The sequence below is a fragment of the Delphinus delphis genome, chromosome 8 (genome assembly GCF_949987515.2).
Source record: "Delphinus delphis chromosome 8, mDelDel1.2, whole genome shotgun sequence".
NCBI lineage: Eukaryota > Metazoa > Chordata > Mammalia > Artiodactyla > Delphinidae > Delphinus > Delphinus delphis.
This window is the reverse complement of record NC_082690.1, coordinates 41,577,897-41,722,075: the sequence shown is the minus strand read 5'-3', so window position 1 is coordinate 41,722,075 and position 144,179 is coordinate 41,577,897. Positions and strand designations below refer to the sequence as shown.

The 144,179-nt window shown below is 38.4% G+C and overlaps 1 protein-coding gene and 1 long non-coding RNA gene across 3 annotated transcripts; one reads left to right on the top strand and one right to left on the bottom strand.

The window, feature by feature from the left end:
- Positions 1–53,038: 53,038 nt before the first annotated feature.
- Positions 53,039–98,929, bottom strand: SLC36A4 (solute carrier family 36 member 4). 2 transcript variants are annotated; one of them, XM_060018111.1, is made up of 11 exons: positions 98,768–98,929; positions 87,902–88,025; positions 86,645–86,735; positions 85,101–85,189; positions 83,981–84,076; positions 81,841–81,925; positions 76,765–76,992; positions 74,727–74,825; positions 71,543–71,712; positions 63,127–63,296; positions 53,039–57,300 (listed from the first exon to the last, which is right to left on the bottom strand). In XM_060018111.1, the coding sequence occupies exons 1-11, from the start codon at positions 98,817–98,819 to the stop codon at positions 56,993–56,995; spliced, it is 1,512 nt and encodes a 503-aa protein (XP_059874094.1). In that variant the 5' UTR covers positions 98,820–98,929; the 3' UTR covers positions 53,039–56,992. The 2 variants fall into 2 exon arrangements, with proteins under 2 accessions (XP_059874094.1, XP_059874096.1); XM_060018113.1 differs by lacking the exons at positions 85,101–85,189; positions 86,645–86,735 and having other exon boundaries at positions 98,768–98,921.
- Positions 98,930–99,014: 85 nt separating this feature from the next.
- LOC132429031 (uncharacterized) lies at positions 99,015–112,072 on the top strand. Its single transcript, XR_009520271.1, has 3 exons — positions 99,015–99,118; positions 99,579–99,700; positions 111,924–112,072. It is a non-coding gene; the product is annotated as an uncharacterized lncRNA (long non-coding RNA).
- The last annotated feature ends 32,107 nt before the right edge of the window (positions 112,073–144,179 follow it).

Genomic DNA, 144,179 nt, shown 5'->3' with positions numbered 1-144,179 from the left:
CAATGTTATCTCCTTAATTTGCATTTCCTTGATGACTGGTATGTTGAGCACTATTTCATATGTTTATTGTGCATTTGGATCTCTTCTTTTGTGAAGTACACATTCAAGAATTTTGTCTATTTTTCTACTGGGTTAATCTCTATCTTATTGACTTGTAGGAGTTTGCTTTGTATTCTGGATTCTAGTATTTTGTTGGTTTTATGTGATATGAATACCTTTTCCCTCTCTGTGCCTTACCTTTTTATTCTCTTTATAATTTTTTTGGTGTGGTCCAACATATCAAACTTTTCCTCTGTTACTACTCTTTCTCTTCTTCTTTTTTAACCTTTTACCGTTTGAAAGAATCATCCTCTATCCTTTATAATCTGGCCTTCCACATGGACTTGACTTTGTGTATGGTATAAGGTAGGAATGCAATTCCATTTTTATCCATACCCATATCCACTTGTCTCAGCACCACTTCTGGTAAAATTACTGAGTCCAAGTTCATACTGCTCACCACACAACAGCCTAATCAATCAAGAAACAAGTTATTGGGGCAAGGAATAGCGAATTCTTTCAGAAGTCCAGCAGACAAAGAAGATGGTAGACTAATGTCGCAAAGAATCGTCTTGCTCATGTTTGGATGCTGGTTTCTTTTACAGAGCAAAGAGAGGGAGTGTGGAAGTAAAGTAAAAAAGCTGATAAGTTGTTGCAAATGTTTGCTGGTTCCAGCCAGACTCCTGAAGAGATGTGTTAATTTCTTCTTTCCTACAGCCATTCACAGGTGGGCCTGGTCAGGATGTTTCCTGTGAGCTAAACAAAGGTATTTTAGATTCAACTCAGGCATGGGAGGCAGGGCTCCAGGGGATAGGCCATTATGTATATTTTAAACTGTAGGCAACATCACTTTAGTGATTAACTGGTAGCAAAAGCAATAGAATGCAAAGGTTAAAGTGCAGGAAAAAAATCTAATATGGAGTCAGATTTGTTCTTCCCTGTTACGTAAAGACTGACCTTGCTCCATTATTCTGCAGTGACACTTCTATCATGTGTCTCAGCCTATATATTGATAGATTCATTCCAGGGCTCTTTACTTTGTTTTGTTGATCTATTTATCTATCCCTGAACTAAGCCGCATGTTCTTAATTACTGTAACTTTAAAATGAGACTTGATTTCCTGTAGACCAAAATCTCTACTCCATTCTTGCAATTTCTATTAAAAAAGTCTTAGAATCATCTTGTTGAATCCACAGAAAAGTTAGGATTTTGATTGGAATTATAAAAATCTGTACATAAGTTTGGGGAAAAATTTACGTTTTAACAATATTGAGTCTTTGATTCTATGATTGTAGTATACTACTCAATTTATCTAGGCCTGTTTTAATTTATTTCAGTAACATTTATAAATTTCTCTGTAAGTTCTTTTTATTTATTTATTTATTTAGTTTTGGCTGTGTTCTGTCTTCGTTGCTGCACGTGGGCTTTCTCTAGTTGTGTTGACAGGCTTCTCATTGTGGTGGCTTCTCTTGTTGCAGAGCATGGGCTCTAGGGGCGCAGGCTTCAGTACTTGTGGCATGTGCACTCAGTAGCTGTGGCTCACGGGTCCTAGAGCACAGGCTCAGTAGTTGTGGCACACGGGCTTAGCTGCTCCACAGCATATGGGATCTTCTTGGACCAGGGCTTGAACCCATGTCCCTGCATTGGCAGGAAGATTCTTAACCACTGTGCCACCAGGGAAGCCCAATAAATTTCTCTGTAAGTTCTTGAACACATTTTATTAGATTTTTTTCAAGATACTTCATATTTTTAAAGTAAGTGAACCCAGAAAGTTCTGTTCCACAGTGTCCTTTGCACCTATTCCACCAACCAGGTTCACCCACATGAGATTTCAATTTAGAAGTGAGCAACTTGAGGAAGGCGGCCCCCTGTGGGAAAGCCTTCATGGGTGAGGACTCTGACAGAATTATTCAGCTTTGAAGGGCAGTCACAAGGTTGAGTTCCAGAGCAGAGAAGGCATCAGTCGGGGCAGGAGTGGTTGAATTCCTCTCCTTTTCAGGGCAGTTCTGCTGCGTGATTTTAAACCATTGTTCCTAGAATCTTAGCATCAACATGAGCTACCCAATCGCTGGAGTCAGTTCCATTGTTTGCAATTAACAATGCTGATCCTATTGTAAATGGAATACTTTTTAAAATGTAATTTCTAGAATTTTCTTGTTAATATGTAGAAATATAGCTCACTCTTATATATTGATTTTTTAAAATGTGGCAACCCTGCTAAATTCTTTTATCAATTTCAGTAGATTTCATTTAGATTTTAAATAAATATATGCATTATCTTCATATAATGATAAGTTTATTTCTTCCTTTCCAATATTTATACTCTCTCTCTCTTTCTCTCATCTTCCTCCTTTCTCTTCCCTTCCTTTCTTTTCTCCTTTTTCTTTAAAAAATATATAGAATTTGCATTTGGAATAAGCTGGGCTTGTATTCTGTGTGGGAAGTTCTTTACTACCTGATTTCAATTTGTTAGATGATTTTCACCTGATTCAAAGTTTTTATTTCTCCTTGTCAGTTTTGATAAATTGCATTTCTCTATAAATTTGTCTATTTCATATAAATTTTTAACGTTTTTGCCTAAAATTGTTTATAATAATACTATATTTTAATATCTGCAACATCTGTAGTAATATTTCTTTATATTTCTATCATTGATTATTTGTACCTTCTCTCTCTTTCTTAATTGAATATAATTGACATATTAGTTTAGGTGTACTACATAATAATTCAATATTTATATAGACTGTGAAATGATCACCACAATAATTCTAGTCAACATCCATCACCACACCACACCACACAGTTACAGTTTTTTTCCTTGTGATAAGAACTTTTAAGAGCTACTCTCTTAACAACTTTCAAATATGTAATACAATATTATTAACTATAGTCACCAAGCTGTACATTATATCTCCATGACACATTTATTTTAGAACTGGAAGTTTGTACCTTTGAACCCTCTTTCCCATTTCTCCCATGCCCCGCCCCCTACCCCCTTAATCACCAATCTGTTCTCTGCATCTAAGGGTTCAGTTTTTTTTTTTAGATTACACATATAAATGAGATCATATGTTTTTGTCTCTCTCTGTCTGACTTATTTCACTCAGCATAATGTCTTCAAGGTACATTCGTGTTGCTGCAAATGAGAGATTTCTCTCTTTTGTAAATTCTCTCTCTTTTACTTTATGAATCTTGCTAAGAATTTGTTAGTTTTCTTAATTTTACCAAGAACGTTTCTGTTGTATGTTTGTTTTCTTTTTCTTTTTTAATTTTTATTGTCTCATTTAAAAATTTCATTGCATTCATTTTGCTGTTTGAATGCTTAGCTCTTTGATTTTTTAACTTCCCTTCTTTTCTATTATGCACACTGAAAAGATAAATTTTCCTTTGAGTCTGTCTTTAGCTGCATCTCAAGTTTGATATGTCATAGTTTGTTAATTTTTAGTGTAAAATGTTTTCTAAGTTCAGTTATAATTTCTTCTTTACTCATGAGTTATGTAAAGTGTTTATGATTTCCCAAATATAGATATGTTCTAGTTATATTTTTAGCTTTATTTCACTGTGGTCAGGGAATATGCTCTGAATGAGTGCAAACCTTTGAAATACATTGGTCATACACTATGGACCTATTTTGTTCAATTTATAAAAACATTCTATGTAGTCTTGAAAACAGTATGTATTCTGCATTTGTCAGATAGATCATGTATACATCTATTAGGTCGGGATTGTTAACTTGTTAAAATTTTGTATATGGTTAGAAATCATTTTTCTGCTTCTACAAATTACTAACAGAATTATGTTACAATCTGTTGCCATATTTTAGATTTATTTATCCTTGTATTATAAATTTTTGATTTATACATTTTGAGGTGACATTATTGGTGAATAGGATTTTATAATTGTTATGTTTCCTGGTAAATTAATGCTTTATCATTAAAAATGATCTTTTAATCATTAATTAAGGCTTTTTGCTCTAAAGCTATTTTAACTGATATTAACGTAGTTATATTTCTTTTGGTTAATATTTGCATTGTGTATCTTTCTATTTTCTTAATTTCAACTTTTTCTGTCCTCATTTAAGCAAGATCAATCCCCTGGTTTCTCAATTTTTAATTGTTTAGCTGAGACATTTAATACATTTATATTTAATATGATTACTGACTTACTCGGGTTTAAGTCTACCAGTATACATTCTGTACTTTCTATTTGTCCCGCTTATTCTATATTCCTTGTCTCTTCTTTCTTGCTGGTTTTATTTGTGGGGGGGGACTCATTTTTTTTTTTTTTTTGTAATTTCATTTTAATTCCAATAGTTTGGAAGCTTCTTTTCTTTTAGTGGTTACCCTAGAAATTAAACATGCATATTTAACAGACCTCTGGAGTTAATCAAATCTTATACCCTCCTTCTAGATCACACAGGGACATTAGAGCACTTACTTCATTTACACCTCTAATAATTCCTAGATTATTGGTTTCATTCTATTTTTAAAATCCTACGAACAATTGATATTGTTTTATACAGTCCATGTCCATTTCGAATTACCCACAGATCTACCATTTCTTAGCTCTTCCTTCCATCTAGTACCTCAGACTTCCACCTGTACTTAAAATACATCCATAGAATTTCATTCTAATCAGAACTGATTTTGGTGAACTCTCTCAGTGCCGGTTTGTCTGGAAAAAACGTCAATTTTACTCTCATTTAAAAAATTATTTTTATAGGTTTGAGAAGGGAAGTTTACATTCTCTCAGCATGTTGAAGATAACACTTTCCTGTCTCCTTACACTCCCACAGAAGATCTTCAGCAGTCAGCTGGTGATCTAACTAAATTGCTCCTTTGAAAGGAAACTACCTTTTTTTCCCCCTTGCTGCTTTTAACGTTTATTCTTTGCATGCAAAACTGTACACACTTTCACTATGGTGTATTGGATGGGATTTCTTTATGCTTATCCTACTTGGGAATCATAATTTCAGATCTGTGAATTGGTATTTTTCCATCAGTTCTGGGAGACTCTCAACCATTATCTAACCAAATATTGCCTCTGCCCCATCTATTCCTTCTTCCTTCTGGCACTCAGATTAAACATATATTAGAAGGTCTCACTCTGTCCTTCAATCTCTTAACCTCACTTCCATGTTTTCTATTATTTTACCTGTCTGTGCTGCATATGACTTTTTTCTGGCCTCTCTTTTAGCTCTCTCTTTTCATCTATTGTCTAATTGGCTTTTAAAACTGTCTGGTAGGTCATTAATATTCTGCAATAGGGAAATGCATTTTTCATTTTTAGAAGTTCTATTTGATTAATTTTGTAATCTTCTACATCACTGCATTCTTCCCTGCAGTTATTTTCACGTTTGTCTCTATTTAAACAAAATAAACCTCTTTAAAAGCAAAACCAAAAATGCTTCTGATGATTCTAATATCTGAAGTCCTCATAATTCTCTGTCTGCTAACTCTTGTTTTTTGCTGGCTCTCACTTGTAGCGCTTTGCTTCCTTGTGTACTTAGTAAAGTTGATCTTACTGTATACCACCGATCACTGTCCTGGAAATATTACTTGTGGTGTTCTTTTAGGTCTAGGATAAAAGATCCTTCCTGTAGGAAGAATTTGTGTTTTCCTCTGTAAAGCATCTAAGGAGGCATTTCCAGGCTAGTGCCACCAGGTGATGTGATGAGAATTTGGACTATAAATCCATTACAGGGCTAGATTTTGGTTTCAATTTTGCAAGGATGAGTTTTGGTTTTTGTTTTTAATCCCTTCCTGGCTGTACTCTATGCTAAGGTAACTTTCTTTGAAGTCTCTTGCGCAGAGAGTGAGTTTCCTTCTGACTCAACCTTACCCTAATGTGTAGTTCCTTTAGGATTCGAGGATAAAATGATAGGGGTCTCCTTTGACAGTCCCTGGACTTTGACCTCTATCCCCAGCACCACAAGACCATCAAAACCAAGTTCAAATTTTACCAGATCAGCAAGTGTCTCCAAGGTAAAAACAGCTTCTACGTGCTCTATTCCTGCTTAAGCCATCTGGGTTCACATTCTCCCTTACAATTTAGTCTGGTAATTTCTTACAATCTTAATACATAAGTCAGAATAAACTAATGTATGCTGCAGTACAAAGCCCCCTAATATCAGTGACTTAAAACAACACAGATGTATTCTTGATTACATACATCTCTGTGTCAAGTTTGCAGTGGTGTGTTCCACACTTTCCCTTCTCACGGATCCATGCGGGCTGACAGAGGCATGATCGTCTGCAGTGTTGTTGGCTGTCATGGTGGGAGGAAGGTGTCGTGGTGAATCACACATTGATCTTGAAGGTCTGCCAAGAGGAGTACAAATCTTTTACCTCTGCTCATATTTCACTGTCCAAAGCAAGTCACAAGGCTGCATCAGCTTCAAGAGGGTAGGGAAGTGCAAAGCTACTATGAGCAGGAAGAGAACTTGAAATAGTGCTAAACATCCCTGATAACTAGCATACTTGTCAACTCTTCAATGTTTTTAAGGAGGTTTTTTTTTTTTTAATTGAAGTATCGTTGATTTACAAGGTTGTGTCAATTTCAGGTGTCAGCAGAGTGATTCAGCTTTTTCAGGTTCTTTTCCATTATAGGTTATTAAAAGACATTACATATAGTTCCTTGTGCTATACAGTAGGTCCTTGTTGGTTATCTATTTTATATATAGCAGTGTGTATCTGTTAATCCCAAACTCCTAATTTATTCTTGCCCTCTTTCGCCTTTGGCAACCATAAGTTTGTAGTCTATGTCTGAGTCTATTTCTGTTTTGTAAATAAGTTCATTTGTATCATTTTAAATCAATAGATTCCACATATAAGTGATATCATATAATATTTTATATGATAAAGAAAATGTGGTATATATACACAATAGAATATTAGTCATAAAAAAAGAATGAAATAATGCCATTTACAGCAACATGGATGGACCTAGAGATTATCATACAAAGTGAAATAAGTCAGACAGAGGAGGTATTTTTTAAATATAGTATTTGCAGTTGTTTTCAGGAGGAAAGTTGGCCCAAGTAATCCCTGTCTGTATTATGTTCCCTTTTTCAGTGCCTACTGATATCCAATGAATCTTGGTTACATATCTCTCTCTTAATTAAAATTTCTCTCTTTCTCTCCCACCAATAATTCCAGGGTGTTGAAAAGCAAGTTGACAGTTCTCCAAGATATTCAGTTATTTAACTACAAAAATTTCATTTACTTTCACAGCACTGTAAATTTTAGCCATACATTTGTTAGAACCACAAAACTTGTTTAACATTTATTCTAGGAAACTTTATTTGTTCATTTAGACGGTCAGATACACTTGTTAAAGGAAACTGATTTTGCTCACAAGCCTTAAATGCACACATCAAGTCTACTCCTAATTAACACATTCTTTTATATATGCTGAGTGCTTTCTTTCATTAGCGAGAAAACATCAGAATCTAGTAAAGATTTTTCCCTCTGCATCCTGCTTGAACTAAAGAGCACCCCAGCAGATTTCAGTTCAAACACAATATGAAGATTCTTCCCCAAGAAGGTCAAATATGTTTGAGCACACGGGAAATATAAATGAGACAGGCAAGGCTCCTGGTTCTATGGAGCTGACATTCTCAATCAAGGGTCAGCAAACTACAGGCTGCAGGCCAAATGTACTCTCTCTGCCCTTGTCATATGCCTGGGTGTCCTTGTCCAGAGTGACCTTGGGAGCCACACATGAAAATGGCATCTTTCAGCTGGACAGAAAGGAGACAGACTCCCCCACCATGAATGAAAAGCAAAATTCTATTGAATTAAGCTGTTCACCTTTCAGAAGTATGGACACACACACAGGGTTCTGGATGGCGGGTGATGTGAGGACACACTGGGTGGCATAGATACAGAGGAGGAACAGCAGCAAGGGACAGGTTTTGGGGAGAGAATAATGATCATGTGTGGGACACTAGAGCCAGTGGACAGCTGGATGGATCTGTCTGTCTGGAGCTCAGGTAAGAATTCCTGGCTGGAGAGAATAGATCTGGAGCTGCCATTATTCTAAAGGTAATTAAAGCCCTTGGTGAATGGAAAGGCCCACAAAGCAGCTGAACGTTTCTCTTCTCTCTGGGCACAGAGTCCATGTGCACAGCCCACCTGTGCTGTTCCAGTCCTATGTAATGGTGAAAGAGTGACCTATTCTGAAAAATGCTTCTTGTTGCCCTATGAACTGTACTGGAAGGTACCTCTCTCCTTTGGAAACATAAAGCCACTCCTCTCTTACTCCCGGGGCATGAGCAAACAGGTGAAGTGGTGGTCTCTAACTCCCATTCACAGCTAGAGAGTACTAACGAGAACAGCTGCCTTCAAACACCAGAAGACGTGTAAACCAGCAACCAGCGATGCTGTGTGTCTGAGAGAGGGAATCAACTTCACTCTTTGGCTAGGGTTTCTGAAAATGTTCTCCCGGGGGGTGGGCAGGGCTGGTGGGGGAGAGTGACACTGTCAGTTAAACAAATCTTTCTGAATAATATAAGGTTAACCTGAACAGAGATTTATACCACACTTTTACTACTAAAGTATTTTTAAATAAATTACTATATAGAAAATAGACCACATTTTCTAAAAGTATAAAATTCTCACAAAGTCAGACTCAAAAATTCTCACCATTGACCTTTGATGATTCTGGCAATTGCTAGCAATACAAAAACACACTCCCCTATTCCTATAGCACTGAAAAATTAAATGTTTCCAAAAAAGAGACAATGAGACCTAAAACAAAACATTCCATCGGCATGCATATCACTCATTTTAGACATGACTTTGGAATGAAAGGACTTGGATCTATAGATCCTGGCACTCCATCAACTCCCAAGGTTACTGTGGGAGGGGCTAAAATAATTCTCAAGAGACTCATTTCTGCTACTCTAAGTAGTATTTTTATAACTTTTTGTAGGAATGAGTAGTAATTTTATTAACACATTTTGTCAATGATATATAGAGGTATCTTGTCTGCATATGAGCATAGCATCCTTTCATTTGAAAAATAATGGATAAAGGTTTGCCAGCACCAACATGGATGGAGTAGTTCTGAAAGTATGTCTCATTAACCACTTAATAAGGGCATGATCTTGTCATCAGGATCATAAATTTTCCTGTCAGATGGTATAATGTTGATCTCCCCGGCAATATTTAAGAAAGAAGCTTTGTGAGTGGGCTATCTCTGGACCAACCATGTAACTCCAGGAGGATTCAAGTCTCCAGAAAGACATCTGAAGCAAACAAATCCCTGGAGTGGGGCTGGTGATCTTATTTGGGGACATTAGAAAAAAGGACACTTTGTTGACTTGAAATGGCTCAAATGCCTCTTTATTCCTCAGGCTGTGGTAAGAGTCCTTTCCTGACAATCTAGAAAAGACTCAAAAATATAGACGGTCTGTGTAGTAACTAACCTGGTTTTTGGAAGGAAAGATGTTCCTCTCAATTTGTGCTTTATTTTTGCCTTCATGAACAAAAATAAAGGGATAATCTGAGCCCACTCTTTTCTCTCCACGTTAGAGGCTGCGTGCCCACCTGCTAATCCCACCAAGTCACTTTGATCCCTGAATCTCACCTGCCAGTAATTTGAAGCAAACATTTTGGGAGTGAATATGGGGCAGTTCTTACCCATTTGGATAAATTATGGTGGCAAATGGTGGGAGGCTGGTTTGTTGTATTGATACCTTTTCACCCCATGTGTCCAGTTATACCTACAACACAAGGTAAGTGAAAATATTTCCTTTTTGAGGGTTAGTAGGAAAGTATGTTTAAAATTGGTTGTATATAACTTTTTTTTTAAGGAAATGTGTGGCTTTTTTTGAACACATATTCTGTCTTCTATATAATGGTGATGGCTTTTGTTATATGAATATAAGAGAAGCTGCAATAAAAATGGTGGTATTTGAAAACAGTTTCAAATACCACCCCTAGCCCTCCCCTGGATGCACAGAAACGTGCCAGTGATAAGTCTGCTAAGAGTTGGAAATTGTGACACAGGTGTGTGCTATTGAAAATTTTAATATTACAAATATGTATATATAATATATACATATATTTTGTATGTATGTAGATTATAATATTATGTAGTCTGGCTGGAAGCAAATAAACCACTGTGGGGTTAAAATAGCAAGCTCTCATCCATCTTGATGGAAATGCTTAGCTGCTTACAATAACGGAATTGAAGTTAGAAACACAGATTATTAAGAATATGGCAGGGGCTTCCCTGGTGGCCCAGTGATTGAGAGTCCACCTGCCGATGCAGGGGACACGGGTTCGTGCCCTGGTCCGGGAAGATCCCACGTGCCGTGGAGAGGCTGGGCCCGTGAGCCATGGCCGCTGAGCCTGCGCGTCCAGAGCCTATGCTCCGCAACGGGAGAGGCCACAACGGGGAGGTCGAAAAGATTTTTTTTAAAGAAACTGAGAATTTCTATGTGAAATTTTCATAGTATTGACTATGACCACAAATTCCATTTTGGGAATGGAAACCAGACACTATAATTTATAGAAGCCATCGAGAGTTTGCAGAGACTCATTGGCGGAGGTGGACCTCGAGGTTAATAATGATAATCTCCAATAATCAAGAGAAGTGTGAATAGCTCTGGGCCTCATGTGAGTCCAGCAGGCTGTGGGCTTCCTTGTTTTAGAGTAAAGCAAGCTTATTGATGATAGATTGAGGAGGATAACATGATGGTGGTAAATAATCAGAGGGAAGGGCACAGAGAAATTTAAAATCTGTTCTTTGTACTCAGGTGATTCATTATAATGTTCACACCTTGTGAGTTTTAATCCCTTGGAGGCTCACTCCTATTTTTGCTGCTGCTCTGATGCAATTCCCAGAGAAAAGCAAGATGCTGCTGGTGCCCCAGGTAGGGGTGCTTCACAAGGCCTGGGGGTCTTCCTTTCAAACAATGACACAGCAGAGAGGTGGGGAATTGTTTGAGGAACATTTAGATGTGGCTAATATGTGACCATGGTGAATGGGAACACCTTGTTTCTGGGGGGTCAGCGACGCCCCCAATTTGTTTTTATACATTTGTACTCTGATTGTTATAACAGAATGACAAATATGAGGATGTTTCTGGGTTGACTCACATCTGTGGCCAATGCCATGTAACTTGTAAGAATAAACACCAACGCAATTGCACACATATTTTTTTCACAGCTGTCTATCTTCATAGCATGAGAATTGTTCCACACTGCATTCCCCGCTCCTCGCCTCCTAAGCTTTCAGAATGGCACAACGGAAAGACAATACCACACAGATTAACTTTCAAGAAAGACACTGAATGGTCAGAGTTTTGATGTGTTTCCTCAAAGAAATATGAATGTGAGGCTCTGCTATGGCATAAGTGGAGGACTTTTATGAAGGGTAAATATCTATGTGTTTTTGGATCCCCAAAATACTTAGAATATATATAAGAACCCAGGCTACACAGCTCATATTAAATTATGTAGCACACATGTTCAGAATAAGTTAAAGGGGGAAGTTGAGAACCAATTTTAATAATATTTAAACGAATTTATCAGTGCTGATCTTTTTTTTTTTTTTTTTTTTTTTTTTGCGGTACGCGGGCCTCTCACTGTTGTGGCTGCGCAGGCCCAGCGGCCATGGCTCACGGGCCGAGCAGCTCCGCGTCATGTGGGATCTTCCTGGACCGGGGCACAAACCCGTGTCCCCTGCATCGGCAGGCGGACTCTCAACCACTGTGCCACCAGGGAAGCCCCAGTGCTGATCTTTGAGACTGTTTATCGCCCACAGTTCAAGACTTAGCGTGAGTGCATTACAGCAGACGATCACTTGGGAAGAGACCACTCTGAGCCTTGGGCTTCCTGGGGAATATGGGACAACGCCCCCATTTTACAAAAATGCTTCAGAATCGAAAATATGTAGGTCCATGAGAGCTCTGAAATATTAGAGGTCAGCCAGATGATACCAGTTGACAGAGAAGAGTTTTACAGTGGAACGAAGAGAATAAGTTGTTTGATCCATAGAAAGAGTGATGGCATTGCTGGAAGAAGAATGTACAGCTTCTGATTGCAGCTGGTATTCTGCAAAGATAGGACTCAGACAAATCTATCTTTTCGAATATGTATGCAGTGGACATGACGCTCTCTATTCTGTGTGCATGGCTGAGCAGCCTCAACTGTCCATACACGCGTGCTGACTTGGTGACTCCCCGATGGCCACCTCTGGGTGGGAGGGTCCTTCCATCCTGGTTAGTTGTCGAGTGCTAGGGTATCCAGTGTACTGTAGGACATCTCCACGTGGCCTGCCTGCTGCGATGGGAGCAGCGATCCTTGGAGTCAGTGTCCAGTGAATTTAGTGCTTGTTTTCTTCTCTGGCTGCCTCACCTGCTTCAGAGGAGTGAGCGCAGTGCTGTGATTAGAGCAACCTGTGAGGTGACATCCTCTAGGTCCCTGGTCAACTACCTTCTCTAGAGGGTCTCTCTTCAGGATGGGCTTTCGAAAGCTGCACGGTTGACCCCTGCCTCTGCAACCCAGGGATCCCTTTGGGGGAGAGGAGTTTGAATGAACGCTATCTGCTTACACCACTGTTCAAAGACGGGTGAGATGGCACTCCATTCTGCCATTCTGATAGCATAAGGTTATATCACTTTCAGGGTAAGATGAAATACACCCACAGATTAATTATGGTACCTTTGAGATACTGAAAACCATCATTTTGATCTGGAGAAGGGCCCGATTGTATTCACGCTAATGGGCATGTTTTTCTGCTCTGTTCTCAGGATGGATGGAAAGCTAGTATTTGTGCTCTACTGCACCCAGGCTGAGATCAGCTAACCCATCCCTCCAGGCATATAAAGCCACAGCAGTGACTTGGTATTCTGTAGGGTACTGTAGGAGTAAATGCAGTGCTGGAAGTGACAGATAATGTTCCTGAGACGTGTGAAGCTTAGCGTTTTAAAGTCCTCTGGGTGATTTTGTTCATCACCTTTGTCATAAGCAGGAAGCATTACTTTCCCAGCTGGGGTGCGGTCATCAGCGGTCCTGTATTGAGGACAGTTGCTTTAGAGAATGTTTACTTTGAACCCCCAGCATATTAATGAGATTGCTGCTGGAGGAATAAATTTGAAGTATGGTCCAATCTCTCCAATACCACTTTAATGAGAAGCGTGGGAGCTTGCAACCATCAGTCTTCATCTTCTTCGGATATGTCCTCTTGAAAACTCAGAGGTGCTGACATGGCTTTGTTTGGTTGGAAGGATGCCAAAGGCCCCACGTGGACCAGAGTAGACATCATCAGAGGCTACTTTACTACAGCATGCATTACAGAGCAGGTGTCTTTGGCATGTGTGACCCTGAGATTTTCAGCATCACAGAGGAGGACTGGAACCCATCTCTAGGTAATTATCTAGGTGAACATTCTAGTGAATTATCACTTGGGTATCACATTGAGGATTTATTTCTGCAGACCCCAAGTATTATAGCTCTAAAACACGACGGTGCTCAAAATAATGATCCACACTGAATGCTGGGTAGAGTGGCCAAAGTTAATTTTGACGGCTTAAAGGACCCCAGGTTTGATTATTGCCAAAAGGGAAAATGAACCCTCGGGTGTCGTCAAGCAGCAGTAGGCCATCATTTGTAAGGAGGACTGTGAAGGATAAAGAAAATGTGGAAAAGAAACTCTGCAAGGGGACCTTATGTGTGTGATTAGTAATGACTTTAAAGCATGCCTTTATGGCTGCTGAATCCTTTGACAGACAATGATATGAGCCAGGCCCTTTAATTCTGGGAAAAACTTGTGTACGCATGTGAGGGTGTGTCGAGGGTGGGGGGTGGGATGAGAAGGGACAAAACTAGTGGGAAATGGAGATAAGATGTTATCAGAAGTTTCTTAGGAAATTGTCCGGTGCTGGTAGTCTTTACACAGTGAGGAAGAGTACTGTCTCCCACACATTGGATCTATGGAAACTTCCTGCAATACTGAGTGATGCAGAGTGGTAGCTCTGTAAGCTTGTTGGTATGGGCAATAGGGAAAGTCATTAAATGCCTCACCAAGCATGTCATGCTACCATTACGGTCCTTAACCTTATTCTAAATATGTTCTGACCAGGGCAAGGGAAACCATGCTGTCAATATAATCACAAAATTTTTAGCACCTGCCTAAGGCAAATTACAGATAACTACATAGGCTAGAAAGATGTACTCCATCCATGTGTGCTTCCTCCTGGAAGCCCTCCACAGTGCCACCTAGTTGTCCCTGCAGAGACCTCTGGGTAAATTAAATGCACTGGAAGCTCCTCAACGTTTTGGCTCCTTGATGAACTCCCACTGAAAGCAGGTGTCTTTGCACCCAATCAGCTGCTTCTGAGTGTCTCAAGGAAATGCTCATTCTGGGAGGCTGAAAGGAGGGTAATCCTCCAGCAATCCGGCCGCATGCTTCTGCACCATGCAGACTTGGCAGTGTCTGACGGCAGGCTAAGGAATCTGAGCCTACTGGAATTACTTATGTGAGCATCCTCCAAACACAGCAAAACTGCAATCTATTTCCTATCATCACGGAAATGGCCCTTGATACCCTTAAGGGTAAAATTCCTCTATCCACCCAAACCAGATCTGCACTGCAAAGTGTAGTTGAGACAGTCAAATTCCTCAACTGCTAGCATGTTCTGTTATCTTTCTGGTTCTGAGACTTCTGACCAGTTGTTAGCAGAATATAACAAGAAGTTTTATCTGGTGAGCTGTCATCAGATGGAACAAATGAAGAATATGCTTTTATTTCCTTTTCAGAGGAAAATAGGGTTAGACCTGTGCTGTTCAATGCAGTCATTAGCCACACAGGATCACTGAGCACTTGAGGTGTGACTGGTCCAAAGTGAGATGTGATGTAAGTATAAAATACACACCAACTTTCAAAGGTATCATTTCTAAAAAGTGTAAAATATCCCATTAATGATTTTTTAAAATATTTATTATCTCTTCAAATGATTTTTTTGTGCATGTATTAATTAAACTATATCATTGCACTTAATTTCACCTATTCATTATACCTTTAATATATGGCTTTCAGAAAATTTTATTTTATTTTTGCGGTACGCGGGCCTCTCACTGTTGTGGCCTCTCCCGTTGCGGAGCACAGGCTCCGGACGTGCAGGCTCAGCGGCCATGGCTCACAGGCCCAGCCTCTCCGTGGCATGTGGGATCTTCCTAGGCCGGGGCACGAACCCGTGTCCCCTGCATCGGCAGGCGGACTCTCAACCACTGCACCACCAGGGAAGCCCCTCAGCAAATTTTAAATCACATAGTTTGCTTGCATTTGTAGCTTATGTTATATTTTTACTGGACAGTACTAATGACAAAATTTCATCCAGCTCTGATTAAATAGACTGGGGAAGACAAAGACTGCAGCTGTGCTCTATACCAGCTCTGGTCTAAGAGTGTGTTCAAAAAGAAGAGATGCTTAGACATGTCTTTCCTGAGGGTCAATGGACCATCCCTGCACCAAACTCATATTCCACGTGCAGAAATATTGGACAATGTGAATTGATGCTGCAGAGAAAATCCAGCACTTCTGCTGAATAAGATGAAGTAACATAAGCAAGTAGCCGTGAGGTCAGAAGAGGGCTATAGGAGTAAAAGTAAGTGAGTAATGTTTTGTGTATTATTATTAACCTGGACTACTTTGCCATGCAACCTGGCACAGGGAAGCACCAGCCCAAGGGAGGGATGTTTCCATCACCGCTTAAGCGTACGACAAATTTCACTGTTTATCTTGAAGAAACATGAAGGCATAGAAGGATGTGCAGCTTCCCAAACATGCTTGTCTGGTGAATCTGGGGAACTACAGATGATTCTGATGTTGAATGAGGATAGTTGCTCATACAGGAAAAGCCTGGCTTACTTTATAAAAGGAAAGAGAGTTTTTAGGATTCCTGCTTTTCTTCTTTTAAAATGATGTGAAATAAATTTCTTAATTTATTAGCGTGGGGGAAGGTATGAGTTTGGGGAAAGAGTGAAAAATCACCCATAAGGTAACACAAAATAAACAAAATACCACAAGTCAGCTTATGAATGACATCATAATCTTTATCATCATGATTGATGGAACACCTGTCGGGAGATGCACGTCTGTGGAGAGTGAAAGATTAGCAGTAGCAGTCTATGATTGCCTCAGCACCAGTTGTTTTATTTATAAAATAAATAACCCCATTGTTTAGACAGAGTACGGTGGAATACATTTTTACATTCTGGCTAACAGATAATCCCTGACACTTTTAGTATAAGAAATGAACCTTTAAAAACAGCTGTGATGTAGCCATGTTACAGACTATGGAATATTCCTCTTCTGAAATGTTATCAGTATTTTACCTTAAAGTAGATTATAAGGTTTTTTGGAAAACTACTATTTAGTCAAGTGTCTAAGTAAAGACACATTTACCAGTTGCTTTACAGAAATAAGCTTTAAGGCACCAAAATTCACAATAATTTGAATATTTTAAAACCTGATTTAATCATAACATACCAAGTAAATAAAAATCCACAAGCCATAGTGATCCTCGAAAAAGGGGGAAAGGATGAGATAAAGCTCTTCTTTACGAATGTAAAGTTAATGAATATAAAAGAATAATGGAACTAGAGTCAGTAGAGTCCAGCCTCTGTTACGGTAAGGCAAACAACAGCACTGGTTGCTAAAATCTGTAGGTGAAATTTGATCGGGGAACAGGATATTTGCATGGTGCCAAGGTATCAGCGTACAGATTTCTCACTGATGTACGAATGAAAGTATACCTTTGTCATGAAGGAATCTGATGATCACCCCCTTAATCAAATGATAAAATTTACATCACTAATCGTGAGACACCATGACATCCTAGGCCTCCTGATATGAAGTGTACAACATTGTCTATGAAGTATTCTTGCCCAAAATGTTTATATCCAATCAAGCCTAGAACTATAGTATCCCATATTAGGCACGTGTGGCTATTGAGCCGCTGAAATGAGGCTCGTCTGAATTGAGATGTGCTGTAAGGTAATACACTGAATTTTGAAGACTTCGTAGGAGATGGTAGAGTGTAAACTATCTCATATTGATTACATGTTAAGTGATAATATTTTGGGAATGGGTTAAATGAAACCTATTAAAATTAATTTCACTTGTTTCATTTTCTCTTTTAAGTTAACTTAAAGTTTTACTTTTTTAAAAGGACTAACCTTAAAGTTTTAACTGCTGTAACAAATCTCAATACTTCAAGAGTCTTAACAAATTAAAAATAGAAGAAATTGACATTTGTGTCACTCTCCCCAGCAGTGCTTCAACAGACTTGGTCATATATGATCACTATTATTAAGTGACAACTCAATAAAGGTCCCTTAAGGATAGCAAATTGCTTTGGCTGATCTATCAGACTCACATTTAATTAAGAGATGGGGTTATTGACTAGTCCACAGAAGCTCCTCTATTCTAATTTTACAAGACAGGAAGAACAGATATTCATTGCAGATAAACCTTCATCATTACTAGTTATATATAGTTCAAGCAGGGGGGAATCAAATATTCCTGGAGGTGTAACCTGTCACAGAAGTTTTTTTCATAGTATATATGTATGTGTGTGCTGTCTCAAAAAGGTCCCTGTGACTTGGTTCATTCATTGAGCTATGTATTTACTGTGTTTAATATGTATTTAAAAGCCATTGTCACTATTGTGTCTGTGTGTGTGAGTGTGTGTGTGTGTAAAACATTCTGAGAAAAATCTATGGAGTGATAGTATGGTTCTCTGTGGGAATTCTTACTGTCATCTTTTCCTTCCATGGATGCATTGTTGTTTGAGTTTTTACTTTTTAGAAAGTTCTCTTCTAAGTTTCCTCTTACATTCTGTAGAAGTCTCATCCACTTTTTGACCATATTTTTTCTGAACAGTCTTTTAACATTCCTCAACACCCTCACAGTCATACTTCATAACTGTCCTCATGTAAGGTCTAAAAATATCAACATTTCTTTCAAAAGAGATACAGCCTTTCAAAATAAGCCTGGGAAGCTTCATCTCCATCCTTGTCCCAGTCATCACTGAAGTTTCATGAAGTCATCCCAAATCAACACAAGTCCTCTTTAACCTTGCTACAGCTTCCAATTCTTGTCCTCTTTTTAAAAAACCATTTGTTTCTCCTAAGTATTCCCATGTCTCAGGAGGTACAGGTGCATCTAAACAATGAAAATGAGAAAAAGACAAGTTTGTCCATTCAGCATTGACCTGGGAGTCCTAGCCAGTGGGATAAGGCAAGGAAAATAAATAAAAGGCGTAAATATCAGAAAGCAGAAAGTAAAACTTTCATATTCACAGATGGAATAATTGTTTATTAAAAAATCCAAAATTAACATCTAATTAGATGAATGATTAAAAACTGATTTTAGCATGATCATCGAACATAGGACAGTATATAAAAATGAATTGTTTTTCTATGTACTAGCAATGAACAATTGGAAAATGAAAATGCAATTTACAATAGTGTCAAACACCACCAAGTAATTAAGTAAATCTAACAAAAGATACGCAACACCACTGTACTGAAAACTATTGAACAATACTGAGAGAAATCTACATTTCTAAATAGTGGAGAGATAAACTGTATTAAGGGGTTGGACAATTCAATATTTTTAAGATGTCAATTACCTTCAAATTGATCTATACAGTCTCAATCAATACAGTCTCAACCAAAATCCCAGCAGGTTTTTTGTTGGAAATTTAAACGTTGATTTTTAAATATTTATGGAAATTCAAGGATGTAGAATTGCCAAGAATTCTTTAAAGAAAAACAAAGATAAAGGACTGAACTACCAGGTTTCAAAACTTATTTTAAAGCTATAAAAATCAAAACAATTTGTATTGTTGTAAGGGTAGACAAATAGACCAATGAAATAGAATAGAGACTTCAAAAACAAATCTATACTTATAGTCACTTTATAATAAAGGCATTACTACAATTCAGGAGAAAGAATGGTCTTTTAAATAAATGTTTTTGGAGCAATTGCATATTCATATGTTTTTTTCAAAAAAATTTGATCTATGCTTCCCACTACACACAAAAATTAATTTCATACGGATCATAGTCCTAAATACTAAAGGTAAAACAATGAAAATTTTGGAAGTAAATATCTTATGACCTTGGGGTAGAAGAATTTTTCTTAAATAATACTTCAGAGTACTAAGCATAAAAAAGATTTATTAACAGAACTTCATTAAAATTAAGAACTTCTGTTCCTTAAAAAAATACCATTAAAGTGAAAAGGCAAGCCATTTATTGGAGAAGATATTTGCAATAATAATATCCAACAAAAGACTCAACCAGAATACAGAAAGAACTCCTCCAAGTCAATAAGGAAAAGACAAAGAACTCAATATAAAAAAAAAGGGCAAAGACATAAGCTCTTCAAAGAAGAGGATATCCAAATAACAGATAAACATGAAAAGAGACTCAGCCTCATGACTTTTCTGAGAAATGCAAATTAAACGTGATAAGGTACAACATTGACCACAATAACTAAAAATAAAAAGTCTGAGAGTCCCAAGTGTTGGTGAGAATATAAAGCAACTGGAACTCTCATATTTCCCCAAACTGAAAAGGGTACAAATGTTCATCATCAGGTACACTCAGTACCTACTCTTCTTTCAGATATCAGCCTAGGTGTCATTTCCTCAGAGGAAGATCCCTGACTCCTCAGACTAGGTGTACTTGCTACTGTTACAGGAATCACTGTGTGATGCAGCATGTGTTTTGATTGCAGGTAAACATGAATTCTTTACACTTTGAGCCATTTTTATCAAGATTCCACCAGACCTTGCATCTTCCTGGAGACTCAGCAGAGCTCAGCCAAAAGGACAGCTGAGGTACCACTTGGTGGGACTAGCAATCTGAGCATTGTTTGCTGATTTAAGGCTACAAGTCAATGGATGCAACTGGCCCTTTAATCACCACAAGTGAATGGATGCAACTGGCCCATTGATAGAGCTTTGAGTCTGGACCCTAGGAAGGGCTTCTCTACAAGGTTGCGGGGCGGGGGGGTGGGGGGGGGGCACATCTCCATGACTCACCCACAGCAGACAGGTCAGCATTTTTCTATCTTTTCAACTTGCTGCCTGACTTCCTCAGTTCCATGCCTCCACTTTCTCCTGAAATCTTCCCTCTGTGTTGTCTCAAACCACATTCTCTTCCTAATTGAACACAATTTATGACCTTCTCATTCTCTTTTTACCTCCCTCCTCAAAACACTCCTAGGCCTCCCAGGGAACTCTAATTCCTTCACTAGTCCACTTTCTCCCCATCCAACAGCTCCCCTCTGACAGCTTCTTCTTCCTGCCTTCTTGTGTCTGTGATGTGTATAGATTGTTATGTGGATCACAGATGTGACTTGCTGATTAAGAGATTGATTTGATGATTTTTAGAAATATAAAAATATATTTTTTAAATATAAAAATACACAATGTATATAAATGGGTGGTGATGGCTGCACAACAATATGAATGTACTTAATACCACCGAACTGTACACTTAAAAATGATTAAGATGGTAAATTTTACGTTGTGTCTATTTTATCACAATACAAAATGGAAAATATGGGAAAAAAATAACATGTTACAGACATAAGTAATAGACTAAAAGACTGAAGACATTTACAAATTATGTTTGTTCTTGGGATGCATCTGGCTGCAAGTAAATGAAACTAAACTTAATGTGGATTTTTAATAAATAAATAAAAATGAAAACAACACTAAGCAAAAAGGTAAATGCACCAGTCAGTTCTTTCTAAAATGGTCCAACAAGTTTTATGTGCAGAAAATTTCCAACTGTGGCTTGCAGGTAGCTAGGTGTTCTTTCCTGTGAAATGGACCACTGACACTTGGAGGACTTGTTGGCAGGGCAAATACGCACTTGCAAGCTTCTCAGCTGTGTAAGGATTACATCCTGTGCAAAGACAAAGATGAAAAAGCAACTTATGCTAGATAATTGTGCTACAGATCAGTCTGCCTCCAGTCTTTGAAGAGTCTGGAGAGACTATGAGTTAGAAGGTGTGTCAGAATATGTATTTTAGGTTTGTCCTTGGAGAAACATATTATGAGCAAATTATATTAATTTCCTTGTTGGTACCCAAAGCCTGCATTTTGGTCATTTCTAAAAGAAAGGAAATTAGGTTGTATTTACAAATGCAGGAAGTGTTCCTGCCTCTGGAACCCCTGAGTCTATTATTAAAATGATCAATTCCCAGCCTAGTAAAGTGAAATGACACTCTGGGTCATGATAGGGAATGTCTTTTCTGAATAACGCATAATACAAACTTGTTTACTTCTGACTTTGGTACAAAGATTGTTTCTTCCTTCCTTGGTTTATGTGCTATTTGTTCTCTGGGGAATTCTCTGTCCTATACTCTTGAAGACACTTTTAATGTGATACTTTCTTGGATCCTGGAGTTCCCTTGAGGGATCAGCCTTTTTACCAAGAACTCAGGCAGGGATATGGGAAACCTGAATTAAATCCCTGACCTTGCCCCAGACCTGCCTTAAGCTAGTCTCTGCCCCTCTCTGGGCCTGCTTTCTCTGCTGTAGAATGGTGGTAAAAATACACACTTTGCCTATCTTGCAGGTGGGTGACTGGGGGGAAAGATGATGTGTGAAAGAAATTCAGTGCACATATAAGACGTTCCAGTATTCCTATAACACAAGCACACTGGCCGGGGATGATGTGAATGCCTGAGAGCTGTTTTGCATGGAACAAAGATCTTGATGTTCTCAGCAGTTTTTCTGCTTTCTATAAAGGGCTCCAGCCACTCTTCTGCTGCCATTGGACCCAATTAAACGCTCACACAGGCAAGAATGATAAGAGCCACTACTGTGTGATAGACACTGGGCGGATACAAGGTTCCCGTCTTCAAGGAGCTTATAGTTTAGCTGAGGAAAGAAGAAATACCTATTTGAAAAGTGGATGGAAGGTAAAATATATTTCATTTCTTTGCCTGGTGTATTAGTTTACTAGGGCTGCCATAACAAAGTAACACAAACTGGGTGATTTAAACAACATAAATTTACTTTCTCACAAGTCTGGAGGGTAGAAGTCTGAGATAAAGGTGTCAAGAAGATCGGTTACTTCTCCTTAGCCTGTAGGTGGCCATCTTCTCCCTGGGTCTTCTCGTGGTTTCCCTCTCTACTTGTCTGTGTCTTAAAGTCTCTTCTTATAAAGACTCAGGCTCATTGGATTAGGACCCACCCACCTGGCCTCATTTTAATTTAATTACCTCTTTAAAGACCCTGTCTCCAAATGTAACCGAGCAGGACGGTAGGGGGCCTTTCTGGGACAGGCCTTCCCCCATATCCACTGCTTTAACTCCTCTCTGAAGTACCAAGATAACAGTATTTGATGCACATTTCCTGAGTTCTTTTACAGCTGTGAAAAACCCCCCACCAAATAGAAGGTGTTAACTACTTGGCCATGAGCACATAGGTCCAGGCCTCCTAGAGCTTAAGTACTGATAATGTTAACACTGTGACACCACACTGTTCCCTCACCGTCAGCCAATCAGAGAACTATGCATGAGCTGATCACATACCTTGGGACCTCCCTCCATCACCTGGCTTTTAAAGATGCTTTGCCGAAACCCTTCGGGGAGCTTGGGCTTTTTAGGGCATGAGCCGCCCACCTCCTCCCTCTCAGGGCCGTGCAACAAACCTTTCTCTGCTCCAAACTCCGACGTTTTGGTTCGTTTGGCCTCACTGTGCATCGGGCACACGAACTTGCATGAACAGAAATACAGTCAGGCTCTGAGGTACTGAGGATTACGACTTCAACATAAGAATTCTAGGGGGACAGAGTTCATCCTATAACACCTGGTTTCCAAATGTTGGAGTATCAGGGTTCTGTCTTTTTTTTCTTCTCCATCTTTACTCTGTGTATGATTTCATCACCTCCTGTGACTTTAAATACCATTTATGCTTATGATACCCTTAACTATACCCTCAGCCTTGGTTCCACTCTGAGCTGTAGAATCTACATAGAAATTGTCCAATTGCATCTCCTCCTTGGGTGTCTAAAGTCATCTGAAACCTAATGTATTCTAACACCAAGCCATATTCCTCTGCCTCAGCTCTCCACTTCCGCTCATCCACTAGTCTCTCTCTTCCCTATAAATGGTACCTCTCCCCCCCCCAGTCACTGTCCTCTTGTTGGAACTGATTACAGCTGAAATTGTGTTTTTATTTCTTTATCTGCCTTTTGCCTGAATTCCTGAACTAGAATGTCTGGTTCATAGTAGCCATTCAATAAATGATTGCTTGAATAAATTATGAAAATAGTTATATAGATGGCACATGTGTACAGAGGGAGATATCTGTGGGCTTGAGAAGTATGGTAGGGTCCATGCAGGGGTGTGCTGGAGCTGGCTTTAGCCAGCTTGCAAGAGACAAGTGTCAAGTTTTCAGTTGTTAAATACAGCCATTATTAAAAATTAAGTTAAAGTTACAATTAAATATATTACAAATAAAAGTGATACTCAACTCCTTACTTCTTTTTTTTTTTTTGCGGTACGCGGGCCTCTCTCTGTTGTGGTCTCTCCCGTTGTGGAGCACAGGCTCCGGACGCGCAGGCTCAGCGGCCATGGCTCACAGGCCCGGCCATCCCGCGGCATGTGGGATCTTCCCGGACCGGGGCACGAACCCGTGTCCCCTGCATCGGCAGGCGGACTCTCAACCACTGCGCCACCAGGGAAGCCCCTCAACTCCTTACTTCTTAATTATTTTACTTTCTTTTATTATTATCTGTATGTTTCAGATTATTTTATTTTATTGTACCTGATGATAGAAATACTTTATAAAGATGTGCTTCTGCTCATCTCTTCCCAGCTCTGCATTCAGTGACATCACATCGGTAGATTGAAATTGGTGAGAGTGGAAATATTTACTCTGTGGAAGTCAGTAAATGCTTTTGGTTTTTTGTTTGTTAGGTTGGGTGGGGTTTTTTGTTTTGTTTTGTTTTGTTTTCTGGAGAGCTGATTGTGAAATGTTTACCAGCACACTATAGCTTCCTTATAATAGATATCCTTGAAGAATGGTGAGGATCTGTATCTGTAGGAATGAGAGGGGGTCTCCAGGCAGTAGCCAGAGCATAAGCAAAGGTCCAAAAGTAGGAATAGTATTCATGTTTGGAGGGCCATGTATGTGTGTGTGTGTGTGTGTGTGTGTGTGTGTGTTGGTAGGAATTGGGGGAAGATGGGGAGTGGATTCACCCTAGTAGCAACCACAATACTAGGCTAAGGGGCTTGGATTTTATTCTGTAAGCAATGGAACACCAGTGAAATTTTTTCAGCAGCCCAGTGATGCAAAAACACGTATAGGGCTTCCCTGGTGGCGCAGTGGTTGAGAGTCCGCCTGCCGATGCAGGGGACACGGGTTCGTGCCCCGGTCCGGGAAGATCCCACATGCCGCGGAGCGGCTGGCCCCGTGAGCCATGGCCTCTGAGCCTGCGCGTCTGGAGCCTGTGCTCCGCAACGGGAGAGGCCACAACAGTGAGAGGCCCGCATACCGCAAAAAAAAAAAAAAAAAACACATATAGTAAATGCTCAGTGAATTCCTGAGGAATGGAATGAAGGAGGGTGCTTTTGGGAGAGTAAACACTATTCATAATTCTTTATATGCTTTACCAAGGTTGTTAAGAGTCTACACTAATCACTCTGAGCATGTGAGCTGAAGATGCTCACCAGGGAAAAAAAATTATTCCTTCAGCTAAAACTTCTCCAGATTTTAGTGAACTGAATGAAATTAAACAGATGCTTCACAGAGATTGATCCCTGAATAGAAAAATCTCATGGAAAAATAGAAGCCAAAATGTGGAGTGGAGATGGTCAATCTGATGAAAGTTCAACATGATTGTCCACAGAAAAGAAATCATCCTGACTTTTACTGCCAATAAGCCTGCCAATATACTCTCTCCACTGACTTGAAAAGGTGAGCAAATGTAGTTTTCCATATGTTTACTTAAGGATGTGTTTTCCCCACAGTTGAAGCTCATTAGTAGCAGCTGAAAGTAATTACAGGCTATTTAAAGCAGAGTAATGAGGTAGCTAAGTACTAATGATATGATACTCCTTGTTATCCATTCAGTGGTACTCTTTGTCTTACCTGTGATTGGGGGAAGAGCATGAGTTCAAACTACAAAGGGGTCTTGTCATCTCTATTACATAAAAATACTACAATTATGCACACAGAAAGAAAACGCTGGAAGAAGAAGAAGGTCGACCTTCTACCTCTCCCTTGACATAAACTGAAAGATAAATCCAACAATGTGAGGGGTATCTGGACTCTAATGGCTAATCTTTCCCTCTTGATATGAAGACAGGTGTATATGGAAAGAGAAAAACAACTTAATGGTAAAGGGAGAAAAGAACTTAAAAATGACATGAGAGTGTTTGCAAAAGGACAAGGAAAACATAAAAGTTTAATAAGCAACGTGTATCCCTTTGTCTGAAAGGACGTTGTCAATCTCAGTGAGAAACAGAGAAAGTTTTCTTCATTGTTCTTACTTGAGCCCCTTTAGTAATATTGATAATGCCTAATAAGAAATGATTATATTGCAAATACTATTTTTCCAGAAATGAGGAGTTTAGTAGAGAAATTTGCACCATCAGGTTGAAGTTCGAAACAACATATACACTTATGTAATAACCTGCCAGACAATTTGATGATGAAGAGGATGTCTTACTGAAATTTCCACAGAAATGTATATAATATGACCTAAATACAGAAACCCACCTGTTTTTTTTTTTTTTTTTTTTTTTTTTGCGGTACGCGGGCCTCTCACTGTTGTGGCCTCTCCCATTGCGGAGCACAGGCTCCGGACGCACAGGCTCAGTGGCCATGGCTCACGGGCCCAGCCTCTCCGCGGCATGTGGGATCTTCCCGGACCCGTGTCCCCTGGATCGGCAGGCGGACTCTCAATCACTGCACCACCAGGGAAGCCCTATAAATTATGCTGCACCACCAGGGAAGCCCTATAAATTATGCTGCTGTGAACATTTGGGTGCATAACCTTTCCGAATTAGTGGTTTTGTTTTTTAGCGGTATATACGCAGGAGTGGAATTGCTGGATAATATGATAGTTCTATTTTTAGTTTCTTGAGGAACCACACCATACTGTTTTCCACAGAGACCGCACCAATTTACAATCCTACTAGCACTGACTAGGGTTCCCTTTTCTCCGCGTCCTCGCCAACATTTGTTATTTGTTATCTTTTTGACAATAGCCATTCTAACAGGTGTGAGGTGATATCTCACTGTGGTTTGGATTTACATTTCCCTGATGATTAGTGATGCTGAGCATCTTTTCAAGTGCCTGTTGTCCATCTGTATGTCTTCTTTGGAAAAATGTATATTCAGTTCCTCTATCCATTTTTTAATCAGATTTTTTAAATATTGAGTTGTTTGAGCTATTTATATATTTTGGATATTAACCTCTTATCAGACATATCATTTGCAAATATTTTCTCCTATTCAGTAGGTTTTTTCATTTTGTTCATGGTTTCCTTCCCTGTGCAAAATTTGTTAAGTTTAATTAAGTCCCACTTGCTTGTTTTTGCTTTTGTTTCCCTTGCCTGAGGAGACAGATCCAGAAAACTATCACTAAGGGCTATGTCAAAGAGTGTACTGCCTATGTTTTCTTCTAGGAGTTTTATGTTTTCCAGTCTTACATTAAGGTCTTTAATCCATTTTGAGTTTATTTTTGTATATGATATGAGACAATGTTCTAATTTCATTCTTTTACATGTAGCTGTCTACTTTTCCCAGCACCACTTATTAGAGAGACTGTCTTTTCCCCATCTTCTGGAGAAGAACTTTGTGAAAGTCACACAGCTAGTAGATGACAGAATTGCATTTCAAACCCAGGTCAGCCTGACTTGAAAACCTATTTTTCTGGCCAAACAGGCAAAAACTACATTTTACAGATAAAATGGGATAATAACAATAAATAATGATGCTGAGAGATAATACTTATTATAAACCAGTTTTATAATTTAAATATGTTAATTCATTTAATTCGCACAGCTCTATAAGTGTTATTATTATCCCCATTATACAAATAAAGTAACAAAGGCACAAAGGTGAGATTAAATACCTTGCCCGAGGTCACAGAGCAAGGGGTGAAACTGCAGATGGTATGGACCTAGAGCCTAGACACTAACCATGGTGTTCTATAACTCACAACAATTAATAACACTTATTTCTACTATCAATAAACAACTGAAAAATTTATAACTGCAACAAAACCATATTTTAGAGGAATTAATCTAAGAAAGAATTACAAGATATCTATGCGGAAAATTCCTTGAAGATAATTGTATTGTTGCTTCACAGGGTTGTTATGAAAATTGAATGAGTTAATACATGTTAACCCCTTATAATTGCTTCTAGACATAGGAAATGTTCAGTAATATTACCTATCATGTTTTTGGACTCAGCCTCACCACTTATGGGTATTATGATCTTGGACAAGATCAGATTATTCTCTCTGAGTTTCAATTTCCTCATCCATAGAACTGGATTCATAACCAATGTCTTAATGCTGCTATGAGAATTTAGATGTGATAATGAGTACAAGCAAACATTTCCCAATGCCTGGGACATGGGAGGGACTCCCTTGAGGTTGATTGCCTTCCTTCTCTGGGAAAAGACAGTGTCTTATTTTTCTTTTGAGTCTGCTTATCCAGTGTTCCCCAGACTCTGAGATTTCAAGTTTTGTTTGTGCATTAGCTGCCTAGGCTGCCATAGTGAAATGCCAGAAACTAGGTGGCTTACTTAAACAGCAGACGTTTATTGCCTCACAGTTCTGGAGGTTAGAAGTCTGAAATCGAGGTTTCAGCATGCTGGTTCCTTCTGAGGGCTGTGAGGGAAGGGTCTGCTCTGTGCCTTTCTCCCAGCTTCTGGTAGCTTCAGTGTTCCCTGCCTTGTAGATGGATTTCTTCCTGTGTCTTTACATCATCTTCCTTCTACACATGTATGGCTCTGGGGCCAAATTTCCCTTTTCCTTTTTTTAATAAAGACACAGTTATATTGGATTAGTGCCCACCCTAATAATTTCATTTTAGTTTGAAATGAAATTTAGTTTGAAATGAAACCTATGTAAAAGCCCGAATTCCAAATAAACTTACATTCTGAGGTACTGGAGGTTAAGACTTCAACATCTTTCTGCTAGGACACAACTCAATGCATAACAGTTTAATTGCTTTTCTTTTTTTAATTTGAGTTGCTGATGTATAGTTGCCAGTTTTTTTGGTTTGTTTTTGCCAAGACAAATCTTAAAGTCTTAAAAACAAAATACCTGCATCTATTATTTCCACTATTTCATTTAAAATATTTTTAATGCTGTAAGAAAATAAAGAAAATTTATTGCACTGGAGCAGCTGTAGTTTTCCTGATGTTTTACAAAAGGTATCTTAGATGAAAGTGGAGGAGACAGAACCATTTGGGGTTATGGACTATTTCCTCCACTAAGAGAAGACAGGCTCTGTATTTATTTATTTCACATACTGGGAGCTCTGAGACAGATTAGAAGATTTTATTCGAAAATCAGGATGTTTGTTACTAAAACAACAACAACAACACACTTCTTGACTGCCTGTGCTCTAGGGTACTTGTATGAAGCTCACTAAATTCTTCTTGGTAATTTGTCTTACATTTCTACTTATAGTATGCGGTTCATGTATTAGTAAGTGCTATAGATCGAATGTGTCTCCCCCAAATTCATATGTTGAAGCCCCAATTTCCAGTGTGATGGTATTTGGAGACCGGGCCTTTGGAGGTGATAGGTCAAGAGGATGGAGTCCTTATGAATGAGATTAGTGCCCTTTTAAAAAGAGACTGCAGAAAGATAATTTCTCTCTTGTCCACGTATGGATACAGCAAGAAGATATCCATTCTGCAAACCAGGAAGAGAGCTCTCACCAGGAATCAGTGCTGCTAGTGCCTTGATCTTGGACTTCACAGCCTTCAGGACTGTGAGAAGTAAATGTTTATTGTTTAAGACACCGAGTCTATGGTATTTTGTTGGAGCAGCCCAAATGGACTAAGACAGTAAACCAAAAGCACAATTCTCCTTAAAGTTCTTGCTAATACACTTGTAATGTCAGCACATCCTGTATGGCTCACTTTTTCCATTGCTGCCAATCTCTTCTTCCAGCAAAGTAGTTTCAAGTACTTTAATTTGTCTCTTGGGAGATCCATAGGAGAGTTGAGTTCTAGGCCACCTCCAAATCAGGGAGCAAGTGTTTAGTCATCAGATTTTCTATACAGAAGAAAGCATTCATCACTTGTGTGTATCTCTCTGTCTCTCCCTCTTCTTCTCTTCTTTCTCTCTCTGCACTTTGTACAAGGCTTTGAAACTTTCCAGCAAAACATATTCCTAAATGGCCAGCTCATTAGACTCATTTTAGGCTGACAGTTTCATAAACAAACATTGTTTAGATCATTTGCCTTCAAAAATAAGTGATGGCTCCCTCCTTCCTGACTTATTTTTCTTCTTTCTCCTGGTAACTATTTTTCATTTATGCATCATCTGAGTTTTCTTCACCCAAAGAAAACATCAGCTATTTGATGCCATGAAGCAGCTGGTTTAAGACACCTCTTTACTGTCCTTTGATAGTAGTGCTGTTGCTAGCTATACAGTAGAAATGGTGCATTTTAATAGTTTATATAGCATTTAATTAAGAAATAAAATGTAATGGGATGTGGTTTAGGAGACTCATTAACCATGCTCTGGAGAGTCTAGTTGGTCTTCTGGTATGTATTTTCATCTTATAGTACATGTCCTTTTAATGAACTTCAGCCCCAGAAGATGTTGGCCAAACTGCTTTAATTTTTTTTTCAATTTAAACACTAAATGAAACAGCATTTTATGAAATGAGTATACCCTTGAATAAAATGCCAACTTCAAAAAGGACTGAGATTTCATATGCTAGAAATGCCAGTCAGGTTTTTTGGTATCGTGAACTTTGTATCTGGATTTGATTTGAAATTTGAGTCTGAGTCCCTGTTTCAGTGCATGCTGGTTTCATCTTGGGGAGCTACTTTAGACTCTGAGTCACAGTTATTTTTCATGTAAAATGAATAGAATAGCACTCATCTTACAGAGCTGTTGTAAACATTAAATTATACACAAAAATAAACAAAAAATGGATCATAAACCTAAATGTAACTGCTAAAACTACCAAACTGTTAAGACTCTATCAAAATTTAGAACTTTTGTTTTGCAAATAGTACTGTCAAGAAAGTGAGAAGGCAACCCACAGAATGGGAAGAAATTTTGCAAATCATGTATCTAATGAGGAACTTGTATCCAGGATACAAAAAGAACTCCTGCAACTCAAGAAATCCAACATGCATCCACAAAAAACTGGTACATAAATGTTCACAGCAACATTATTTATAATAGCCAAAAAGTGGGAACAAGCTAAGTGTCATTCAACTGACGAATGGATAAACAAAATGTGGTAATTCATATAAGGGAATATTATTCACCTCTAAAAAGGAATGAAGTACTAATGCATACCACAGCATGAATGAATCTTGAAAACATTATGTTACGTGAAAGAAGCTAGTCATGAAAGACAGTATATTGTAAGAGGTCATTTATATGAAATGTCAGAAAAAAGCAAACTTATAGAAAGAAAGTAGAATAGTGGTTGCTAGGGGCTTGAAAGGGGAGGGGAGACTGGAAAGGAATGGGGAGTCACTGCCTGGGAGTGTGGGGATTCTTTGTGTGGGGACCAAAATGTTCTACAATTAGATTGTAATTATGGTTGCACCCCCTGTGAATGTACTAAACCCACTGAACTGTATGCTTTAAATAGATTAACTTTATAGTATGTAAATTATATCTCAATAAAGCTATTAAAAGGAATTAAATAGCATTTTTAAGGGCCCTAGCAGACTGTAAAACACAGAACAGGCATGCAGTAAATTTTAATTCCTTTCCCCTGGGCTGTTGTAAACCATGTTGGCTTTGCTGATCTAGTCCACTTTTGTTCTATTTCAGTAATTTCTGTTCTTGTCATTATTTCTTTTTTTCTACTTTCTCTAGATTTAATTTGCAGGGTTTTTTTTCAAATTTTAGATGAATCCTGAGCTCATTAATCTTCAGCTTTACTTCTTTTCAAATATATGCATTTAAGAACAAATATTTTTCTTTAAGCGTTGCTTTGAGCTATAGTCCAAGGTACTACATTTCTAACTTATCACTTGACATCTTCTTAAAAATTTAGAAATATATTTATTCATTTCTGAACATAAGAAGGTTTTCTAGTTATATTTTATTATTAATTCCTAACTTAATTGTATTGTGGACAGAAAATATAATGTATGATTTCCACTTTTTGAAGTTTGTTTCACACCTTGCTTTATGACCCATTAGAAGGTCTATTTGTGGCTGTCATGTGCAATGTTCTAGATATGTCCATTAAATCAAGTTTATCATGATGTTCAAATCTTCTATAGCTTTAATGATTTAGTGTCTTTATTCTAGCTGTTACTGAGAGAGAGATGTTAAATCTCCCATTATAATTGTTAATTTGTTGATTTCTCCTTGTCGTTCTGTCAGTGTTTGCTTTATATAGCTTAAGTCCATGTTATTTCATTCGTACAAACTCAGAATTGCTATATTATCCTGTTGAATTGAACCTTCTATAATTATGAAGCATCTCTCATCTCTAGTAATGCTTTCAGACTTAAAACGTATCTTGTCTGATATTGGTATAGTTGCATTTTTTTCTGTCCTTTTGCAGTCAAAGGTCTGTATCTATTTATTTAAGGCATGTCACTTATAAGCAGCTTGTGTTTAGATTTTGTTTGTTTTTAATGTCTGAATTATTTTACCTTTTTTATGATATAAAGCTATTTACATTAAATGTACTTACTGATGTATTTGAATTTATATCTATCTGTTATATATTTGTACATACATTTGTATGTACTTTCTATTTGTCTTGCCTATTCTATGTTCCTTTTCCTTTCCTTTTTAGCCTTTTTTCGGATTCTTTTTGATGATTCCTTTTGTTTTCTTATGCTCATGTAGAAGTAATATGTTCTTTTACTAGTCTCTTAGGAACTATAATACTAATTCTAGAATTGTTGAAAACAAATATTAATTTATTACTTCCTCTCACTTCCCCAATAAAGCAAGGAGCTTCAAATAATTTAACTTTATTCACCCTCTCCCAGTTTTTACACTTTTGCTGATGTATATGCTGTTATATATTTAAATTCCCCCTTACCTCCATCTCTCTCTCTTACTTTTTTCTTTGTTCTCTTTCTGTTTCCTTTCCCTTTCTGTGTCCTTCTCTTTCTAACATATGGATAAGTCACAATTTATTATTATTATTAGCTTATAGAAAAAATATTCATTTAAATTTACTGATATTTTTGCCTTCTTCCATTGTTCATTATTTATTCCAATATTTGTAAACTTCATTCAGGGATAATATCCTTTCTGCCTTCAGAGCCTGCTAGTAATTAATTCTTTCAGTTTTGCATATCTGAAATACCTTTATTGCACTTTCATTCTTGAAGGAACTTTTTGCCAGGTATCGGATTTTAGACTGATAGCTATTCTCTTTCTACAAAATTCTATACTTTGATTTTGTTGAGAAGTCAACTATCAGTGTAATAGTTCCTCAATGAAGGTAATCTTTTCTGCCTACTTTTTAAATTTTCTTTTTGTCTTTGATTTTCACCAGTTTTATTTTGAGGTGTCTAGGTGTGGATTTGTTTTTACTTATCATACTTGGGGTTTGCAGAACTTTCTCTTTTATCTGTGAATTGAAGATCATTCATATGTTTGGGAAATTCTCAGCCATTATCACCTCACACATGGTGTCTGTCCTTTTCTTTCTCTCATTTCCTTCTGGAGATCCATTTAAGCATATAGTACACCTTTTCACTACCTCCTTTATGTCTCATACCCTCTTTTTGTATTTTTCATCCTCTTCTTTCCCCATGTTTCATTCTGTATAATTTCTTCTGACCTAACTTCCTGTTCTTCAGTTTTCTATTCAGCTGTGTCTAATCTGTTGTCAAACACAACCCCTGAATTGTTAAATTTTGTTATTGTATTTTAAAGTTCAAATTTTTATTTAGTTCTTTTATAATATTTTTTCAGTTCTAGAATTAATTTAATTATTTTATATTCCAAACTCTAATGAAAGTTTACATCTTTGCATCTATTTTACCTATTTCCTCCTCTATTTAAAAAATATATTAATCATGTTTCTTTTTAAATCCTTGTCAGCTAACTTTAATCTTTGGATCACCTGGGTCTTCTAGAACTATTTTTCTCATGGTTTTAGTCATAGTGTCCTGTCTTTGGCATGCCTAATAATGTTTATTTATTGCCAGGCATCGTGTACAAAACCATGTTTAAGCTCCAGAAGAGGTAACCTTCCTCTAGAAAGAATTTACTCCTCCACTGGGTAGAGTGGTCGTTTATCATTTTAATCCAGTTGTAACAGGGAAGAGCCAATTTTGACTCCATGTTGGATCTGTTTCTTTGACTTTAACCTTTGCTTTTCATTGCTTTTGTTATAATCAGACATAATGGCCTGCCTCAGAGAACCTTGCCCCTCTGCCTGAATGTTAAACTGAAGTGCCTTTGTTCAGCTCACAGGGTGACAATCTGACTGTGCCCACCTGTGTGTGAATGGCTGCAGAAAAGAAGAAATTAACACATCCCCTCCCCTGTGCAGGCCATGCAAGGAGATGTTTTGCAAGATAAATGGTCTTTTTACTTTACTTCCTCACCTCCTCCCTCTCTCTGTTCTATAAAAGAAATTGGCATCCAGACCCAATAAGATGGCTTTTGGAGGACCCTAGTCTGCCATCTTCTCGGTCTGACGGCTTTCCAAATAAAGTTGTATTCCTTACCTCAGCACCTCGACTGTAAATGAAATTGTAAAGAAAAGAAACCCCTCACCATCCCATTACCTTAACAATTCTTGCATTTTCTTTGTCATTCTTACACATACTAAAACAATAAACAGGGTTGCCATCATTCCATAGATACATTTATTATTAAATGTATTTTACAACTAATTAGTATTTCTCAAGTTACTGATTAGAAGCCCCCAGAAGAAACTCTGGATGTTCATGGGACAGTCGTGAGAATTGTTCATTATAAAAGAGTGGATTAAAGCAGGGGAAAGGTGAAAGCTGCAATGGAACCAAAAATTACTGAGTCTCCACAGTTTGTTAGAAGCCTAACTTACTTTACCTGGTGATTCTTCAGTCCGGCCCCTGGAACACATAGGATCAAATCTGCCACCCACTCACATTAGCTTTATTTTTTATTCTATTTCATATTTTATTTCAGAACAATGTAAATAATTATCTTATCTAATTATTTTTATTTAATAAGATAATTATTCCCATTTCATAACTTTCATTCAGAAAATTACGTGATTCAAACTTGTTACAAACAGCAAAGCTGATATTTTGACTGAAAGACAAAAAGGTGCTCTTGAAAGATTATCGCTTCCTTGGCCCTTATGGTAGACTCCCTCAGAGTGCCCCCTGTAGGGTTGTCAGATTTAGCAAATAAAAATACAGGTCACCCAGTTAAATTTGAATTTCTGGTAAATAAGAAATTAGTTTTTAATATAAACATGCCCCCAATATGCATGACCACCTCATCCCCACAGCCCATACTGAGGGAAGGAGCCTAAGTGGCCACATTTATGCCAAGGGACTCCACCCTGACCACAGAGTTGCTGGCTCTCACTAACTAACTAACGAACTGGCACAGGAAGGGTGGTCACAGGTTCTGAGTACTGGAGCTATAAAGTCTTGTCAAGCTGGGATCAATCAGCACCATGGTACAACAAGCCACGTGCAAGTTGAACTTATGGGAAGGTAGAGAAAGCTGTTTGCTGAGAGGAGACCAGAGCAGAAGCGTGGAAGGAACCCAAGTTAAGGGCTATGTGGTCAAGAAAAATGAGGTGGAGAGGGCAGCTGCCCAGCAACCTCCCAGACCCCATTAGGCACGGTCGTACATGCTACCCTGGGGTCCAGAAAGTTCCCCTTTATCGCACTAACTTGAGAGAGTTTCTGTTCTTTGTCACCTGAGTCCTGACTGAACCTCCTCCTTGTATTGGTGGGAGTTCATGGCTGGTAGCAGCATGGTTCATCTTTCTGGCTGGGTCTGAAAGGTGGGCCCCTCCCTGGCTTTGTGCAGTGGCACTGTGTCCATGTGGGTGCCATGTGGGTACTGTGTGGTTTGCTCTATCTGCTCCCTTCCTGCTCACCCTTCTAGCAATTTAATGTCCAGGTGACTCAGACCTACAGACCAGATTCTTCAGACAGACAGAAGAAAACTAAGAGGACACACAGAGTCAGGGAACTTTCTGGGTTGTGTCTAGAGGTAGCCCCCATGGACCAATCCACCTCTGCTGGTCCAGTCACATCTCATACACACATATGCACATGCCCCCACGCTCTCCAGCCATTCTTTCCTCTCCTTTCCATCATGTCCATTATCATCCCTACTCTCCAGCTCCTCCTTAAATATTGTTGAAGGGCAATGAAGAAACCCAGGACTCATGATATGTCAACTCCTTCTCAGGGCATGAAGTGGCCCAAAGCAGAGAGGTGTGTGCCAGGCCAATAGAGGTGAAGCCTCTGTAAGCAACACTTTCCCCATGGTCTGGGCTTCCTTTCCCAGGTCAGAGTATTGCCAGACACTTGGCTTAAGCTCTTTTTTTTTTTGACTTCTGAGATCTCCTATGAGCTTCCTTGCTACAAAGAAGCAGAAACTCAAGTTGTTATTTTCTCTGTGTGCTGAGAATGCCCATCAGCCAGCACAGACAGCATCCCAGGCTGTGCTGACCTCCAGGAAGCCCAGTGATTTTGTTCGTCCTCACTCGCAGCCAAGTCACTTAAAGCCCAGGAGAAACCTACTCGGCCAAAGGAAGAGCTCGTACTCAGCCTGGGCACCATTTCAGATCTAACTCCCCAAATAAGGATTTCTTGCTCTGAAAACAAACAGGCCTTCACACTTAGTGACTGCCCTTAACTCTAGAAAGAAATGCTCACTCCAGCTTTCTTTTGACTTCTATTTGCATGGAATACCTTTTTCCTGACCCAATGATCATACTCCTGAGCCTATATTGTAGAAATTATGATTCAAAAAGATACATGCACTCCAATAGCAACACTATTTACAATAGCCAAGACATGGAAGCAGACTAAATGTCCATCAAGAGAAGAATGGGTAAAGAAGATGTAGTATATATATATATATAAAATAGAATACTACTCCACCATAAAAAAGAATGAAATAATGCCATTTGCAGCAACATGGATGTACCTAAAATTTTTCATATTAAGTGAAATAAGTCAGATGGAGAAAGACAAATAAAATATAATGTCACTTATATGTGGAATCTAAAAAAAAAAATCATACAAATGAACTTATTTACAAAACAGAAATAGACTCGCAGACATAGAAAACAAACTTATGGTTACAAAAGGGGAAAGGGTGGGGAGGGATAAATTAGAAGTTTGGGATTAAAATATACACATTACTATATGTAAAGTAGACAACCAACAAGACCGACAAGGACCTACTGTATAGCCCAGGGAACTATATACAATATCTTGTAATAATCTATAATGGAAAAGAATCTGAAAATTTATATATATATATATATATGCACACATATTCAGTTATATATATATATATATAACTGGATCACTTTGCTGTACCCCTGAAACTATATTTCAATTAAAAATTTTTTAAAAAAGAAATGCTCACAAAATTCACAGCCAGCATTATTCTATTTCTACTCCTGGTTTCATTCAATCACTCCCAGTGATTGATCGCACTTAAACTCACGGTTCCCATACAGTGTCCTCGGGCGAATTAGTGGACATTTATGGGGGTCTACTCAGCACTGGTCACCCCTCCCCTCTTGCTTACAGTACTCAGGTTTCCATCTCTGCCCCTTGCAGACCCTGTACTTGGGGAGACTAGCCTCCCCTCCAGCCTGCTGTGAGCCCTGATACCGAGGGCTGAGCAGCACTTGTGACCATGAGACTGTCTTCTCCATGGTCATCTTCTTGAGACTTGGCACATGATCTAATCTAGTCCGATCAGGATTCCACCTGGAATGCTGGGGCAGAAGATGTACCTTTTCTCCTGCAAGTCTTCATTTGGAAGTCAGGCAGCTTCCAACCTACTGGGATGTGTTTGTAAATGGAACTAACATTCTGGGTGGCAGAGCGAAAGACGTGCGAGCAAACTGCACCCTTGGCAATGACATTGTTAAGCTGCTGGATCAGAAAGGCTAATGCCTGCTCTTCTGCTGGACTTTCCAGGCACACAGACCAACAAATCTTCTTTCTCATTTATCCCAGTTTGGATTGCATTTTCTATTATGTGCCACTCAAGACAGGTGAATGTTCTAGCCAGTATTCTAGTACGTAATGAGAAGTGGCCATTCCAGCATTGTTAGTGTGTGTGCATGGTGCCCCGAATGCTTTGTGCTGGTCTCAGCCCATGGGTAGTAACATTACCAGCTAGAAATGCCTGGGGCACCCACCTGGGCCCTAGTGAGATCCCCACAGACTTCTCCCCTTTCCAAACCAATTTTACCACTGGACTGGCCCTCGTGGTTCTTATGATTGCAAGACATCCTTCAGCAGTAATCATTAGAAAACCTCCTAATAGAGCATGGGGGTGTCTGGTTTAAGTTTAGTGACAAGACAAAAGGAGCCTCCTGTAGAGAGCTCTTTCTTGCAAAGAGCTCTTTCCTGCCCCAAACTGCTTACAGCGCTAAAAACATTAACTAGGATATCTGCTCCATAGTTTTGCCTTTTACAGAATGTCATACAGTTGCAATCAGACAGTATGTAGCCTTTACAGATCGGTTTCTTTCACTTAGTAATATGCATTTAAAATTCCTCTATGTCTTTTCATGGCCTGAGAGCTCATTTCTTTCTAGCACTGAATAATATTCCATTGTTTGGATGTACCAGTCTATTTATCCACCTACTAGAGGACATCTTGTTTGTGAGATTCAGCATTTTTCATGTCTATAACTCTACCTGCCCACCCAAGAGAGAAAGAAATGCAGGTGGTGCTGCTGTGAGAGGTGTTAGGAAAGGAGGAGAGGGAACTTGAGGGAGTTCCCCTGTGGTGTCACCGTGCCTTCAGTGATGTTAGAAGCAAGGCTGCCTGTGAGATGCAAGTTGGCAATCTAGTTCAGTTCTCCTCATAGAAAAAGGGGCCCTTTCCTGCAGGGCTGATCCCTGCTCTTCCCAGTGGATAACATTCCCTTACCCAGGAAACAGAAATCATAGGAAGAAGAAGGGTCTGGAGAATCCATTCCTCACCCAGGCTATAAGAACCCTGGTTTTTGCACTGGCCTCCTTGGCCCTCCAAGGTGGGATGATGGGGTTGATGTGTGATGGTGAGCATTCATCAACCCAATCAACTTTTATTACTGCTGTGCACAGGTCTCTATAAAAAGAAATGGCTCCCTAGCAGTTCCCAGGCAAGTAGGTAAGGGGCAGAGCTATGAAGGAAAGGAGATTATTTCTCAAACCTCTCCCATCTCTCGCTGTCTCTCCCAATTCCCGGCACTGTCTTTTCCTTCCTGCCCCAAGCTCAGAAACAACATCTCCATCCTTCCCCAGGCTCTTTCATCAGAACTTCCAACACCTTTTTGTTTACAGCTGGGTATCAGAAAGTAATCAGCTAGGTGTCATTTATTGGTGATCCTGTAATCCTTTAGGAGAAGTTTGAATTTTTATAGAGGATGTTTGATAACTCAGAAAAATCTCTAATTGTTCATTTTTTATCAACTTGTTCTTTCTTCTTTCTTTTAACCTGTTAACAAACTTTTTACTCAAAAAAAATGCCTACTATATGCTAGGCACTCTAGGTGCTAAGAACATGCGTATGGTGCCTACCTAAGTACAAGACACAAATCTTGCCCTAGAAAGAACTCAGTCTAGTATGGAAGGAGGAGATAGGGGTGGGATTCCGGTAGTGGAAATTAACATGACAAGGTGTGGAATTCTGTTTTGGTACAATTGTGGAAAAGTGAATGAGCATCCTTTTTGTCTGAACTCTACAAAGAATTCTGTGAGGTCTGTGAATTTGTATGAGGTTGTCGGGGGGAGCTGCAGGAGAAACATACTGCTTAGCTCTTAATGTCTTTTGGAAATCCAAGTCAAAGAAGTGAGCATTTTCCAGTGCTGTCTTACCCACTTAGCTTTCCTACCAGTTGAGTTCAAAAATTTTGCTTTGATCTTAGCCTTCCACTTATGGTTGATTACGATTTGATTTAATAATAACATTTTTTATAGTATTGAATGATAGAAGACAAAACTAGTTCGTATGGCTTTAGGCACTTAGTAAAGATATATAATCAATGTTTGCTGAACAAACTACTGTTTGAAAATTAAAATGCACTGAACTTGTAGACAAAAGAATAAATTAATCTTAAATCAAATAAGTCAACCAAATGCCCATAGTTTAAGGAAATTGCTTCTCAGACTCCTTTTGAGGCAGGAAATAGATGGGCCCCATTCTGAACAGCCGAAGTTTGTCCCCTGTAGACAGATACTCTAAGATAGCAGGAGCAAGAGAGGAGGCTTGGCCCTGCCCACATAAGAGATAAAAGACCACATATTCCTCATTCTCGAAGTCAAGGAGACCTTCCCAACTACACATGTGCAGAAAGGCTCCTTGGTGGTCAAAAAGGGAGGGGACACCACCCCACAGTAAGTGATGTCAACCTACCCATAGACCTCTTCGCTAGTATCCATCTTGGCTAAGAAATGTGCACGCACACATGGGAGGACCCTGAGATAAACCAAATACGGACTCAGAACCAGGCAAAGCAAGATGATGGGCCAACGGAAACCCAAAAGAAATGTCCCATAGAAGTGATTCAAACTACCACGAGGGCACAGCTCTCTCTCTGAGCCCGCCCGTGGATCTATCTACAAGTACCCTTTTTCCTCCTAATAAACACTTTATCTGTTTCACTACTTTCCATCTCTATGTGGAAGTTCATTTCTACACAGCTGACAGGCCAGGGCCTTGTCACTGCCACTGGTCCCTGGTGATCCAGTGGCTAGGATTCAGCACTCTCACTGCCGCGGCCTGACTTCAATCTCTAGCTGGAAACCGAAATCCTGCTTCAAGCCACTGCAGGCTGAGGCCACCTGAGATCACTTTGAATGTCACATTTAGGCTATTTACATTAAGCAAGAAGAGCCCATGTTCCCAGCTGACTTACTAACATGGGGGTGCATGTTTTTTCATTGAAAGGAAAAGAATTGATTGGAATAATTCCACATCTTAAAAAACCACAAATCTCTATTTTCATTTGATAGGGTGTATGCCCTTTGTGCATAAGCAAAACACACATTTACCATGAGTTTCTATTTTGCATTTAGTTAATAGTTATTGCATTTTTTATTCATATTTTGGATGACTAAAGTGAAGTTAGTCTTTACAATGTCTTCACCATAGTTATTAATATTTATGCTTGCTTTGTTCTTTTTATCTGTTAAAAAAAACTAAGCACAAGACATAAAAGAGATACAATTTCTTCCTCTGTAGTTTTAGCAAATATGTTTTTTATTCTGCCTTCCATAACTGTGCTAAGGAAAACTATAGCTTTTATCACTATAGAGAAAAATTTAAGACTTTGAAATGGGCGAGAGGTTACTGGATGTCCTTTCAATAAAAGGCTGAAGGCCCCGGGAATTATTGATATTTAATTCCATCACCAGGTGACTTTGACTAGGCTATTTTACAACTCTGTTGAGATAGAAGTTAATTTGTTGCAAACTGACAGCAATGCAAACAATTTTTGTCTATGGAAATGTAAATTAGATGTGCCCTGCTGGGATAAAATTGACTATTGCCCTATGCCTAGAATAGTTTTTGTAAATTTATTTCAACATTTCTTTACTGAATTATAATTCATGCATATAATAAGTTGAATAAAATCTTTGTTCATTTTATATCTGAAAGTCATGATTTCTTATCAATTTTTGAAAATTATCCTTTGACATCACATTTAATTTTCACAAACTTTTAGTTAATTAGTAATTGTACTGAATTGTTATTTCAGTAATTAGTAAGATGAGGAATAGAAATGTGACCTTTTGCCATCTTGGTCAACACAGCAAGATGGTCACAAAATATTTGCTGGGCCTAAAATTCAATCCAAGTAGAAACAAGTTCCCTTCACCCAAATTTCTAATTCATTTGACAGTAATTCACATGGTCTTGACCAAACCTATTGACAGTGGTTGCAACAGTGATGGTAACAGACAAAGCAGGCAGCAATTGTCATGGGGAACTAGAAGGTAGTTCCATAACAGAAAGATCCAACCAGAATGAGACTGGGCTTTTGGTGAAGGGTTGAATAAGTACAGGACACTGTGACAACCAAAACCAAAACCAAAACCCAACTACAAGGAAAGATTGTTTACGGAACATTAAATAGCAAATACCAAAATGGCTTTCTAACACAAAGAAGATTTTTAGAACTTCAGAAAACAAAACCGAAAAAGACCAACTAGGTCCTCACCAGATTTACAAGCTACACACTGATAAGCTGATGCTGGCCAGTGCCAAGAGGAGACATTTCCTACAGCAGCAGAAAGTGATGGGTCAGCTGCGAAACAGCAGTGTCCAGTGCAGAAATCTCTCTGTAACACTACACTTCCCAGTATGTGGGCCAGACTAAGGGAACAGTAAGTATTTGTTGAATGAATGAACAAGTGGATGAACCAGTGACCATCCTTAGAAGTCAGAGTTATGTCATGGGATCTGCAAACGATGGTGTACAACAAGTCTTGTTTGGACGGCTGAGGAAATATTTCACACATACACGCATGCTTGCTAATGTCCAAGGTAATTGTGATAACACAATACAGGTTTACTTAAAAGCACCACTAAATTCATTGTAGTTTTTTGCTATTTGTATTTTTCCTATGGATGCATATAAAAAGTATGGAAACTACCATGGGGAGGCCTCTGAAAATTTTTGCTGTTTTAACTCTACTCAGTAATCTATAATAACCTATGCAAGAAAGGAATCTGCAAAAGAATAGACATATGCATGTTTATAACTGAATCACTTTGCTGTACACCTGAAACTAACACATCATTATAAATCAACTATACTCCAATACAAAATAAAAATTTTTAAATAAAATAAAAAATAAAAGAGGAATCTCTTGCTCAAAAAGGTCTAAATTATTATTATCTCCTTCAAATACTCTGAGCCCCACTCTTCCTCTGCTCCTTCTGCGTCTCTGATTATACAAATGTTAGATCTATTGTTATAGTTTCACAGGTCCCTGGGATTCTGTTCATTTATTTTCTACCCATTTTCTCTCTGTTGTTCAGATTGGGTCATTTCTGTTTTCATATCTTTATGTTTACTGATTCTTTCCTCTGTCACATTCTTTCTGTTATTGAGTCCATCCAGTGAGGACTCATTCTTTATGTCAGTTTATGGAGGACTTTTTAAAATGTCCAATATTGTATTTTTTCCATTCTATAACTTCTACTTTGTTCTCCTCATATATATCATTTATTTGCTGAGACTTTCTATTTTATCTTTTATTTCAAACATGGTCTTAACTGCTCATTTTATGGTGGCTGCTCTAAAATCCTCGCTACCTAATGCCAACATCTCTGTCATTGCAGCGTCCATGGATTGTGTTTTCTCATTCACGTTGAGATGATTCTTGTTATAAGTGATTTTTTTGGTCGTACCCCACAGTTTGGATATTATGTTGTGAGATCCTGAGGCAGGAGATAGACGGGCCCCAGGCTGAGCAGCTGGACTTTGTCCCCTGTGCACAGATTCTCCAAGATGAAGATAATAGCAGGAGCAAGGGGCTGTGCCCTGACCACATACGAGATCACATATTCCTCATTCTCGAAGTCAAGGAGGCCTTCCCGACTACACATGTGCAGAAAGGCCCCTCGGAGGTCAAAAGGGAGGGGGCACCACCCCACAGTTAGTCATGTCAACCTACCCATAGACTTCCTTGCTAGAATCCTTCTTGGCTAAGAGATGCGCATGCACACATGGGGGGACCCTGAGCTAAACCAAATACGGACTCAGAACCAGGCAAAGCAAGATGATTGGCCAAAGGAAACCTGGAAGAAATGTCCCATAGAAGTGATTCAAACTACCACAACAGCATGACTCTCTCTGAGCCCACCCATGTGTCTATCCACACGTAGCCTTTTTCCTCCTAATAAACACTTTACTGGTTTCACTACTTTCACTTTACTTGTCTCTTCATGGGAATTCATTTCTACAAAGCCAACAGGCCAGGGCCTTGTCACTGGCCACTGGTCTAGTGGCTAGGATTCAGCACTCATTGCCTTGGCCTGATTTCAATCTGTGACAGCAGAACTGAAATCTTGCTTCAAGCTGCTGCAGGCCAAGGCCACCCAAGGTCAGTCCTGGATCCTATTTCTCTTCATTTTTGCAGGCAGTCACTCAACTTAGGTGTAGGGTACTGGTCTAGGTGAGAGTGGAAGTTCAGCTCCCAGTTTGACCCCATTGATACATCCTGGTAAAACGGGAGCATTTACTCACAGTCTCATTGCCCTGGAGTGAGGGTATAAGTTCTGCTCCGCCTGGGCTTCCTTGATGGGGGCAAGGAACGAGGGATCAAGAGTGCCAACTAGCACCCGCCTTGTTCATTTCCCCCCTACACCCCGTAGGCCTACAAGGCCTGTCCTTGTGCAGCTTCAATACCGAAGAAAAAGCCCAGAGTCAGCAACAGAGACATCAATGGTTTAATGCAGCGGTCCCCAACCTTTTTGGCACCAGGGACTTGTTTCATGGAAGACAATTTTTCCACGGACGGGGTTGGGGGGGGATGGTTCAGTCAATAATGCCAGTGACGGGGAGCAATGGGGAGCGGGAGATGAAGCTTCGCTCACTTGCCCGCCGCTCACCTCTTGCTGTGCAGCCCAGTTCCTAACAGGTCCTCCGCCCGGGGACTGGGGACCCCTGGTTTAATGGATGGAGGAGCTTACACGTCTGAATCAAGGTCCTGGAGTTCAAGTCTCCTTCATTTGTTGACAACTCTCCTGCGATTCTCTTTGCTATAATGCCTTTATTCCCTTTGTATCTCTTCGCTGTTATTTCAGAGGGGTCTGATGACAGAGGACAGCCCAATATGTGCTGATTCCACCATCATGAGATGAAAATCTTGTACTCAACATAGAGATCAATACTTAGAAGATGCTCCTTCAATGTTCATGAAACTGAATTCAGTTAAATCCATAGTGTTGGGATTTCAGCAGTTATAATGTGTTGTTTATAGCACAGCTTTCAATTTTTTTTTTATTTGCAACATTTGGGTGTCAGATGTTTTGCTTTTATATCTCTAAACATGTAACTGAAATAAAAAATATATTTTTTAGAAGTTTTCATTTAATTATATAAATACTTTAGAAGAGTTTTAATGACATAGGAGTATACACACATTCATCTGCAACACACTTATGTATGGTATATGAGTGTGTGTGTCCAAAATACTTCAGCCATATTGAAGTAACATTGCAATTCTCATTGCAAAGCCAACTCTTCTTTGAAGGTCTTAATCGGTAATAAAATCTTAATTGTAACATTAATCCAAATTAATTTACTAAATTCATACCAAAATCTTAATTGTCTGAATAATCCTCAAATTCAGAGAGATTTGGGATTGTTTGGTCTTGCCTTATCATAACCAAAGAGGTTTTAGACATGTGTTTTCAAGGATCTGAATTTTGGTTCAGAATTTCCTTAATAATGAAAAGACTTTAAAGACTGTAAAGACTTTCTGAATTAATTTAATCAATTCCTCTTGCTCCAAGCTGAAATCTTTAAATCTTTTGCAGACATCTCAAGATAACGCACTCCATCTTTCAATAAAACATTTCCATGCCTATCACACTTTTGGGAACTTCTTTTTCACATCTGACCTGCTCTAATTTGAGCTTGTCTCCTTTTTTTTGTCTCCTTACATTTTTAAGGAGAGTAAAACTACCTGGCAGCATTCGTATAATCACCTAAAGAAGTTACTACTTCATTGTCTGACTTTTGAAAAATGCCAAGAGCTATTACCATTAAAGCTGAATAATGTCAGAGGATGATAATTAATTTGATTCCTTAACTGTTCAGTGTCATTGTCCTCCACAAAGAAGTGATAAAATATGATATATAGAGTTGTCCCTCCTTATCCATGGGGGATTTGTTCCAGGTCTCCCCCAACCCCAATACCAAAATCTGGGGATGCTCAAGTCTCTTACATAAATGGTCTAAGTGCCATTTGTGAAGTCAAGTGCCCCTAAGCCTTGCTGAGCCCTATTGTGAAAACTCTTTAGATGAAGTGCTTGGGTGGCAACTCTCAGCTACCACTGGCGAAGTGACTATCAGAAATAGCTGAAATAATTCCTAGGTTATTTTATTCTCTGCATTGGACTTCCATTAATGGAGTCTAATAGAGACACAAAGCAGCAGGTTAGAAGTAAGGAGCAAGATGCCAAACCAAGGGGTTAGACAGCACTATACTCAGGATGCCAAGTGAGGCAGATTCTTGGGGGTGAGAAGCTGGTGGAAAGGGAGCATGAGGACCTCCATCTCTTTCTGATGGGAGCCATTCTGTGCTCCCACATAGACGGACAACTACCAGGCTTGAAGACCTCAGGCTGAAACTGGAATCCTCCAGAAAGAAGGGAACACAATTGATGTGAACATAAAATGATTACACAATGACTTCTCACATTTGTTGTTTTTAAAGTTGTAAGCAAATAACTATGCCAAAAAAAAAAAACCTACTAAAAGGCTTTTAGTGGATACAGGCAAGATTATCCTAAAATTTATGTGGAAAAGCAAAGGAACTAGAAGAGCTAAAACAATTTTGAAAATGAAGAATAAAGTCTACCAAACGTCAAGACTTATTCTATAGCTACAATAATCAGGACAGTGTGATATTGGTAGAGGAATAAATTCATAGATTAGTGGAACAGAATAAAAAACCCAGAAATAGACCCACAAATAACCCCAAATGATTTTTAACAAAGGTGTAAAAACAATTCAATGGAGGAACGATAGCCTTTTTATTGCATGGTGCTGGAGCAATTGGACATCGACAGGGGAAAATGAATCTTGACCTAAGCGTCATACCTTAAACAAAAATTCACTCAAAATGGATCATGGACTTAAATGTAAGAGGTCAAAATGTAAAACTTGTTTTGAAAGTAAGAGAAAATCCTTAGGATCTAGGTCTAGGTGAAGAGTTCTTAGACTTGAAACCAAAAGCATGAGCTATAAAATGAAAACTTTATAAATTGGGCTTTATCAAAATTAAAATCTTTGCTTTGCAAAATACCCTGTGAAAAGGATGAAAAGGCAACCTACACTCTGGGAGAAAATATTTGCAAACCACATAGGGTTAATCTGTGATTTGGTAGGGTCTGCACTCATTGTAAAGGTTTGGTTACTTTCATGTTTACCTGTTATCTCCAGATGTATTTATTCTAACTGTATAAAATTATGCTTTTTACTTAACAACATGAAACTTACAGTAACTACTTGAAGTCATGTAATGATTACATGTTTAATGCTATTGAAATTCCAGACAATTGATTCTCAAAACAGCAAGTTTAATGATTGACTTTACCTTTTTAATGAAAAATGACCGGGTGCTATACTCAGGAGCTGTCAGTACTGCAATCCAATTCTTTACCTCTGTTCCTTAATTCATCAAATGTTTATTGATACCTTGCAGTGTTCAGAAGGGACTTTTAAATTTGGTTCAGTGGCTGCATTCCTTGTTTGATTCTTGTGCAGTTCTAACCATTATGTTGAAGAGAAAAATTACATACAAATTTCAGGAGTGAAGCATGTGTGAAACATCATTCCATATTCCTCTCCACTGTGAAGTTTCTCCTCTCCTTTTTTTAAATTGTTAAAGTCTGAACAGACTGGATTCCTCCACCCCTTTTACAACAGCAATTAATCTTCAATCACCTCCTCATTTTAGGTTCCCATGTTGAGGTCTCTTTGTTCAGATCACAGTGCTAATAAGATCAGCACCTCAGCTGTTTCCATCTTTCATGAGTCGGTTACGTCCATTAATGGAATGATGGGACGGAATGTGTGAGAGGAAGCTTTGTGCTAAGTGTACAGATCATGTACCTGATCCTGACTCTCTGATGTTGATTAATCACCAAGATGAAGATGAAAACATGTGGCTTGCTCAGTCTGAGGACATTGCTAGCAACTTCTCAAACTTCGTTACTGAGATATCTCTTCAAACATCAGTGTGCGAATGTGTTTTCTCAGGGGTCCATAGCTTAACTCCATCGAAACCCTTAAGCTCAAAATTTCTTTAAATTATTGTGCTTTATTTTAAAAATTTACATGATTTTTGGATCTTAATAGTATAATTGTTTTTTGGTGTAAAATAGTATTTTTATTACCATCTCTAGCTGAGACTTACTACATGATTGCCAACCCCATTCCCTCTTCCTGGGCAAACAGAAAGACTCTCCTAGTCCCTCTTGGAATTAGTAACACAGACCATGTGATGAGGTTCTAGGCAATGGGATGTGGGTAGAAGCGATGTACCCCTCTTCTAGGTCTGGCCACAAAGCTCCACTAAAGGTTGTCCATGCTTTCTCTTTCTCTTCCTTGGTGACCTTGGAGGCCATGAGTTTAATGTGGCAGTGACACAAGATGCAAAGAACTTATTATCACTGTATCCCCACATGGGAGAGGCGGGTCCAACGTACAGCACATTGTGACATGAGCAAGAAGTAAAATTTTATAATGAGCAAGAAGTAGTAATTTTTCTTTTAGAAGTAGTAATTTTATAATGTTTACAGCTCCTAGGAGCACATTTTCCCTCTGCCTAAGACTACAGGGGTGATTTAGAGCAGCTATATTACTTGTCCTGACTAACATACCATTAGAACAATCTTTTCCTACCAGCTATACCCATCATGATGCAATTTCATCGAGTTAATCAATTTTGAAAATGAGGTTGAACTGAAGGGTGATAATATTATGAGGTTTATTATCTAGGGAGTTTCTCTCTTTCTTGCTGTGACAATATTTCTAGACCTAAGACTAACAAAATATGTGGATACCAAAAATATTTGTTCTTTCACCTGTTTCTTTTTTCCCAAAGCTCAATGAGCTTTTTCACGGTAATCGTTGAGAGAAGATGCCCCGAATACCGTACAAAAAGTAATATTGCATTTTGAAATTTTGGCAAGTGAATCTTCTTGTCAGAGGAAAAATTGTTTGCATTGTTTGGCAGATTTAAAGGGTTTCTGATCTATTGTCATTCTGTCAGTGTCTCAATTTTTATTGAAAAATGGTGACTAATGATGCAATTTATTTTACAAAAATGTGATCATTTCCATCACTTATATTTTAAGTCTCGAAAGATTCAGTCATCCCCATATTCGTTGTCGTCACCAACGGCAAATGCCGACATTTGCACCCGTTTTCAGCACTGATTCCCAATTTTCCATGTCCACAACCAGGGAAAACCACCTGGGGGCGCTCTTTCATTACTGTCAGGTCTTCTGTAGCCTAGCCAATTCCCTTAGCCATTCCTTCCACCAACAGTCTCTCACCAGCATTTCTCAAATTTTTGTTATCCTCAAACCACCGAATGGTTTACTCAGTGTGCTCGTGGACCATTAATTTTAATTGACTAGAAAGAGACATGATAAGTATTTAAATTATAAAAATGGAACATAATACTAATGGTAAGATTAATTATTTCATGTCAGTGGAAGAGGGATGATCTCATTGCTAACCTTTTTCACTTTGGGCTCAATAATTCAAGCATTGTGCATTATGTTTCTTTCCTGCCTCTTTTACTGCTGGTAAATTAGAGGATTAAAATGACAATTATACGTGATTGGGGATGTAAATGTTTGATGGCTGCATCTGATAAACCTGGATATTCAAGTCAAACATGGACCCAGAATTAATGGAGAGATTTAATGAGTAATACCTTGAAAATTCTAAGTCCACAATCAAATCGAAAGCTGACAGCTTATTTGGGGTAGCAACAAACAAATTCTTAATCTACTCTGGTTGCATTGTCTCTGTCAAGCACTTGTTTATATTGTATTGCTGCATCTTGATATGGCTTTCAAACATACCCACAGTTTCTTTGTTTTGTTTTCTCTGAGGCATTTGTACCCTAGCTTGTTTTGTCTTGTTTTTTGTTTTTCAATGAACAATTTGATTGCTATGTGTCTTGGCATGTTTCTCCTTGGGTTTATCCTGCCTGAGACTCTCTGCACTTCCTGAACTTTGGTGGTTATTTCCTTTCCCATGTTAGGGAAATTTTCGACTATAATCTCTTCAAATATTTTCTCAGGTCCTTTCTCTCTCTCTTCTCCTTCTGGGACCCCTATAATGCGAATGTTGGTACGTTTAATCTTGTCCCAAAGTTCTCTTAAGCTGTCTTCATTTCTTTTTCTTTATTCTGTTCCATGGCAGTGAATTCCACCATTCTGTCTTCCAGGTCACTTATCTGTTCTTCTGCCTCAGTTATTCTGCTATTGATTCCTTCTAGTGTATTTTCCATTTCAGTTATTGTATTGTTCATCTCTGCTTGTTTGTTCTTTAATTCTTCTAGGTGTTTTTTCTTTAATTCTTCCAGGTCTTTGTTAAACATTTCTTGCATCTTCTCTACCTTTTCCTCCATTCTTTTTCTGAGGTCCTGGATCATCTTCACTATCATTATTCTGAATTCTTTTTCTGGAAGGTTGCCTATCTGTACTTCATTTAGTTGCTTTTCTGGGTTTTATCTTGTTCCTTCATCTGGTACATAGTCCTCTGCCTTTTCATTTTGTGTATCTTTCTGTGAATGTGGTTTTCCTTCCACAGCCTGAAGAATTGTAGTTCTTCTTCCTTCTGCTGTCTGCCCTCTCTGCTATTCTTCTCAATTTCACTTTCCATTTTTAGGTATTTCTACAAAATGATCACCTTTGCAATCACTTTTCCCAACAGTGATAGCTTCTCATTCTTGATTTGCACTGGGGCCCCTCTCTGGCATATTCTGTGATGCACTTTGACAAGAGGTAGCTTCTCGGAACAGCCAGAGAATACTCTCCTGCATGAGAAGATTCCAATAAACTGAATGTATGAGTCTTAGCAGCAAGGATACATTAGGCATCAAAAGTTCAGGAAAATACCCTCAGATATCAGGACTAGATATTATATTTTAGACAGACACTTTTTTAGGCAGAAATTGTCCACTTGCATTCTAAGTCAGATGTAATCTTTTGTACAATAGGCAGAAAGTGTAACCTCATTTTTTTTTCCTACAGAACAATCTGCTTGTATAAAACATGAAGACATAAAGGATTGCGAAGAAGGATTTTCAATCTTTTCCTACTTATAGACTTCACATCCATTCTCAGAATCTCCTGAATATGTTCTTAAGGCTTGACTATTTCATAGGATTTTCTATAAGAGACTCAGACTTGAGTGCTTTATAGTTCTGTAGCTGGCTGAGCTCACATACAAAGTGGGAAAAGAGTGTCGTCGGCCACAGTCATTCAATAAATAGACGCGGGGTTGGAGGGGCCAGTACAAAAAGCTTGACTTGGCCCCTGCACCTGAAGGTTTTATTAAGTGCCAGAACTCTAATATGGGTTTTTCCTTGTTATTTTTGTCATTTCATTCATTCATCCCACAAATATTTTTTGAGCTTCTCCAATGTGACCGACACTCTTCTAGGCACTGGATATTCAGTAGGGAACACAAATGACAAAATTGCCTCCTTCATGGAACTTATATTCTCTAGGGGAGGACAGACAGAGAGGGAACCAAAAAATGAATATATGTATCTATACACACACACACACACACACACACACGGTATGCTTGTAGAACTCCCAATTTAATAGAGAGATGGACACAGAAAATGAATTACCACAGTGTGGAAAGTGGGTTAATGAACCCAAGGTCATTTGCTAGTGTGAAGGAAGGAGTACACAACTCGTTCTGGCTGGGGGAGAGGCTAGATGGAAGGCTTCCTGGTAGAAGGCATGCCTAAACTGAATCTTAACAATAACCAAGGATTGGCCAGGAAACAATGGGGGAGGGAGTAGAAGGAAGTAGTTTCAGCACAAAGACGTGATGAAGTCATGCAGATGAAAACCAGATGGTGTATGGTGTGTTTGTGGAGCAACCGGCAATTTGGTGTAATTTGGAGGCTGAGGCAGGGAGTGAGTGAGGCCCTTGATATTTGCACAGCTGAGGTTGGGGAAGGAGAGAAGATTTACGACAGGGGAGTCTGTAGCACTTAGTCTGTGCCCTCGTGGAGTATTGTCAGGTACTGGAGCTACAAAAGTATGTAAGGCTCGGTAGGTCCATGATCTGAAGGCACTTGCTTCTGCACTGCCCATTTTTTGTTCACTTTCTTGTTCTACTGAAGACCTGCTCAACCTTGATCCATGCCCAGCATACCTTTCCTCTCCACTCAGTGCAGGCTGGGTGGTCAGTGTCCAGCCCTCGTCCTGTAGCCTGGATCTAGATCCAGGATGGAGGATGGGGAAGTTACTCCCTAATTCCTTGGCGAGATGAATGTATTAACTTTCATGTGAGAAGCATTCTATTATCTCGTACAGGTGGTCCTGTGCTTCATGGCACCAGGTTAACAGTGAAGATCAAAGACCTTCATACCATTTAAGCCTTCAAACAAATCTGTCTCCATAGGGGAACTCTGAACCAAACCTGTTCTTCAAAAACTGATGTACCTTTTCTAAGAATTCTTTCCCCTGGGGTCTGTGGACCCCTTGAAATGTGAACCCCATAAATGGATATGCAAAATTTTGAGAGAAAGTGTGTATCTGTTAAGAACAAACACTAAACATTTTACATTAAAAAAAAAAACTAATTTTATAAGGTGGCCATATTTAATTTTTCTCCTCCAGCAAGTATTCCACAGGGTATTTCATTGCATTTATACCTGTATGTTATGTACCCAGTCCTATCCCCACTCTATTTTTTTGTTTGGCTGTTTTTTTTGTTTGTTTGTTTTTGGTCTTTATGCTCCTTCTGTTGCTTGACAAGAACATGTACTCCTACTACTAAAGCTTTATAAACTCCTTTTTCCTCTCTCAAAATCTTATTTCTTTTTCTCTCACAGCCTTCCTTTAACTAGTCACTTAAAAACAGTAAAACCCATCTCTTTCTCCTAGCACTATGGTTCCACTTTCTGCCGATCCTCCTTTCTTGGTCCAAAAGCATATTTTTACATAGCTGCAGTTAAAAATTAATTGTATGTATTTATTCTTTATCAAATTACTAATCTTCAATATAACATTAGTATAATTAATATGATCCCCATTGTATGCTAGGCTAAGATATCAGAATTTATGATTTCCTTATTGTTGAACATTTAGGTTGTTTTCAGTTTTTCACTATTAAACATAATGTTGCCAATGCACCTTTAGGTATAGGGTCTTTCTCTTCTGATGAACTATAGTATGTCCTTTAATTAAGTTCAAAGAGCAGAATTATTGATGTAAACGTGTAAATACCTTTATGGTCTCTGATTTGGGGTTGGCATAATGCAAGCAAAATGTATTAGTGGGACTGGTACATATTCTTGACCTTAAGAGAGTGGTAAATGACCTCATGGATGCAGCATCTGCAGACTGCCCTCCCTGCATTCACTCTGAAGGAAGTTCTGGTCATGGTTTTGAGTACGACCTTTCATTTTTAGTCAACTTCTGCTCTTAAATCCCAGAGGTGCATAATATCAGCTTCCAAGATTGAGGGTCACATGACAAGGAATTAACCGCAAAGACTTATTAAAATGTTATTATGAGAATATACTAGTGCCTTTTCCAGTTTATGACCTTTTTCAATGTCATTTAACCTTATAAAAGAAAAATTTATTTAAAAAGGTATTTGCAAGCAAAATAATATTTTATTGAAAATTCAGAAGTTACAGTACTTTAAGACATTTTTTCATATTATAAAGAAAAATAAGTTAAAAGAGAAAGAATAAACTCAAGTGCACTGATATTTAGTTTTCATTCAAACAAACATCATTTTGAAAAACCAAAATCCATAGCTTAATTTATTCACGGTATAAACACATATTTTCCTATTTCTCATCAAGAAAACTAATGGAATAATCTTCAGAGTAATCTTTCAACACATCACCTTCCTGGATCCAATTTAAATGGCAAATTAGTATCTAACTCCACCGACTACTGGAGTGTGTGTATGTGTATACATAAGAACTAGGTAACCTTGATATAAAATTTTTAAGAATGAGAGTGATTTGTCACTTCATTTTATCATAGGGCAATAAACAGCATTTCTAAAGCATGTTTTCTTATCCCCTAGGTTAAAACCAACCACTTTCAGAAAGGTGTTTAGCCTAGTGAGCACTAGTGGCATAAGTAAGATTAATTATGGTTAATCATACTGCCAAAGTGTTACTATTACAGTCAGCCATTTAGTATTAAGAAGTATCTTGTTATGACTTTTAGATCAAAGTCTCTCAAATTTTCTTATGAAGGGGAGCTAGTTGAGCCAAAAAGATTAAAAGACTCATTTTTTAAAAACTCATTTTATAGTATCAATGGTCTATATTTTTACCAAATTACTTTCTCAACAGAACATATTCATTGAGGCACTGGTATCACTTACATAATTTTATTTGTTATTTCCATTAGCTCTATTATGTATCCTCTCCCTTTCAAATGAAGAAAGGAGTGGGTACATACTTTTAGTAAACAAATGCAGTACTAAGCTGCTGTACTGCCATCTCTGGCATGTCAGTCCCAGAAGATGCCACGGGGAAGCTACAGTAAGCATGTCCACAGCTGGACATGGCACTAATGTAGGACGTCAATTAATATTTGTATAGTACTTTACAGTTAGAGAGCTTTTCTGTAACTACTATGAAAACAGTGAATGAAATCACCCCACGTTAGGACATTTACAACATGCACGTTGCATAAAATGCTTACAAAAATGTTAATTGCATTACATAGGCAAAAGGCAGAAATTGTTTTAATAGAGGAGAATCCAGAGAGGACAGAATTAAAACATAATGTAGCACTTGCTAACACAGTGCTTTTTTTCATTTGGTAACACCATACAAATTTGTCTTTAACTAAGAAAAAACTAGGTCTTCAGTCGTGGAGAAATCTGGCCATGGCAGGACAAGAAAATACTCTGATAAAAAATAAAAAAGGTCTGAAAGCCACTGTTTTGACAAGTTGACTCTGAAACTGGTGAAACCCTTTTGGCTGTAAGGGAACAGTGATGACTGACTTAGCTCAGAGGTCATCAGAGGTGAATAAAGCTTTCCTCCCCCCCCCCCCCCCACTCCACTAGTAGAAAAGGCTCGTAGGCACCTGATTAGCTTTCAGAGAAGAGGGTGATTTACTGTGGTGGCAGATGAAATGCTGAAGTCATTTAAGCAATAATGTAATGGACCAAAGATACCGGATACAAAATTTGACAGGTGCAATCACTCTCATTTTTCCAGGTCCCAAAGTAAAATCAACAGCTGGTTTAATCAAAATATCTTCTCCAAGCATCTTAGAAAATGTTATGACTCTTTAAAACTAAATTTTCAGAGGAAAAATACTGCTTGATTTTTTGCAAATAAAACACATCATTAAAAATCCTTAAGTAAGAGTGCATTTATACATCTAAATAGTATTTCTTGTTAAGAATTAAAACCGCTCTCTCCCTTCTTAGCCCCTCTTCCTTTCTGCATTTCAACTTTTCTCTTGTATTTAAAGTACTGATAATTTAGTGAATTGAGTACTGTATGTCGAGTCAGCACTCATTGCTTAAGGAAGCCTGGTTGATAATGTACCCACCATTTGTTCATTGAATTTAAAATTTATATATTACTATTATCAGCTATTTGAAATTTCATTAAATGTGATAAATTCCATAAGGAAAATAAACAAAGGCGAAAGTATAAAAATAAAATATCACACATAGACTAGAAATACTATCTGAAGACAGCTGACAAAAACCTAATAGTGCTTTCTATTAAATAATAGTCTTCAAGTCATATTATACCAAGTTATACATTAAAAAACACCTAATTTACTCTTAGATTCAAGATTATATAACATTAGTTTCAATGACAATTACTTTGCCTATAACTTCTTCCGCATTCTCCCGTGACTAAAGGTTCAACATAACAGATTTGACATAAAAGTGTCACAATTATTGGTGATTCTCAATGCAAATGTTTTTTAAAAAGTTTTGATTCTTAAGAATCTGTACCAAAATAAAGCTTCTGATATATCTTTGGATTATACTTGATGACTCAATGATGTAAGCAAAAAAATACTCGCGGTAACATTTACATATAAAAATACAGAATATATACACTACTGTGATCTTGGTGATATCTTACAGTATTACAAATTAGAGTATCACCAACCTGACTAAAAAGTTCGATGAGTTTTAAAGTATGAATTAAAAAAAATATATCAAGATTCTTAGTTTTAAACTTAACCATTTTCATATTCCATGCCCACTGAGATTCTTTGTTTTGGTTAATAACTGGGCTTGAAGAATATGGAGGAATAAAAGGTATTTCTCTGGAAGAAGCCTGGAGTGTCTCAGTATCTAGCAGAGTTTATTATTGTCTTGATTTTTTCCTAGGCCTGAATCTTTCTCTTATTCTGCCCATTCAGATCAATGGAAGGCTATGATAAGGAAAGCCATGAGGCCGAAAAGAGTACACAAGTCCTGTATTGTGTCAAATCTCTATTTTTTGCCATTAGGAAAGATAGTGCCTACAAACCTAGAAAGAAAGAAACAATAAGGAGAGCTAAATCCACACATAGGACAGCTGGGCACCTTCTACCATCCAGCAGTTAAACCAGCAAGGCATTTCTATTCTGTTTAAAAAGCATTGCTTCTTTCCCATGTTGAGGCTTACATGGCCATAGTGCAGGCTTTTTAGAGTTCCCTGACTTTCTGCTCAGGTCACATATACTTGTCAAAGATCATGACTTACAAAATACTGAAATATAATTAAACAGACTCAATACTAAAGTTAAACAACATAACTGATTCTTTTTCTAGGATGTGAAGTGAAAGATAAAAAATCCTGGACTGGGAATCAAAAGATCAGGTTCTCTTCATCTCAAGGCTGAGGGGTCTTGATCAAGTTACTTAACCATCCTGGCTATTCATTTCCTCAAAAAAACAAGGGAATATGTATTGGATAACTTTTAAAGTCTCTCAAATTTGGTTGAAACACTAAGTCAGAATCTTGCACAGTGCCTTTTGGTTTTCAGTATGAAGATCAGCTACCATTAAAGAATAGTGTCAAAATAATTCTGGTTTGGGGGATTTTCTGATTCTTACATTATGGCTAATGAGAGTTTTCTAAACTTCCACAGGGAAAACATAAGTATTTGGCTCTCTAATAAAAACATAATCGAGATATTTCTACATTATATACAAAGTATACTTTAAAATTCATTGGGATGGTCAGATTTTAGTCATCTATACTTCTTTTATTCTCTTCTTGTTGAAACCCTGTTCTCTCCTCAACTGGGTGGCAACAGAGTAGCATGGAGGTAAAAGAGAGAATCCTAAAGTATTTGATTGAGAGAAGAATAACAGAAGCATTTTCATTCTTTAATTTTTTTAACATTTTAATTTTTTCAATTTTCAGAACTAAAATTTTTGAAATTGCTGCTAATACGTAAAACCACAAATCTGTCGTAGTTTATCAGTATTGGTAAAGAATTATAATTTATTGCCAAAATATCAATGTTGTGCCGAAAGAAAACGGTTTTTAAGTGTATGGCAATGTGTTCCAATGTTCTTATTTTCATCATTTTCAGACTTGAGGCTCATAATTCTGCTTCTACTATTTCAAACCAGATGTAATGCATGTCGAATTCAAATTTAAAGAGGAACTTTGTGGAGTGCCAGCGAAAACTTTGACAGTAGGATAAATAATTTCTTCAACAGTCACATATGCACCTAACAAGAAACCAACAACTCCAGTGAACGCGATAGAAATATTTTTCAGGATCATCCATATACTGTAGTGCTCCTTAGAAAATGTAAGAATTTCAACCAGAGGCGGCAGGATCAAGGCCAATGTGCTGCTGCTCACAGCTCCGACGAAGGAAATCACAATGTCTAAACGAGGAATCAGAATCGCTCCAGCACCTAGAAAATTGAAAATACAAATTTTCCTTATGTAAATTTTTAATACTTATATGAACACTAACTGTAGATACATTCACTACATTAAAATTAATTGATGCAAGTAGGCACTACTAAACTATTGCTTGTGGGAGAATCTGTCACATTCTGTTCTGAGCTAAAAAAGAAAACAGAGAGAAACCAAAACAGTGAGTGATATTTCTCGGACTTTGACTTATCAACAGAGTTTCTTACATAAACGACTTTTAATTTTTGCTATGAAGTTCTGGGTGAAGAATGTATTTCATTACTCTGCCATATAGCTCATTCTATAAAGCACAAAACCTGGGGTGGTGTGATATAAATAAATCATTAAATAAATGAGAGAGAAGAGATAGCTATTCCTTACATTAGAATTCCAATTAACCAAAATAGAAGAAACATTGGAAATAGAAAATCATTATTAAGCAAACACCACGGTAATAACTGTTGCAGGAAAAGTCGATGAAGGATGCTAAAATTAGTGGGCAAAAACTGTATGAGAACAGGATATCTCTCTACAAGATATTTATCAATTATAAAGGGAAAAAGAGTACCTTTACAGTGGAGACATCTGACAGACACCACCTTAACCAAGTGATCAACGTTAACATCACCAATATTGATGCCATGATGTGATGTACTGAGAAGTGCAAAGCATCACCTGTGGCACTCTTGTTAAAAATGCCTAACTTCAACCTAATCATAAGAAAGCATCACACAAATCTACACTGAAGGAAATTCTGCAAAATTACTGACACTTCAAAGACATCAAGGTAAATAAAGAAAGATAAAAAAAGATAACTGTCAAGACTGGAGGAGACTAAGTAGACATGACAACTAAATTCACGTGGGACCTTGGATTGGCTCCTTGATCAGAAAAAGGGTATCAGTGGGAAAACTAGCAAAATCAAAATAAGGTCGATTAGTTAACAGTAGTGTCTTAATGTTAATTTTCTTAACTATACTGTGGTATGTAAGCTAACATTAGAGGAAATTGAGTAAAGGGCTTATGGTAATTCTACTTTCTTTTACAACTTTTCTAAGTGATTTCAAAATGAAAAGTTAAAAAAAAATAATGTACCATTATTGTCAACAGGATTTTAGTCCAAGATACCATCAAGTCTTCTGCAACTTTTGATCTGGAACTTTCTTGATCTTTATCTTACCAAATACCGACAGAAGGTTTGCAAAAATCAAGACTTATATTCAGGACTTCCCTGGTGGCTCAGTGGTTAAGAATCTGCTTGCCAGTGCAGGGGACATGGGTTCCAGCCCTGGTCCGGGAAGATCCCACATGCCGCGGAGCAACTAAGCCCGCGTGCCACAACTACTGAAGCCTGTGTGCCACAACTTCTGAAGCCCACGTGCCTAGAGCCTGTGCTCCACAACAAGAGAAACCACCGCAATGAGAAGCCCGCGCACTGCAACGAAGAGTAGCCCCCGCTCGCCGCAACTAGAGAAAGCCCGTGCACAGCAACGAAGACCCAACGCAGCCAAAAATAAATAAATAAAATAAATAAGTTTTTTTAAAAAGACTCATATTCTTTCTCCAAATTGTCCTTAGATGGTTCATTGAATGATCTGTCGAGGGTTGGAGCTGCCATCAGAAATAACAGCTGAGTTTGCTCACATGAAAGCTGTGACAACTATATCACCACTGCCACCAAAGGTGACTATGTAACCACAGTTCCAGCTGTGAGGACTCTAATTATGTATGTGTTGGCTTTCTTTACTTGTCTTCAAAAGGTATCAGTTTTCTCTCCAATCTTTGTTATCCCTCTTTTATTTCTAAGTTTACCTCCTTTTGCTTTTCTTTTTTCTCTGTCTTTGTCTCTTACTGAACTTTCTGTGGTATATATACAATTTAATTCATGCTCTTTGTAATTAAGTCTTGAGTTTGCAGTCTACTGGCTTCTTTGCTTCTTAATTTTCAGTTTATGGTTTTCTCCCCTCCCCTATTCTCTTTGTGGCCCTCGATGTTTTTCAGGAGGATGTGGGATTAATTTGGAAACACCACATTTCTTAGAACCACAGTTATTTACCACTTTTTATTTAAATTATTACAAAAGCTAAAACCCTAAAAATTATTTTGAGATCATAAATCTAGCTGCACACCTACAAGGCTGAAGTACAAGAAACCTTCCTAAGTAAAACAACTGAATTTGAAGAAGTTGGAACTCTAAACTAGAAATACTTTATAAAGTGGACCCGTTTAATGGATGCGTGCTACATCCTTTTAACATTTCTCTCAAGGGAACTATAAAGTATAACTCTCAAACACAATCAGAACCTTTTAAAATTCATTGACTATATCCATTTTGTGGAAACATGCTTCACCTACTTATAGTAGGTGGCAGTATTAAAGGACAACCATACAAACATGACTACAACCTTGCCATCTGAAGAATGGAATCTATTTTTCATCATTTAGTGTCTTCCGATAATCCAATATGTTACTAGTAAATCAAGTGAAATGTTGGAAAACCATGCGGAGGAACACTATAGTATTTTAGAATTTACGCATTCGGACTAAAATTCCACTTATCAAACACTTTTAATTTTTTTGTGTGCGTGTGGTACACGGGCCTCTCACTGTTGTGGCCTCTCCCGTTGCGGAGTACAGGCTCCAGACGCGCAGGCTCAGCGGCCATGGCTCACGGGCCTAGCCACTCCGCGGCATGTGGGATCTTCCCAGACCGGAGCACGAACCCGTGTCCCCTGCATCGGCAGGCAGACTCTCAACCACTGCGCCACCAGGGAAGCCCTATCAAACACTTTTAAATCATGAAATTTATTGATTAAAGTCATTCTTTCAATGTTATATAACCAATAGATATCTGCAAGTAAAAAATGGCTTGAAACGTTATTAGATAATGTTATTAGTCAGACGAAGAAGAGAAATATATACACTTTAGGCAAATCCAACATAGAAGAACTCAAAAATCACAAAAACAGTAAGTCAAAGGAAAGCTTGGGATAAGGATAGTTTATTCATTACAAATATTCGCTATAGGATTACTATAAATAGGTTGCCCCATGTCATTTACAGACAGTTGTTATGAATATATCTATTAAGTACTAATTAAGCTTATCCAGTATTTCCCAAAACTATATTATAGAGAAAAAGAATGTATCCTTAAGGTACAAAGTTTCCTCTAACATGAAAAAAGAGCCTATTTAGGTCCATTTTTTTGCAGCTAAATGGTGAAAGCAGATATATCAGAAAATAAAATGCCTGATATTGTAACATCAACAACAAAACTGTGAGAAACACTCTAGCACATAAATTTTAATTACACAAAGAGTGAATGGTCCTCTCCATATACCTACTGGCTCTTAAGATAGAATATTAGGGTACAGAATGGTACTTTTTCTCATCTGCAGTGACAACTAACTTAAATGAAGGATTTTAGTATGTCTTCTTAGTATTCTACAAACTACCAAAGATTTATGCTTTATGTCGTCATAGTTTACTAGAAGTAGAAAGCACACTCTCAGATCCAAGGGCTTTTCAAATTAGAAATAGTAGAAGGATCAATGAATTGGACAATAACAGAAATAAGCAGTATTTAACATATTTTGCAGGTTCAATTCAAACAGGGAATCAAAATACTCATGTCAAATCAAAATTTAACAGCTTTTTCTACAGGTCTGCTTTTAAAATAAAAGGCATTTATTGTAGTCCAAGGTGGCCTCTGGCCAGTTTCTATCCACTCTTCTCCCTCACCTGTGCAATGCCTATCTAGCAGGGAAGTGCCTACAGGGAAATGCAGGAAGAGTCTGACCCATCCTTTCAAGCTTTTGAGTTCCACCAAGAAGATACTGTGAAACAGTGATTCAAATACTAAACGGAGACTTGGACATAACCAGTATAACCCAAGCTGATGAGCCCACTACTTTGAAGACCCATCCTGTAAACGTGGATTCAGTACTTGGAAGGGATTATGGAACGCTGAAACATGCAAACCCAGCTGAGCCTCCACTCTCATTGCAAGTGCTGCACTGCCTGCTCTACAGATATGACAAGGCCCCATCAGCTCTCCACGCATTCATCAATAAAGAGCCTGACCCAGAAGCTTATCAAGTGCTTTGGAGAACAGATTCAAAACAGTCCCGTCATGAATATCACTTGGCTTTTACTTTAATTTGGAAGGATGGGCCAAAGACGTAAATGAAGCTCAGTGTCCAATGATGTGTTTCAGGGAAGTAGGACAGAATATGGCACGCTCTGTGTTCTCTTTGTTCAAAGTATGCTGTAAATATAACCCTCATATATGGTTAAGTAGGTTTACCTACTTTTAACTAAAAGAAAGAAGCAGCAAAGAAAAAGCTGCAATCCTCTGTGACATGAACTCAGCTCCTGAGGAAAAGCCCTGGCTTCTGGGAATAAATCCTGGTAACAGATGTGCAGTATGGTCTGTACCTCAGCAGACAGGCAGCTCAACATGACGACAGCAGCCCATGTGCAGAAACGGATGAAGTTATTAAAATTCAGTAACTAACTCTAAAAGGAGACATACTATCAGAATAGAACGGTCTTACATCTACTGATAAAAGGACTTTGACTGAAATAAGTCTTTGTATTTAGTAGTTGTCAAAATGTCAATAAAATCAATGTGTAAAAAATATTCCAAAATGTTTTAAAGTAACTTTTTCCTCCTGAATGTTTCATTAGTCGTCAAAGTATGGGCTTATTGACGTCATTCCTCAATGTGATTTCCCTTCTTAGTTTACTTATTTCATTTAACTGATTACTTTGAAAAATAAGTTTTATCTAATTTTCCCAGTTTTGCTTTTTCTTTGAACACAATGTAATACACCCAATTCTTTAAATCTAGGCATAAGCTCCACCCCAAGCTGCTCAATGTAATTGACAGAGTTGCCCAGAATTTCTAGTTCTACCATTCTCTAACCTTGAGTGGGCCAAGATGGTGATTCACATCTTCTATAGAATTTCCAAAGCTGCTTGTTCCCCAAAATCCCCAGTAATCTGGTCCCTGGTATCATTCTAAGCAATCCCGTTAGTTCAGTGTTGCAGTCATCTTTCTATTTGAGATTATCGTAAAAGTGGTGGCAATAAAACAATTATTTCTAACTACTTTGTTAATATTTTTAAATGTCTTATCTTCATTTCACAGTTGAGGAAAGCAGGACTCAAAGGTGGTTTGTAACTTACCTAAAGACACCAGCAAGGAAGTGGGAGGCCTGAGTTTGAACCGTCAGTTCAGTGTGACTGTAAAACTCATACTCTCTCCACTATCCCAAACTCAAGCTCCCTCTCCACGAGCCTCCATCCTTAATTCTACCTTGTGGAGGCATTCTACAATGTGAAACTTTAATAAGAGATTATACACACTCCTTCAAATAATAAGTAAAATAAGCCACTGAAATTATTAAAGACCAAAACAGAAAAAAACCCATTCGTATAGGTAGACATGGAGAGTTAAAATGTTAAATATACAAAAGTTAACAGATACAAAAAAGTTGAGGAAAACTAGAAAACCAAAGTAAAATGTGTATCAACAATATAAGGGGTCTTTTATGCATCTGATTTAAATATACTTATATTTCAATCATGAGTGAGGTCATTTCCAAAATAATAAGTTGATTAGTTGTTTTAAGTGTGATAGGAGCTAGTTTGTGTTTTTCTTCTATAGATATAGAATAACAGAATTTTAAACCAAAATGTATCCCAGCTAGGTGAACAAAATTGTTTTAAAAATATAAAAAAATATACTTTTAAGTAGCTTCATTATAAGAAATTCAACAATAAAAATCATTATGCTATAAATATGCAGTGATACTTACAAGTAATAGTAACCAAGAAGGACCTTATAGCAAATTCACAGATTTGCTTCCATTTAGCATGAAATCTGGATGTGATCACAGGGATAATTATCTCTGCTGGAACATAGAACTGAATTGAATATGTCACAAAGATGCCGAAGGAATAGAGAATTTTCACTGATTGATATAACCTGTTAAAAAATTTCAAAATTTAGTCATTCTTTTATTTCCAGCTTTATTGAGGTACGACTGACCAATAAAATTATAATACATTTAAAGTCCACAACGTGATGATTTGATATATGTATACATTGTGAAAGAATTCCCACAACTGAGTTAATCAACAAACATATCCATCACCTCACATATTTGCCTTTTTTTTCCATTTTGGCGATAACACTTTGATTCTGTTCTCTTGGCAATTTCAATTATATAACACATATCAACCACAGTCACCATGTTATACATTAGAGCCTCAGACCTTATTCATCTTTTAACCGAAAATTTGTACCCTTTTACCAAACTCTCCTCTTCTTCCCCATCCACCAGCCCCTGGCAACCACCAGTCTATTCTCTGTTTATTTGAGTCATTAAAACGAAAGTTAGATTAAGACAACAACATGCATGAACCTGGCAGGCATTATGCTAAGTGAAATAAGCCAGAGAAAGACAAATCCTGCATGGTATCACTTAGATGTCAAGATTATAAACAGTTTCCTAAACTGTCGTCAAGCAAGAAGGAATTCGGTAAGTCTCCTTATATAATGTATTCATCATACGAGTGAAGGAGGAAGGAAGAAAGCTGAGTAGAAATAGATTTGAGGGAGGGGATATGGGGATATATGTATACATATAGCTGATTCACTTTGTTAGACAGCAGAAACTAACATAACGTTGTAAAGCAATTATACTCCAATAAAGATGTTAAAAAAAAAAATGAAGTCCCCAAAATACAAAGTGAAAAAATTGTAAAAAAAAAAAAAAGAGGGAGAGAGAAATAGATTTGAAATTCTACAAACAGCATAATTAAGGCAAGAAGGAATGCCTTAGGGCCAGCAACAATACTATCTTAATTTTAAAATGATTCAAGATATATTTCTCAGCTTGATGCTTAAACATAAATGGTCAAGCTACTGAAATGTACAAAATAACCAAAAGATTGCTTCATATACTCTGATACGTAATTGTGGAGAATTAAATGAATATTCTTATCAGTTTATTATTACAACATTTCTTTTTTTCTAATTATATTTTAACTTACATGTTTTAAAAATATGATTACCAATATATCTAAAAATATATCATTATGTATATAAGTATAATTACTTTTCTATTTATATAAAACAAATTGTATGGGTTAAAAATCTGGTTATTATTAATACCATTCAGTAATAATTATATGTAATTACTATCACTTGGTGTTACACAGAGTAGAAATTGGAAATAAAATGGTTTGGGTCTTTTAGAAGCTGGTATATTTGCTAATCATCCACCAAAGAGTAATACAGAAATGAGTGTTTAAGAGAAGCGCTACAGTCTTTTAAAATCAACTCTTCCACTTTTACTTCTTTTTTGTTTTAAGAACCCACTAATTTCTATGTTTGATATCTACATTTTCAAGTACTATTTTTCTCTACTCAACTTTTCTATATCTTATCAACCTTTGTTCTCATTTTGGTTTTAAGCATGTATCTGTGGTAACTGTCCATAGGTACTAAGTTTTAGAAATGAAGAGTTGAAAGAAGAATCTACCCAGTAAACTGTCTCTCAAAAGGATAAAAAAACTTGCTTAAAGTGATAGGAATTTGTTTTGATGATATATAGGAATATAAAACAACTTTTAAATAACATATGGTACACGTTAAAAGATATTTTAAAACTCAGTGCCAGGGACTTCCCTGGCGGTCCAGTGGTTAACACTGCCTTCCAATGCAGCAGGTGTAGGTTTGATCCCTGGTTGGAGAACTAAGATCCCACATGCTGTGGAGTGCAGCTAAAAATTTAAAAGAAAGAAGAAAGAAAGAAAGAAAGGGAAGAAAAGGAAGAAAGTGAAGGAAGGAAGGAAGGAAGGGAGGGAGGAAAGGAGGGAGGAAAGAAAGAAAGAAAGAAAGAACGAAAGAAAGAAAGAAAGGGAAAGAAAGAAAGAAAGAAAAAGAAAACAAGTCTTCAAAACAAAACAAAACTCAGTGCCAAAGTTCTTGAAAGTTAGAGGCTATGTTTTATTCTTCTCTGTATAAACCCCCATGCACTTGGCAGGGGATAGATACTTATTAAATGTTAATTAAATTAATATTAATGATCAAAAATGGGTATGGATAGGTGATTCTTAGAAACTACGTCTAATCATTATCACAAATAAAAATACTTCAAAAATGAAATGACTCTTGCTTGAAAACAAAGTCTGTTATACTGGTAGCAAAGAAATGTAGTATCTTAGTAAAGAGCAGAAATATATTTTTTAAATAATTATTTTGCAGTCAATATATAGAATCAGATTATGGGGGAGAAAACAACTCAACGGTCCAGTGAAAACATAAGTTTTGAAAACAGAGGATTTCAAAAACTGCAATGTTTCTATTCTTTTCCCCACATTGGCTAAGAAATCAATACCTAAACAAAATTCATAGATAAGAATATCTTAATTTTTTTAAAGCTAACCTGAGAAATAGGTGGCTGACTGATTCTCTTTCTCTCAAGGTTGAATACAGAAGCTACTCTTGGAAAGAATCTAGTAAGTCACTTTCCCTCTTGGACCTTTCATGACTGTCAAGAATCTCGAGGGTTAAGATCTGTCAAGAAGTCTTTGTGAGAACTAGCTACAATCCTGTAGCATGTTCACTAGAATGTAAGCACTACGAGGGAGAGATTTTTTATCTGTTCACTGCTGTTATCACTAGTGCCTGGGAACACTTCCTAGTACAAAAAACACATACAATAAATATCTGTTAGATGAAAAATGAATTTGATAGACGCCCTACGTTTTAAATGTAATAATATTCACTGTGAGGAAGAAAATGACAGACAGAGGAAAGGAGAGGCAGAAGCCGTTTGGGCCAGGATTCCTAGATACAGGCAACTTTAATATTGGAAGATCATGAAGAATTACTGAGGGAGAGGACAGAGGGAATAGTCCAGAATATACAAACCTTCTTTTTCCAGTTTCCCTAAATTTACTGCTCTACTTCTTTGTTTACTGTGCCTCTTGGTGAGTCCATTCTTGCCTAAATATTTTCATCTCAGGGGACAAACTCCTCAGAGTTCAGCTCCCTGATTGTGTGGTAGGGTGAGTTAAGGTGTAGTGTGGCTTGATTACCTGCCACTATTTGTGAGTTTTATTTCCCAGAATACTCAGCCTCCTATAGCTCCTATATGCTGCAAGCATGAGCTCAGACTGAAGGTTTGTTCTGTTTTGGGGGGGAAATGAAGTCCCAGTTCAATATTCTAAATAAATTAAAATACCTACTCCATACCTTCCTGGTTCTTACATGCTACTTTCCTATTTTTGGTTGAATCTCCCCTATCCATTGTGTGCTTCACGAAGAATGCCACGTGTGAGGCAGCAGAAGTCACCTAACTGCTTCTCAGTGTTTGTCTATATGAAAACCTAATATCCTTGATATCTGTTAGTGGAAGTGTGTCTGCTATTTGGGTTACTTTAGTGGAAACCTTGGAAAACCTCTGCTAAAACATCATTCAACTAAGACTAGCAGTAATAAGAGAAATGCTTTTATGCCTAGAACACTATTTAACAAACGTTTACTAAGTGCCTCTTAAATGCTGAGTTATGTGCTAGATTGTGGATATGCATCACAAACCCAGAAGATGCAGGGTTCCTGCCCTCAAGGTGCTAATGTTCTAGCTCAGAATTGTGAATTTACTTCATTATCATCTTTAAATACAGCCTTTACTTCAAAAGCTAAATGCAATATATTGAACAATATTATTCGTAACTAGTTTTAAAAAATGATGCCTCACTAAGATTGAGGGTAATAAATAATAATAACTTGGAGCCTCTCTAATCCATACTCGCTTTATTCTGGGGCTGCTTTCTAATTCAATCTTTTCTTGTAGAACTACTACCCGTATGAACTCTGAGACTTTAAGTCAATGTGGCATCAAAAGCCCTTTACAGCTTCCCATAGCTAGCGGCTATGAGTTCCCTAGGCTCTTGTGACAGTCATTGGATTTCATGCCCAGCCGACAAAGAGTACACTGTATGTTCTCTAAATTGCTAGGCCTATGGCCTGAAGCACGGGTGGGTTGCATTTCAAGAAAGGAACATTAGATATAACCCCATGACTGTTCTAGTCCAAACTTCTCATTTTGGAAGACTATCACTATAACAGACAAGCATCTCCTCTCCAGCATCCCCCAGCCATGGCTAGTATTTTAACTGTCCCAGCTGAAGACCATAAAGAAATAAGACTATAGGCCACAGAAGGCATATATACACAATGAGAAGGTGTCACAAGTTCTCTAAAGGAGAGTATCTTGACTTGCTTTCCTGTTTTTTCCAGATTTTTGTTTCTTAGGATACAAGGCTCTCCTCTTCTAAATAAAAAAGCAGGTGTCTAGCTAGGCTTTCTTGAATAGAAAATATGATCTGATAGTCCCTTTTTAATCAAGGCTGGCGACTAGTTCCTTTCTAACTGGGGAGCCACAGCAATTAGGGATAAGGCAAGAGGTGGGAAGGGGATGCAGAAAAAGGGAAGGATTAATTTAAGCTACTGCAGGGACAGTATCACTCGCTCAGGATTTAGTTGTGAATACCAAAAGCACTCCCTCCACAGCCTTGCCCACTGCTCCTTCACCATGTTCTTAATTCCCTGCGGACAGGAACGTCTCAACTTGACATGCACGCACTCTCACTTTCGCCCTTAAGACTTTCGGTAAATACTTTCGTGAGTAAGAGTAGGGAAGAATTCTGAGATTGTTTCCCCACCTACATTTTATAGTTGACATTAAAAGTACTTGTCAAATTTATTTATAAATTTGTTTTCAGGATTTAGTCTGAATATTATTCCAAGTGGAGAAACATACCATCCTATTTTCTAGACATTATATTGTCTTTGAAAGAGGAACTAAGCTACCATAATTTTTAGCCTTGATTCTCTTATATTAAGCTACTTAAGTTTCTACTCCACATTAAACTGTTACAAAAAAAAAGAAGCACATTTGAAGGAAACAAAATTACATAATCAACTATAAAACAGGTTAATGAAATAAATGCTGAACAACCATATATCTTGTTTGTAGTCATGCCTCCAGCTTGAAACAAATGTATGACATTAAAACATGTTCCATCTTGAAATACCTTTGTAAATATGTCATAGCTAAAGTAAAACTACAATTAAAAATAAATAAATAACACACTGCATGTATGCCTCTTGTGCAACCTGGAAACTATTCTAGGTACTTTCTCTCTGTCATAAATAGTTCCCTACATACCTTTGTTCTAACAACATTCTGGACTCCAGTGAAGACCCAGGATTCAAATGATTACTGAATAGCAGTCAAACTCTCATTAGGAAGCCAGCCAAAATATATACTATTTATTTTATTTTATTTTTTTAATGGGAAACAATGCTTTATTTTTTCTTAACATCTTTATTGGAGTATAATTGCTTTACAATGGTGTGTTAGTTTCTGCTTTATAACAAAGTGAATCAGCTATACATATACATATATCCCCATGTACGTATACCCCCTTGCATCTCCCTCCCACCCTCCCTATCCCACCCCTCTAGGCGGTCACAAAGCACTGTGCTGATCTCCCTGTGCTATGCGGCTGCTTCCCACTAGCTATCTATTTTACAAAATATATACTATTTAAACTTAAGGTTTCACAGACTTTTACCCAAGCAGCTAAAGGAGTGGTGTGATTTCAATTAAATCAGCATTTATTCTTTGCATTTATCAAAACTAAGGAGTTACCTTCCATTTCATAAATAAGGTAGCAAGTCTGCATTGTAATAACTGCCAATATCTTTTTTAAATCTCCAAAGACCAATCTCTGGAAGAAGAAAAAACCCTGTATATTGCTTCATTTAGCAGAATATGGTTCTAATATTAAAGAAAATATTAAGATGTATATAATATTAATATGAATATTCATACTATTTACTTACAGTTGACCCTTGACCAACATAGAGGTGAGGGGTGCCAACCCGCACAGCTGAAAATTCGCATATAACTTTTGATTCCCCCCAAAATTAACTACTAATAGCCTACTGTTGACTGGAAGCCTTACTGATAAACAGTCAATTAACGCATATTTTGTATGTTATATGTATAGCTACATATATTTTATAGATTTATGACATACCTAACTTTTTAATTTTTTTGATATTTCTAGGCTATGTAGTTTCTGAGTTTTTTCAAATTGTCGCAAATCTCAACAAGTTTTTCAAGGAGGTGGGTCAAAAACATCTTGCTGCAATTTATGTCAAAGAGTGTTCTACCTGTGTTTTCCTCTAAGAGTTTTATAGTGTCTGGCCTTACATTAAGGTCTTTAATCCATTTTGAGTTTATTTTTGTGTATGGTGTTAGGGAGTGTTCTAATTTCGTTCTTTTACATGTAGCTGTCCAGTTTTCCCACCTCCTAGAGTAATGAAAATAAAAACAAAAAGAAAACCATAAAGAAGACGAAAGACAACCCTCAGAATGGGAGAAAATATTTGCAAATGAAGCAACTGACAAAGGATTAATCTCCAAAATATACAAGCTGCTCATGTAGCTCAATACCAAAAAAAGAGACAACCAAATCAAAAAACAGGCAGAAGACCTAAATAGACATTTCTCCACAGAAGATATACAGATGGCCAACAAACACATGAAAAGATGCTCCACATCACTAATTATCAGAGAAATGCAAATCAAAACTACAATGAGGTATCACCTCACACTGGTCAGAATGGCCATCATCAAAAAATCTACAAACAATAAATGCTGGAGAGGGTGTGGAGAAAAGGGAACCCTCTTGCACTGTTGGTGGGACTATAAATTGATACAGCCACTATGGAGAACAGTATGGAGGTTCCTTAAAAAACTAAAAATATAACTACCATATGATCCAGCAATCTCACTACTGGGCATATACTCAGAGAAAACCATAATTCAAAAAGACACATGCACCCCAATGTTCACAGCAGCACTATTTACAATAGCCAGGACATGGCAGCAACCTAAATGTCCATCAACAGAGGAATGGATAAAGAAGATGTGATACATATATACAATGGAATATTACTCAGCCATAAAAAGGAATGAAATTGGGTCATTTGTAGAGACGTGGATGGACCTAGAAAGTGTCATACAGAGCGAAGTAAGTCAGAAAGAGAAAAACAAATATCGTATATTAACACATATATGTGGAATCTAGAAAAATGGTATAGATGATCTTATTTGCAAAGCAGAAATAGAGACACAGACATAGAGGACAAATGTATGGATACCAAGGGGGAAGGAGGGATGGGAGGAATTGGGAGATTGGGATTGACACATATACACTATTGACACTATGTATAAAATAGACAACTAATGAGAACATACTGTATAGCACAGGGAACTCTACTTAGTGCACTGTGGTGACCTAAATGGGAAGGAAATCCAAAACAGAGGGGATATATGTATATGTACAGCTGATTCATTTTGCTGTACAGTAGAAACTAACATAACATTGTAAAGCAACTATATTCCAATAAAAATTAATTAAAAATTATTTTCTAATATGTTAATTGAAAAAAATCCACGTATAAGTGGACCCATGCAGTTCAAACCCATGTTGTTTGAGGCTCAACTGTACAATGTGGCCTAATTGTGTTCAGAAAGGACTTGGGGCACATACAGTATTAAAGGTGACCAGTAAAACAGTGAGGGCCATGAGTGATGGGTTGTAATTTTTAATCAGGAACCCAGAGTGTTGTATTTTTGACAGCAAGGATAAGTATTAAATTTTTTTAATAAGGTGAGTGTATATTAAAAGATTCATGTTTTGTATGGACACCAAGGGGGGAAGCAGCGGGGGCGGGGGTGGTGGTGGTGTGATGAATTGGGAGATTGGGATTGACATGTATACACTGATATGTATAAAATGGATAACTAATAAGAACCTGCTGTATAAAAAAATAAATAAAATTCGAAAAATCCAAAAAATAAAAATAAATAAATAAAAGTCATGTTTTACTCTTATATGTTACTCAAATTTGGAACACCCTATAATTCTGAATCTTTTAAAAAAATCCCACAAGAATATGTAAAATCACAGGTGATCTCTTCTGAAGATTATGAAAAAAATTTAGATTACACAAAAAAAAAAATCGCAGTAAAGATTTTAAATGTTTAAATCATAAAACCAAGAATACACCTTTATCATGAAACATTGGTAAATTATACTACAAAATACACAAACTAGGTTAACAAACTCTTGTCTACCTACCACACATCTTGGGGAAGATTTAAAGTTATGCTGCCTTTGATTTCATCATGGAAACACATATATCCTAAGGTAGCTAATGTTACATACAGGGTTGTAACAATTCCCATGCCAATATTCAATGCTTGGGTGAAGCGTTTTGATTCTTTCATTTGGTTTTCCAGTGGAAGGACCTAAGAAGAGAATGCAAATAATTTAAAACAATCTAATATCCTGTCTTATATGTACACAAATGAATCTTTCTATAGTTTATATGCAAACATAATTGTAGATGTATTTTTCTACGTGTTACATATTTTTTCACACTACAGATTTTTTTATTCTTAAAATAAAAAGATTTGAAATCAGCTCTTAGTAGGCAAAACTATCTGTCAGGTTTTTTAAAATAAACTTCTTACTCTGGAATAATTTTAGATTTACAGAAAAGATGCAGAGACAAACAGAAGACTCCCATATATTCCTGACCAGTTTCCGCTATTGTTAACATTTCACACTACCTAAGTACCTGTGTTACAACTAAGAACCAATATTGGTACATTACTATTAAACTCCCAACTTTATTTGCATTTCACTAGTTTTCCCACTAACGTCCTTTTTCTGCTCCAGGGTCCCATCCAGGACAGCACATTGCATTTTGCTGTCCTGTCTCCTTAATCTCCTCTGGTCTGTGGCAGTTTCTCAGTCCTTCCTTATTATCCGTTACCTTGACAGCTTTGAGGAGCATTGGTTAGGTATTTGGTACACTGTCGCTCTATTTGGGTTTGTCTGGTGTTTTCTTCATGACTAGACTGGGAAAATAGGTTTCAGAAAAGGATACCACAGAGGTGCAGTGCCCTTCTCATCACCCATGCTATCAACGTGATTTATCACTGGTGAAGTTAATTTTGATCACTTGGGCAAGACAGTGTTTGCCAGGTTTCTCTGCCTGTAGAGATTTTTCCTCCTGCCTCATCATACTCTATTCATTGGAAGTAAGTCACTACAGATAGAGGGGATTAAATTAGAGCTCCTGGAGGGTGGGTATCTACATAAGTTATTTGAAAATCTGCCCTACGTACTTATTTATTTAATCATTTATTTGTATAAGTATGGATTCATGTATATCTGTTTTATACTTTGAGTATGAATCCCAAACACTATTATTTATTTTGTTGCTCATATCGTTCCATCTTTGGTCTCATGAATTCTATCAGGTTGGGTCCTGTGTCCCTTTGACATGCATCCATTCTTTTGTTTTTTGAGCACTTCCATACTTTCTGGCACTACAAGATGCTCCAGACCCACATTGAATTTCCTTGCTTCAGCCCTACAATCAGCTATTTCTCCAAAGAACTTTGGTTCCTTTGTTGGAGAACTGTATTTAGAACTCAAGATCTGGGCGCTGAGTGTGCTCATTGCTACTGGGCGCCACTGCTTCCAGTTCTCTCAGCAGACAGAGTTAGGAAATATATGGATGTATACTAACCCATGTATATACATGTCTATAACTGTTCCTATATCTATCCATCTGTATCTAAGGTCCGTCAATTTAATAAGATGAATATTTTCATTATGGGGAAAAAAAAACCTTTAAAGGAAAAAAGGCTAACTGAAAGGTTAATTTTTTAGGCAAATATTTGGAGATTTTGACCATACAATTTGACCATGCAGTGAAAGACACTAAGTAATAATAATAACAAGTATTTACTGAGTGCTTACAATGTGCTAGGTATTTTTCAAAAGCTTTGCATGTAATACATCACATCGTATTTACAATAACCTCATGAGATAATAACTAATTTCATCTCCACTTTTCAGGTGCGTTAGTCAGGTCTACGTGGAAATTTTAAGTGATTAACAGAAAACAGAACAGTGAACAATTTGTATGTTCCGGAGATAATCCAGACCTGAAATAAGAAGCTAAAGCCAAGAACGGTGTCAATGCAGCTAGAAAAGGAGGAAGAGAAGGAAATGAACATTTACAGAGGCTCCCTCAAGCAGCATTAAATGTTTTACACATAATCTCCTTTATGGAATAGATTTGGGGAAATATGAAAAGAAGACTCAACATGTCTTAATTACTGACTGGAATGGGGAAACCAGGGACACAGTGAAAAGAAATACTCCAACATTTCAAGCTTGAGTGAGTGGAAGTAAAACTAAAATAAATAGAGAAATGAGAAAGTGAAACTGGTTTTAGATTAAAAAAAAAAAAAGGTATCTGTCAGACTTCGGAGTTGTTGAATTTGAGATGTCAGAGGAACAACACTTAACTGGAAATGTCCAACAGTTAACTAGAGCTTACTAGTTAAAGCAGAAATGAAAATCTACACTTATATCTGTAACACAGATAAGTGGAGCTGTAAGAATTAGTGAGAATTCTATAAAGGAGAATTCAGAGAGAGCAGAAACCCAAGTAAAATGGCATAAAATTGTCTTTTAGTTCTGTTTTGTCTGCGGTTCATATAAATAGATGTTTATGAGTGGTTTTGCTCCCATACCAAACCATCAGGCTATGAAACATAAGCTGTGGAGTAAACAGCAATATTCAACTTTCCCCAAATCTACATATTCTAGGCTTGAAATGAACTGGAAGCATCTTTAATGGAAATATTTAGGATCTCAGAATTCTCAGGATGTTTGTATCTCTTGGTATTAGCTTTATGATAACATCATTTCTCAAAACAAGTATGATACGTATAAATCTAAGAAGAGAATTTATATTTGACTCTTCTTATGCAATAGTAACTTTGTAACAATTTCAATTCATTTAAAATCATCTAGTCTATAAAATATGATGTTTGGGATTTGTCTGAATATAACCCAGACTTGCTAGAGTAGACAGAATACAGATCAAACAAAATTAGCCATAAGTTAATGGTTTTTGAAGCTGGGTGATGCTTACATAGGCGTTCATCACACTATTCTCTAAGTTTTGTATAGGTTTGAAAATTTCCACGATAAAATGTTAAAAAATCATCTATTCAAATGTTCTCACTTTACAGATTAAGAAAAAGTGATACATCTAAGATAAAAGTCTTGGTAAGTAGAAGTAAACTATAATTCAAGTCTATCGTACCAAAATGCAAATCGTTTTCTAGGAATAAAAAAAATAGAAACGAAAGAAAAACAGGCATTTTTAAATGTAAATAAGTCCTTGTGTTAACTTAAGATTTTAAAACAACAGTAATAAAGACTAAATCCTTACCACTCCTATGCCTTCAAAAGCAAATACAGCAGTACCAAAAAAGAGAGGGTATTTTTTCCAGCCAGCCACTACTGGAAGGTTGTGGGGATCTGGCATATTCTGGAGAAAGAAAAAATAAGATGTCAATAACTTACATCTTTACGTACTTGAAAGAATTTAAAATGGAAGAGCGAAATCATATACTTCTGAGCTTCACAGCAGCAAACGTGTATTATAAATGTGAATAACTCTTTCAATAAAAACTTTAAGCATCCTATGTTAAACGTAGCCAAGCCGTTAGGATTTCACTGCCAAAAGCAATTGTTTCCCTCAAGCCCATACATTCCATCTGAGCTAAATGCTCCTGATTACCTGTTTCCACCTGTAAGTCCCAGGCTGTTCTCACTGGGTATGGCTCCTGCCATAATAGGAAATACATAAGCATATTCAACGTCTGAGCTGAGAGCCATATAGTCAGTTATCAACCACTGCTGACGGTGTCCAATGAAATTCATTCCCCACTCTACTTTCCTTGCTCTTTTGGTCTCTAAGATTTCCCGACTTTGGCTTTCTATCCCAATAACGCTGTGCTGTTCTCTAGAACAGGTCTCCTCGTGGTTTCAGCATCTTACTCTTTGACCTGACAGTTGCCATTACCCTTATTACTTGTGCCTATGCCTTGACTCTGGCTTTGATTTCTTGGTCTTGACTCATATAGCCTTCTTCTAACTCTCATTATCTGGAAGCTCACAGACTGCGCATCTTGTTCAAGATCCCTGGGTCCACACTGGCCACTTCTTCCAGCTAGCCCAAGTCTCCTCACCAGCCTGTGTTCTCTGCCTTTACCTGACTAGAAGTGGAATTCAAGGCCAATGAAAGAGGATGAACAAAGAAACTGAAGTGTGACAGCACAGGGAAAATTTGGGGAATAGATTTAGAAGATCTGAAGCATAGGTAGAACTGTGTGATATAATGGTGAAACATAAGCTAGGGTCAAAATGAAAAATTATTAAAATGTTTGGATTATTGGATAACGCTAAACTGTACTTCAAGGCTCACATGGTTCCCTCTACCTAAGGAGCCTCCTTTTCTGCTCCACTAACTCCTACATGTCCAGCCAAGGGGTCACGAACTCCAGAAAGCCTTGTGAGATCTTCCTGCCTGTCCCCTTTCACTCTCACATGCTATAACAAAGAGTCTACAGGCTTTGGAATTAAGATGGGGCAAAAAGGCAACATAGATCCATCATAAAAGAATTTGTAATGAATTGCTAATGGAGATTTTAGGACAACTGCTTTGGCAGCAATGTATAAAATGGACTGTATCAGGAAAAAATAGGATTCTCCACCTTTTTTGAGTCACTGGCTCCTATGAGAGATGAAAGCTATACAGCTGCTCAGTAGAAAAATGCATATATACATACAGAAACACTAAATCTTATCAATAATTTTAAGGGATTTGCAGATCTCCTGAATCCCATCAATAGAATATTTTAAGGAAACTTGGCTAAGGATCTCCAGACTGCCGACAATGAAATGAGTTGAGGTTATTGCATACATCAGATAAAGAGGTTACAGCCTAGTGTAGTGGCAGTGAGCTGAAGTGGTGGCAGCAAATAAAGGTTCAGAAGTGAAAGAGAATTATAAAATCATGTCTATATTCCCGTCTCTTGTGATTGGTTTAAATCTTAAAGGAATAAACAGAACACTAATGAGTTCTTTGTTTCACGTTAGGTAGTGCACTAAGGCACGATCCTAAATCTCACAACTCTAATAAGTCAGGTATTACTATCTTCTGAAGCAACATCATACAGCCCAGAAGCATACTTACCAGGATTCAAAACCAGATCTGACTACAAAGCCTATGCTTTCAATCTCTATGTCATATATTGCTTATTCAACTAAACAGTATCCCCGAGAAGGAAACCAGAGTTCCCTGATTATCTCCTGTGTGACACATATGAAGTAGAGTCTTTACTTATCATTACTTTTACCTCCAAAGTGAAAAACATTTACTTGTTAAGAAACATATGACACGGTTAAAAACATGTTATACTTACCCTAACAATGTACTGATAAATTATCACAAGACTCACAGCCATGGAAACGTTGGCAAGGAATGAAAGCACAAATAGATTCTTGAGCTCACGAATGAAGACCAGAAGAATCAGAAATGGAAGGAAGCAAAGCATATATATCCTTAGGTCAATAGTTCTTCTCTCACATGGATCTGATGAATTGGTACTATTCAAAACAAACACTTTACTCTCCAGGAACCCTTCATGAACCTATACGGGATTACCAGGAGAATAAGGAAGAGGGGGGAAAAAAACTTCCATCAACTTATAATAATAAAGGAGAAATATGAAAAAAATTATGATCTATATACACTCTATGATAAATTCATTTACAATAAATAAAAGACACAGTTTTAAGATACTCTAGTGTCTTAGAAATATATATATCAAATTTAAGGATAATTAAAATAGGATAATCTTCTTTGCAAAATAACTTTATCATACTGTGAAAAGAAAGTTCACTAGAAAATTATGAGGATGGATTTACTAATTTATTGTGAAGCTTTGTGACTGTGGTGCTCATGATGCCTAGAAAGGCTCAACCTGCTTCTCAGATAATCAGAAGTGGAAGCATGCTTGTCCCAAATGGCCACTGGGTATTCTACTAACATACTTTTCTCAAAGTAAGAAACAATCTCTAAGTACCTCTTAAAAATGTACAGCACTCAAAATTAAATTTAGAAATCAGAGCCTAACTTTAAAGGTATTTTATAAAGCAACTGCTGATGAATCATCATCACTGTCAATAAATATTTGTTAAAAATCAACTATCTTCATGCATGCTAGACACTAAATAGATTTTTATTCGAGCAAAAAACTTCTACAAGATAAATCAACTTTGCCTCAGAATTTATTCAGCCACGTCTATAAAACTATATTCAACTTTCAAAAGAGATTCAATGATTATAGGCTCCATTTATTAAAAATTGTCCTTGATTCAATTAATCACATAATCCAACTTACAAAAATAGAAATGAAATTATAGAGGACTTTAAAAATAATCTTTAAAACTCACAGCACAGGCAGATCAAACTATAATATAAATTCCAGTGAAAATCTATTTGCCCCAAATACTGTACCCTCCTTTGAACACAATGGAACGCAAAGACTTATCAAGTCTCTGGATACATAAATTCTTAAGAACCAGACCCTATAGTAATAACAGCAAGTATTTTCTGAGTACTTTCTATGTGTCAGATACTGAACTAAATGTTATACAACATCTCATTTAATCCTCAAAACAACACTCTGAGGTGGGTGGTAGTATTAATATCAATTTATAGCTGAGGAAACTGAGGTTTAGGGAGGGTAAAAAAAAAAACAACACCCTATGTAATATCAAGCCAGTAAGTCCTGGTTCTAGGATTCAAACCCAGGCCTGAGACCCCAGAATCTAGCTTGTGACAGGTACATGTTTACCTGACCAAAATGCTGCAATCCTTAAAGAGGGGCCCTGCCCAAGTAGCCACCTGGCCTCCACCTTGACATCTCTCTCTCTCTCTCCTTAAATACAGTAACAAAAGGCCAAAAAGTCAGAAGTACAGAACAAAATCCTGATATGAATAATAATTGAAGTGTTTAATTTTACACTTATCCACAATAAGCAATGTTTAGTGTCACTACAAATGTACATATCATCTTAAACTGCAGGGAATATATCTACTAGTTTTAAGTTATATTGGCAATTTATAACTCACACAGGACTAACAAACTCTCAGGTTACACCATGTACCATTTAAGAAATGCATAGCTCTCATTTATATTGTAATTGTCCATTAAAACTTTTAATTTTATTTTCTATAATTTGAAATAGAAGCAAATTTGATAATTCACATTACTTGGCTTTTAAGAATGTATTTTATTTGTTGACCCAATTTCCTCTGTAATCAAATTATTTACAGCCAAATACTTCTGTATCAAAGAAGTACGTCCAATAATCAGATTAGATAATGATCAAAGTTAAGCTCTAACAAGGATACCTGGTAAGAGAAAAGCAGTTATATAACCAATTTTAGAAAGGACTGTTTGAGTCTTTAGGTGCTTGGGAATTTGAAATCAATTCTACCACAAATCTCTCATAATAATTAGTATTCTTTGGCAGAAAGATGATTATAAAAATTCTCAAGATTAAAAAATAAAGTAAAATAAAAATGTAGATACATACCCAGAGCAAGATTCAGGTAAACATTTGAATCCTTTGGTGCCCTCTAGAGACAGAGACTGGCTATCTAATAGGACTTCCTATGATCTCACATGTTTACCAAAATGCAAAACACTGAAATAAATATTATAAAATAAAATTACTAAATTCAGTTGTTTCCATTGAGATCTCAAATTTACTAAATTCTACTATTTATTAACTTTTCAATTCAGTAATTTAATGGTTAAAATTCCAAAGGCAGATTATGTTCTTCAGCAAAGCTAAAAGGTAGAATTAAAGACACAATACGCTACATTTGCATACTGCATATAAAATGCATAATGCATTTTATAAAGGCTTTTGCAAACCTTTGTCAGCTGAGCCTCACAATAAATTTATGAGGAACATGGGGAGATTCTGCTACCGTTCCCATTTTACAAATAAGGAAACCGAGGTTTGACGAGGCACAAGAGGGTCTTACCCAATGTGTGAGTTAAAACTGAGAGCACGGATTTGAATTCAGATCTTCTGACTCTAAAGTCCATGGTCTTTGGTATCACAACATTTTTTTTCCTCTGAATGTAAAATTCCTTCCCAACTCTTCATGCTCATATACACTATTTTGTCTACCTGACATTTTCTTGAGTGTCTTAGAGTGAGAACAGAGAGGAGCTACTATAACCACCACGGACTAGAATCACTGGAAGCACCACAGTTCTTTTCCCCCTGTCGATTGTCCACAGTGGCTTAACGGGATCAAGAACGGCCATGTGACAGTTACAAAGCAGGAGATGTATACGTTTGTATGCGAACTAAACTCTTAATTCTTTGATTCGATGAAATACTGAAACTTTAATTTTATGTAGATTAAGGAGGTAAAAATCTTACAAATTTTAACTGTAAAAGTAGTAGCAATTAGTAAGGTTTAATCAAACCATGTGTCTTTTATTGGAGATTGCTATCAAGTGTGAGAACACCTCTGCAGAGAGGGAAAATCTCTGATGATGCTGTTTCAATGACCATCTGTCTGCTCTGCAGAGGTGAGGTGCTCAGCGTTGCGAAATCAGCTTTTCAAGTCTCAAGTCTGACTGAATGTCTTTTCCCATGTTGCTCTTCATGCCTTCAAAAGATCTTTCATCTATCTACAGCAAGCTTCTCCTTACCTTCCAGAGAGTCACTTTTTCTACCTGGTCTTCTTAGGATATGTGCAAATGAGTTAAATTCTTCCATTCAACTTTGGAAGCATCTGATATCATTTCATAGGAGAAAGTCACCAATCCTAAGCTTATATTTATTTTATGTACTTAACACAGTCTATGTCACACACATACACATACACACAACTAAAATCAGACAATGTCCTGCCCAGTGATGAACAATTAATATACTGTGTGGCAGCTATGTCAGGCACCTAAGTTTCTGCCCAATTCACATGACCTAGGGGACACTGCTCATGCTCTGTGAGACTAGGTTTCCTCATTCATAAAATGAGCGTAGAATTTATATTACAGAGTAGTTGTAAAAAATTAAAGGATATATATCATAGCTTATAAATATAATATTATAAGGCATTATTAGCATTGTTTATAACTTTAAATCAAGCTTGTTGGTAGCTCTCTTAGGAGATGATAGAAAAGCTATAGTACCACCATGCTGCACAATCCTAGAAAGGCACCATTTCCACTGTATTCTATGTAAATGACTGCTAAGATGGTATGTCTATCTTGCCAATAAACAGCCTCTTAACTTAGTTAGCAGCCCTACAAATATGTGACTTGTGGAACTAAATACTTGTAAACTCAAAGGCACATCATCTATAATGAGTCGTGCTGATAAAACCATCAACTCTCTTATTTATAAGAGAGAGACTCAGTGACCCTTTCCAACATTAAAAACCTAAGCTGGTGGCTTTATTAAACTTTGGCCTGCAGACCAAACCCATTCTACCACCTATTTTTGCAAATAAAATTTTATTGGAATACAGCCATATCTAATGTATTGCTGTCTATGGCTGAGTTGAGACAGAGATCATATGGCCTGCAAAACAGAAAATGCTTATTATGGCCCTTTATAAAAAATGTTGCCAAATCTTGGTCTAAATATAAAATGAAGCAGTTTATAACTTAGAAAAATGAGTCAAATATATACTTAGATATATAGATTCTGTAGAACACATATTCTGCATTAAAATACTTATGAGAAGTTCTACATATTACTATATATAATGCCTACTACTGCACCATGCACTTGTGTATACTAATAAATGTTATTGATTAAAATAAAGAAGAGCAGAGGGTGAAGTAGGAATAATAGGCCAACTACCAGTTAAAGCACATAAAGAAATGTGCTTTGGCATTATTCTGATAGGGGAGCTTTTTTATTTCAGTGCTTTGCATGTTTGTTCAAATTGACAGTCTCTACCAAGACTGCAAACCACTCTTAAAACAAACCCTTATAATATGGAGAGAACTACTGTACATTTCTGGACACAGTATCTTTTTAGACAATGGCAATAATTATGAGATTTTAATAATGCCCACTTTTTAACTTCACTTTTTAGGCTGCTGGCTAATGCCTTATATACTTTTTTATAAAATATCAATGTAAAAAATATGCTACCAAAACATCCGTGTATCTGCTTTTGAGGTCTAAATTCCAAATAGCCAAGAATCAGTAAATTATGCCTGTTTTGATCTGAAAGAACAAGCATTATTGATATAATAGCAAGAAACGTAAAATTCAATTATAGCAGAATCCAACTTGCAAAAAAAAAACGACTAAAGGAAAATCTGGAAAGATACATGATTTATGAAAGAAACACATTTTCATATTCAACCACAGCTTACTCAGAGGAAATATGATGCCATAACCATGGCATCAGAAGAAAATGATTTCAAAAACTGGAGAAAAATACTTACTTGTTTCACATTTTCAGCTAAGAAGACAATATAAACACTACAGAATCCCAGCTGTGTTATCACCAGAAAAAAATCAACCACACTCCTGAAAAGAGATACCCACAAATAAGTATTAATAAGAGCTGCTAAGATGTCGATGTATTTTTTCTCTTTTTAACTATTTTAAAACATTTCATAATAGTATTTATTCTTTTTACTTCATTACAATAAGAAATAGGCTTAAAGCATTTATTTTCTACAAAGAGCACATGTTTATGATCTGTTTATCACCAGAAATATTATTAAGCAAAAATATGTTACATAAGTTAAAAGCCCATATTTTCTCATCATTTCCTTCTGAAATTCAACAGTTTAAGAGTATCTGTCTAGGGCTTCCCTGGTGGCGCAGTGGTTGAGAGTCCAGCTGCCGATGCAGGGGACGCGGGTTCGTGACCTGGTCTGGGAAGATCCCACATGCCGCCGAGCGGCTGGGCCCATGAGCCATGGCCGCTGAGCCTGCACGTCCGGAGCCTGTGCTCCGCAACGGGAGAGGCCACAACAGTGAGAGGCCCATGTACCGCAAAAAAGAAAAAAAAAAAAAAGAGTATCTGTCTATAAAATGATTTCATGAAAACATTTCATCAGTTACTTTAAGCCCATCTCTCCTACTTCTCAAGATCTTTTTCAGATCAACCCAGTGTATTTCCCAGCAAACAGGATGAACATATTCCCTACTATCCAAATCACTAATAAGAACAGGAATGGGAGAGGACTGGGGACATGGCCCTAAGTCATTCCACCAGAGACCTCTCCAGGAGCTTAGCTCTGTTCATATTCTTTTAGATACTCTAAAAAATTCCAGCTACATAAAACAGCACATGGGAGTAGGAAAGGGGAATCACCGGTCAAATGAGCTTTATTTGGGTATTATTATAATCAAAAGTCGGCCTACATGTTATTAGTATACAGCCCATACCTTTCCCTATTGTTCTGGGAACAATTAGTGACACAAGAGCTTGCATTTACTAATTCGTTATAGTCTCTTGTTTGACCATTAATCTCAAGCTGTCAAGCAACCTAGTCTAAAAAATCTACAGGCCCTCCTCCTCCCATTTGAAACTTGAAGCGCCTGTGCCCATCTTCATTCTTGCCATAACTCTCTAGTTCTCTATCGTTCTTCAGGGATCTCATTTAGTTAGTAATTTTGGTGCCTTGAAATGAATTCAAGTTTCTTCTCACTGATGAATTACATATAAGGTATTCCCTTAAGATCTCTTCATCCACCTTTGATTTTAGTATCCTTACCAACAATCATTCCAGCCACTTCTATCTGAAAGCCATTCTTTTTGATAGAAAAAAATAGACAAAGTTGCCTATAGACTGGGGGCAAAGAAGGAAGAAGACAGGGTTCTGGGGGCAAATCCCTAGGGCATTAGGCTCTGTTTTCTTCCTTCTCCTACACAGCATATCAGGCTGTGAACTCTGAGCAGCTCATAAACACATCTAACGTCCTGAAAATCCCCAGAAAGGCCATATTGAACCATAAACTACTCTACTAACACTGCTCTTTTCCTTCTTTTAATTTCCACCGCATGTATCATTTGTACCATAGCCAGCATGTTGTGAATTGCCTGTGCTTATTTTCCAGTCCTGTATTTACCTGATTTTGATTAGCCATGTCCACCAATAATAAAGTTACATTTAAACAATACAAAAATAAAAACAAGATTATGCTAAAATACATACTTTGGATGTCTTAAGAACATGTAGCTAAACACCACAATTTTATTTGAAATAGAGATAGCAACATTTCTCTTGTTCTTTTTCCTTTACTTAATTATTGATCATGATTATACCAGAGGTTAGCTAGGTGCTTTATAAATATCATTTTATTTAGACTACCATAATAATACTTCACAGGATTACTCATTTGATAGTGAAAAACTAAAACAAAATAAAAATACTTTGACCCAGGTCATAAATTTGTAAGATGGTAGAGTTGAGATTTGAATCCAAGTCTGTCTAACTCTAAATATTGTTTCCTCCCAACTTTATCACAATTTTGTTAATGTATCTTGCCAGGTTGAAATACTTAAAATTAATGTAAGTTTAAATATTATTAATACTTAAAATAATTACTAATAACATAGCAAGTACTTACCGTCCCCATGCTGCTTGCTTCTGCAGACAACTCCAAGGACTTACTTCCATAGCAAAACTCACAGTGTCACTATACCCTAATGTTGACCTTTTAAACCTGAAATTTAATGACATACATGCATATGAAAAAGAAAAATTTTTAATTGGTCCATAAATCCATTTCTTGAAAAGAACATCAGATAAATGGGCTATACACTGACAGAGGTGTTTTTGAAATTTTGAGATCTGCATACTTCTAAAGTTATCTCATGAAATTAAAAATTTTTATATACCCTTCTTACCGGTATATTAGTTTTTATCCACTGTTAAAGTTTATGTATTTGTTGCATTCATATAACGTAGTATTTGTGTTTCACTGATTTAAATGTTTCAATTATCTAAAAACATCAACTGCACTGTTCAAGCTTAAATTATTCCATTCTTAGAACGGCATTATTTAATACATCTGTACAGGGCTTTATAATATATTGTTACACAAACTACCCTATTTAATCATCAAAATAGCCATGTTGTCTCTCCTATTTTTTTAAGTATATATTGTTATTTAAAGATCATAAATGACGTGCCCGAAGTTTTAAGAACATTTAGCAACAACAAAAAAGAGTTAAGATTAGAATGTTAGTTTATCAGAATAGACAATACTCGTTTTTTTAAAAAGTTGGTTCACTATCCAATAGAATCATTTTATGATGCAAAAATAAAGAAAACAAAATATTGTTTCATTGACTATCTACCAACCCACATATCAGCAAAGAGCAGCAAAGGCATTACACCCAAAATGAAATTACTAACAAATTAAAGACCATTATTCTTTAACTAAAAGTAGCCCTGCTGTCTCCACTTTCCCCATATAACTTCCCTGAGTTTTTTCACTTACACTAAATAAAAGAAACCATTCTATTTCACTTCTTTTAAAAGAAGTATATATATTCTGACTAGATTGCAATCATATGAAATCCTACGTTTTCCCATATTCATTATCCTAGACTTGTCTATGTTACAGATTATAGGAAATACAACTTCTAGTCGCAAAGCACAGTAGAAATATAAGACTATCTGATACTTTAAATAAATATATAGATTTAAAATAAATTAAATAGACTTGACAAATCCACATTTACCTCTGACATAGAAAGTGACTGCAACGTACCAAAATGTGCATACAGTGAACAGAAATAATTCCTATAAACACAAGGCTGATTGGTCCAAGCTGTGAGGGAAACATTTTATAATATTTAAATATTTCAGTTTAATAAAAATCAAGTTACCTTATAAACAATGAGACAACAGACTACTAATTTGCAGTGAGTAAATATTTGTTAGACAAAATGATTAAAGAGTCATTTGCATAAGGGAAATTAGTGAACCTGATACAGAAAGAATTTAGTAATATTTAAGACAACCACATATGATTCCATTTTATCGACTTGGCTATCCAAAGCTATGAATGTAGAGTATAGGTATGCAACAAAGTAGAATAGAATACAACATCATACTTAACATCGGATGGCAAATCTGTGACTATCAGTGTCTCACCATTATAAGTATATGCAACTATGAATCATTATCTAAATGATTAAAAAGCACTGTATCATCTGGCATTGTGGGCAATCTACTTCTTCCATAGATTGCTTGTTGAGAATTACGTGTGGGAAACTGTGCCTAGAAAATAATTATTTGAAAAAGTGGTACATAAAAATTTTCAAGTACTTATTTACTAAAATTAAAATGATGCCTGATTATTGAGAGACAGACAAAATGTTGCCAAAGTTTATTTTTATAATCAGAAATTTTGAAGTTTCTCTAAATTAGGGTGGACAAAGTCCAATGCAGAGAAAGATGATAGTTACAACTGTTGTTAAGAAAACTGGTCAGTTAAAAAAAGTTAAATATAATTTCACTACTTCATAAGTGAATTCTCCCCTATCAGGATTCTCTATAATTACAATAATTGGTTCTAACAAAACTTTGAATATTTGTTTTCAAAAGATATTGTTATTCCTAGGGGCTTCCCTGGTGGCGCAGTGGTTGAAGAGTCCACCTGCCAATGCAGGGGACTTGGGTTCGTGCCCCGGTCCGAGAAGATCTCACATGCCGCAGAGCGGCTGGGCCCATAAGCCATGGCCGCTGAGCCTGCACGTCCGGAGCCTGTGCTCCGCAATGGGAGAGGCCACAGCAGTGAGAGGCCCACGTACCGCAAAAAAACAAAAACAAACAACAAAAAAAGATATTATTATTCCTTTTCTTAACTATTATTCTTTAAGTCTGAAAACTACATATTTTATTTGGAATCTAAAAAACTATAAAATTTCGCCAATACAAATACTCTATAAATGTTTGTTGATATGAACATATTACTTAAATTCCTGAAAATCCAAAAGAATAATAAGATATAACCATACCTGGAAAAATCAAATAGTGATTTAGGATCTTTCTGTCAAATATTATAAATAAGTAATTAAGTAGAAATGAAAAGGGTAATTAACTCTCATTTTTAGATATTATTATCACAGTTCACATAATTTTATCAGCAACAGCTAAATGATTATCTAGTTGTCACCTGACCAGGTTACATTTGACTAGGTCAGATGTTAACTTGTAATTTTTGCTGTAAATTAAGACTGATAACTGTATTTTAACTAGAGATTACAAAGATGAGTCTTACCACTATGCCTGCATTTTTTATTGCCAGTGGAAGTCCTAAAAGACCAGTTCCAATATTTCCCTTAAGAAGATGCATAAGAGTTTGTACAAATCTGAAAAGTAAAAGTTGTAAGATTTAAACATTTTAGAACAAAAGCTATTAAAATCACATGACCATGGTTTTAGCATTAGAAGGGAACTAAAAATTAATCTAGGCAAGGAATCAAATTAACATTTCCATTCAACCAGAAGTTGAATGAACCAAAAGTTATATTTGCTTCAAGTCCTATCTTTGCTACTTAAAAGTGGAATACAGAGGGTTACTATGGAGATTAAATGAGTTATTTAAGTGAAAGTATTTTTGTATTTATTAAAGTAATAAAGAAAAGGTAATTTTCTCATAAGTTTCTTTGCTGCTATGATATTCAGAACAATGTTGAAGACTATATACAGCTAAGCTGGTAAAACAGCAATTTGTTGCACTATCTATGTAACCATGATATTAAACATAGCTGATCTATGATTATCAACCTCAGAGGAAGTTAATTAAAAGAAAAAAACATACAATTTCTAAAACTATGTGTATCATCAGGTAAGATAAATACTAATTAACTTTCAGACAACATGAACTCCCAAGGGATTTCACCTAAGAAAAGTTTCCAAGAGGCATTTGAAGGAGGTCTCTTGACCAAGAAAAAACAAATTAAACTAGGAAGAATAGCACAAATTTTTAACTTATGAAACAAAAATGCTTGCCTAAAAATTTTTTTACTTTATTCTTTTTTGATCAATTAAAATGTTACTTTGCTTAACTGTTAAATCACTATTAGAATAATATCTTATTCAAATCTATTCATGATGACAAAATAACAAAAAAAGTTTAAAAAATGTTCCACTGCTTCCCTGGGACCTTGACTTTGTTTCATACCATCCACTCAACATAAAGAAGTGTTTACTACCTACTTCCCACGGTCTAACTCCTAACCATTTCAGAAGCCCCTTCTCTTAAAATTTCTCTTCCTCTCAATCTGATCTCCCTTCTTTCAAGATCCATAGCATTTGATACATATCATCATTTTAGTAATTCCTACACACGGCTCTGTAATTTAGATGTATTTCTTCTTTCCCAAATAGACTATAAACGCCTTGAGGGTGAGAACCGTATCTTATTCATCTTTGTGTCTTCTGTAGTATCTACTTAAGTGCCTGGTCCATAGCAGATGATTACAAAATATACACTGAGTGAAAAGAGAAAATGACATTTAACCTGAACACTTACGAAATACCCTCTTGACCATCAAGCTGGTAACGCTTCTGAACAGGCAGGAGCTCTTGCTCGTGTTCTTCATCTGATGTCCCATCAAAGTTTTGCTCATTTATTAAGGGTCTCATTATATCCATATCTTTAAAAAGAAAAAGTGCTTCACTACCATTTTAAAACTTGGCTTAAAGCTGGTATAAATAACGGTTTTAATAGGACATGCCATTTGTACGCATCTTTACTATTTCCACCCTAAGTTAATTCACATTAATACTTTTGAGTTCTACCGTATTTAGAAAGAAACAACTAGACTCATTTGCTGGATATTTGGTTTGGACTAAGCAGTGCAAAGTGAAAAGCATAAGTATTCAATGCAAAATGTTTTCTGTTTTGTCTACCTGAGGTTTATAGTAAATGATGATAGAATTACGGGGTGAAAAATGTGAAGAAATAATAAAATGAACTTCCATCTCTTGTTAGCTTCAAATCATACTGAGTACATAAACGGTAATCATATTTTTATTTATTTTTATTCTTAAAAATTAAAAAAAACTTTTTAACTGAAGTAGAGTTGTATAATATTATATGTTACAGGTGTATGTATAGTGGTTCACAATTTTTAAAGGGTATACTCCATTTATAGTTATAAAATATTGGCTATATTCCCCATGTTGTACAATATATCCTTGTAGCTTATTTTATATCTAATAATTTGTACCTCATAATCCCCTACCCCTATATTGCCCCTCCCCCCTTCCTTCTCCCCACTGGCATCCACTAGTTTGTTCTCCATACCCGTGAGTCTGCTTTTTTGTTATACTCACTAGTTTGTTGTAGTTTTTAGATTCCACATAAGTGATATCATACAGTATTTGTCTGTCTGACATAATACCTTCCAAGTCCATACGTGTTGTTGCATATGGCAAAATTTCATTCTTTTTTATGGCTGAGTAGTATCCCATTGTGCGTACATACCACATCTTCTTTATCCACCCATCTGTTCATAAACACTTAGGTTGCTTCCATATCTTGGCTATTGTAAATAATGCTGTTGTGCACATTGGGGTGCATGTAGCTTTTCAAATTAGTGTTTTGGGTTTTTTTGTACATATACCCAGGAGTGGAATTGCTGGCAAGCATAATTTTAAATGCTTTAAGAAAATTATAAAGCCATTCCAATCTTTAAATTTTTAGTACCACAATCTATTCTTATATCTAGCAATTTTTAGCATGATTTTGCTCCTTCTGAGGAGAAAGATAACACTAGGCATCACTGTCTGTCTTGTTCTCGTAAAATTCACTAAATTCAAATTTATTGAGATGACTGATATGCATTAGTAAGGTCTGAAGTATAGGATATTTTAAAGAAGTGAAAGTTTGTTCCATTCAAATACATACAATAAACCTACGTAACAGGGAATTGGGGTAACCTAAATGATTTAGTTGGAAATGACTGATTGACATAACTTTTTAAAACTTATTTTGTAATAATTTCAAACTTACTTTAAATTTGCATGAATAGTACAAAAAACCCTCCCATGTACCCTTTACAGGCTCAACAAATTTTAACATTTTGCCATGTTTTCTTTTTCTTTCTCAAATGTTTATCACTTGTTATTAACTATTTGAGAGTACATTACATATATCATGCCATTTTACCCTATCACTAGCATGTATTCCCTATGAACAAGAATATTTTCCTGAATATTCACAGTAATCAAGTTCAAGTAGTTTAATATTGATCAATACTTTTACTTAATCTACATTCTATTTTCCAGTTTCATCAACTGTACTAATAAGGTTCTCTTAGTAATTTTTTTTTGGATCATGTATTGCATTTAGTTGAGCTATTCTACTAGCTACCTTTGCCATTTTATCTTTTATGGTGCCCTTAATCCTCTTTTTTTCTTATTCTTTTTTTTTTTTTTTTTTTTTTTGCGGTACGCAGGCCTCTCACTGTTGTGGCCTCTCCCGTTGCAGAGCACAGGCTCCGGACGCGCAGGCTCAGCGGCCATGGCTCACAGGCCCAGCCGCTCCGCGGCATGTGGGATCTTCCCGGACCGGGGCACGAACCCGTGTCCCCTGCATCGGCAGGCGGACTCTCAACCACTGCGCCACCAGGGAAGCCCATTCTTATTCTTTTACTATCTTGTTTATCAGTTTTAAATGGTGTCCTCTGACTTCCACCTATACAACAATTAACGGTCTAATTCTACTTTTGCCTTTCTGTGTCTCTTATTCTCTCATCTTTCAGTTGTATTCTTTCTATCTACTTTGGCAATTTACAAAATGCTTTACATACTGTTGTTCAATCATGTCGCCACTCATGTCTTAGACTTAAATCTACAATCAATGTGTTAAATGCTTGTGATCAGTCCTCTGCCAAAGTTTCCTCAATCATCCCTTTGCTGGAAGAAGTTCATTCTCCTGTAGAATGTGCATCAGAACCACCTGCAGGGCTTGCTTAAACACAAATTGATATACTCCATGCCAAAGCTTCTGATTTTAGCAGGTCTGAGGTGGACCTGAGAATATACATTTTTAACAAGGTCCCAGGGGACTCTGATGTTGCTGGTCTGGGGACTACACTCTGAGAACCACTGCTCCAGTAGATTGCTCAGGAAGGACTCATGAGCTCAGTATTCCCTGAATTTTTGTATGTTTTAAACTATATTCTATAGCCTTGATATGAAGGACAGCTAGACAGAACATCCTTGGCTCATACTTTCTACCCTTGAGTTTCTTGGAAAATGCTGCTCTACTCTTACTTTACCTTGTATGCTATTCTTGAGAAGTCTTATGTCAGACTAATTTTCTCAGCCATTACATAATTTGTTCTTTTCGCTTGAGGTCCTGAGGAATCTTCCCTTGTTTTAAAAGTCTAATGGTTTTATTATATGTCTTAGGGTTGAGCAGTCTGAGTCAAAAGGGTACAAAGTAGGTCTGTTTGATATACAGATTTAGGTTTTCTTTTTATTTCTGGAAAATTTTCTTGGATTGTATCTTTAAGCATTTGTTTGGTTCAAATATTTTGTTTTTCTTTTTGAGAGATTCTATTACATGCTGGATCTTTGTTGTCTGTCTTCCATTTCAACTACTTTCTCTAGAACCCTTTTACTGTCTGTCTTTACCTCATTTAAATTCTTCTTTGAAATTCAATGACTTAAATTTTCATTTCAATATTTCCCTTAGGCACCTTGTAATTTATTCTTTATTTATGATTTCTCCTATTGCTAGGCATTTCATTGACAGGGATCCTAGTTTGACAGTATTTCCTTCTGTTAGCACAGTGAAGTTCAGTTTATTTAATGGATGATGTTGAGTTATCAGGGGTCATAGGGAGTAACTGGCATGTCTTCTGGTTCTTTTCCATTTCTGCAGAATCTTCAATTTCCCCCCTGTTACTTTCCTTCTTCTCTTTACTTCCAGGGATCTGAGGGGCATTTCCACTGCTTTTTTATCTCCTTCTCCTCCAGAGGCAATGTTTTGCTAAGGCTGCCTCCTCTATTCCTGCTAATGTTCAAATTCCTTCCCTGTATTCCTGGAATACAGGAATACCCTGTGTTCCTTCCCTGTGAATTACCAACTCCCCGACCTGACCTCTGTTTAGACTTTTAACGCTTTAGTTTAGATTTTCTCTTTCTAAGGGAGATTTTCACTGTGCTTCTTCCAAGCCTCTTGCTCCCCTCTCCTCTTTTGCACAGAGATTCTAAAGACTCCTCTTCCATTCTCCATATTTGCAGCAGTGACAGGAGCTCTGTTTGAAATTTTGTTTATTTTTCTATTTACAGATTATTTGAAGTTTGTGGTATCCTTGGTCTCCTATTAATGCTATAAGAATAATTTCATGAATGTGTTTACTTGTGCTCCTTGTTGAATTAACAGGTTTTGGGGGAGGATATGTGAAGAGATTAGGATTTAGGCAGCTGCCATTATCCCAGTGCTATTTGGAACTCAGCACAACAGTTTTTCACAAGAGTAAAGTTATGCTTTAAGATACTGAAAGATTCTTTAGCTTTGTAATATATTTTGAAATCAGGAAGTGTGATCAGCTTTGTTGTTTTTCAAAATTCTTTGGGATATTTAAGGTCTTCTGTAATTAAAGCATTATGATATTGGCATATTGACAGACATACAGACCAACAGAACAGAATAGAGAGCCCAGAAATCAGTCTATGCAACTGATCTTCAACAAGGGTGCCAAGAATACACAATGTGGAAAAGACAGTGTTTTCAACAAATGGTGCTCAGAATACTGGGTATCCACATACAAAAGAATGAAATTGGATTTTTATCTTATACCATACACAAAAATCAACTCAAAATGGATTAAAAACTTACATGTAAACTTGAAACTGTAAAACTTCTACAAGAAAACATAGGAGGAAAGGTTTAGATATTGGTTTTGGCAATGATTCCATGAATATGTCACCAAAAGTACAGTTAACTAAAGCAAAAATAGGTAAGTGGGACTACATCAAACTAAAAAGCTTCTGCACAGCAAAGGAAACAATCAACAGAGTGAAAAGTCAATCTAAGGAATGGGAGAATGTATTTGCAAACCATATATCTGATAAGGGGTTAATTTCCAAAGTACATAAGGAACTCCTTCAACTAAAGAGCAAGAAAAACAAAAACAAATAAAAAGAGAACCTAATAACCTGATTAATAAATTGGCTAAAGATTTGAAGAGACATTTCTCCAAAGAAGACATACAAATGGCCAACAGAAAAGATGCTCAATATCACTAATCATCATGAAATGCAAATCAAAATCACAATGAAATGTCACTTCATACATGGTAGGGTGGCCATTATCAAAAAGCAAAAGGCAAAAAAGCAACAAGTAAAATTAATTTTAATAACATTTTACTTAACCCAATATATCCAAAATATTATCATTTCAATGATAATGTAATCAATATAAAAATTATTAACAAGATATTTTACATTCTATTTTTCATACTAAGTCTTAGAAATCCAGAGTGTATATTACAATTACAGCATATTTTAATTCAGACAAACCATATTTCAGATCAGATACACATATGGCTAAAGGCTACCATGCTGGACAAGAGTAAAGTTTTGTGCAGAGGCATGACATGATCTGATTTATATTTTACCCAGGATTCCTCTGGGGCTATCTTTTCATGTAGAAAATGAGAGTAGTAATTTCTACCTCACGGGGGTTTTGTGACAGTGAAATGGGATAATATATATGAAGCATAGAGCCTCGTCCTTGGCACATAATAAGTAATCAATAAATATTAGTTTTCTTCCCCTTCCTACATAATGAAATATTAGAAAAAAATTTTGCTTTACAGGATTTTAAAATATAAATCTGACATTAATTTAATTCATTTACTACTAATAATTAATAATTCTGAGCACTTATGCACTACAAACGGTGCTATAATACTGAGTATGCATACAGACAAAATATGTTATGCCAGACAGAAGGAAATTGAGACTAGTGAAGGAGACAAATACTTAAAAACCTAACATTGGATAAGCTTTAATAGAGGTAAGAACATATGAAATAAAACAGGAATACTCATGCAAAGTAATTAAAAATTACAAAATCCAACTTACATTACACATAAAGTCTATTACTTGCCAATGTCTTGCCTTTGGCCAAATATTGAATTGGACAGCTCTGAAAAATGCTTGTGATTACTATAGTTAAGAATTAACAATGCTTTATATGGTGTTAGAGAATGTTCTGATTTCATTCTTTTACACGCAGCTATCCAGTTTTCCCAGCACCACTTATTGAAGAGACTATCTTTTCTCCATTGTATATTCTTGCCTCCTTTGTCGCAGATTAATTGTCCATAAGTGTGTGGATTTATTTCTGGGCTCTCTTTCTGTTCCATTGATCTGTATCTGCTTTAGTGCCAGTACCATACCGTTTTAATTACTGTAGCTTTGTGGTATAATCTGAAGTTGGGAACTGTGATTCCTCCAGCTTTGTTCTTTTGTATCCAGACTGTTTTGGCTATTTGGGGTCTTTTGTGTTTCCAAACAAATTTTAAATGTAATTGTTCTAGTTCTGTGAAAAACGTCATTGGTATTTTGAAAGCGATTGCACTGACTTTGTAGATTGCACAATGGAATACTGCTCAGCCATAAACAAGAATGAAATTTTGCTATTTGCAACAACATGGATGGACTTGGAAGTCATTATGCTAAATGAAATAAGTCAGACAGAGAAATGTAAATACTGTATGATATCACTTATATGTGGAATCTAAAAAATACAATAAACTGGTGAATATAACAAAAAAGAAGCAGACCCACGGATATGGAGGACAAACTAGTGGCTACCAGTGGGGAGATGGAAGGGAGGAGGGGCAATAAAGAAGTAGGGAGTTAAGAGGTACAAACTATTAGGTATAAAATAAGCTACAAGGATATATTGTACAATGTGGGGAATATAGCCAATATATTATAGTAACTATAAGTGGAATATAATCTTTAAAAAGTGTGAATCACTATATTGTACACCTGTAACTTATTTAACACTGTACAGCAACTATATTTCAGTTAAAAAAAAGAATTAACAATGCCTTAAAAAATAAATTATTAATCAATGGATATCAAACTACCTAGACAAAATTATTTCTATTTACAAATAGAAAAATATAAATGAATAAGAAGTACTAGCTTCATTCAATATTATAAACCATACATTATACACCATATGTATACATTAATGGTGCATACAATTGGAACATTCTTAGGCAGTGCTTTTTATGCTCTCTTATGTTGCCCAGGCAATTGTTTCAACCTGAATTTTCTAACCTAAAATCAACCTAAATTTCCACCTGTTGTCAGAATAGAGAAAAATCACATTCATTTAGCAATATGTATTGAAACCTTTAGAATGTTTATCCTTTTCACCGAGTAATTCCACTTCTGCAAATCCAGTATATGGAGAAAAGGATTTCTGCACAAAGATCTTAATCAAAACACTATACTGGGGCTTCCCTGGTGGCGCAGTGGTTGAGAGTCCCCCTGCCGATGCAGGGGACACGTGGGCCCGTGAGCCATGGTCGCTGGGCCTGCGCGTCCGGAGCCTGTGCTCCGCAACGGGAGAGGCCACAACAGTGAGAGGCCCGCGTACTGCAAAAAAAAAAAAAAAAAAAAAAAAAAAAAAAAAAAACCACTATACTGAAAATTTGGAAACAACCTAAATGTGCAACAATCAGGAAACTGCTAAATTCACTACAGCAGTGGTCCCCAACCTTTTTGGCACCAGGGACCGGTTTCATGGAAGACAATTTTTCCACTGACTGGGAGGGGGAGGGTGCAGCGATGGTTCAGGAGGTAATTAAAGCGATGGGGAGTGGGAGATGAAGCTTCACTCGCTCACCTTCCAGAGGTCCCCATCCTCTTTGAAATAATGTGCAGACCTTAAGGAAACCTGTATCTTAACAACTCTACCAGTGCTTTTCACACAGACACCCCATTTTTTAAATTCTTTTTTAAATTAAATAATATTTGGTCATTGTAGAAAATCAGAAAATATAAAGATAAGCAACATTTTTGAAAATAAAATGACCTCATCACCTAGAAACTACTGCTGGCAACATTTTAGAGTATACACAAACACATACACTCACTCCAGTATATTTTCATTCAGTCCCATGGCTTTAAATATTATCTTCATGATGATGACTTCCAAATTCATATCTCCAGCCGAGACATCTCCCTAACTCTAGACATAAATCCACCTGCCTACTCGACATCTACACTTTCATATCTAATAGACATTTCAAACTCAGCATGCCCCAAACTGAACTCCTCATCTTCACCACCAAATCTGCTCTTCCTGGCTTAACCCATCTCAACTGGCTATGGATTACTGTGTAACAACTTATCGCTGCCATCAGGATGCCTCAGTTCTAGGCAATGTGGGCCCTTCCTTACAATTCTTGAGTATCCTTGCAACATGGCAGCTGCCTCTCCCCAAGCAACTAATCCAAAAACGAGAGCCTGGCACAATGCCTTTTAGGACCTAGCTTTGAAGTCAAACATCATCACTTCCACCATAATCTATTCAATAGAAGCAAGTTACTAAATACAGCCCACACTCAAAAGCAAGGAAATTAAGTTCCTCCTCTTGACGACAGAAACATCAGAGAATCTGTAGACGTATTGTACAACAACCACAACATCTCATCTGATGGCAATTTCATTCTTCTAGACACTCAGGTCCCTGCAGTTATCCTTGTCTCTGTCTCACTCTCACCCCTCATCTAATCTGTTAGGAAATCATTCTCATTCTACTTTAAATATATATCCAGAGTCTAACCATTTCTCTCCACTCCCACTGCTGCTACCACTACTGCTGTGAAGGACATGTACACCTGTCTCCTGAATTGCTGAAATACCCTGCTTCTACTTTAGCCCCGTACAGTGCACTCGTCACACAGTATGATCCTTTTAGAATCTAAGTCAGATCATGTCTCTCCTCTGCTGAAACCCTGCACTGGCTCCCCATTCTCTCAGAGCAAAAGCCAAAGGCTTCACATGGAACTGTAAGACCGTACATCAGAGGCCTCCAACCCCCAGGCTGTGGACCGGTACCGGTCCACGGCCTGTTAGGAACCAGGCCGCACAGCAGGAGTTGAGCGGCAGGTGAGCAAGCAAAGCTTCATATGCCGCTCCCCATCGCTCCCGTTACTGCCTGAACCATCCCCCCACCCCACCCCCCGCACTCACCGGGTGGAAAAACTGTCTTCCACGAAACCAGTCCCTGGTGCCAAAAAGGTTGGGGACCGCTGTCCTACATAATCTGGCCTCATCACCACCTTGATCATTCTGCTTCAGCCTCCTTGCCCTCCTCACTACTTCTGTCTTTACTCCAGCTGTTCTTTCTGCCTAGAAGAGTCTTTCCTCAGATATCCACTTGACTAATTCCCTCACCTCTTCCAAGCCTTTGCTCAAGTCCCACCTATTCAATAAGGCCCATTCTGACTACTTTATAAAATGCTATAAACTGCCTAACTCCCACGCTCTCTCCGGATTTCCCTTACTCTGCTCTTTTTTCCATAGCACTTTTAGCCTAATGTACTTTAAATTAACTGATAATTGTCTTTACTGTTCATTGTCTGCTTCCTCTTACTAGAATATAAGTTCCATGAGAGCAGGAATCTTGATCTGTGTTGTTCACAAATGTATCACAGTTGTATCCCAAATGCCTAAAGCAGTGCCTAGCACATAGGAGAAGCTCCACAAATATGTGTTGAATTAATGAAGAGACATAACTTTAAAAAATTAAAATAATTTAGAAAACTTTTTCAGTTAGTAAAAATACATATGGTGAACATCTTCCCACATGACTTTAAAGGGCTATTCAGTATATGACTACATGGCTATATCACAATTTACCTAAACAATTTCCTTTAATTGGACATTTAGATAGTCACCAGCTTTTCACATTTATAAATAACGTAATGAACATCTATTGATATGTTACATGACTTATTTCCTTGGGAAATATTTCTAGAAGTAGAAATGCTGAGTCAAACGATGTGTGCATTTTTAAGGATAAGTATATTATACTGCTTTTACCAGCAATGCATGAGAATGCACATTTTCCCACCTTTAGCATTCTGCAAGGCACCTTGAAGAATGCAAAGTAGGAGGGAATTTGCCCCATCCATGTTGGAGTTCTGGTAAATTCCCACCTCGAATTTAAAACAGATAAACCTGGATTCCTATCTGGGTACTGCCATTAATGAGCTTAAAATTATTCTATCTATAAAACAGGGATAATAATTGCACCTACCTCCCCATTGTTGTGAGGATTAAAGGAAACAAAACATATGTAAAGCACTTACACTGCTCGACACAGCAAACATTCAATAACATGTTACGTTTATTTCTACCATTACTGTGACTTGAAAGAAATCAACTGCAAAGTGCCCTGCACATTATTACAGGACAGCAATCTGTTACTATAATAAAGTATTTCTTTAAAGCTCAACTTCTTTTTTAATCATTTAGCAGCGAATTACAAATATTCCTAATACAATGCATCTAACTGGGAGGAACAATATTATTACTACCTCGATCTCTATTTTTGTTTTACTTTTGACAGAGGGAAACCATAAACAACGTTTCGCATTCCCTGTCGCCAAGGAGACAAGACACCAGAGGAAAGCAGGCAAACAAACTCTGCCAAGTGAGCCAACTACACGTCGTATCTCAGTCTGGTCAGCACGTCCCACTCGCCACTCCTGGGGTGGCAGACGGTAAATTAAGGATTCACCAGGGACTCTGAACAGGGCTGCCGTGTCTGAAAGGCCAAACCATGGCAACTTCCTTAAAGCATCGTTGGAAAAAAAACAGTTAAGAGTCTGCGAAGGCTCTGCATTGCCTTTGAAACGTACACCAGCGCACGACAACCGTCAGCGCGCGCTCGCGCGCGCGCACACAAACACACACACGTACATTTTGACGCCCTCTGTAGGGCCTAGCTTTTAGCCTGACCCAGCTCTCATATCGGACAACTCGTTCCTGTGCAGGTGCTGACTCGGAGGTCAGTCACCTCCTAAGCCTCGGCTCAAACCAAATGTCCCAGGGAGGTCTGCTTTGATGGTTTTACGTTCAAACCTACGCCAGACCCCCAACCCCAAGAACCCTGACCCCCAAGAAACCCCAACAACGACCGGAAACCCACTCCGCGTTTCTCCCTGTCTAGGGACAGGAAACGCGAACCCTGACGCGTGGGGCAGGGTGGGCGGCCGCGCGGGCGCCCGCACCGCCCCCAGACCCCCGGCCGAGGCCGAGCGCGGGCTCGGGGCCTCGGCGCTTCCCGCGGACGCGCATCCCTGCGCCACGTCGGCCAGCGCCCCCGCCCGCGCCCAGCACCCACCGAGCTCTTCGTGCCCAGCCGCCTCGGCCGCCGCCGGCGCCGCAGCTTCCATCTCTCGGGGGTCTCCAGGACGCCGCCGCCCCGGGACGCGCGCTCCTGCCGCTGCGTGGCTAAGGCCTTCCCGGCTGAGCGGGAACCGCGCCCGGCCCGGAGCACCGCACCCGCTCGGCGGGGAGCATGCGCAGTGGGGCGGCCCGGCCCGGCCGAGGCGCCGGGGCTCGAGGAGCCTTCCTGGGGCGTTGGGTTGCGGCCAGTGAGCAGCGCTCGGGGTAGAAGACCCGAGTGAGAGGAGGTCCGGCTGCAGAAGGGCAGGGTAACGGGAGAGGAGGGACGTTTTGGAGATAACTGGAGGTAGTAACTTAGAGCTGGCGGAGACCCAGGCCTATAGCTCCCTGGTGGGGATGAGGGTGGGGAGGGTGTCTTTACAGATGACCACGAGCTCAAATTCCAGGACGCCATCTACTTGCAAGGCTTTAGCATTCTGCAAGGCACCTTGAAGAATGCAAAGTAGGAGGGAATTTGCCCCATCCATGTTGGAGTTCTGACTACTTGTTTTTCCATCTCTATGCCTGTATTTAGAGATAGAGGGTGCCCTCAAGTAGCGTTTCATTTAGTCAGATAGTTTCACTTTAAGGATTTTTCAGTGCCCTTCAGATACTTGACGTTAGCCGCAGTGTTGAAAGGAAATTAAGGTTAAGAGTAATTATACTGATGCAGTGTCAAATATTCTTAAGCACTGTACATGCATTGTCTTATTTAATTCAGATGACAAGCCTGTGCGATAATTCTAATGTGTATATCCATTTTACAGATGTGGGAACTAAACGCACAGAGCTAAGTAACCTGTCCAAGGATAATAAAGTAGTAAATGGCAAAGATGGAATTCTGTCTGCAGCCAGAGCTGGGGCTTACAATATGCAGCTGGCCCCTCAGGTGGGTACATCTGAAGCAGGCTTTTGGATAGAATGAAAGTGCTTTAATTTTGAAATTGCTCTTTTTTTTTTTTTCATTTCATAGTTCTTTAAAGCCAGGACATAAGACTTTTTCTTTTTGTCCGTTCTATTTCAGTAGGGTCTTCTGAGGAAAGTTGGTTTGTTGTTGTTGTTTTGATGGGGTGTGTGTGTCTGATTTCTAGGATCACTGATACAACTACATGGTGATAGTGATAAATATTTAAAATGCTAAGATTTAAAAAGTACGCAGTTACGTAATATCTGTACCTTTCCTCCTGTTGCATCTTTTGTGAGTTTTACTAGTGGTTTGCCAAAACCCTTTGTTTTCCTTAAATCAACCCCAGTCATTCACAAACATACACTTGCAAACCCCAAAGAAAGGTTTTCTGTAAAATGTTCCTGACACATAACAAAGATGTAGGGGAGATAGAGAAAAAAGAACTCTATCGTGGTGGATCATAACTAGAGGAATAGTCCCTAAGCCGTATTGGGGTGGGGTACCTAGTTACAGATCAGTGGGAGAGAAGACAGGCATCGGATAGGTAACTGTCCAAGAAACCACCCATTGTAGTGAGAACACTTGGGACAGTGTCTTGAAAGAGCAACATTATCCTTTGAGTGTTAAAAGGGATCAAAAGCCATTGTCCTCTAATCTCAGCATCAGGAAAAGCAGATCTGGCAGTGTGGAAGGGAAAAAGGTCTGACCTGTAATGGAGGCCCGGGCCGAGGCAGGCAGCCAGGCTCAGTGTTTTTACAGACTGATATGGAGATAAGCCAAGTGATAGGGATGATCGTAAAATTCAAGACAATTATATGGTTTCATATTGCACTACTTGAGAAGATATTTACTGTGACTTCTGCTCCAGATCTTGTAAATTGGAAGAGGGTGTAGGGAAAAGCTATATTAGAATAAAGGCATTATAAAGAATCTGACTATTTGAACCCTGGCGATTCCTTTCTTTCTTTTCCTCACTTTAACTTCCTGGATCATATGTCAATTACTTCCTCCTTTGTAACTACCATACTTTGTTCATATCTCTGTTGTAACATCTCTCCCTGTGCCTTATAATTATTTCCCTGTCCTAGTCTTATGCTATACTGTGAATGCCTGCAGGAGAGAAGCTGTATCTTTGTCTGTGTCTCAAAAGGCCTAGCAGAGTGCCCTGCATGTATCAGTGGTTCAGTAAATAGGTGTTGAAAGTTGTTGAATATAGCCTCATGGATACATGAAGGGAAATATTTAGAAAGCTTTAATTTATCCAAACACATTTATGGAGCACCTCCCCTGTGCCAGGGACTATGCTAGATGCAGGGTCTGTAATGGCAAAGAATATTGGTATGAACTGGAGTTCATAGTCTAATATAGGAGGATGCAAAAGAAAAGAACTAAACAAAATATTAACTATGTAATTACAGTGTTGGTGAAGAAAATAGTAATAGGGTGCTGCTACTGGAGAAACTACTTCAGATTGAGTAGGCAGGACAGTCTTCTCGGAGAACATTTAAGCTGACACCTCAAGATTAGAAGGAGTTAGATGTATGTAGGGAGAAAAGCAGTTCAGGCTGTGAAAATAGCCTTCACCATTATACAGATGGAGAAACGGCTGTGTTTCAGACATGTTGATTTGAGACACCTGTGGAACATCTAGATAGCATCTTTTATACCGTAGTTAGATCTCAAAAGTTTCTTCATGTGTAAAATAATATTTCCAACCTCACAGTTTGTTGTGAAGATTTAATGAGATAAAGTATCTAGAACATTAGTCCATTGCCTAGTTCACAGAAAGCATCAAGTAAACTGAACATATTAATTAGGAGTTTTTTATGGTACTAGAGAGAGGGACCAGCTTAAACTAACTTAAGACAAAGGGGGACTTTTACTGAGATCCCCAGGACAGAGATTTGACTGGGGTCAGGAACAGCTGATTTTGATGCCTCTGAGACTCTGTCTCCTTCTCCTGCCATTGCTTTTCTCTGTGCACCTGCTTGTATATCTGTGCAGTGTTTTGCTGCAGAGGTCCTCTGCTTCTAAGGTTTACCTGGCAGGAAACATGGTTCCTAAACCCTCGCAATTTCTATAGTTTACAGTTCAGGTGTCCAGAAAGACACTAGTTTCTTTTTTTTCAGTTTCAGTTTTTAAATTTCTCAGGAAAGAATTGTGATTAGATCAACTTAGATCAGGTTCTCACCCCAGACTGGTAAAGAGTGAGGGGTGAACAAAGTCATATATGTGGTAGGGACTGATGAAATTATTGCAGATGACAGTGTGAAGAAGGTAACAGTTTCCAAAAAAGAAAAGCTGAGTGGACCAAATCCTCAGCATTTACTCTATTTTGATTCCCTCTGTGTAAAATATTATTTATTATGTATCTTAAATATGTTTTACCCTCTTATGTTTTCAATGTATATAGAGATAATTTCTCACCATCTTCTAATTAATATCCACTTTAATGACTTCTGTATTCTGTTGAAGAATTTAGGAAACATGCTGACCAGCACTGGTCCTCTTAAGAGTTTCTTTGTTGGAGTAATTGTTGCTGATAACCATACTTTTATTACCAATAAGTTTGTTTTATTTAACTCTTTATGACTGAGTTAGTAGATTAAAATTAACTGAAAAATGTGCCTAGGGGAAAGAGAATGCAAGTAGTACAAGATAACTAAAAACACCTGATATTCTCAAATAAAAAATTTTTAAAAGATAGCGCATCCATAAAACAAGAATAGAATGCCACGGAAAAAGGAATGTTCATGGAACAAACAGTAGAACAAAAAGACAAAAAGAAAGGAAAATAGAAAAAATAATAAAATTAAGGATTCGTATAGCGGGTTCAAGGAGAAGGAAAAAAATCAAAGTAATAATACAACAGAATTTCTCAGAATTGAAGGGTATTTGTTTCCAAATTAGAAGGATTGCCCAGTACAGCACTGAATACCTAGTACAGCAGATGAAAACAGACTTAAGCCAAGACATATCTAAATTGTAAAATTTTAGAACACTGAAAGGAATAGGGAGATCCTAACAGCTTTTTGAGATAAAAAATGAATAAATAAAAGGTAAGGAAGGGATCACATTCAATTGCAGTTGCATCTAACTGCCCAGTAGCAACAACAAAAGCTGGAGGACAGTGGAGCACTGCATTACAACTTCCGAAGTAAAACACATCCAACTTAGAACCTGATACCTAGCCAAACTATCAATCAGATGAAAGCATAAAATAAACACATTTTAAGATATATAAGAGCTCAAAACATATACTTCCTATGTTCCTTCTCTTAGAAAGCTTGGGAGGAATGCTCCATCACAATTAAGGAGTAAACCTAGGAAGAAGTAGACATGGGATCCAGGAAAGCAGGGATCCAACACAGGAGAGGTGAATCCCAAGAAAATGCCAAATGCCAGGGTCCCAGTTGTGCAGCAGTCCTAGAGAGTAAGCAGTCCAAATGGGGGCAGGAGAACAGAAGGTACCAAGAAGGGATACCTTCAAGCACAAACCATTGATAAAAGAAATACAAGTACAGTGTGCCATTTTCCTTGCAGGGAATAATATGTGTCAAGTGATAATAATAAAAACACAAAACATAACTTTAACAGAGAATGTATTACAACTCTGTTCGAAGATGTGGGTGTGGTGGGGAGAAATATTCTCTGTGAAGGCTGTGTAAAAGAGCTAAATCCTCGCTTTTCAGAGTTGTGAGAAAATAGATAATATCTAAAGCTGAAACATCAGTACTACTGTAAGAGTGTTATTTACAGATACGGAGGTAAATACCAAATGAAACTACCAGAGGAGTTCGAAGTGGTTGCCTCTTGAGAAAGGGAATTGTAGGGAGAGCTGGTTTTTCATTATGTCTTGTTTGATTCTTTGAGTACATGATAAAAACAAACACTAAATTTACAAAAAGGGAAAGTCATGGTCCCTGCCAAACACTAAGTTTTGTCAAGACAGGTGTTCAAGAAAGTCATCTATATGTGAAGTTTGTTATTTTTTAAAATTTACGTTTTCCTGTTCTTAGTTGATTTCAAATACTTCATTTTTAATGTCAGTTATCTCTGTGACTGGGGAGACAGCAGTTTCAGAATTTACATTCGAATGACTGGGAACAACTGAAGAGAGGAGATTTTCTCAAAAGTCCTTTGAAATTGTATAGTCAAAATGAGAGGGACCCGTCTTGAGAAAGACGGCTGGCCTACAAGAAATAGAGTTTTTAAATATCAATTTACCCAACTACTGCTACATCCTGCTTTTAGATTATTTATATGCAAAATTGTATCACCATCATAAATAATGTCTTTTTGTCATTTGGATTGGGAAAAGGTACATTCTCCACACACGTGGCATTTATTGAAGACTCTGAATTGAATACTTGTTTCATTAATGGACCCAAGAAGGACTCCCTAGAAAAGCTTGACACTTCAGGACAAAGGGAACCCAAATGAACTGGGTGTCAGTGGAATTACCATTAAATCCCAGATCGACCACACTTAGGGTCTTTTCCCAGAAAGCTGAAGCAATACAGTTAAGATTGTGCTTGAAACATGTACCACTGAGCATACGAGACAATATTATCGGAAGAATCCTCTTGACAATAAGCAGACAACTGAAATACATTTCTGAAAATGTTCAGAAAGTCTACATTTATAAAGCTTTGAACATTTCTGAAAAATTCTTGGATTATTTGCCACTCACGCCCACAAAGGTAGAGCTAGAATTTGAAACCTGGTCTGTGTATTCTTTTCTTTGCCATAATAATTATAATTACATACCACCTAGGCGCCAGGCAAAATACTATGTGCCTGAAAGCGTTCTCCACTTGTCTTCCATTTCCCCCTCAGATCCCCTTTCCCACTTTTTCCATCCTGTTCTGGGCCCCAGAAGGCTGTCCTGTATAGAATGCTTCAGTGGGCCTCCAATTGGTTTTGAGGTTTGGAGATAGTGGAAGGAGGTCGATCCTAGGACAGAGGTGAAGGAGGTCAGGAATTCATTTTTCTGGTACTCTCCTTACTAAGTCCCTACAGGTTAGCTGCATCCCTCTAAGAAAGTCACAGCTTCTGTCGGGCAGCCCTCTTCAGGGTCCTGGTAAACACTCCTTCTTATTGCCTTTCCAGGCATAGAGGCAGGAATGTTCCTCCTCCCCATTGCCTGCCCTCGGATACTACATCATCCCCTGTTGATGTTCTTGAAAAGCTGCCCATATCATTGTAAATAGTTCCTCTCCTCGACTCTCCTCAATTAGCACTTTGTATGAGTACGTATGCATATGCCAGCTGTTTCCTGGTGAGACCTTTATAACTGCACATACATAATCTCATTTATTTCCCTAAGAAGACTTCATGTATAATCTCCATTTTACAAATGAAGAAACTGAGAGTAAGAGAAGTTAAACGATTTGCTCAAAATCCAATAGTAGTGTCAAGTTTCAACTACACTGTCTCCAGAAACATTTATTCAGACAATGGGAAATCACATCCGTATCCCAGAAAGTTCTTAAAATTTGGAATCCTGTATGGCTTTCGTTACTACCTCAGTAACTTTCTTGGGGGTGGTTATTGATTCAGGCCAATAATCGTCAGGTAGGAGGGCGGCAGTTAGTGAAGCAGCTGTTGCCTTGATTTTGGCAAAACACTCAGGCTTCTGACCAAAAAAATAAAGCATGCTGGGTAGAGCAGTAGATGGGTACCAAGTGAGGGCCCCTATCATATGTCACTCACTTTGTCTATCCATCTATCATCTCCAGGCTCTTCCCCTTTCTTCAGGGCTGTTAAGTTGGGAATAGAATTTTCTGCAGTCCCCTCCTCTCATCTTCCCTTCCCCATGTCCAGTTCCTGGAGGGCCCTACTGAGGATATACTGTCCTAGGACTGTATATTAAATTGTAAATTATCCTGGAAAAATTGTCCACGGAGGCTCCATTTTTCTGCCATTTGGCAGTGGGGCAAAGATGGGGTTAAAAAGAGGGGGTGAAATGATAAGAGCTAGGTTAGGTTAGTTCAGTTTGGTCCCTTTAACTAGATTCTTGCTCTTAACCTTTTCTTCTAAGTCATATTTTAAAAAGGTAAGAAAATGAGTTCTCACATCACAATGGTCTAGTTAATTTTGTTGAAAGTAGTCATAGTAATAAATGTAACAACAAGGGAATCTAACTTTCATGGAGGCAAGCCCCACGCTAAGTGAGTTTCACTCATAAATTACCCCATTTACCCTGCACAGCAACCCTACGAGGCAGGTGTTGTATTACCCCATTTTTTAGCTGAAAAAAACTGAGGCTTAGACAGATGAAGCAACTTGCCCAAAGTCCCACAGCTGAAAACCAAGTTCAGTTGCAACGCTGGGATGCATGTTGCAAACCATTGAGCCTCCCAGCCACTTGAGGGAGGGCCTGACTCCTGAGCTGGCAGGTTGTGGGTGCATTTCCACACTGCAGGCCACTGGTTGGTGGTGTGATTGAGTCACTCGTGCATTGTACATATTGTCTGTCTGTTCTCATAGAATGAAAGGTAAGGAAGATCCTCAGGAAATCAGGTAATTGGGCTTCACTGTTGGGGCTTAACTGACATAAATGTCACTACCCACATATTCAACATTGTCCTCTGAAAATATTACCCTGTGAAGGGCAATAGAAAAAGTGACTTACGGCAAGTGCTAGGAAGCACACACTTATTTTCCCACATGCTGTTTATTCCTTTTGGTATTTAATATAAATGGTAAGAAGGCTTAAAACTTGTACTTAAATAAATCCCAGGTGTCCTTCCAAAAGGCTTAAAAGAAGAAGAGTGCTTTCAAAACTGTGCTTCTTTCCATTTTAAGCATTATGTATTGGTTAAATATTAACCTATAAGGAAGTTATTTAACCTGCATTGCCTTCTAATGAAACTATTGTCATGCCAAGTACAGAAGTCTGGGTTTTCTCTGGTCACTAAGAATTCAGTATCCTCACGTGTAAAATTTAACTTGATAAGTCCCCTCCGTTTCAGGATTTTAACATCAGGGTCTGGTTTGGGATTTGATTTGATAGGCCATACCCGTCAGTTTTTGTGTAGCCTACTTTTTATCACAGTTCAAAGGGAGTATGTGAAAGACTTACTTATGGTAAGTAGGTCACCAGAGACACATGTCAGGCCTGAGGAATCCTAGAATTTCCACTACTTAGAACACTCTCCACGGTGATCTGAGGAGCTTTCTCACAATTTAATAACGTTGAGTGATACCAGCTGCATTGGGAAGGAGTAGAACCATACCTCACTAGGGAAATCTGCCTAGGAGATGCCGATCCCCAGTGGACCTCATTAGAGAAAATAAGTACACATAATCTGCTTTTTTGTAATGAAAAAGAGTGGCATGGAAGTTAGAAAGTTTCCACTCAGGAGACAGGAGATGTTCCAGCTAGAGGATTGCATTCCAGCTCGTGTCCTCAGAAGTTTATAAGACAAGACGTCCTTAGAAAAAGGTACCCTTTTAAAAAGAAAATGTCACCACCCTGTTTCCTTTAAGGCCAAGCTGGTAGCCAACCACATTAGGCTCCATTTATATGGTTTCTCTTACTGTCAATTTTGTTTCTCAGTCATAATAGCCCATAATTGTTCATTGTTTGATTTTTCCCTCATAAAATGGCTAAGCACTTTGACCTGATTTTCTCAATAGACTGCATCCATTTTATAATAAATTAGATCAGTGATTGACTTCTTAAAGATGGGCTATTGTATTAAGTCAGAGAAGTGAGAAATTGACCAAGGAACAGTTCATTTTGCATAATGTACGTGTTTCCTAATTCATCCTCTAATCAGCTCTGTGGATCTACATTAATTGTGTCAAGAAATTCTTTACCATCTAACAAGTTTGACTTTATTGGCTATCATTCAAATGTGGCTCTTTGAGGAAATAAAAGACAAAGCTATTTATATCACAACACTTAGGTTTTTAAAAACAAGACTCTTAATAATAATCTTCATTTACATGTCAATTACCACAACTTGATTCTGACATAGAAAACAAACTTACGGTTACCAAAGGGGAATGGCGGGGAGGGATAAATTAAGAGTTTGGGATTAGCAGATACACACTATATATATATAAAATAGGTAAACAACAAGGACCTACTGTATAGCACAGGGAACTATATTCAATATCTTGGAATAACCTATAATAGAAAAGAATCTGAAAAAGAATATATATATGTGTTTATATATAAATATATAAACTGAATCACTATGCTGTACACCTGAAACATTATATATCAATTATATTTCAATTAAAAAAGGTAAAAACAAAAAAACTTGATTCTGGAATATAGCTCTCCGTGCATAAAATTTGCCTGGCCTCATACCTTCTGGACTTGGACTAGTACAGTAGGAATGGCGACAGAGTAGACTTCCCATTCATGGCGGATAGGTTTTCCATGCATAAGAGGGTACCTCCTGGAGTTGACCATAAATTACAGCCTCGTGCTGTACAAAATAGTGCCTTACAATTGCTATGCATGTTCCACAGCTTGATTTCTTTAAGCATGTCCTGAAAAAATGAAGCCACTAGCCCAAATTGGGCTGAATTCCAGGTTGTTACAACTGAATGGTCAAAGAATTTCCCCCAGAAAAGCTGCTCTCCTGTACACTATCCAAACCAATGGAAGAACATGTCGGTAACGGCTGCTATTCACAGGAATTGGTTCCTTGCAGGACTCCTGAAACCCATTTAACGGGTTTATAAAGATTTGCTGCTGAACCATCTACTGTCTTTGTCATTATCTTCTTTTACTGTTGAGAAAGAAAGATAAACCAGGAAACATTTAAAAAGTGTATTTTACAACAGTACTTTCCACCAGGTCTAGAGTAACACACAAGCGTGTCTTAATACCTTAAGTGAATGTCCCTCAAGCAAATTGCTATCCCCATGCCCCCATTTTCCCTCCCCTTCCACAATTTATTAGTATCATTGCTATAACAGAGATTATTCATTGTCCCTTCTTTTTCTTTCATTGAAATACAACTTTAACTCTGCACATGGGAACCTAGCCATGTGTGCTGTATGACTAGACTCTGGCCAATAATATCTGAGCAGAAAGAATAAGTGCAGCGTATGAGTCTTGCCCTTGAACCATGCACATAAGGGTAACACTCTAGGGATGACAAGCCACCAAAACAGAAGGAGCCTGGGCCCTTGATGATTTCCTAGAGTAGAACTAGTAGCATCATCTTGGACTTCGTTGTGAGAGAGAAATCTTATTTGTATCATTGTTACGTTGGGTCCCTGTCACCCACAGCTAATGAATACAAGCTTTCATTCAGATGACTATAAGGTTTACGGTAAATCATACGAAGAAAAGATTACAGGCTCTTACTCAAGTCTATGTTAGCTTGATAATGTCAGCAGAAAACTTGCTCCACACAAATCCTCTGTGAAATTTTGTGTTTGTCCAGATAGACAAAGGAAATCAGTTTACTTTTCTGGTTAACTTGGAATTTACAGAAATACTTACCAGAAGTTTTGATAGAAGGATGCCTCATTACTTGGAGAGCAAAAGAGCTTGGGCAGTATCACGTTCTATTGGTTCACTTCTCAAAGTTGGGTCCATGGACCAACAGCATCCTTGTCTTTCAATGAAGAATCTCAGACCACACCCCAGATCTACTGATCAGAATCTCTATTTATAAAACAATACAATGTGACTGGTGGCACATTCAAGTTTGAGAAGCATTGTTCTAGGAAATAACATGAGAGAGCCTGGTGGAATTTCTATATTCTATAACAGTAGTTCTCAAAGTGTAGTCCCTAGACCAGTAACATCAGCATCACTTAGAAACTTGCTAGAAATATAAATTCTTGGCCCCCACCCCAGACCTACTGACTCAGAAATGCTGAGGGTGTGTCCCAGCTATTTGTATTTTAACAAGCCCACCAGGGTGATTCTGATGCATGCTAAAGTTTGAGAGTCACCATTTTAAAGCCGTATTTCCTGAAATTTGTTTTTGGAATAGTAAAGTCAGTGTAAACAAATGTCATGTGGAAAGTGTTCCATGGTCAAATAAGTTTAACAAAACGAAACAGAGTTTTATTATTATTATTATTGTATTATTTAATGCAGAGTTTTCATAGTCTCTAATATGTTAATGTGCATGGCCATACCCAAGAGGGTGATGAAGAATTTAACAAACACACTTGACATCAGAACCATTTTTCATGAATTAACTCTTACGACTGGTGTTCCATGGGCCAAACTTTGGGAAACGCTTTTCTGTAGTTTCTCAAATTTGCTGAAATATTTTCAGGCTGAGGATACAGTTTACAACTGATTACATTTAAAGTGAAAGGTTCCAGAGAAGCCAATCCAAACTCCAGGATTATTGATTCTTTACCACACTCCTTTCCAGGCATCTGGCATCAGGTGTAATCACTGAGATTCTTTATTCCCCTTTTTCTTACAACCACTCTCATCTTCTGTCCTAGGCTTACAGGATTTGGCATCCCCTAAAACAACATAGGGAACCCATTCAGCTTGAGGATTATCTGACATTTACTGAGCACTTACTCTGTTCTACGCCTCATGCTAAGTGCTTTCTTATATATTATCTCATTTAATCCTCGCAACAGCCCTGCAAAACAGATGTTATTATCAATATTTTAGAAATAACTGATGCTCAGAAAGGAAGTGAATCCCAAAGCCCCATAGTAAAAACCAGACCCAGGACCCCAATTCTGATCTGATGGATTTTAAAGCTTCTACTGATTATACCATTTCCACTGCATACTTCAGGCTGTCAGCATCACCCTGCCGGCTAAAATATTGACTCCATGCCGCTGTGTCTCTAAGCAATCTGATTATCCATACCAGACTAGGATAGGGCTTTTGGGTAATGTGTTGAGAAATAAGGGGAAAGCTCAGGTAATTTTTGAAGTTAATAGCTCTTCCACTTGGAACAAACCCAGGATGGTTCTACATACAAAACAATCTTCTCAAAATGAACAAGTATTCATTGATCATTGAGTCATGTGCGTGGAGGAGGGACAATGGTTCATTTGCCCAATCAATTTGGGAACACAAAACAGTCCACGTGCAAGAACACTTACCCATGCACAGCTGTATATGCCAAGGGCGGAACAACTGGACTGAACAACTTCCCAATGTGACAGGGGTTAAAAATAAGTAGAGGTGCCTTCTAGTTGGGCTAGTGATGCATTTCCCCTTAAATCTCAAAATCTGTAGTAGAGGAGGTATAGCAGTTCTGAGGAAGTGGGAAGCGGTGGCATTTGAAGGACCGTGAGAATACTTACTAGAGCAGTTCACCTCTGACTGAGCCTTGAAGGTGGAGTCAGGATTTGGAGAGGCCCTAGGATGACCCCTTGGCTGGAGAGTCCAGAAGATGGCGGATGCAGTCAGTGTGACGACCGACCCCCCCTGACACTCCCAGTTACGGTGTTAGCTTCAGTGTCCAGGCAGAGTCCACGCCTCCCCATTGTCACAGGGCGGTGTTTACAAGAAGAGGCCTGACTCTCCGCAGCCGACCCAATGCATGACTTGCTCTTTTGATTGAGAAGCCTGCTCTTACGTGAGGTCGCAGTACAGAGACTTATTGAATAGTTCAGTCACTTCAAGATTAATCCGGCACATCCAGGGATCTCTGTACTTGCTCTCAGGATTCACACCTTCTCTTTCGGTGCTTATCTGTTGTTGAAAAGAGCGGCTGCCTCGACTCCATTTCCCATGGGGTGATCCATGCTCTGATAGCAAAGGTCCCAGTTTGCCTGAGATAGCCCCAATTTACTCCGTTGTTTGGAATGTCCCAGTTCGAATAGTAAGTTTATGGCCACCCTATGCACAGTGCTAGTCACCTTCCAACATAGGAGCACGTGCCCAGAGAGCCACTCTTGTCCCTTGTTCCAGCAAGTTGGATCTACATTTCTGATACCGTTCACAGGGACATAATGCCATGGGCCAATACTGTCACCCCTCCCAGGAGGGTGGATTTGGATAAAGCCACTGCTCTTTGAAACTCATCCTTCGAAAACAATTTAAATAGCCACCTAGCCGACAGTAAGGACAAATTATAGATATTTTGACTTTTAACAGTACGTTACACTTTTCAAAAGAGCACTGCTAACACATCAGTCACAAATTGTGCCCTTGCTCGACAGCTCTGGTCCCGAATTCTCAGAGGAAAATCTTGAGTACCTGGCGTTACCACCCAGTGAACTGTTTCCTCTTTACCAGGCTCAGAAACAACTGGGGAGGTGCGCTAAGCAAATGTCAGACGTAAATGTTACATTGAGCAAACAACGGGAGGGAAGAGTACATGACAAGGCAAGAGCAGCTCCACGCCACACAGCTGTTCCAAGGGCGAGCAGATCATGGTGTCCTGGCAGACGGTATGTACTCAAACAACGTTAATGTCTTCTTCTCCCCGCTCTGATTGGAAATTCTCTTGCCACTTTTAATTTAAAGGGCTCTTAGGCTTCTCTGCTGCTCAGCTCTGAGACAAGACGTGCTGGGCATGAAGGCTGGAAATGCCCCTTAACATCTGCTTCTGGCTGGATTGGCAATGAACATGGATCATTTAGAGCTCAATTTAAAAGAGTAAAAATTTGTTGAGAATATAACTGTGAGCAAGACTAAGTGGGGACTAGAGGGGTTTTTGTTTGTTTGCTTTTATAAATTTTATTTATTTTGGCTGCGTTGGAGGTTCATTGCTGCCCACGGGCTTTCTATAGTTGCGGCGAGCGGGGGCTACTCTTCATCGCGGTGCGCGGGCCTCTCATTGGGGTGGCCTCTGTTGCTGCGGAGCACGGGCTCTAGGCACGCCGGCTCAGCAGTTGTGGCGCACGGGCTTAGTTGCTCCGCGGCATGTGGGATCCTCCCAGATCAGGGCTCGAACCCGTGTCCCCTGAGTTGGCAGGCGGATTCTTAACCACTGAGCCACCAGGGAAGCCCCGACTATAGGGTTTTGAATATGATGTGGTCCTTGACCAGCACAGAATTCATCAACGAGGATGCACTTACCAGGAGAGGTGAGGCTGGTACAAAAATAACTGGAAAATGAAATAGAATCTGACAAGTACCCTAAAAGGAGTAGAAACAAAGGGCAATGGAAACAAAAAAGAAGGAGAGAGTAGTTTTGACTTAGGGGAAGGTAAGGATTCATGGAGATAGAATTTTTAAATTTATATCATCATAATAACAACATCCACTAGTATTTATGAGGGCTTATTATCACTCAAGAGCTATTCTAAGTGCTTTAAATGTATTTTTATCGAAATTAGTCTCATTTAAGCTTGCCCTTGAAGAAAAGGCATAATTGAGAGAAACAAATGGAGAAGAAAGGGTATTCCTGGTAACAAAAGCAGACTGATGAAAGGTATGACACATCAGGAGGCATTCAGGAAACAGTAACTGTTGTAGTCAGTTTGCGCCAGACTTTGGGATATGTAAGGAGTAAGGGAGATAAGGCTCGAAGCAAAAGTTAGTGCCTTAAATATCGCAATAACAAATCTAAGGTGTTTTCAGTAGGCATTGAGGTTCCATTACAGCAATGACTCTTAATCATCAGAATCCCATGAGGAGCTTTCTCAAAGTACACAGGCCCTTGCCCCAATGCCAGAGACTAAGTAAGTCTCATTTGCGGTTCAGTTTTTCAAAACTCCTGGGCAGTTTGGGGAGACATCCCAGTTGAGAACCACTAATCTTCTGGGGACTGCTGTGATTAGATTTTAGCTCTAGGAAGACGTAAGCAGCAACGTAGAGGATAATCAGGTGGGACACAGCCTAATCTCGGGATGCTGAGTTAATATACCCCTGCAATACAAGTGAAGTGTGAGGAGGCCTGATGGGAGGTGACAGTGGGCATGCTCTGCTGAGGTGAACATAGCACAGTGTTAGAACCAGCTGGGTCTGTGCATTGGCCAGATGGGGGGAGGGAATGAGATAACTCTGATATTTAAGCTCAGGCTAAATTGGTTTGTATTGGTTGGTTGGTACTAGTCCTGGCAGAGATGGAAAAAACAGAAAAAGGATCGTATTTGAAAGCTCAAATGATGAGTCTGGTTTTGAACATACTGAATTTGAGATGACCCTGGGCAACCTTAGGTGAAGGGTACCAGACAATCAGAAATGTACATCTAGCCCTCATCCCTGGAAACCCGTCAATCCTGGCAACCTAGGAAAGTTGGTCACCCTACCACTCTTAAAGAAAAGAGCACAGTGACCTTAGAATGATCATTAGATAGCCTTAGATTTAACACTTTTAACTGTTCAAAATCTGTTCTAAGGAGATTTTTTCACTATGATCCCACTGAAGGATAGAATAATAATTATTATTAACAATAGCTATAACAATGCATTCATTGAGCAATTGCTACTTTCTAGGCAATGTGATAAGTTAATGCAACAATGCTGTGAAATTAGTAGTATTATTCCCTAGCAAATGTCTAGCTCCAGTGCCATTTATCTGGACAAAAGTGAAAATCAAGAAACTAACAATTTATTCTGTAAATTACAACCAAAGTAATTGGTAAACTTAGAATAGGAGGATACTCCCTTCACACAATTCCTGTCCTAAACCAATAGCACACATCAATTTTTATGGTAGAATACTAGAGGCATTCTACTAAAGTCGGGAAGAAAACAAGCCAGCTATCACTGTTATTATTTAATTTTATCCTAGAAGTTTTAGACTCTAAAATAAGAATATTTAAAAGATTAAATAAATAAAGATTGGAAGGGTGTCAACGTAGTTATTAGTTGCAAATCATGATTGTTTATCTGGAAAAGTTACACAAATCAGATGAAAAACTGCTAGCTCTAATAAAAGACTTTACCTATATATCCAGAAGAAGATGTTTTGATAATAGTAACCACTGGAAATTTCTAGTTGAGGGTTATGGTGGAGTTTTATTTTCTTCTTTTTCTTGTGTTACAGGTGACATGCTAGGGATTTGATGGGACCCAAAAGAACTATCCTGAGAAATTACCCTTCTCAGCAGTAACTTCCCTTAGTGCTATTGAGTGCAGGCCTTTGAAGAAAGGGGATATAGGGATTTAGGACAACCAATCTTCGAAGGGAGGGCGGGGAGTTTCATTGTCTGGACTGGAGGTAGCCCTTTTATGTTCAAGGACCCCAGAAATAGGGAACTGCTAGACAGGAGAGGCCCCAGGGAGAGAAAGATGGTTAGAGCTTTGGGTACGTAAGCTGCTAGACTCCTAAGCCTGCCCTAACTCAGAGGTCCATAATCATTCCAACCCCCTGAAGGAGCTGTGCTGGGGAAGATGAAGCACAGAAGAATTGTATTTAGTGTGATCATATAATTTATTGACAAACTTGGGACATTTTTTGTGACTGGAACAGGACGCGGTAATTACGCTAGGTGTCAACTGAGATGGTCAAGCAGCGTATGTGCTTTGTGAATGCACATTGGGCCAGTGCCAGGGGCTGGGGTGTGCTCGTCCAGCCTGGCTGCCACTCTGCAGTGGTTGTTCCTTCTCGTGGTTCCAGCTGACCTTGTGGGATCAGGCTCCTGGTGACTTTAGGAATCTCAGCTTTTCTCTCATGGAGACATTGTTTGCTAATTCTTGGGTCCATATTGCAGGGAGGAACTGCATCAGATATATACTCATATATACATGTGAAAATGCACATATATGTATGTGTATATATATATATACACATGTATATATCTGCACTTACATAAGGAGATATACTTAGCTGTATTTTTAAACTTTCATCTGAGAACATATGCCATTTCTATAATAATAGTACACTGAATTTTCCCAGGGCACATCAGTCTATGGGTAGAAATAAGGCCATCTCCTCATTAATTCCCAGTTTTCTCTGGCTCAATTTCCCACACACCGTGACCTCCTAGCCCCTGAGAGTCAGTAGGAGGTGTTATGTGTTAACAGACTGTGCTATCTGAGCTGCCCCGAGCTGCTGTGTCAGGAGCCAGCATCTCTGTTGCAATTCTACTGAGCATAGCGGTTCTCTCTGGGTGCCAAAGCTGGGCAGCATTGGAAACTGTTAACTGTGGTTACAGTGGGTGCCTGTGGGGAATAAGTGTGCGAGGGAATACTTACTTTTTAACTGTATGATTTGTTGTGCTTTTGAAATTTTCTCTATACTTATAGCATTCATTCAGATATAGAAATAAGTAACAAGTTTAAGTAGCTGTGTAGGAGCCAGCTAGAATGCCTCTCCGGTTTCTGTGTTATATTCGGGTAGAATAAAACCAAAGCAGGCCTGCTTGTGCCTCAGCGTGTTCCAAAACTGTCCTGTCGTTTTACTTCTCAGTCCTTGCTCTCCTCAGGGCCAAGAAAGCATTTAGAAGACATTTACGGGACAGAATCAAATGCCAGCCACTTGCTCTACTTCTCTTCCTTCTGATGGTTAAGGCTTTGTGCCACAGTGAGTCAAACTCACTCTGCCTGGCTTTTCAGCCTCAGCCCCTGAAAAAAAGACTCCATTGAGTCACTTAGAAACTCACCAGACATTCCCAAGATGAGTGAACCACCAACAGGGGACCCGACCAAGGGTTAACATGAGTTTGACGAAAAAGGTTTTTAAAAAAGAAAAGTGCTCTGAGAAACACCAATTATAAATGAAATTGTCTGTACAACCCTATAAAGGGCTCTTCGTATGCTTAGCCAAACTCCTCCTTTCCCAGGCAGGGTAAACTGTGAGGCCATGTTTATGTAGTTAGTGTTACGGTTATAGGAGCAGCATGGGGAAGGCTTAGCTCTTTATTAAAGGGGAAACTTTCTGTCCCTGAGAAGCCTCTAAGAAGTAGCGTTGTCTCAGGGGCCCTGAACACATGTAACAATGCCTGGCATGTAGCAAATGCTTAATACATGTTAGCTTTTAAAATTATTGTTGTAGTTGTTTCCATAAATTCAAGTGACTTAGAATGTCAAAAACTAAAATTCATTTTAAAAATCTGGAGTTTAGGTCTCTCAGGAGACCAACAATGACATCTCAAAGCCATGTATCATCGTTTTAGCAACAATTACTCCCTCCAGAATGGCAGGATCTTTCAGAAGATTCTCAGACCTAGTTGTTGGAAAGGAACAATGATTAAGGTAATACCGTGGGCTCTGCTGTCACCTAGTGGAAAATTAGATTATTATAAGCTGTCCTCAGTTATAACCTCATTGCGATCATTGCCAGCTGGCTCCCATTGACTTGTGCTATACGGTTCATCACAATTACAAAACACGGACAGAGTCCATGTCTGTGTTGCTACGCTTTTTTTTTTTTTTTTTAATCCTCCCAAAAAGCAAAGGCTCATGATCTTGTGTGAGCTGCCCAGTCAGAAACCAGTGGCTGTAGAGAGCGTTCTTGGCAACTTCCAGGTCTCCTGGTCACTAGAACATTGCCGGATCCTGAGGACAGAGAGTCTGGCACGTGGTAAGCCTTTGACAAATAACTGCTGGATGAATCTTTGCCACAATCATAACAGACCTAAACAAACAAACAAAATATGCACACAACAAACAATGAAAACTGGAAGCTACTTAATCACGTTCGCTTTAGAGTTTTTAAAGTGTTTTCATACATTATCTTAAGTTAGTCTCAGAAAAACCTACACAATAAAGTATATTTTCCCGTTTTAAAGACGAGAAAATTGCTGCTCGGGAAGGATAACACAGGAAGTCAAGTGGAAAAATCTAAGCTGTCTTCTGAGTCCCACCCAGATCGGTACAATGCTTTGCGGGATCCTGTGGGTGGCTCATCAGGGGAGATATTAGGAAAGAAGGGAACATTCTGGTTTGTTTTTGAGAGAGGAGAGGAGAACCCTATAGAAGAGAAAGGGCATCCAGGACAGAAGGCAGGACCCTGAGGACCACAGGCTGCGAGGTAGGAAAAGACACTCTTTTCCCCCCTTAGGGCTGGAAGATCCCCTGCCCATGGGTTCCTCTGCACTGTTGCTAATCTGGGAATCTCCCCTTTCCACTTCTGCAAATTTCCATGGGCAGATCCCTTCCAGCTTTAAAAATCAAAAATAAAAATCTGCCTTCACCCAGCTGTCACTATGATGCTACAGTTTTGCTCTCATTGTCTTCAAAATAGGGTTATCAGAATTGTAGACTCAGCAATTTCACTCCCAATACACCCAAGCATGATTTTGACACCAATCCTACTGCCTTCCCCCTGGAAGCTGCTGTTGACCAGGTCACCAAGGACCACCTACTTGCCAAATCCAGTGGACTTTGCAGATGTCTGCTTTACTCCTCGGGGCATTCACACTGCTGGCCATGGCCTCCATGCTGAAATTCTGTCCTTCCACAGCTCCTGAGACATGGCACCCCTGGGTTCTCCCTTCATGTGTGCCACTTCTTAGTCTCCTTCATTGTGATACTCTTATTCTCCAAGCTCCCCCCAGAAAAACTCAAAGTATCACCACCTGACACTTAATTCCATGTCTTAGCCTAAACCTCTCCCCTGAGTCCCTGTCTCATTGGATCTCTCGGAGACACCGTAAATGAACTGAATCCAAATCGTGCCCATCACCTTCTCTCCACCTGCTTCCCAAGCCAGGGAAGGAAAAGTTATCAACAGAAAAGTGTAATAGTAAAACAAAATTAGTGGAAGACCCCTGGGCTTAAAGGGAAAATAATGTCATCTTGTTGGGGAGAGAACTTCACCTAAAGACTTAAAAAATTTGTTTCACCTTTCTCTTTTGCAAAAGTCTCAAGCTTATAGGAAAATTACAAAGTTAGAACAATAAATTCCCATATATCCTTCACTAAGATTCCCCAATTGCTAATATTTGCCACATTTGCTTTCTCTCTCTCCATACATAACTATATGTATATATATTATAATTTTATTGATGAATCATTTGAGAGCAAGTTGCAGACATCACAACCATCTATTCCTAAATACTTTAGCATCTATCTTTTGAGAAGAGAGACATTCTTTTACATGGAGCAATGATCATTTAGAAAATGTAATGATGATATAACACTATTATGTAATAGGCAGTTCATAAAAATTTTTAGCAGTTGTCCCAGTAATGTCCTTTATAACAATGTGGGTTTTTTTCCCTAATAGTTCACCCAATAGTGAATTGTGGCTTGCATTTCGTTGTCATAGCTCTTTAATGTCCTTTAATCTGCAATTTTTTCCCCAGCCGTTCTTTGTCTCTTCTGATGTTGATATTTTTGAAAAGCATAAACCACTTGCTTTATGGCTTTTTCTTTTTTCTTTTTTTTTTTTTTTTTTTGCGGTACGCGGCCCTCTCACTGTTGTGGCCTCTCCCGTTGCGGAGCACAGGCTCCAGACGCGCAGGCTCAGCGGCCATGGCTCACGGGCCCAGCCACTCCGCGGCATGTGGGATCTTCCCGGACCGGGGCACGAGCCCGTGTCCCCTGCGTCGGCAGGCGGACTCTCACCCACTGCTCCACCAGGGAAGCCCTATGGCTTATTCTTGAATTTGGGTTTGTCTGATAATTTTCTCATGATTAAATTCTGGTTATACACTTTTGGAGGAATGTTACATAAGTGATGTTTTGACCTTGGTGCATCTTATCAGCAAACATGTGATACCAGTTTATCCCATCGATGATTACTTTGCTACAGTGTTGCCTACTGTAAAAGTAATTTTTTCCTCTTATAGTTAATAATCTGTGAGGAGAAATTTTCAGGATGTGTGAATATGCTCATCCCTAACGGACTTCCACGTAATCATTTTAGCATTCCTTGATAATTCTTATCTAAGCCAAATATTGGTATGATGGTTTAAAAATGGTGATTTTCTATTATTCCTTCTACATTTATTAGTTGACGTTCAACTATAAAGAACAGCCTTCCTGCCATCCTTATTATTTGTTTCTTTTGCTTTTTTTAGTATCGTTAAGGACTCATGGATTCTTGGTTGTTTTTTTTTCCCCAATGTGTTATAATCCATTACTATCATTATTCTTTATTATTATTATTTTGCTCAAATTATCAATGATTTGGCCAGTAGAAATCCATCCACGCTTCTTCCTCTGTCTTTTTTACATGCCCCATTTTTTGTACATTTTTTAATTGAAGTATAGTTGATTTACAGTGTTGTATTGCAGGTGTACAGTGAAGTGATTCAGTATATATATACTGAATATATATATATTATATATATAAATATTCTTCTCAGATTGTCTTCCATGTAGATTATTACAAGATACTAAATATAGTTCCCTGTGCTATACAGTAGGTCCTTATTATTTATCTATTTTATATATAGTATTGTGTATCTGTTAATCCCTAACTCCTGATTTATTCCTCCTCCACCTTTCCCTCTGGTAAACCATAAGATTACTTTCTACGTCTGTGACTCTGTTTCCGTTTTGTAAATAAGTTCATTTATATCATTTTTTAAAATTCTACATAAGTGATATCATATGATATTTGTCTTTCTCTGTCTGACTTACTTCACTCAGACATGAGTGTGACAATCTCTAGGTCCATCCATGCTGCTGCGAATGGCATTATTTTGCTCTTTTTATGGCTGAGTAATATTCCATTGTATATATACACCACAACTTCTTTATCCATTCATCTGTCTTTGGACACTTAGGTTGCTTCCATGTCTTGGCTATTGTAAATAGTGCTGCTATTAACACTGGGGTGTATGTATCTTTTCAAATTAGAGTTTTTGTCTTTTCCTGATATTTTCCAAGGAGTGGGATTGCTGGATCATATGGTAATTCTATTTTTAGTTTTTTAAGGGACCTCACAACTGTTCTCCACAGTCAAGTTCCATATATATATATTTTTTAAATTTCATTTATTTATTTATTTTTGGCTGCGCTGGGTCTTCTTTTCTGTGCGTGGGCTTTCTCTAGTTGCGGCGAGCGGGGGCCACTCTTCATTGCGGTGCACGGGCCTCTCACTGTCGTGGCCTCTCTTGTTGCGGAGCACAAGCTCCAGACGCGCAGGCTCAGTAGTTGTGGCTCACGGGCCTAGTTGCTCTGCGGCATGTGGAATCTTCCCAGACCAGGGCTCGAACCCGTGTCCCCTGCATTGGCAGGCAGACTTTCAACCACTGCACCACCAGGGAAGCCCAAGTCCCATATTTTTAAAGATTTTCTGCACACAAAATGTTCTAGTCTTACCTTGTACTTTTTTTTTTTTTCCTTTTTGTGGTACGCGGGCCTCTCACTGTTGTGGCCTCTCCCGTTGCGGAACACAGGCTCCAGACACGCAGACTCAGCGGCCATGGCTTATGAGTCCAGCCGCTGCATCGGCAGGCGGACTCTCAACCACTGCGCCACCAGGGAAGCCCTTATCTTGTACTTTTGACTCAGCTATTTTTAATGGGGAATGATATTTAAACACCAAGAGCTACATGCTAGTGCTACGTCTGTTCATTGCTACTGGGGTTGCATTACTTCTAGGTTTTTTCAGCAAACTGACCTGGGAAATATATACACATATACAGATTATTTTTTAATTTTTTAAAATTATGATTTCATACTGATATCTCCAATTTTAAGCAAATAACATAGGTTCTTCCTTATTTCTCCCAATTCCATAAATTGTACTTCCTTTTCCCCACATGGAAAACCTGGCCCTCCAGAAGCATCACTATATTTACTCATTTGCTTAGTCCTAAAATGCACACAAAATAGTTTCAGAATTGCTACACACATATCACTACAAAAAACAATATATGTTTGCTTTTCTGTTTTTCTTTCGACTGAGCGTATATATCTAAGTACTGTGTTCCAAATGACTTGGGTTCATTCTCTTTTTTCCCCCTTCTATGTAGTTCTGTCATCCATTTGATATACTGTTAACTTAATTTGTTTCTGTTTTTATTTAATTCAATTTTTATTCAGTTCCTCTCCACAAACTTTTTGTGGAGAGGACCTGGGCTTCCCTGGTGGCGCAGTGATTGAGAATCCACCTGCCAATTCAGGGGACATGGGTTCGAGCCCTGGTCCGGGAGGATCCCACATGTCACGGAGCAACTGGGCCCATGCGCCACAGCTGCTGAGCCTGCGCATCTGGAGCCTGTGCTCCACAATCGGAGAGGCCGCGATAGTGAGAGGCCTGCGCACCACGATGAAGAGTGGCTCCCTCTCGCGGCAACTAGAGAAGGCCCTCGCACAGAAACGAAAACCCAACACAGCCATAAATAAATAAATAAATAAATAAATCGATTTAAAAGAAAAACAAACTTTTGATTTAATTTTTTTAATAAACTTTCTTTTTTTAAAAAAAAATTATTTATTTTTACAGCTGTGTTGGGTCTTCATTGCTGCACGCGGGCCTTCTCTAGTTGCAGTGAGCGGGGGCCACTCTTTGTTGCGGTGCACGGGCCTCTCATCGCGGTGGCCTCTCTTCGTTGCAGAGCACGGGCTCCAGGTGCACGGGCCTCAGTAGTTGTGGCTCGCGGACTCAGCAGTTGTGGCACGTGGGCTTAGTTGCTCCGTGACATGTGGGATCCTTCCAGACCGAGGCTCGAACCCGTGTCTCCTGCACTGGCAGGCAGATTCCCAACCACTGCACCACCAGGGAAGCCCAAGATTTAATTTTTAAGTATGCAAAATACTAACATGCTTCCAAAAGTTAAAACTGTATACAAAAAAATAGTATACTCAGAGAAGTGTCATTCTATCTCCTGTCCTTTCTACCCCACTCTAGGTAAACATTTCTCTTAGTTTGTGGTTTATCTTTCCTAAGTTTCTTTTTTGCAATAAATGAAGTTACGTGTGTATATTTTTTTCTCTTCTTTCGCACAGAACACGCAACATACTCAATATATTCTTTTCTGCCTGTGGAATTTGTACAAAGTACAAGTTGAAGCTTCTACTTTTTCTTAAGGGTAGGAAGGCGAGATCAATGGTTTTCATGTCAAGGAGAAAACCTTAATGGTACTTTCTTAAATGGAAAACAATTGTCTAGACCTATGGTTCTCACAGTATGATTCCTGGAGCAGCTTCATGGCAACACCTGGGAACTTATTAGATGTACAGGTTCCCCAGCTGCATTGCATACCTACTGAATCAGAAACTCCAGGGTTGGGCCCTCCAGATAATTCTGTTGTGTGCTAAAGTTTGAGAACCAATGGTCTAGGAATAGCCTAGGAAAGAGGAAGTTGAGAAAATAACATTTACCTTTCATTGAGTGCTCGCTTGGTACCAAGCACAGTTATAAGCATCTTACATACGTATATTCCTCATATAACCCTCATGATAGCCCCAGTCAGTAGAGCTGTTGGTTATTCCAAGTTACAGATGGGGAAACTGTGGTACAGATTTGAAACCTGGGCAGAATGGCTTTAAAACCCATAAGCGTAACCATTACTCTGTGCTGCTTCTCAGCTTAGCATCAGATAAAATGAGAACTAAAATTCTCTCCATAGCAGAGTAGTAGACTGGCTGCCTGTTAACAAGTGTCTCTGGTACTGAGAGAGTTAGAGAAATGTTTGGCTAGAGGGAGGTGAAAGGAGTCCAGGAAACGATGGCAGGCAGGGCTTTGTGAAAGAGCTGAGATTGTCACAAGCGAGATATTCACTATGGTGGGGACAGCAGAGGGTCTCTTTAAAGTCAGTGCCTTCTACCAGTTGATTTCCAATTGTTTCCCATCTTGTGTTTTGCTGCATCCCCACACCCTCACCCCCTGTCATTCAGGAGGAGTCTAGTGCATGTAACATCCATGGTTGGCACTGCTTTAGACGGAAGTCGGGGAGCGGGGTCCAGGCATGCGGAAAGCAGTGTGGAAAAGGTCAGCAGCTGTGGGAGACCAGGGAGTGAACAGGGATAATGAATTCACTGGGAGCAGGGACTTAGCATCCAGGTTCTCCCAACGGGTATTTAGTGAAGCCACAAGACTCACCAATGGTACGATGAGACAGATATCATGTATAGGCAGTAAAAGAAATATCACCTACTTTCCAACCCCGAGCATTGGTGGGAAGAGGCAGAAGTAGCGAGCGAGAGGAGAACAAGACGTGTGCGTCCCAGTAGACCTCATTTGGGTCTGGACTGGGGACGACTCATCAGATCAGTAGGAGCATTACCGCCCTCTCTCATTCAGGTCTTTGGGGCAGGTCTCACATCTAATGGTGTGGTCACAGATGGAGGCCGTGAGATTTAACTCTCCTGAGACCTTTCAGTTCCCATATCGAATAGACGCTGAGTGGAAAGTCACTGGGTCCGCCATCAGGTCAGCCATGGCAGGTCACAATAGACGTCAGGAGTAGACTGTCAAGCCCACAGGCTAGAGAGAGAATGTGGCAAAGACTCGGGTCCGCCGGAGGACAGGAGGCACTTTGCAAGAGGCACTTCCCTGGAGACTGCAAGAGAGAGAGGACGCACAGCTTGAGGACCTCAACTGTTGCCCCTGCCTCACATCCTATACCGCCCCACCTGTTTTGGAACTGAAACAGAAGTAAGGGAGGACAGTCTGAAAAGCTGAGCATTTTGCTGGTGATTCTGAGCATTGCCTGATGGAGAATTGTTTAAAGTATTGGTTTGAAAGGAGTTTTAAAATATTGGAAATTTAGTTAATGCTCCCCCCTGGCTAATAGTTGGGGGTTTCTAAGGACAAGATAGAAACTCTGGACAATACGAAACATTTGCCTTCTTTTCTGTATACTTAGCATGAGTTAAGTTTTGTGTGATTGTTTAATTCCCACCTCCCTCACTAAACTGTAAGCCCCTGTGGGCAGGGACTGCTTTCACCCCCTTGCTCTAGCCCCAGTGAATGAGGGCAGGAACCTGTCTACATTCATCTCTGGTATCTCCAGCACCTGGAACCCTTCCTGATACATAGTAGGCACTAAATAAATAGTTTGGATGTTAAATTTTGCTCATAACTATTGTTTCAGTGATCTAATTAGAAAGAAATGAGAGAAAGAAGGGAAAGGGACACAGGCTCGTGGTTCCCGGGGCTATGTGGGTGACAAGCAGAGACAGTGAGAATTCCACAACATGAACGCACATTTTTTCAGCATCGCTATTTCATACATTTTTCAGACATGTAGGACTTAATGAAACTAATACTTTGTGTGTGTATAGTGCTTTAAAGCTTACAAAGGAGAGTTAATATACATACCATATGATTCTTTCAGCAGTCCTGTAAGATAGATAGGGTATTTTCATGTTTATTTTACAGATGAGCTAAGGTTCAAAGACATTAATCAACTAACCTGAGGTTTAATGCCTAGAATGGGCAGAGCTGGGGTTAGAACCCAGGGGTCCTGGCTCCCAGTGCCTCAGGCCACCCAGCAGTGGCCAGGACAGAAGTTTGGGGGACTGGCCAGGAGACTCCCTGGGGAAGGCGCTAGCACATTATTCCTTCTAAGGTGCTTTACCAGCATTTAAAGCCCCCTGGAGAGGAGAGAAGAAGTGACGCCAATGAGGAGAACGTTTCAGTTAAGGCGTGCCAGGTCTTGCGATGGGGCGATGCATCATGTTCATCCAAGAATGGTTGCTAGGGACTTAATGTTTGTGTTCCCTGCCCCCCAAATTCATATCCTGGAGCCCTAATCCCCAATGTAATGATATTTGGAGGTGGGGCCTTAGGGAGATGATTAGGTCATGAGGGTGGAGCCCTCAGGAGAGGGATTATTAGTACTCTTAGAATAAGAGACCCGAAAGAGATCATCTGTCTCTCCATGTGAGGACACAGCAAGAAGACAGCCATCTGCAAACCAGGAAGAGAGCGCTCACCAGAATCTGACTGCACTGGTACCCTGATCTCAGACTTCCAGCCTCTGGAACTGTAAGAAATAAATTTCTGTTGTTTAAGCCACCCTATGCTTGGCATTTGGTTAAAGCAACTTGAACTAAGTCAGTGGTCAACAAGGGGCTCTTCCAGGGCAATGGGAGCAGTGGGGCGGGGTTAGAAGTCCCCTCTCCAGCCTATGTATGAGGAAGAAATGTGGCAATTTCTTTGTGTCCCCAAAGTTGTGCCATGAAGATGCAGTTCTATTTTCTTGCCTGGGCTGCCACTTTCAAGAGAGACCGCAAGCCCTTGCTTTGCAGTAGGGCAGGTGGCTGCCTGAATAAGGGGGCCATGAGGATGGGGGCCTTTCCCTACTTCATCAGTGAGTCTGCATTGGTAGCGCTCTCACCAGCCCGAAGCTGAGAACCAAAGCGGGTATCAGGTCCTGCCCAATCTTGGCACTACCTGCATTGTCCTCACAGTGGCAGTATAGCCTTAATTAGCGGATGCTTCTCACCTGGCCACGTGGACAAGAGCACTGTCCTGGCACTGCTTAGCTAGGATGCAGCATACAGCCTGCATCCTTTGAAAAGAAACACTAGCAGTTCTGCCATATAGTGCGATTAAGACTCCACCCATTCATTCACTCACTCATTCACTTATTCATTTATTCTGTTTTTTTTTTTTTTTTTTCACGAAGCTGCCATGCACTGAAAGGCTGCTGTTTGAAGGGGACTGCAAGAGGTTCTGGGGATACAGAGACTTAAAAAATTTTTTTTTTACATCGTGCTCCAAGACCTCCAGGAGCTTAATACTGAGTGAGAGATTTGAAAATGGCGAATACCCTGTAACGGTGGTAAGGGCTTAATATGGTAATGGTGGGAGTGAAGTGCGTAATGCAGGACAGAATCCTTCAGGCCTCTGCTTAAATATGGCTTTTGCAGGGGTGCCTTCCCAGGCCCCCAGACCAGGTTACGTAGCCCTGGTCACTGGTGTGTCAGAACCTGTACTTGTCCTGTTGTAACACTCAGCACATTGCAGTGTTATTCCTTGTTTGTCTATCTTTCCTGATAGATGGAACCAGCTTCTCAAAGACAGGGACCATCTCTGTCTTGTTTCTCACTACATCCCCAGCATGTATCCTAAAGTATGTTCATATTCACAGTAGGTGCTCAATAAATGCTTATTGAATGAAGACTAACCCAAGCACAATTGTTCTATGATACTCAAGTGCAAGAAACATTACCTCTTTATATTTCTAAATCAAATCAAATATCAACTTACCAAGATTCACAGCAAGTCCAGTATTAGTTTATTATTTTTAAAAATTCTTTCCACCTCCTACAGTTCATAGCAAAATCCCAGGGTTAAGAGAGTTATGCAGTTGAGGGAAGTGGAGGTAAAGGGCTGTACAGTGAAGCTCTGGTCTTTTGCAACCAGTTGGGCTCGCTGCTCTGGGAGGATTACACTATACCCCTCACCCCCATTATTCTGACCCCTGCCAGCAGGACTCCCTTCTAAATCCTGTCCCTCTCCAACACTGCCTACAAATGGTGCACAGGTACAAGGTGAGGCCCAGAACACACACCCCCTCTACCCTTCCCAGTGCCTGAGAAGTCTTCTCAAGGGCGGGACCACTCCCCACTTTCCCTCCCCTCCCCACTTGGATAATCATCCTTGCTGTGGTCTTGGGATGGGGAGAGAAAAATACTTTCCAAATTAATGCTGATGAATTTACAGCTTCAAAAAGACAAGATACCAGTTAACTCAACAGCTCTCCCTGTTACCAAATGAACGAATGTGTATTTTTGTGGAGCAGTCTTTTATAAAGACATTCCATATTTCTGTCTTCAGGTAACTGTGCTTCTGTAAGTCAACAAGTACCCATTACTTCTGGGCTAGTAATTTCTTTTGATACCAGAAAAGAATACCTACTTCCTGCTGAGGATTAATGGAGATAATGTCTTTGAATACACTTTGGGAACCAAAAGTACTATACAAATGTAGAACAGTGTTGGTATTAACTAATGATTTCTGTATTTTACAGCTGAAGGAGAGATGGCATGACAGGTGACCTTTTTGGGGTCCTTTCCAATTCTCCCATGATAGCTTTTTTGCTAAAAACTGTCCTTCAGTGATCCATTATTCTAGAACACTTTGTATTCCCTAAAGAAAAAACAAACAAACAAACAAAACTATGCTTCAGTGTTTATTTCTTTTTCTTTCTTTCTTACTGGCTCTTAATTCACACTCGAGATTCTGAGGTACTTCAGCTAAAACCACTTGTGAGGGAAGTAGACAAAGGGATTTTTTTGGGCCCCTTTTAATTTTAAGATTCCATGATTTATCAAAATGCCTATATGCTAATGGTAGCAAAAGCCTGATCTCTCATTCATTCATTCCTACATTCACTTGAATAATATTTATTTGGCACTTACTCTGTTTATAATACCATTCTAAGCATTTCTTATATTTATAATTGGCCACAAACATACCTATGTAATATTCTGATAACACCTGAAATTTAGCTCTCAGCCTTCTCCCCACACCACAATCCCCACCACTGTACCTTCTTCATTGAGCCCCACTCACAGCTATGTTGTGCTTTTCTCTGCTTTATCTCAGTGTCGTTGGATGCCTTGCTGCTAATGTGCCTCCACTTCTATATCAAGGGTCTTGACTGTTACACTGTTTATTGTGTTTATATTGGTTGTTAGAGGAGAACATTCAGAAACTCTGAGATAAAACAGTGAGAAGTAGAGCACTGAAAGAAAAGCCACAGAATAAAAACCTGGTGAGATATAAAATAAAAGTGTTGATCTCATGGAGTGGAATCTTTTTTTTTTTCTTAACCACAGAAATATCAGTTTTGACCTGGCTAAGCACAGTTCCATCTGGGTCACATATTCAGGTTTAATGTACACTTTGGCATTGTGTATAGAGAAGGACGATTTAATTTTGAATAAAGGTGGCCCATCAATGGGCTGTTTGTACTGTTATGTTATCTCCCAAGTCATTCCTCACATCTGTTGTTATGGAAACTGATTTGCTCCCCCTTTTCTTGAATTATGATCCCTAGTTCATCTATTTTGGTGTGAGTGGTCACTTTTTTACAATGTGACCCTGTTTTCTAGTCATAGCTTTCATGCAGGGAAGATATCTTCTGTGGGAACTTCAGAGCTAGGATTGGAAGGGAGAGGGTGGTGGCTCCCTGCTTTCCTGTAAAACTCGGGAGCACTGGGCAGTCAGACACCAGCATATGGACTGTGAAAGCAAAACATGATGCTGATGGAGTAGTAACTATAACTAACGTGTGTTGAGTCCCTTCCATGGTACAGGCATAGATGGGAGTGCTTGACAAGTATCACACTTTGACTTCTCATGTGCATTTCCTCAGTGAGGGCCCTGAAGCACAGAGAGGTTCAGTTACCTGCCCAAGGTGAAACAGAAGCTAGTGGATCTTGGCTATCATCCCCAGGATTCTGGCTCTTGGATCCACGTATAACCACTCTGTTCTATGACCTCTTATGTTTTCTGGGTCTTGATTCCATCAGTTTCTGCCTCCTTTTTCATCATCTAATTATGACCTCACTTTTTTTCTGGAACTGTCTGCCTTCCCGCAACCTTGGTTTTGCCCATTTGAGTCATTTGAGTCCAGTTCATTTCCCCCCCACCCCCCTGCCACACACACACACACACACACACACACACACACACTCTTGCAGCTACTCAGGGAAACAACCCTCCCAGTTCAGTATGGCCTCTAGGAGTTTCCTGGTAAGGAGCAGCTCCCTTGCAGAAGTGGGACCTAAACAAAACCTTGGCAATGCAGCATATGTTCAGTTGTTCTAAGTCAGGATCAATCTGGTTCAGGCACAGCTGAATCCAGGTACAGCTTTATCCAGAATATCTTACAATACCTCTTGTGCACTGCTCTCCTCGTCTCCTATCTTTGCAAATTAGTATTATTATTCCTTAGCAAATGTCTAGTTCCAGTGCCATTTATCTGGACAAAAGTGAAAATCAAGAAACTAACAATTTATTCTCTAAATTACAAACAATACGGTTCCAGCAAGGTTTTCTGATGCTTGCATCCAAGAGACTCTTCACTAACATAGAGAGATGCATTAACGCATTAACTTGTTGAAGTCACGAGTAAAGATTGAGCCTGGAGCCCATGCTCTTACCTCCTATGCTACACTGCAGGAAGGGGCAGATTTGGAGGTGAATTTGGAAATATATATAAGATTAGAATTAATAAACAAAAATAAAATAGACTTGAGAAGCAGAACAATGTCCATCTAGTGTTTGTGATGAATCCTAGGCAAATAATGGCTGCTAGAGAAATAAAAGGGATAATATCCTAAAACAAATATATTAGATTTGGTCCCTTCTGAGAATCTGTGTACACAGCCATGACTTTGCATCATATCCTTATTATCTGGTGTGGCAAGATCTGTGTTCCTTTAATTTTTTGTGTGAAGTTCTCAGCAGAGAGGCCAGTATAGAGACATTACTATGATGAAGTGATATAAATCAATGATTCTCAACCTGGGTACCACAGACCTGTGCAGAGGGGACTTAAAAATATTGCTCAGGGTCCATGAACCCAGAGTCATAGTGTCTGGCTAGAAGTAGATCTCAATAAGGCTTTTGTGAATGAATGAATGAATATGCACATAAAGCATTACCAATGAAATTACAAATGAAATATTTGGCTCATATAAATACATTCTACTGTTTGACAGATAGATGCTATTGTGATTAATAAAATAATAAAATAAAAATTTATTAAAAGGCTTTATTGATTTAATAAAATCTTCCCCCTCCCATTAACAAATCTCCAAGTAACAGCTACTAAAATGCCTAATTCCTGAGGCTGAAAATTGTTTATATGAAAAATGCATTATTAAACTTGGAAAGGTTAGAGGCCCCTGTACAAATTATGTGTCTTGAAGACAGAAATCCGTCCCCTTGCATGAGTACCTGCAGAGCACTCAAAATTATATAATGAGTAGAATACCTGGCTGACAATAAATCATATTCATGAGAATATGAGAGTAAATAATTTTCAATTTATGATTTAAAACCATTTTATTGTCAAATGTAACCTACATTCATACAAATGCATATAAGTACATTTTTCCAAATTTTTATAAAGTGAACACCCTGCAGTCATTGCAGAATAACAAATAGAACATTAGCAGCCTTCCAGACCCTCCCCGTATATGTGTCATGTCCTGCTCACAAACCTTCCCCTTTCCTCAGAGATAAACACTGTTCAAGATTGAATGATAATCATATCATTACTTTTAAAATAGTTTTTCCTTCAGTATATGCATGCCTAAACTAAGTAGTTGAATTTTGACTATTTTTTAACTCTATTTAAATGGAATATATTGTGTGCATTCTTTTGTGTTCTGTTTTCTGCTCAGTATTAAATTTGTAGGATTCATCCATGCTGTTGTATATAGCTGCAGATTTTTTAAATTGTCTTTACCCTTATTTTTTGCAGTACAATATTCCATACTGTGTCTATACTATAGTTATTCATTCTACTGTAGATGACATTTAAGTAGTTTCCAGTTTGGTGAAATACAAGTTTAACAGAAGCATTTAATTAATATATATTTCATGTAATTACTGATAATGTTTGGGTTTAAATATACCACCTCATTTTGTGCTTCTATTTGTCCCACCAATCCTCTTTATTATTCTCCCCTTTATTGTCTTTTTTGGATTGAATATTTTTTATCATTCTATTTTTATTTCCATGAGTTTAGAACATGTGCCTGCTGTTTCCATTCTTGTAGTGGTTTCCTAAATATTACAACGTTTACACTTAAATTATAAACCTCTAAAATTAATTAATACTTTACCCCTCTTCATAATATAACCTTAGAACCGTAGAACATTTTCTTTTTTTTTTTTTAACATCTTTATTGGGGTATAATTGCTTTACAATGGTGTGTTAGTTTCTGCTTTATAACAAAGTGAATCAGTTATACATATACATATGTTCCCATATCTCTTCCCTCTTGCGTCTCCCTCCCTCCCACCCTCCCTATCCCACCCCTCCAGGCTGTCACAAAGCACCGAGCCAATATCCCTGTGCCACGTGGCTGCTTCCCACTAGCTATCTACCTTACGTTTGTTAATGTGTATATGTCCATGACTCTCTCTCGCCCTGTCACAGCTCACCCTTCCCCCTCCCCATATCCTCAAGTCTGTTCTCCAGTAGGTCTGCGTCTTTATTCCTGTCTTACCCCTAGGTTCTTCATGACATTTTTTTTCCTTAAGTTCCATATATATGTGTTAGCATACGGTATTTGTCTTTTCCGTAGAACATTTTCATCCATTTTTCTAACCCACACAACATAAATGTTATCATGTATTTTCTTTTTTTTTTAAAGATTTATTTTAATGTGGTCCATTTTTAGTCTTTATTGAGTTTGTTACAGTATTGCTTCTGTTTTTATGTTTTGGTTTTTTGGGCTCCAGTCATGTGGGATCTAAGCTCCCCAACCAGGGATCGAACCCACACCCCCTGCATTGGGAGGTGAAGTCTTAACCACTGGACTGCCAGGGAAGTCCCCTATCATCATGTATTTTCATTCTTTCTTTGTTTTTTAACTTAATGCATTATTATTATTTATACTCACTTATTTATCACTTTCTTTCCTCTTGAGTTCTTTTTGCTTCTCAGACCTTCCATCTGGGATTACTTTTCTTCTACCTGAGGTATATTGTTTAGAATTTCCTTTAGTGAGGGTTTGCTCATATTAAACTCTGTCTGATGTCCTTGAGCTAAAAATATGTCTTTTCTCCTCATTTTTGAAATAAAAAGTAGGTATAATATCCTAGATTAGCAGTTAATTTCAACACACTGAAAATATTCTGTGTTCCATTTTGTGGCTGAGTAGTCAGCTTTTGGTCCAACTCTTACTCTGTTACTAATACTACTAAAAGTAGTATTTTAGGAGATTGGTTCAAGATGGCAGAGTAGAAGGACGTGTGCTCACTCCCTCTTGCAAAAGCACCAGAATCAACTAACTCTGAAGAGTCATCGACAGGAAGACACTGGAACTCACCATGAAAGATACCCCACATCCAAAGACAAAGGAGAAGCCACAATGAGATGGTAGGATGGGCACAATCACAATAAAATCAAATCCCATAACTGCTGGCGGGGGGGGGGGGTGATTCACAAACTGGAGAACAACTATACCACAGAAGTCCACCCACTGGAGTGAAGGTTCGGAGCCCCACGTCAGGCTTCCTAACCTGGGGGTCTGGCAACAAGAAGACGAATTCCCAGATAATCAGATTTTGAAGGCTAGCAGGATTTGATTGCAGGACTTCAGTAGGACTTGGAGAACCAAAGACTCTACTCTTGGAGGGCACACACAAAGTAGTGTGCGCATTAGGGCCTGGAGAAAGGAACAGTGACCCCACAGGAGACTGAACCAGACCTACCTGCTAGTGTAGGATGGTCTCCTGCATAGGCGGGGGGTGGCTATGGCTCACTGCAGGGACAAGGACCCTGGCAGCATAAGTTCTGGGAAGTACTCCTTGGCATGAGCCCTCCCAGAGTCCACCATTAGCCCCACCAAAGAGCCTGTAGCCTCCAGTTCTGGGTCACCTCAGGCCAAACAAGCAACAGGGAGGGAACTCAGCCCCACCCATCAGCAGACAAGCTGATTAAAGTTTTACTGAGCTCTGCCCACCAGAGCAAAACCCAGCTCTACCAACCACCAGTCCCTGCCATCAGAAAGCTTGCACAAGCCTCTTAGATATCCTCATCCACCAGAGGGCAGACAGCAGAAGCATGAAGAACCACAATTCTGCAGCCTGTGGAACGAAAACCACACTGAGAGATAGACAAAATGAAAAGGCAGAGGGCTATGTACCAGATGAAGGAACAAGATAAAACCACAGGAAACTAATTAAAGGAAGTAGAAATAGGCAACCTTCCAGAAAAAGAATCCAGTATAATGATAGTAAAGATGATCCAGGACCTCAGAAAAAGAATGGAGGCAAAGACTGAGAAGATGCAAGAAATGTTAACAAAGACCTAGAAGAATTAAAGAACAAACACCTAGAAGAATTAAAGAACAAACAAACAGTGATGAACAATACAATAACTGAAATGAAAAATACACTAGAAGGAATCAATAGCAGAATAACTGAGGCAGAAGAACAGATAAGTGACCTGGAAGACAGAATGGTGGAATTCACTGCCACGGAACACAATAAAGAAAAAAGAATGCAAAGAAATAAAGACAGCCTAAGAGACCTCTGGGACAACATTAAATGCACTAACATTTGCATTATAGGGGTCCCAGAAGGAGAAGAGCGAGAGAAAGGACCTGAGAAAATATTTGAAGAGATTATAGTCAAAAAGTTCCCTAACATGGGAAAGGAAATAGCCACCCAAGACCAGAAACTGCAGAGAGTCCCAGGCAGGATAGGCCCAAGGAGAAACACGCCAAGACACATAGTAATCAAATTGACAAAAGTTAAAGACAAAAATTATTGAAAGCATCAAGGGAAAAATGACAAATAACATACAAGGGAACTCCCATAAGGTTAACAGCTGATTTCTCAGCAGAAACTCTACAAGCCAGAAGGGAGTGGCATGATATATTTAAAGTGATGAAAGAGAAGAACATAAAACCAAGATTACCCTACCTGGCAAGGATCTAATTCAGATTCGAAAGAGAAATCAAAAGCTTTACAGACAAGCAAAAGCTAAGAGAATTAAGCACCACCAAACCAGCTTTACAACAAATGCTAAAGAAACTTCTCTAAGTGGGAAACACAAGAGAAGAAAAGGACCTACAAAAACGAACACAAAACAATTAAGAAAATGGTCATAGGAACATACACAGAGAAAATTACCTTAAATGTGCATGGATTAAATGCTCCAACCAAAAGACACAGGCTTGCTGAATGGATACAAAAACAAGACCCATATATATGCTGTCTACAGGAGACCCATTTCAGACCTCAGGACACATACAGACTGAAAGTGAGGGGATGGAAAAAGATATTCCATGCAAATGGAAATCACAAGAAAGCTGGAGTAGCAATACTCATATCAGATAAAATGGACTTTAAAATAAAGAATGTTACAAGAGACAAGGAAGGACACTACATAATGATCAAGGGATCAATCCAAGAAGAAGATAAAGCAATTATAAATATGTATGCACCCAACATAGCCAACACCTCAATACATAATGGAAATGCTAATAGCTATAAAAGAGGAAATCAACAGTAACACAGTAATAGTGGGGGACTTTAACACCTCACTTACACCAATTGACAGATCACCCAGACAGAAAATTAATAAGGAAACACAAGCTTTAAATGACACAATAGACCAGATAGATTTAATTGATATTTATAGGACATTCCATCCAAAACCAGCAGATTACACTTTCTTCTCAAGTGTACATGGAACATTCTCCAGGATAGTTCACATCTTGGGTCACAAATGAAGCCTCAATAAATTTAAGACAATTGAAATCATATCAAGCACTTTTCTGACCACAACAGTGTGAGATTAGAAGTCAATTACAGGGGAAAAAATGTAAAAAACACAAACACATAGAGGCTAAACAACACATTACTAAATAACCAAGAGGTCACTGAGGAAATCAAACAGGAAATCAAAAAATACCTAGAGGAGCTTCCCTGGTGGCACAGTGGTTGAGAGTCCGCCTGCTGATGCAGGGGACACGGGTTCGTGCCCCGGTCTGGGAAGATCCCACATGCCGTGCAGCAGCTGGGCCCGTGAGCCATGGCCGCTGAGCCTGCGTGTCTGGAGCCTGTGCTCTGCAATGGGAGAGGCCACAACAGTGAGAGGCCCACGTAAGGCAAAAACAAAAACAAACAAACAAAATACCTAGAGACAAATCACAACAAAAACACTATGATCCAAAACCTATGGGATGCAACAAAGCAGTTCTAAGAGTGAACTTTATAGCAATACAAGTCTACCTCAAGAAACAAGAAAAATCTCAAATAAACAACCTAACCTTACATCTAAAGCAACTAGAGAAAGAACAAGCAAAACGCAAAGTTAGTATCAATAGAAAGAAAGAAATCATAAAGATCAGAGCAGAAATAAATAACATAGAAACAAAGTGTACAATTGCAAAGATCAATAAAACTAAAAGCTGGTTCTTTGAGATTAAAAAAATAGATAAACCTTTAGCCAGACCCATCAAGATAAAGAGGGAGAGGACTCAAATCAATAAAGTTAGAGGGTTTCCCTGGTGGCACAGTCGTTGAGAATCTGCCTGCCAATGCAGGGGACACGGGTTCGAGCCCTGGTCTGGGAGGATCCCACATGCCGTGGAGCAACTGGGCCCGTGGGCCACAATTACTGAGCCTGCGCATCTGGAGCCTGTGCTCTGCAACGAGAGGCCGCGATAGTGATAGGCCCACGCACCGCAATGAAGAGTGGCCCCCACTTGCCACAACTAGAGTAAGCCCTTGCACAGAAACGAAGACCCAACACATCCATAAATAAATAAATAAATAAAGCAAACCAATGGGTAATCTTTAAAAATAAATAAATAATCAAATTAGAAGTGAAAAAGGAGAAGTTACAACGGACACTGCAGAAATACAAAGCATCGTAACAGACAAGCAACTCTATGCCGATAAATGGACAACTTGGAAGAAATGGACAATTTCTTAGAAAACTATAACCTTCCAAGACTGAACCAGTAAGAAATAGAAAACATGAAGAGATCAATCAGAAGTAATGAAATTGAAACTGTGATTTAAAATCTTCCAACAAACAAAAGTCCACGACCAGATGGCTTCACAGGTGAATTCTATCAAACATTTAGAGAAAAGCTAACACCCATCCTTCTCAAACTCTTTCCAAAAATTGGAGAGGGTGGAACACTCCCAAACCATTCTACGAGGCCACCATCACCCTGATACCAAAACCAGACAAAGATACTACAGAAAAAGAAAATTACAGACCAATATCACTAATGAATATGGATGCAAAAATCCTGAACAAAATACTAGAAACAGAATCCAACAGTACATTAAAAGGATCATAGACCATGATCAAGTGGGAGTTATCCCAGTGATGCAAGTATTCTTCAGTATACGCAAATCAATCAATGTAATAAACCGTATTAACAAACTGAAGAATAAAAACCATATGATCATCTCAATAGATGCAGAGAAAGCTTTTGACAAAATTCAACACCATTTATGATAAAAACTCTCCAGAAAGTGGGCATAGAGGGAACCTACCTCAACATAATAAAGCCCAAATACAACAAACCCACAGCAAACATCATTCTCAATGGTGAAAAACTGAAAGCATTTCCTCTAAGATCAGGAAAAAGACAAGGATGTCCAGTCTCACCACTATTATTCAACACAGTTTTGGAAGTGCTACCCACGGCAATCAGAGAAGAAAAAGAAATAAAAGGAATTCAAATGGAAAATAAGAAGTAAAACTGTCACTGTTTGCAGATGACATGGTACTATACATAGAGAATCCTAAGGATGCCACCAGAAAACTACTAGAGCTAATCAATAAATCTGGTAAAGTTGCAGGATACAAAATTAATGCACAGAAATCTCTTGCATTCCAGTACACTAATGATGAAAAATCTGAAAGAAAAATTAAGGAAACAATCCCATTTACCATTGCAACAAAAAGAATAAAATACCTGGGAATAAACCTACCTAAGGAGACAAAGGGCCTGTATGCAGAAAACTATAAGACACTGATGAAAGAAATTAAAGATGACACAAACAGATGGAGAGATATACCATGTTCTTGGATTGGAAGAATCAACATGTGAAAATGACTATACTACCCAAAGCAATCTACAGATTCAATGCAACCCCTATCAAATTACCAATGGCAGTTTTTACAGAACTAGAACAAAAAATCTTAAAATTTATATGGCGACACAAAAGACCCTGAATAGCCAAAGCAGTCTTGAGGGAAAAAAACAGAGCTAGAGGGATCAGACTCCCTGACTTCAGACTATACTACAAAACTACAGTAATCTAGACAATATGATACTGGCACAAAAACAGAAATACAGATCAATGCAATAGGATAGAGAGCCCAGAGATAAACCCACACACCTATGGTCAACTAGTCTATGACAAAGGAGGCAAGGATATACAATGGAGAAAAGACAGCCTCTTCAATAAGTGGTTCTGGGAAAACTGGACAGCTACATGTAACACAATGAAATTAGAACACTCTTTAACACCATACACAAAAATAAACTCAAAATGGATTAGAGACCTAAATGTAAGACAGGACACTCTAAAACTCTTAGAGGAAAACATTGGAAGAACACTCTTTGACATAAATCACAGCAAGATCTTTTTTTTTTTTTTTTTGTGGTACGTGGGCCTCTCACTGTTGTGGCCTCTCCCGTTGCAGAGCACAGGCTCCGGACACGCAGGCTCAGCAGCCATGGCTCACGGGCCCAGCTGCTCTGCAGCATGTGGGATCCTCCCGGACCGGGGCACAAACCCATGTCCCCTGCATCGGCAGGCGGACTCTCAACCACTGCGCCACCAGGGAAGCCCCAGCAAGATCTTTTTTGATCCACCTCCTAGAATTATGGAAATAAAACTAAAAATAAACAAATGGGACCTAATGAAACTTCAAAGTTTTTGCACAGCAAAGGAAACCATAAACAAGACCAAAAGACAACCCTCAGAATGGGAGAAAATATTTGTAAATGAACCAACGGATAATGGATTAATCTCCAAAATATATAAACAGCTCATGCAACTCAATGTTAAAAAACCAACAACTCAGTCAAAAAATGGGCAGAAGACCTAAATAGACATTTCTCTAAAGAAGACATATAGATGGCCAAGAGACACATGAAAATGAGTGATGCTCAACATCACTAATTATTAGAGAAATGAAAATGAAAACTACAATGAGTTATCACCTCACATACAGAGTGAAGTATGTCAGAAAGACAAAATCAAATATCATACATTAACACACATGTGGAATCTAGAAAAATGGTAACAGATGAACCAGTTTGCAGGGCAGAAATAGAGACACAGATGTAGAGTAGAAACATATGGACACCAAGGGGGAAAAGTTGGGGGTTGGGGAGTGGTGGTGGTGGGATGAATTGGGAGATTGGGATTGACATATATACACTAATATATATAAAACAGATAACTAATAAGAACCTGCTGCATAAAAAAATAAAATAAACTTCAAAAAAAAGTAATATTTTATCTGTGTCAACTTTTAAGATTTTTCTGCCATTGTATTCTGCAATTTCACTTTGATTTGTCTATGATTCATTTATTCCTATTTATCCTTCTTATGATTGTTTATGCTTCCTGAAACTATGTATTATTTTCTTCAGTTTTGGAAAATTCTTAGCTGTTATCTTTCAGCCCACTTTCTTGATCCTCTTTTTCTGAAATTCCAATTAAATGTATGTTAGACCTTTTTTTTTAGATATAATTAATGTATCATTTTATTCTTCATGTTTCTCAATTCCTCTTCCATATTTTCATCTTTTTGTCTCTATGTGCTTCATTCTTTTTAATTTCTGCAGTTATTTCTTCCAGTTTAGTAATTTTATCTTCAGCTGTTTCCATCTCTAAGTCTGTACACTGAGTTTCTAATATCAAATATATATATATGTATATACACACACAAACACACACATATATATATATATATATATAATTTCTAGACATTCTATTTAGTTTTTTTTCAAATGTGTTATATCCCTTTTCATAGTTTCTGTTCCATAAAATATTTTCAGACTCGTCTTTTATTTCTTTTAAAAATGTCAGCATAGTTGCTTTATTATATCTATTTGGTAATTTTGATATTTGAAGTCCTTGTGGGTTTCTTCCCCCCGGTCCAATCACAATGTTTATATAGGTAAAATTTAGTTAAAATGAACAATATTAGTTCATTAGTTCATAAAAGTTCATTAGTTCAATCCTTTTTCAAAAGAATTAAATAGGGAACAGCAAGCTGGAGTTAGAAATAATATAGCAAGGGAGTATCACAGACAGGCAATTGATAGACTGATGGGGTTAGCTGGAACAGCAGACAGATTTTCCTACCTATAAAAGATTCTGAATTTTTGACTCTGACCCTAATTATATTTTATCTTCTGCCCTCTCCATCTCCTCCCCCACCCCACCTCCCAAAAAAGTGACATCTAGGACAATCTCTCTGTTTTTCTCTTCTCCACAGAGCACTTGCTGCTATGACTATGAGATTAAGCCTGACCACAGCCCTGCAGTTAGCTCTGAAAATAGCCCCTCAGGATCCCTTCCTCTACCCTCCCATCCAGGGCTTTCTTGTCCCAACTGTACCTGGGAATTGGGGGCCATTTCATAGCTGCTGTCTGATGACTTAAGGGGCTACTGCTTCCTTCCCATCAGTGCAGCAGGATACTTTCAACATGTAAAAGTCTAGTTAGGCTCATGGGAGTCTCCAGGGTTCTTAAGATAAAAATACAAAAACAGCCTTTCTGGAATTTTCTTATGGAAGAAAGGGTACTTGAGCAACATTTTCCTGATGAGCCATGAACCTCTGTAGGCAGCATTCTCTATAATGGCAGCACCTATACAACATCAAAACACTGTGTTATAGCAAGATTTTGCCTATGTGATATCAGGCAGCTGTTCTGAATGAGGAAGATAAAACCTGCGTTTGTTTGTAAAGATTTCCTCCCTTGAGATATTCCCACGATTCATTTGGCATCTATGATCTCAACATTAATGTTCAGGCCAATGATGGAAGACTGAATGTCTTTAAGAAGCAGTTTTGAAGGGCTTAACATTGGAAGAGAGAAAAGGGTCATTTCCAAGCCTTGTTTTCCTTGACTCTGTGAAGAAAACTACTGGGCACCTGACTGAGGAAACTATTCTCAATGTGTTATCACTGAATAACAAAGATGCAGATTTTGCATTTACAGATTATATGTTTAAATCTAGCCTGATGATACATTGTGGCCTGTTTTATATGCGACTCATTTAAACAATCAATGTTGATCACATCAACCTCTTCAAGATAGACTCATGCTTTGGACCAGTCAAGGTCCAAAGCATGAGTTATGAAAGTAGTTCTGGACTTAAATATACTAAATCGCTCCCTCAACCCTACAACTGATCCCCAGGACATTTTTTTAAGTGGAATATTTTAAATATTTCTCTTATAAAATCAGAAGTTCTGCCGACCCAAGTTCTGAATTTCCATTTGGCAACAATTGGAAATTGTGTAGAGGCCGTGCCCTCCTTGTATGGGACATGTAGTCTCTAGCTGGCCTGGCCCCAACTATTCTCTACTTCCTTTCTTACTTGGGAGCACGACATCTGAGGCTTTGCTATTTTTTCTCTCTACCGCTTCCCTCATCTATTTTACTTATGGACTCTATATTCATCTTACTTTGCCTCTCTTAGTCTAAATGTTTAATTAGTAAATTAGTAAATGGAACTGTACCCAACCATTTGACATCCCCAATCCTTCGTTCTTCAGGCTGTATCTTGCCCTTTTGCATCCTCTTGCCCTTCAGTTCCTCTCTAAAGCTAAAATTGTGTCCCTTTTATCCAGATTTCAATGGCATGAACATTTGGCTGTTGGGAAGACCACATAGTGTGGTTTACCCTGAGACCTATACCTTCTGGAGAGAGCCTCATCTTTTTATGAATTTCAGGGATTTATATTATCCTTTGCACAGGCCAAGAAAGTTACATGGGTCCAGTTAAGTACCTTCCCGAAATAAAGGAAACTAAGAGAGTAATTTTATTAACTTTGATGTTTACTTCATGTGATCTTTATTTAGAACATTATCACTCCAGGTAATTCTGTTAAAAAAAAATCTGGCCCTCCGCTTATTCCTTAACGGTTGATAAACCAGAGGAACAGTGTTCAGCTTTGTAGACGTTACTATTTTAGAATTGAGAGACAATTTCTTAAGCCTCCATCTGGCATATTGTTGGGCAAGGCAGCCAGTCATCATAAAACAGTCCTCTGACCTCTGGCTTTGAAACTGTGTACACAATGCTGGGGAATAAAGAGTTCTTCTCCTCTGCTTTTATGTATTCAATTTGAATCACACTATTATAGGCTATTTTAAGTACATGCTGTGGTTGATCTATTATTTTCTAGTTAATTCAAGTTGCTTCATCTGTGCATGTTTTATTTCCATCGCGTGGCTAGTGGATACTTTTTAGAGAGTGCAGTTCTAGACCATTGATTCTACTCAGGTCTATGTAAAAGACTGAAAGTAAGAGAAGCTTAGGGGAAGGTCACTGGTAGGAGACTATGGCAGTAGTCTAGGTTTGCAAGATCATAATGACTTAGATCAGGCTGAGAGCAGTGGGAATGAAAAGAAAGGTATACATTCATTACCTGATTGAAGAGCAATCAATTAGAAAAATCCTTGAAAGCTGAAAGCCAAGAGAAATCTCTTTAAGCATTAAAGAGCTTCATCCAAAGTTTGTTCTCTGGAATTCTAGTTGCATGGACTGTTAAAAGAAGTAAAGTTTTAGAAATACTAATATTAGGAAACAATTTGTTATACTGACAGTCATCTCAGAGAATTTAATGTGTTAATATGCTTGTGAGCCTGCAAGAGTGGCATAAGCTAGGCCACATTTCCCAAACTTGTTTGGTTATGGAATTCTTTTTGATGGACATCTCATAGTATTAGTGTTCTATAGAACACATTTTGAGAAAAGAAAACAGCCAAGACACTGACAACTTGCTAATGAGGTGTTAGCTGGATTTTGAGGAGAGAATTTTCAGATGGTGCTTAAGAGACTCCAGAGAAAGTACTTCTGATATTATAATGGTACCATAAGACAAAACTCAGATGCCCCCTTGAAGATCAAGGAACTCATTTCCCCAGCTTTGAGAAATGTAAGTTGACAGCTCACAGGTGAGGCCCTCTCTGGACCTTGCGCTCAGCTGAAGGTAGTTGCCTGGCCCAAGTCTGTGGTCTCACCCCAGGGGCTGCCTGCATCCAGTGACTAGTTGATATGGGGATACAAAGGCCCAGCCCCTTGCTTTGATTCAGATCATCTCTGAATGGCCATCCCAGTTCAGAGCTCCCCATAGGATTGGCTGAGTTATAATGCATTGCCATTCAATTTCTCCCCCGTCCTATCTGAGCAACTTTTAGTCAAGGAACCCATTGGCTGAAGGAGAGGCCAAGTCCCCATAAAGAAGGAACCTGCAAGTGTGTGGACCTATGGCAAGTATATGGGAGTAATGATTCCCCCAGTCCAGTCCTTCCCCAGAGGAACCTACAGCCATCTATTCAGGCTACCATATACTCAAAGAAGAATATCTGCACATTCAAGGACTATTGGAAACTGAGTCCAAGTTGACAATGATACCCATGTGAACCACTGAGGCCTATTTCAAAATGGCCCCTTTATGAGAGTGGGGATATATGGAGGCAAGTAATAAATGGAGTCATGGTCTAGTTCCCGGTTCACTGTGTGTTCACTGGTTCCATGGACCCAGTACCAAATATATAGTTGGCGTGGGCATCCTGGTAGTTGGCTGAACCTTCTCATTTGTTCTTTTGTGTATGGGGTAAGAGCTATTGAAGTGGGGAAAGCCAAATGGTAGCCTTTGAAACTTCCTTTCTTCCTGACCAAGACTATAAAATCAATACAATATCACTTGATGAGAGGAAGAGCAGAGATTAGTGTTACCCTTAAAGACCTACAGGCTATAGGCATGATGGCCCCATCATATCCTCGTTTATTTAATTCACTAGTCTGGTCCCTATAAAAACCAAACAGATCCTGGAGGATGAAAGTGGATTTTTACAAACTCAGCCAAGTAGTAGCTCCATTTTCAGTGGCTGTGTTAGTTGTAGTATCTTTGCTAGAGCAGATTAACACGGTCTTGGGTATGTGGTATGCAGTTATTGATCTGGTGAATGCTTTCTTTTCCATCCCTACCATGAAGAAGGATCAGTTGACATTCAAGTGGGATAGGTAACAGTGTACATTTATAGTCTTGCCCCAGAACTATGTTAACTCTACCATCCTCTGTCATAGTATATTCTGAATGGGCTAAGACCATCTCATCATTCCATAGTACATCAAATTGGTTTACAATGTCTGTGACATGTTAATTGAACCAGATGAGCAAATAGTACATCAGAAACCTTAGAAGCCTTTGAAAGACATATGTTCACCAGGGAGTGGATATAAACTCTTTAAAGCTCAAGGACTCACATCATTAAAGTTTTTAGGAGTCCAGTGGTGTGGGCCATGCTGGGACATTCCCTCCAAAGTAAAGATAAATTATTACAACTTGTACCTCCCACCATTAAGCAAGACGCACAACATCTAGAAGGCCTTCTCAGCTTTGAAGGCAGCAACTTCCACACTTGGCAATTGCTCTAGCCTAGTCACCAATTGACATGGAAGGCTGCCAGCTGTGAGTGGGGACCAGCGTAGGAACAGGCTTTGCAGCAGTTCAGGTTGTAGGACAAGTGGCCCTACAACTTGAGCCATATAACATGACAGACCGCGTAGTATTAGATGTATCTGTGGTGTAGAGAGAGGCCACGTGAAGCTTATGACAAATCTCAGTAAGAAAAATCACAACATGGAACTCTGGGGCTCTGGAGTAAGGCATGCCATTGACAGCAGAGAACTATACGTTATTTGAAAAAGAGCCATGATAGAGCCTGACCATAGGATATAGGTGATGATTTGATCAAAACTGTCCATCACGATCAGGATTCTGTCAGACTCACTAAATCATGAAGTCTGGCAGTTCCAGAAGCAATTCT

Bases quoted from the DNA above. Each gene is read 5' to 3' on its own strand.
- SLC36A4 (XM_060018111.1), bottom strand. From the start codon at position 98,819: ATGGAAGCTGCGGCGCCGGCGGCGGCCGAGGCGGCTGGGCACGAAGAG. The intron at 84,077-85,100 runs GTAAATGTGGAT...ATTAAATTTCAG, and splicing joins AGTCACTTTCTATGTCAGAG to GTTTAAAAGGTCAACATTAG. The intron at 81,926-83,980 runs GTAAGTACTTGC...ATCTCTTTTCAG, and splicing joins AAGCAAGCAGCATGGGGACG to GAGTGTGGTTGATTTTTTTC.